The sequence below is a fragment of the Pocillopora verrucosa genome, chromosome 1 (genome assembly GCF_036669915.1).
Source record: "Pocillopora verrucosa isolate sample1 chromosome 1, ASM3666991v2, whole genome shotgun sequence".
In the NCBI taxonomy this organism is placed as follows: Eukaryota; Metazoa; Cnidaria; class Anthozoa; order Scleractinia; family Pocilloporidae; genus Pocillopora; species Pocillopora verrucosa.
Window position 1 is genome coordinate 10,347,926 of NC_089312.1, and position 117,948 is coordinate 10,465,873.

At 38.0% G+C, this 117,948-nt stretch overlaps 8 protein-coding genes and 2 long non-coding RNA genes across 21 annotated transcripts; 6 read left to right on the plus strand and 4 right to left on the minus strand.

Moving 5' to 3' along the window:
- The first annotated feature begins 18,646 nt into the window (after positions 1 to 18,646).
- Positions 18,647 to 34,884, plus strand: LOC131780594 (uncharacterized). Of its 3 annotated transcripts, XM_059097207.2 has the most exons (6): positions 23,923 to 24,028; positions 24,664 to 24,748; positions 25,838 to 25,900; positions 26,584 to 26,676; positions 27,048 to 27,191; positions 34,174 to 34,884. In XM_059097207.2, exons 1-6 carry the CDS (start codon positions 24,002 to 24,004, stop codon positions 34,284 to 34,286), a joined length of 525 nt encoding a protein of 174 aa, XP_058953190.2. In that variant the 5' UTR covers positions 23,923 to 24,001; the 3' UTR covers positions 34,287 to 34,884. The 3 variants fall into 3 exon arrangements, with proteins under 3 accessions (XP_066025830.1, XP_058953190.2, XP_058953188.2); XM_066169733.1 differs by lacking the exons at positions 23,923 to 24,028; positions 34,174 to 34,884 and adding an exon at positions 18,647 to 18,775 and having other exon boundaries at positions 27,048 to 27,775; XM_059097205.2 differs by lacking the exons at positions 23,923 to 24,028; positions 24,664 to 24,748; positions 25,838 to 25,900; positions 26,584 to 26,676; positions 27,048 to 27,191 and adding exons at positions 31,340 to 31,444; positions 32,338 to 32,422; positions 32,531 to 32,650; positions 33,339 to 33,431 and having other exon boundaries at positions 34,075 to 34,884.
- Positions 34,885 to 39,036: 4,152 nt separating this feature from the next.
- Positions 39,037 to 43,152, plus strand: LOC131780601 (inactive protein tyrosine kinase pTKL). The gene is made up of 5 exons (XM_059097213.2): positions 39,037 to 39,175; positions 40,079 to 40,163; positions 40,561 to 40,680; positions 41,572 to 41,664; positions 42,540 to 43,152. The coding sequence occupies exons 1-5, from the start codon at positions 39,149 to 39,151 to the stop codon at positions 42,806 to 42,808; spliced, it is 594 nt and encodes a 197-aa protein (XP_058953196.1). The 5' UTR covers positions 39,037 to 39,148; the 3' UTR covers positions 42,809 to 43,152.
- A 1,935-nt stretch (positions 43,153 to 45,087) lies between these two features.
- On the minus strand, positions 45,088 to 52,813 carry LOC131780590 (coiled-coil domain-containing protein 125-like). The gene is given in 11 exon segments (XM_059097201.2): positions 45,088 to 45,642; positions 46,023 to 46,283; positions 46,522 to 46,629; positions 47,104 to 47,222; positions 47,952 to 48,065; positions 48,068 to 48,119; positions 49,007 to 49,165; positions 50,129 to 50,196; positions 52,267 to 52,432; positions 52,435 to 52,659; positions 52,662 to 52,813. Coding segments are annotated over 11 exon segments (1,461 nt in total). The 5' UTR covers positions 52,734 to 52,813; the 3' UTR covers positions 45,088 to 45,525.
- A 4,418-nt stretch (positions 52,814 to 57,231) lies between these two features.
- LOC131780597 (uncharacterized) lies at positions 57,232 to 60,595 on the plus strand. The gene is made up of 4 exons (XM_066167266.1): positions 57,232 to 57,310; positions 57,596 to 57,949; positions 58,393 to 58,722; positions 59,184 to 60,595. The coding sequence occupies exons 1-4, from the start codon at positions 57,232 to 57,234 to the stop codon at positions 59,357 to 59,359; spliced, it is 939 nt and encodes a 312-aa protein (XP_066023363.1). The 3' UTR covers positions 59,360 to 60,595.
- Positions 60,596 to 61,524: 929 nt separating this feature from the next.
- Positions 61,525 to 66,968, plus strand: LOC131780603 (uncharacterized). 4 transcript variants are annotated; one of them, XM_059097219.2, is made up of 5 exons: positions 61,525 to 61,930; positions 64,393 to 64,749; positions 65,211 to 65,540; positions 65,910 to 65,984; positions 66,312 to 66,968. In XM_059097219.2, the coding sequence occupies exons 1-5, from the start codon at positions 61,861 to 61,863 to the stop codon at positions 66,485 to 66,487; spliced, it is 1,008 nt and encodes a 335-aa protein (XP_058953202.1). In that variant the 5' UTR covers positions 61,525 to 61,860; the 3' UTR covers positions 66,488 to 66,968. The 4 variants fall into 4 exon arrangements, with proteins under 4 accessions (XP_058953202.1, XP_058953201.1, XP_058953199.2 ...); XM_059097218.2 differs by having other exon boundaries at positions 61,526 to 61,930; positions 64,390 to 64,749; positions 66,312 to 66,967; XM_059097216.2 differs by lacking the exon at positions 61,525 to 61,930 and adding an exon at positions 63,344 to 63,485 and having other exon boundaries at positions 64,390 to 64,749.
- LOC131780605 (uncharacterized) lies at positions 65,441 to 67,703 on the minus strand. Its single transcript, XR_009339884.2, has 3 exons — positions 67,485 to 67,703; positions 66,074 to 66,235; positions 65,441 to 65,948 (listed from the first exon to the last, which is right to left on the minus strand). It is a non-coding gene; the product is annotated as an uncharacterized lncRNA (long non-coding RNA).
- Positions 67,704 to 68,531: 828 nt separating this feature from the next.
- LOC131780604 (uncharacterized) lies at positions 68,532 to 75,721 on the plus strand. Of its 2 annotated transcripts, none has more exons than XM_059097220.2 (4): positions 68,532 to 71,319; positions 72,911 to 73,273; positions 73,993 to 74,340; positions 74,677 to 75,721. In XM_059097220.2, the coding sequence occupies exons 1-4, from the start codon at positions 71,217 to 71,219 to the stop codon at positions 74,850 to 74,852; spliced, it is 990 nt and encodes a 329-aa protein (XP_058953203.2). In that variant the 5' UTR covers positions 68,532 to 71,216; the 3' UTR covers positions 74,853 to 75,721. The 2 variants fall into 2 exon arrangements, with proteins under 2 accessions (XP_058953203.2, XP_058953204.2); XM_059097221.2 differs by having other exon boundaries at positions 68,532 to 69,238.
- A 1,101-nt stretch (positions 75,722 to 76,822) lies between these two features.
- On the minus strand, positions 76,823 to 80,567 carry LOC131780599 (uncharacterized). 2 transcript variants are annotated; one of them, XR_010716298.1, is made up of 4 exons: positions 80,230 to 80,562; positions 79,579 to 80,067; positions 79,155 to 79,211; positions 76,823 to 78,241 (listed from the first exon to the last, which is right to left on the minus strand). It is a non-coding gene; the product is annotated as an uncharacterized lncRNA (long non-coding RNA). The 2 variants fall into 2 exon arrangements; XR_010716297.1 differs by having other exon boundaries at positions 79,155 to 80,067; positions 80,230 to 80,567.
- A 1,115-nt stretch (positions 80,568 to 81,682) lies between these two features.
- LOC131780602 (uncharacterized) lies at positions 81,683 to 86,513 on the plus strand. Of its 4 annotated transcripts, none has more exons than XM_066169068.1 (5): positions 81,683 to 81,841; positions 82,101 to 82,227; positions 83,996 to 84,358; positions 85,029 to 85,379; positions 85,792 to 86,513. In XM_066169068.1, the coding sequence occupies exons 1-5, from the start codon at positions 81,770 to 81,772 to the stop codon at positions 85,950 to 85,952; spliced, it is 1,074 nt and encodes a 357-aa protein (XP_066025165.1). In that variant the 5' UTR covers positions 81,683 to 81,769; the 3' UTR covers positions 85,953 to 86,513. The 4 variants fall into 4 exon arrangements, with proteins under 4 accessions (XP_066025165.1, XP_058953197.2, XP_058953198.2 ...); XM_059097215.2 differs by lacking the exon at positions 82,101 to 82,227 and adding an exon at positions 82,022 to 82,096 and having other exon boundaries at positions 81,796 to 81,841; XM_059097214.2 differs by lacking the exon at positions 82,101 to 82,227 and having other exon boundaries at positions 81,709 to 82,096.
- Positions 86,514 to 87,797: 1,284 nt separating this feature from the next.
- LOC131780588 (meiotic recombination protein REC8 homolog) lies at positions 87,798 to 100,706 on the minus strand. 2 transcript variants are annotated; one of them, XM_066169052.1, is made up of 19 exons: positions 100,611 to 100,706; positions 100,009 to 100,069; positions 99,764 to 99,841; positions 98,933 to 99,036; positions 97,739 to 97,823; positions 96,812 to 96,899; positions 96,129 to 96,377; positions 95,113 to 95,282; positions 94,232 to 94,377; positions 92,553 to 92,605; positions 91,906 to 92,073; positions 91,273 to 91,333; positions 90,328 to 90,458; positions 89,749 to 89,869; positions 89,510 to 89,597; positions 89,317 to 89,405; positions 89,156 to 89,228; positions 88,485 to 88,597; positions 87,798 to 87,928 (listed from the first exon to the last, which is right to left on the minus strand). In XM_066169052.1, the coding sequence occupies exons 2-19, from the start codon at positions 100,059 to 100,061 to the stop codon at positions 87,840 to 87,842; spliced, it is 1,959 nt and encodes a 652-aa protein (XP_066025149.1). In that variant the 5' UTR covers positions 100,062 to 100,069; positions 100,611 to 100,706; the 3' UTR covers positions 87,798 to 87,839. The 2 variants fall into 2 exon arrangements, with proteins under 2 accessions (XP_066025149.1, XP_066025155.1); XM_066169058.1 differs by lacking the exons at positions 99,764 to 99,841; positions 100,009 to 100,069 and having other exon boundaries at positions 100,611 to 100,686.
- Positions 100,707 to 117,948: the final 17,242 nt, after the last annotated feature.

A 117,948-nucleotide genomic window follows, 5' to 3' on the forward strand; every position in this document is an offset into this window, starting at 1 on the left:
GGCACATGTAGATTTATTGAATTTTGGACCAAAAACCATAATTGAAATTTGAAGTTTTTCCGATAGGAGCTGGCAAAGAAGTACACATTGCTCGCACAAAATGCTTTCAAGTTGGAGTCCAATGTTTTATTAACAGTTACAAATGTAAAAACATAGAAAAAACCAGGAAAGATTTATTACTCGACGTTTCGGGGTCATCGTGACTCCATTATCAAGAGACTAGTTTAAAAACATGCAAATAAGGAAAGGTACAAGAATAGCATAAATTAGAATGAACGGCTTAAACAAACACCTTGGCGCGGATGGAATCCGTTTGCACGTTCAGTGTTGGCTTACGCATGCGAATATACAACATTTCATTAACAAGGCAATCAAATTTGCCGTTACATTTCGCGATGACGTTGAATTGCTCGATCAAGCGTTCAGGCATTTCACTATTGTGCTGGAGGTGGTAGTGTTTGTAGATAGAAGATGATTTCCTTGTGTGCCCTTCTACGCGCTCGTGTAAGTGACTACGAGTATAGCCCACATACCCTGCATCACACAGGTTACATTTAAATTCATAAACGATACATTGTTGGTTAACAATAGGGGGCTTAATTTCGTGTTGCTTAAGCTGTTGATCGAGCTTAGGGCTAACGAACACTGGTTGGACAGTCACACTTAACTTCGAGCTTAGACTGTTCAGTTGTTGTTTAACATGATTAGCTGACGACTGGTCCTTGAAGGGTAACACTAATCCCACAATCTCCGATGGTACGTCTGGTGATGGACAGGGCTCTGCAGATGAAATCCTTCTCTCAACGAACCGCTTGATTGTAGTTTCAACCAGTGGCTTTGGGTATTTCAAGTTATGAAAAACCCCTCTAAGGCGGTCACATTCCTCGGAGAAGAAAGACCAGTTAGAAGATAATCGATAAGCGCGATCCACCATGGTGTTAACTAGGCTGCGCTTGTATTTAATGTCAACATGACTCTGGAAATGCAGAAGGAGAACCGTGTTGGTTCTTTTGATGTAGACCTTGCTCTCAATCTTTGGTGCACGGTTAAGCAGTTCAGTTCCTAGAAAGGGAAGGGATCCTTCCCGTTCGACTTCCATGGTGTGTAAAAACGATGATAAAAATGCCTTTAATTTGTTCATTCATTAATCTTCTCTAAGTTTGGACCATAACACTTGATGACAATTCTTTTGTTAAATTTTCCCTACATTGTGATTTTGAAGATATCTCTTCCTTGCCCATTTTTTGATGTATGGAGCCATGACTATGCATGATTGTATTAGTATATCAATAGAATCACCTTTATAAAATTGTGAAGATCCTCATCACTATTCAAAGCTGATGTAATGCTTGCCAATCAAGCAAAATATTTTCAACTATAAGGGGTTATTTGAAATGTGCAGTAGTACATCATCATAGAGTAATGTACTTTTGTTCTATGTCACTATCCAGTTTTTGTTTGACTGTGGACAGTTTGTGCTGATGGGGGTCCAAAATTGGACTTTACTTGAGTTTGCTCTTGGCTTTGTAATTGACAGGAGAATCTTGATTAAAGTAATAAAATATACAGCGCGTCACAATGCTTGTGTGATCAAACTGTTGTTGGGGTACTGTGATATTTGCACAATAACCAACAACCAATTTCTGAAGTGTCTGTGAGTGCATGGAAAAACATTTTCTGCTTTCCCCAAAGCTCATTAACATAGTGTGAAACATTTATTTAGACCATTTAGGTACTTTGTATGGCTGGGCTATTTGTGCTATTCATGCTGGTTGGAATATTTGAGCCAAATAGGTCATTTGTTACTTCAAATAGGTCATTTGTTACTTCAAATAGGTCATTTGTTACTTCTGAATTACTGGATGCTAATTTACATCACTTGACTCCCTTTTACCTGTTTGATCATTTGTGCAAATAGCTCCATTATGTTGATTGGGTCATTTGCTCCAGTTCATCTCTTAAGCAAATGTATCATTTACGTCTGCCAGAGTTTGAGGCATTTTAGAAGTGGGTATAATTAAACTGTGAGAATATCCACGATTGCATGGCTATTGATAGTTAGGTATGTTTATGATTGCCTCATTTGTCTGATCACATGTACCAGGAGACAAAAATTAGTAAATACCTTGCAATAACCAAAAAAATGTATTATTGTCCTTAATACCTGGACATGCGTCTAACAATAAACAACCAATGACAATGAGTTAATACAAATTGTTGGGATATGACCAAAGCATGCAGTATGATAAGGTAATTTTAGGACGAGAAAGTCAGATGTATTCATACTTCTTTCATTAAACAACCTCAATGGACCCCTTAAATTTAAGGACCTGTAATCTGAAATGTGCAATTAGACATTGGACGATAGAAGGGGTATCCTACTCTCGCTGACTTGTCAGACCCACAACAACAACAACATACTTTATTGACTTTCCCCAAGGGGGCTTTTCAAAGACAATGTTATAAAAATAATCCTATTACAATTAAAAAATCCTATTTATAATTAAAGATGTTTTAAAATCTGAATGTTCTAAAAGAAAAATAAAAGCATACAAATATATAAAATTACAACTCTTTGAGTAATTTGGTCCTTAAACGTTTTTTAAAAACCTTAACGGAGTTGCACAGTTTAAAGGAATTATCCAAAGAGTTCCATAAGTTTACAGTTCTATAGAAAAATGTTCTCTGACCGCTAGCTGTTCTAAAGAATGGAATTTGCAAAAGCTGCGAATTTCTGGTGCTACGTCGACTAACCTCGGCTCGCTTTATGAATTTTGATGAGAGGTAATCTGGAGCCTGACCAGTCATGCATCTGAAGGCCATAGTAGCGTTCCGGTAGTAAAGCTGGCTTTGAACTGAAAGCCAATTTAGTTCCTTGCGAATTGGTGTAACGTGGTCAAATTTACGCGCACCGCTAACAATGCGGCATGCGAAGTTCTGCACCGCCTGTAACTTGTCAACATTACATTTTGAGGTATTTGACCAAACATTGGAACAATAAAATAACCTGCTGAAAACTAAGGAATTAATAATCATCAAAAGTGTACGTTTGTCGAAAACATGCTTGACACGGTTTATTTGGCCGAGGCGGGACATGCACGAGGAAACGGTCTTAATTATGTGTTCATCGTAAGTTAAATTAGAATCCAAAATCACACCAAGGTCTTTGGCGGTGTCTGCGGGGACGATGTCCTCACCCATAATGGAAAGGGAGCGAAATTGCAATTTTGCACGCATCTGCCTGCTGCCAAATATCATCAGCTTGGTTTTGCCAGGGTTAAGTAACAATTGGTTGTTGGAACACCATTCTCCTATTTTAAACAAGTCGTCTTCCAAATCAGCAATTGCATCCAGGTTGTCTTTAAGTTCGAAGGAAGTGATGAGTTTCGTATCATCTACATAACTCTGAGTGCTGCATTTCTGTGGGATCGATGGAAGATCGTTCGTATATATGCTAAATAGTAGTGGGCCTAAGATACTTCCTTGAGGGACGCCGTTGGTCACGGACAAAGGCTCAGATAGCGTTGAATGGATTCGTACTACTTGTGTCCTGTTGCTTAGGTAACTACGAAACCATTGGAGAGCGTCTCTGGAAATTCCGACATCTTGCAATTTTAAAATTAACGTGTCGTGATTGACGCTATCGAAAGCTTTGCTCATATCTAATAGAACAACTGCCGTTAACTTCTTTTTGTCAATCGCGTTAAGAATTGTGTCTGTTGTTTCAATCACAGACGTTTCACACGAATGCCATCTCTTGTTACCGCTTTGGCTCTTTGATAGGGTGTCATTCGATTGCAGATACGAGGTGAGCTGATTATGTACTACCCTTTCGCAAACCTTTGATAAGACTGGTGTAAGTGAGATGGGTCTATTATTGTTTGCCTGTTCCTGGTCGCCCTCTTTTGGGATTGGTGTAACCACAGCTGTCTTCCATTTTGATGGAAAAACACAGTTTTGAAAGGATGCATTAACAATAGACGTTATTGGGTGAACAATTGGATTAAGACAATCCTTGATGACGCGAATCGGGATTTTGTCTATCCCTGGGGCCTTGTTTGAAGGCATCGCTGCTATTATACGTTCTATTTGTTTATAATCAATGGTACTCAGTGTGAACTGGTCAGAGAGAGCGTATTGTCTCGGTACAAAATAATTCTGATTAAGTGTTAGGTTGCATTCATTAGCCAGGGACGTAAATTTGTCAACAGTGCTCTGACCAACAGATACGAAAAACTGATTAAATTCGTCTGCAACAGCTTTGTCGCTCTTACTGTATGTTCGCTGAGATGTAGATTTGCAGGGGATGCACTGGCGAATTGCTTTCCAGATATTATTGGTGTTATTTAGATTCCTCTGGATTTGTTGGGCCACAAATTCCTGTTCAGCAATTCTGATTTCCCTCTTTACTTCCTGTCTGAAATATCTGTAGGCAGTCCAAGATAGCGGATCATTTGTTTTCTTTGCTTTCTTACGCCAATCATCCCTGGTCTTCATCAATCCCCGGATGTTGTCTGTTACGCATGGATTTGGTTTACAGCGTGCTTTGAAGGTTTTAATTGGAGCATGGCGGTCGAGTATCTCAGTAAATAGCGAATCAAGTGCATAAAGTTTGTCCTCGACATCGTCGAAAACATCAACTATGGACCACGGTGCCAGTGATACGTCGTTGCTAAAATCAACAGGACTGTAGTGTTTAAAACTTCTGGTTGTAATATAGACGGGTTTGGCGCGCGCTTTCTTCAATTTTAAGGTGACATAAACCAAGTCATGGTCGCTAATCGAGCTTTCCATAACCGTAGCCGTTTGAACTTGTCTTGTGTCCGATGCAAGGATAACATCTAGAACTGATTTCGAAGTCTCTGTAACTCGTGTTGGCGTGTTGATCAGTATTGACAAGTTATAGGAACGGCAGAAATTAACAAGGACATTAGCTCCAGGATCGTTGCTATTCTCAAGTCTGCAGTTCAAATCTCCCAATAGATAAATTGGAACATTGAACGACGAGGCATAAATAAAGTTCTCTGTGAGATCTGAATCGAAACAAGATAACGATGCGTCCGGTGGTCTATAGGTTGTACAGACAATGAAAGACTTCATGTTCCTGACGTGGATTTTTAGCCACAGTTGGTGAAAGCCAGAGGCCGTGATAAGAGATATATCGCTCAAGTACTCCGTCCTGTAATTTCGTGAGACATAAGCACATACTCCACCGCCAATCTTCGCTTGTCGGTCGATACGGTAGATAACATAGCCAGGAATTTCTATTTCCAAATCCGTAACTGAACTGTTGAGCCATGTTTCGGATACGGTAAATATGTCAAACTTATTTTCCAGTACCGTTTCCTTTACAAGAACGAAATGCTCACGGCATTTAAGCGAGCGAACGTTAAGATGTGCAATCTTCACATTGCCATTTGACTTTTCAGACTTGTTTCTAATAGAGCTGTTTGCTGGTCCAGGGTTAAGTTCAACATCATGTAACAGTTGTATAACAGGTCTAAAGGTCGAGGTTGAATTGGCATAATAGGCTGTAGTAACGTTTGCTCGTTTCACTCTAATAGTGACATGCACGTGTGCCCGCCATTTTGTATTTTCTATTATGCAGAGTCTCCAATCCCAGTTTGCCACTTTAACCGACGTAGAGTGCGGGAAACGTAGACCAAAGTACTCATTTGTAAAAGAGTAGTCATGTTTACCTTTCCTCGAGGTATGAACAAGACACAAGAGGAGTACAAGTCCAATAACTCGGGAGCTCAGAATCACACATCCGCCCTCCTTCATGACAGGCTCACTCTTCTTCCACAAAGTGAAAACTTAAGATTTCAACCCTTTGAGCCCAATAGTGTACACCTACTGATAATGGACTGATATTTTGAAGAGAAAGTCGAAGCTAATCACTCATTGGGCTTAAATTATACTGAAACAGTCAATCATCGAGGAGCAAGGTCTTACCCTATATCTATGTGCAAAGTTTAAGACCAGGGTACCAAATGAGAAGTTCCCAAAAGTAGAAAAGAATATCTTTAAAAATGCAATTTAACATCAAATGGAACAGCTACAATGACTTTCTCGTTACAGTACTTAAATTTAGACTGGCATTTGCACTGTACTGAGAGATAAGAAGCCATGTATACAATAATATTCACTAGACCGTTATTGTGTATGACCTTTAGCTGCTGCGATAAGTCTGCGTTCTGTACTTACTTGGTGGAATGGGATAGAACCTTGGTGGGATATGCCTTGGCTAGAAATGGCTCCACGGAGGTGCGTCCACCCTAAGCAATTGTGGAGGAACGTATGATCGTATTCGCCGCCTCCCTTGTGCTGATGGCTTGTCGTATCTCTTATTACACAAGAAACTAACTAAGATATGATCCCTTCCTAAAAATTCCTAAATGGGATCGTGTAGCTCATTTCATGAAGACCCCTCGATACCATTCACAAGAGCGGTTCTTAAATAAGGTGGTTGATAGAAGAACTCGATTTCTTTCATTATTTGATTAGGACCTCGTCAATCTCATCTCAAATATTGAAAATTGTAATCTGTAGGCAGAGATGATAAATAATGTGGGAATTCGTTTTCTTTTATTAAATAAAGGACAGAACTTCTCAAGTAAAACAAAGTTCCCTTTAAAATATACACACGATCTACTAAAACTGAAATTGCAGACCTGAGATGGCGACGAAATTCTCTTGCCAGAGGATTCAACTTGCTTCATTTGACGCCAAAGTGAAAGTACACAAAAAGTACACAACAGAGTTGCAAAGCAAAGATCATAGTCGACATTGGAAGAACCATCCACCGAGCAAGCTGATGCCTTCTCGGTGGATTGTTCCCCCTATGACGGCAATATGTCCATTACCTGAGAACAAAATGGAACCTTACTCAAACCTTTCTAGAAAAGAAGGCAAATTTTAATCTCAGGGTGACAGTGGTTGATAAACGAATTCCTTTCTTTCATTACGTTAAGCGATCGCTGGCTACAAGAAAAACGACGTTCATTTAAAAAAAATGATCTACTGGAAGTGAAATTCCAGAACTGAGATGGCGGACAAAATTCTCTTGCTGGAGGGTTTACCTTGGGAAGAGGACGAAGAGTATGTTTCAGTGAAATATGACTTTCTGATCAAGAATTTTGAAATAAGGGATTATTCTTGACACCACTCTTCACTGTATTCTTACTTTTCACCCTAAAGCTTAATCACTGTCTGGCATCCAGATTTAATTTTCAGAAAATTATCAGAATAACACTTATTTCCCACCAAGCATTCGTCGCAAGTTCTGCTTCAGTTTTAACTACTCAACATTACATTCTCCAGCTATCCAACATAATAAGTGAAGAGGCAAAATATTTACCTTGAGGGCATGAAATCTCTTACCTTTTATCGCTGGCATACGCAGCATGCGTCTGGGTCGGACAGTCAGGGTGAAAATAAGTCAATAGAGAGTTTTAGATCCACGTGTGCTCACCAAAAACGTCAAACCGCGGTCAGCAGTTTCTGCTTAGAAGTTAGAAGTTTCGAGACATTCAGCTTTTTTGATCGACGTCGACTTTCACCTGAAAAAAAATTAACACTTGTGCCGCCATCTTGAATTACGCAAAGGATGGAGGTCCTTCATTTCAAACATAAAATGTAGCCAAAAAAATGGTTTTCTAGCGTCCCAAACGGATTGTTTATAAAGAAAAGACTCTACCTCACATATATTTGTAGGATATACGTGAGAACTTTCCAACAGGAAGAAAAAAAGCGTCGAGGGAGTTCAACTACTTGAAACTGCCTTGCGCGAAGTTCAAACGGTGTACGACAAACGGCGAATGTGACCGCTGAAGTCTGGTCACGTGACTCCCAGACGTTTGCGGTCAAACGTATTTAGAAACAAACGTGCATCTAAGACTCCGTAATATATATTTAGCCGGACAATTCGATCCAGCGGACGCATGTTGAGAAACAAAGTTGTAAACGCATCTGATAAACGGTTAAGAGTAAAAAAACACGAGCCTACATCGTTGTTCCTCTTTTATTCTGTCAATCCGAAAGATTATTTCTCTTGTAACAGCAAATATTATTGTCAGCATTTGAGTTAGCATCCACCGAGTACGTTGATGCGTTCTGTTGTATTCAATATCCAATCCGTAGAAACTATTTTAACTGAAGGCCTGAACCACATTTTTTCAAAAAGTAGAGGGGCGTAAAACTAATGATACCCTTTTTTTTACTACTATCAAAACACACCTCAGACTACAGGAAACTTCAACTTCGTGTTTTTGGTATAAACGTGATTTACTTACTCTTTACTTGTAACTCAGGATAAGAGATAATGTTTGTTTCCCTTCTCACTTGGTGTGCATAGTCAGTTTATTGTACTCTTTCAGCCGTCCTTCTGCTGCACTTCGCATTTCCTCATTCCTGAATCATCTACGTGGAACGTGAAAACAAACGTATAGGGTTTTGTCTGATGCCAAACATAGTCTCCCAATGTAGAGAATGGATCCCGACCAGTACTTCAGAAAGAACCGGAGGTTTGAAAAAACCAAAATGTTGAGAATGAATAACCCCAACAACCGGGATGATAAAGATTCTGATAGTCTTGCTCATTCAAGGTGTCGAGGGTCATACACATGGACAATTTGTGTGAAAATAGTCACCTGTGAAAAGTTCGAAACAAGAATTTTCTTCCAATGTCAGTAAAAGATCCAGTGCGCGAGAAAAAATGAGCCAACCACGTCAAAGAACTTTAACTGACCTTCCCTTTGAAAATCGACGTGGAGATTTCCTCGTAATTTTGTTTTTTGATTTACGGAGCTGTTTTTAGTTGTTTTAAACTTTCTTTCGTGCAAATTTGTTACCACTTTGTTAAGAATTTTTTAAAAAATCTGAGTTTTTATTTTATTCAAATGTTGTGGTTATTTTAACAAGTTCAATATATATATTTTTTACGGAGTTTGGAATCTGGCCTCTTTTTTGTTGATGAATTTTTAAAAATGATCCCTTCAATCTTTTTCGGGAAGTGATGCGAAATACGGTACGACGATACGAAATACAAGCTGACCTCTAGATAGCTTACCCACTGGCCTATTCCGAGAATCCGAACAAGGCAGTGCGATTTGCGAAAATTTCAGTTCAGCGTCGAACGCAATGCCGTATCACCCTGGCGTTACTACACTATGTGTTTGTTCCGGAAAACGATGCGCCACTTTTTCAACCGCGAAAAGGTCACACTAGCCTTCTCATGTAAGGAAAAAAAGCGTTTTTAGTGGCTATCACATTGCAAGGGTTGATAGTGAGTTTGATGTGCTTTTTCGCTTTTCTAGAACCCTGATAACGCTAAACTAAGATTTACCTTTGAAACTCCGTTACTTAAAAGATCATTTTCCATTACATCTTTCCCATAGACGGTTTATGATTTCATTAACATGCAGCAAAAAAGACTGCCACACTGTGACGGAAGGCATAAACGCAAATTGTGAGAAAGGTTTGAATGTGTCTGTTAATTGACGTCACAGAGTCTAATCAATTAAACGTAATTGATGTTGCGCGCGCTTTTCTACTCGTCAATCGGTGAAATTAGATGACTTTTCCTTACTAAAGCTGCTTCCGAGGTCACTCAAAAAAACTTAACACATCATAGGAAAATGAACAATGATTCCTGAGCGGTCAATGATCAAATGACTACGCTGATGAAACGTTTGGTGATCAAAATAACAATGCTTTTTATCAAAATGTTTTTAATTACCAGTAAAGTAGCTTAAATTTCTCTTTTCCGTTAATGAATGGTAAAGGCGTTAGGTCATAAAGCAATTACAACTGTTCGTATTCTTCAGTTATGGCTGGCTTGTCTAAAAACCCAAAAGAAAATTTACCTGAAGGTGCGAGAACTCGTCAAAACCCTCTAAAACTGAGCGAATGATAAAAGAAGGCTTTGCGATTCACTGATTAGAGGTTTTTCAGAAATCCTCTTATTCAATATCATCAGGCAAAAATGTTCGTCACCTGACCTATTTCACCAAATACAGGGTTGCCTCACCCTGTATAGATATGAGTTCCCAGGCAGATGAGCACATACAGGAAAATCTTCAGACAAAGGAAACTGGATTATGGACTATAGAATCGAAAATGGCTGTAATTCATTTGCCTCGAACAAGACTCACAAACATAATAAAGGACTCCTATGAAAACCATGATAAGGCTCTAATAAGACTGAACTTATGCACTTAATGCAACAGAAGAACCAGTCATACAGGTCTTTAACTCAGTGAGAGTCCCCGTTCTCTTGTCAGCAGGAAAAAGCCCAGCCCATTTAGAATCAACAGTTTTCGCGTAGACTCTCGTCATGCAATTACTCTTTGAATCACGGTTATTTTCTAAGTGATGCTCGCTCCCACCACCTTTTACGTAACTTAGTGGAAGTCCACAATGAATTCAAAACTTGTTATGGAAATATGGTAAATTTCGTCTGTGTTTACATTCAATGAAAAGAAATTGAAGCTGATTTACATAAACATTCGGACAGACTCAGTTATGTCACGTTTTTCTATAAAAGGCAATTATGCTTGCAACATAAAACAAAATATTTGAAGTTTATCCCTTTAAACGGCAGAATCGCCTATGCATTGAATTCCCCTACTGAGTAAATGTTCGCAAAACGAAACATTACGCAGTTCATTTCCTCATCAGACCTTGAGATGAAGTGTTTAATCGAATCGGTGGGCGAAATTTACCGCAACTCTTAAGAGGTCAAAAATTCAAGCTGTCTCAGAGGATTTCTTTCACTTGCCTATTAGCCAAAACACTAGATAGATAAACACCTCTCCACCTGACTCAGGTAATGGCTCCCGCTCATTTTTGTCGCAACATCAGTTTCCGTCACTTGCATGTTTTCAGGATTACCCTTATCACCGGGACCAATAATTCCGCGAATAGTTTATTTGAAATGCAACTTTGCTCAGCCAATAAATCATATAGTGACTTAAAGGGTTTCATTCGATTCAAAAAATATTAATAATTTTCTGACACCTAAAAGGCCGTTCTGCAGTTTCAGACGATAAAACACCGGTTAGTAATTAAAAGCAAAAAAATGAGCCAACCTTCACTCCTAAAAACTAAACGTTGAAGTGTTCCTCGCAGGTTCAGAGCAGTCCTTGTCAAACATATGTCAATTGAAGGAAATCCGTTTTTTTTTCCTTTAATCTGAAGTTCATTGTTAAGGAGGATGTTCTATTTTATTTGTTCTATACAATGACACGTTAGCAATTTGGCACCGTGCACGGAATACATTTTTCAGTTCTTTCGCTTTGTGGGAGTAAAATTTGAATGCCTCTCACCAACAAACTTTGTAGCTATTCATTCAATAGGCTAGTTAAAACGCCTCTACGAAGGTTCAATTTTAAAAAACGGCCTTGACGAGGACAAAGGGAGTGCATAATGGCTCTCATAACAACAAAATATATAGAAACGTAATTAACTCTTCAGACGCGAACGTGGAATGAATTTTAATCCTCACTAAAAATATTGCTTTCATAACTAAATGATTAGAAATTCAAACTAAGTTTCGTTTTTAAGAAGAACTTCGAACCCGAAAAGACTTTAACATCCTCTGTGGTTCAAGACTCCTTCCTAGCTTTAAGGTAAGTAAATTTTGTTCTGTTGGGGTACAATTCAATGCTGAAGTTGGAGAGACGGTAGATTTCTCTGGACGATTATTAACCAACCAGTCTATGTTCATTCATGACTTCTGTGTGAGATCTTCATCAAAGATGCTGTTTTCACAGGTACTCTTTTGTTTTCGTTATATGTCAATGCTAATGTGTCTTTGGGAAAGATTTAGGGAATTATTATTATCCGACTTATCGTAAAATAAGGTAAAATCGTTGACAAGGGAAATTAAGAGGTACATGTATACTCCATTTATGATTCCAAAACTATTTGTTGATCTTGTGTTAATTTTTGCATTAGAAGTCATTACCCACGGCGTCCGCAATAAAAACATCGAGTGGATTAACAACTGTTAGAGACAGCTTTCCTTTTTCAATTTAAAAGTGGAACGTCTACAACACGTTAAATATCTTCCGTTCTTAGTTTTCTTTCAATTTCCTCGTGTTTCAGTGTAGCTTTGCGGTTCTAGCGGTGAAGTGATCGATTGCACCGAATACACATGATCGCAGTAACTCACGCTATATTCTGCTAGTAACAGTCAAGAGCTGGATGTGCCTATATCATTCGGGCATTATTTCATAGCTTCTGTAGTAAACTTTTACGTGGTTTCGTCAATTGTTCTCCGGTTCCCCTTTGACAAGGGATAGAGGGTTATAGTACACTCTTCTCGTCCCTCTTCACCCATAGTATAATCTGTATGGCCAAAATTCAATCGAGGGTTCCTCGTTCCGGTACTTTTGCAAACTACTCTATTTGAGAATCTTTTGCTTAAAAATGAAAGATTTCTGATACACGTCAACGGTAAATAAACATTACCAACATGATCAAATTGATATTTAATATGCACCAATGACCAAGCTCTTTCGGATAAAAGGACTGGATATTGTTCTCGTTAGTTATTTGCAGTTAAAACGTGCGAAACCGAAAAAAAGAATGCAAAAAGGTGAAGGCTAATACCCAGTTTCCTTTGTTTTAATGCACAAATTAATTATCCAACAGATAAGAATCGAGTGATTGAGCGAGGGAGTGAATGTTAGGTCCATACATAAACTTCATAGTAAGTCATACCATGAGATTATCAAAAGCTCCTTGAGGCTACTTTGTGTTATGTCTTTAATATTCAATTAACAGATGAGTACGTGAACCGTTTGCCACCCCTCCCATGACGCATGACGAACCTTGAATGACCATTTGATTGTCATCTTTAAAAGCGTGCAATCTGTGCCCAAGAAAGTAAGAAAGAAAAGAACTCCAAAGTCTTCAAATTTACCTTGATAACAGTCCCAAAAGCTGAGATAGAGATTTTTGTGGCACCGCGTAAATAATTTCAACCAGTCTTGTCTTCAAGATGATTTTCGCGAAGTGTTTGACTCCCATTTGGCTCTATATTGCACGTTTTGCGGCTGATTTACCATCTTCTGAGTCTTTACAATATTCATTAATTAAGCCTATCAGATTTAACCTGTTTTGAGGTGTTACGTATCTCGTTGGATTTTACCTTTTACACTATTACCTTGTGAGCTATTTCGCTCCTGGTCTGGCTGCGTGAATCTTATTAGCAAAATATTAAATTTTATTACTTTTGTAGGCACAAACTGGATTTTCAGCAACAATTTTGTGTCTCTAGTTGATTTTAAGACTTGAGGCCCTTTGCTTTCCTGTTAAGTATTCTTTTTGCATGTTTAAAGAAGGAAAAACCAACTATTTCGATATTCATTTCAGCGTTCGGCTGCGACGGATGCAATTTTGATTTATGTCGATAACTTCATGTACTCACGCAAACATTCCCACCTTTGTCCCACCTGCCTCCAGATATATGATCAGAAGACGGTAGCACAACTTTGGTAACAGAAACAAACCTAGTGGGGGAGGCAGGGGATAACGGGTTTAATCAAAGTTGTTATGCATAAATTAATTGTATAAATATATGATCACAAGACGGTAGCACAACTTTGGAAACGGAAACAAACCTAGTGGGGGAGGCAGGGGATAACGGGTTTAATCAAAGTTGTTATGCATAAATTAATTGTCTGACAGATAAAACTGAAATCGGGTGAGTGAGTAGGTAAGCAAGAGAGTGAGCAAATGTTAGGTCCATACGTTAACCTCACAGTATGACTACGTCACACCATGAGGTAAAGTGATAATTGTATAAGTTACGAAGCATTGAGCATAGCTTGAATTTATCAATGTCACCTACGACTGAGACTGTGGCAATTAAAATGTAATAAAGAAAAACAGTATGTTATAATTTCTCACATTGACTCCACGAAATCAGAGCTGCGTATTGTCAACTCGCCTTTACGGCTCGGAATGCTGGCGAATGACAACAACAACAACAACAACTTTATTTTTTCACCCCAAAATATACAAGAAAAAATAATATATGCATGCCAATATGGCTGCCACGCTCTTTAGAGCTCTTGCAGTTTTCTATATTTTTACCTTCATAACTATGATAACAGTCGAAAGAGCTTATCGAAATCAATCTTTAACATCAAGATGCATTAGTTGGATGGCTAGATTTGAGCTGAGAGTATCCCGGTCTCGAAATCTCCGGGTAAGAAGGGCTATGGTGAAATGGGACAGTCGAGGCATGGTCTTCCTGGCCGCCCCTGAGAAGTTTGTTGTGCTCGACATTACTGTTAATATGGATGTCCATCCACATCCTGGACCTGAAGAAGTGGATAATGACCACGGTAAACGAAAACAGAGCTCCAACTCCTCGGACTCTGCTTGTCAACCTGCAATTGGGTCAGTCAGAATCCATTGCTCTCACAATCGTGACAGGCTACTTTCGCTGAGACGTTCGGCGGGCCGACCTGCGCCTCATGTTTTCGATACCCTTAAATCCCTGGGAATTCTGAAATACAGAGGTCCGGGATTACGAAGATTGGGGAAAATTACTAAAAATATCTCTGCATCGCAACACTCCGACAGATGTCGACCCATTGAAGTTGTTAAAACCCGGCGGTTTGCTAGACCTTATCGCTTCCAAGATCCCGCTAAGAACAGATATCTTACAGCTATTCCTCGAGAGCCCACTAAATCATCTACCGATTGCTCGGAGTTTGCCGTTCCCAAGTGTATGTTCATCAATATTTGCAGTCTCGCAAAAACTAAGAACAAAGTGCGTGCGGCGGTTGGACTTGAGGCTGACTTGCGATCTAAAGATATTGATGTTTGTGTCGTATCGGAAACACACCTCAAACCGGCACAACCGGATGCGATTGTAAATATTGAGAACTATTCCATCTTTCGTAGAGACAGAAATTGGAATGGCAGAGATATGCGCAATAAGGGTGGGATTGCTATATACATCAGGAACAATCTTGCAGTAGAGGATGTTTACCGCTCTAGTCTTTATGAATTAATTTGTATAACTCTGCGACTTCCCAAGGGACATCGATTTGTAATATGTGGAGTTTATCATCCCCCAAAATTTAATTATGCAGAGATCGATCTAATGAATCATCTTGTAAATACCGTGGATAATATACTAGACAAACATCCACAAACAGTTGTGTTGTGCGGTGGCGATGTCAACAAACTGGATATCAAACGCTTCGAAGAAATGTCTGGTTGGAATGCTCTGGTTAATTTCCCCACCAGAGGGAATTCTTGTTTGGACAACTGTTTCACGAACCGCACGGATCTCTTTTCAAAGTGCTATCCCTTTCACATGCTCTCCAAGACGGATCACATGGGAGTTATTTTACCACCCGGTATAAAGCTTCCACCTATCCGCCGTAAAGTATACGTGCGTGACCAAAGGGCTCATAGAAAGCGTGATCTGTATATCGCGTTGGCGAAGGAAAACTGGGATGATATGATACAGGAAACTGATGTCGATGAAGTGGTTGGTAGGCTCGAAAATACCATCCTAGGGCACCTGGATAGCTGCATGCCTCTGAAAACAGTGCGCATGTCTTCTAGAGACCCGGGCTGGATGACTCCGCTCGTTCGATCGATGATACGAGCCAAATCACGCATATCACTCAGTAATCTAGACCGTCTTAAAGTTATGAATAAAAGGATCTCTGAAGTGATTTTCAGAAACAGAAGGGACTTTATCGCCTCTATTGGAACTCGGGATTGGTGGAAAAAAGTGGATAAAACATCTCAGCGCCGCAAGCCGGTGATTTCTCTATCTCTTGGCCACTACGAACTCAACGCGTTAAATGACTACTTTGGTGACCTATGTACTGACCACGCCTACAGAAAGCCAACACCTCTGGAGATTAGTGAAGATCAGGAAGTCCCAGAAATCTCAGAGCGACAAGTCCTGAATTCTCTTATGCGTATAAAGAAAACAGCAACCGGACCAGATGGCATCCCGTATACTATATGGAAAGACCACGCCGAGCTATTCGTTCCAGTGATCACCTGGATTTGGAATCTGTCTCTTAGAACACACGCCTGGCCTGTCTCTTGGAAAAAGTCAGACCTGTACCCCTTGCCGAAGGTTGATATACCTAAGGGAATATCAGACTTCCGCGGAATAAATGTGACACCTGTCATCGCAAGGTGCTTTGAGAAAGCTGTCTTAGGAACACACGCAAGGGAGACCTTCGATGAACATTCTGGGATCTCACAGTTTGCATACATAGAGGGAGGGAGCTGTACCAATGCTCTACTGACTATCCAACATACTGTCAATCAATATCTTGATATCCCAGAGTGCAAAGCGGTACGCCTATTCGCTATGGATTTCAGCAAGGCTTTTGATAGTGTGAAACACGATCTCCTCTCACACAAATTGAAGCAACTCCCCCTAAATCCTTTTATAGTTAACTGGTATCTAAGCTTTTTGGAAGACAGGCAGCAGAGAGTCATTAGAAATGGGTTTATTGGAAAATGGAAAAGTGTCAACAAAGGTACCACCCAAGGAAGTGTCAGCGGGCCGCACTTGTTCAATGTCTTTCTCAGTGATTTAGAGATACACTTGGACAATAAGAGCGTGCTGGTAAAATATGCAGATGATACAACCATTATCTCGCCTGTGATAGGTGATAATGACAATTCTATCGCACTGATTAATCAGTTTTCCCAGTGGTCTAGAAGTAATGGTATGTGTAGCAATCCATCTAAGTGCAAGGAAATCATTTTCCGCAAGAAAGGTTGTACAATAGAGTTTCCGATGGTGTCTGGAATACCACAGACAAAAGAGCTTACTATTTTAGGGGTAACATTTCAGGAAGACAGTAGGTTCATAACACATATTCGGGAAAAACTAATTAAAGCAAACAAGTGCCTGTTCATTTTAAGATCTTTAAGGAAAGAAGGATACAATCAGGCCGAAATAGACCATCTGTTTCTAAATCTGGTTCTACCAAATATATTATACGGGCTGTCCGTATTTGGCGCTGTAAATTCCGAATTAACAACAATCCAATGTTTCTTAGATCGATGTTATAAGCGCAAGTATACATCCGATCACATTAATGTTTATGAATTGTTAGTTCAACAGGACACGCGTATCTTCAAGAATGTTTTTAATAATACAATACACCCTTTAAGAGCTATAATGCCAAAAAAGAAATTAACCAAGTACAATCTGAGGAAAGAGACAAGTCACCATCCTAAAATAAACACTGATAGGTTCAAAAACACGTTTGTTAATCGTTTAATTTTTAAACATAATCTAGTCTTATAATTTTTATCTTGATTTTCTCTGTAATTTATATATATACCTTCTTTTAATGTTGTAACATAGGATATGTGATTATTTATCTTATGACTTAATAAAGATTCAAGAAGAAGAAGAAGAAGAAGAAAGAAAAATTTATAATAATAGTACAGACAATGATAGGGGCGCTGGCTGCCCGAAATAATCTAAGAGTTAAAAATGCCAGGCAGTCAGTCAGACAGAACAAGACCTCTCAAAACTAGCATCCTTTCACACAGCTAACCTCAGGAAGATTCTGAGAATCTTCTGGCCTCAGAAAATATCAAACGACCAGCTACTGAGGCAAACCAAGCAGGAGGATATTCGTACACTTGTCAACAGGAGAAGATGGAGGTGGATCAGTCATGTGATGCCGAAGGCCAGTAACAACATAGCAAGAATTGCAATGCACTGGACACCTGTAGGCAAACGAAGCAGAGGGCGCCCGAAAACAACTTGGCGCAGGACAGTAGAGAAGAGACTAAGGGGGCTCAATTACAGCTGGAGCACCATTGAAAAACTGGCTAAAGATAGACAGGGTTGGAAGGATTTCGTTGCTGCCCTATGTGCCACACAGGCATGATGGGTAGTAAGTAAGTAAGTAAGTCAACAACCCTCCACTCCACATAATAAACAGAAATCTTGCGATTTATCTCTGATGAGTTGCTTGACATGCTTAAAAGTCCGCCCTTTCTAACCAGGCAACATTACAAGAAACTTATCTACCATTTTGTTAGCACCTGGAAAGATTGAAATGGGGGAGAAAAATGACAATAAAAGAAAAAATTAAAAAAGTAGTGGAGCTTACTAAGACTAATGCCACTCACTGAAGATTTTAATGAAATTTGTTCCTTATTTTTCACACAGGGAAGGAGAAGCATAAGAAGATACAGGAGTCTATCTAAACACCGAAGTCAACCTTTAAGGACGCCTTAGGTTTTTCCTGAAGGCACCGAAATAGGAGCATTCGTTCTGTGAATAACGTCACGTGTATGGCGAATAACACCACATGCACATCCTATGCAGTAAGTATCCACGTATTTTTTTGTTTACCGCATCTTGAAAATCTTGTCGACCTTTTTCGTCGGAAATTAGATGTTTTCATTTGCAGAATCACCATAGCTGCGATTTTTAATTACAGTTTAAACGCATATTGCGAGACACCCGGACCAAGTTACAAAAAACAGAAATGATTGGTTCACAAAATATTGCTCAACGACCACCGCCGAAAATGTCTCTCTAAATTAAATGTTAGCTCTACAAGTTTTCGCACAAACCAATTTCTAACTGCATTCGTAGTCGCCTTTGCTGTAAAACGGATCTACTAAGACACCGAAGTCAACCTTTAAGGACGCCTTAGGTTTTTCCTGAAGGCACCGAAATAGGAGCATTCGTTCTGTGAATAACGTCACGTGTATGGCGAATAACACCACATGCACATCCTATGCAGTAAGTATCCACGTATTTTTTTGTTTACCGCATCTTGAAAATCTTGTCGACCTTTTTCGTCGGAAATTAGATGTTTTCATTTGCAGAATCACCATAGCTGCGATTTTTAATTACAGTTTAAACGCATATTGCGAGACACCCGGACCAAGTTACAAAAAACAGAAATGATTGGTTCACAAAATATTGCTCAACGACCACCGCCGAAAATGTCTCTCTAAATTAAATGTTAGCTCTACAAGTTTTCGCACAAACCAATTTCTAACTGCATTCGTAGTCGCCTTTGCTGTAAAACGGATCTACTAAGACTTCTTATGCGTGATTCGAACCCTGTGTTTGAGTCCGCAGTCCCCTTTGAGATCGTGTTTACTCTTTTTGGAAACTGGCCTTAAGGAGTCACCCACGAGACAGGCAAGAACAAACCGAGAAAGCACTGGCGACAGAGGAAGCCTTCCGCTCTCCTTAGTTTCCGCTCTGTCATACCTACGTTCATACAAAAGTTAATATCTTCTTCAAAAACATTCCTGCCTTTTTGGGGTCGAATGGGTCAGTAGTTCACCATGAAACTCACATTGGAGTTTTTATTCCCATCCTTTAACACATGTAAGACGATTTTAATCTCCATGGCACCGACTTCAGCGGATTTTTAGGCTTATGAACATGACCAAAACCGAAGCTAAATGGGTATGCAAACTTTTCTTTGGTAAAATTTACAGTCGAGAAAACTTCTTCACCTAAGATATATCACACCTTAAGTAAGCTTGGATGTTTACACATATTTAAGTCACTTTATCTGATCAGAACAACACTGAGATTTGAATGACCTCCATAAATCGTTATACCATCTCGTCCAAGCTGGTATGCATGATAGCGTCTCGGGATGATTATTTATGATCATGTGTTAAAGGCATGTGCTTAGACTGGAATTATATCATCGACCAAAGAATTATGGAATCACGTTTTCAAACTTAACCAATACTCGAATATAAATTAGCGACTGCGGGCAGAATGAATTGTTTATGTCCGTTGCATTGGTAACGCAAAAAAACATGACCATATAAGGTGGTTTTGTACTTTTGTTTGCCCATATTTCTCACATAACCCTAAATGAAAATGGTTTTAACAAAAATTATTTCTAGTTTGTGTGTAAATTTTTTATTGATAAGGTACTTAATTGGAGGATTTTAAGGAGAAAACTCAGGCTGGTATTAAAAACATAACCTGCAAGGTTATACCCATGAACCGATTTGCACCAGGTTCAAGATAAACAAACAACTACCGAGGTGGACAGACAAAATCCTCTTCGTAAAATTAAAAAAAAAACTCGGGAGGGGTAGTGCACCACCCCCCCCCACCCCCCACCCCCTTGTACATCCAAGTGTTAAGTCACAACCAATGGCCCATTCTCATCCCCATGGCTACTCGTTTACCCGAACCGTCGCTCGTATCTCGATCCGACGAAAAGGAAACGAGGATTCTACAAACGACATGTCACCCAGGCATGCTTCTTGAGGTTAGAGACCAAGAGTTCAACTGGGTTCGATGACCAGGTGCAATCACGTTCCCAGAGGTCACGGGTTGAAAGAGTGTAGCAAAGCAAGGGCCCTACCCCCCGTTTCACGCACGTACTAGTTTTATTAAAATTCACGGGTCACGTATTTAGAAGGGAATACTTCAAATCTCTCTTCTTGTGTTTAAGGTTTTAGGGAAATCTTGATGCCGTTTACGAAATGATATACGGGTCAAGTATATTTCAGGTCACGTATATTTCGTGCACCTCTCTGGTTCATAAATTCACGAATCACGCTCGCCCTTCTGTAAGATTTACGCTTCACTTAGTAATATTGGCCTTAAATCATCACTCGTCAAATATTTTTTTTAACGGAGACTGGTAGTTTTCATTATTAACAAAGCCTATCGTAATTGATTCAATTTAAGGGGGCAATACTGGAATACCTGCGGTTTTGTCTTTTCAGTGATAATATTAGCGGCAAGTTTTTAAACATAGCGCTGTGAAAACCTCACAAACTGCTAAGAAAAAATTCCTAAAAAAATCTATTTAACAGGTGCTCAAAAATTGAAAACATTAACCGATCAAGATTTGCGCGTAGATGCACACAGCGTTAACAGAAAAAAAAAAACCAACGTTATGATTCATCGTTCGTGTCATTATGCCAGTGAAGTCACAACCCATTGTCTATCATAGGTTAATTCTTGTTAGAATATTAATTGTCAATATTTGTCATGATCGAGATCATGAGTCACGAACAAAAACGGCACGCGCTGCTAAGTGTAACACGTTGTTAGGGTGTGGTGATTATTCATTTGTCGGCAAAACTACGATAATCCGCAAACAAATCTTAACGAAATATCACGAGAAGGTGTTAAAAAAATTTGTATTGTGTAATCTTATCGGGTTCTTTCAGGAAGATTTTAAAACTGTGACGATGGTCTTTTACAAGGACCCGGACCACAAAAAAACCTTAAATACTCTAAAAAGAACTAAGAAAGACTTATTAAGTTTCAGGACTTTCGGACGGGACACAACAGAGACGGGAGCTAATTATAAAACTGTTGACGGCCAAAATGCGGTTCACCAGGGTTAACGAATATAGTATATAGTATGCCGGTTTTTAGACAACATGTTCAAGAACCAGAAATAATTAATATAGAGTATGAGAACGGACACGCTTTCAACTGCATGGATATTTTGCACTGGAACGCAACCTATCCAAAATAAAGAGCAATACTATTATTTTCCATGCACTTTTGTCCTGGAGGGAGGGGAGGAAGGAGCTTATTATGAACCTGAAGGTTTTAGACGGTAGGGTTTTTGAGGGGTAAACAAGGTAGAAGCCCACTCAGTCGGAGCTTATCCCGATTTCCATGTTGCATGAAGCGACTAAGAGTATAACCACTCCCCCCTGGATGGGATGCTAGTTCATTGCAAGCTTACCCCTCAGGATTTCATCACACCTCCGTGACAATTCGCTGTTATCCGTTCATAGTCTTGGGTGGAGAAAGACACACTGAGAGAGTAAAGTGTCTTTCCCAAAAACACGACTGACAGAGTGACCCGGTTAAGTCTCGAACCTGGATCCTTTCGAACTTGGTGTCCAGTGCACTGATCTTCAGGCCATTGCTTCTTCTACGGTTTTAAAGGGGTGGGGGTAGGGGGTAATTTAGGCGTGTACGTTAATTTTAGGAAATGGCCTTCCAAAGATCCTGTAGTTTTACCTTACAAAGATTTTAAGAAGACAATTTTGTTGAAAATTTCCTCGGAATATGAAAGTCCTGAAATATTGCCCAGTTGCTGGTTAAAATGTAAAAAAATCTTCAAAGCCGACGAAAGTGCTTCAAAACTCCAACGCAGCTAGCAAAGACTGGGCATGAAGAGAGCAGTTGCATTTTATTTCTTTTTGAAAAAATCTCTATCATTTAAACTATTTAATGAATAAATTTCCTCATAAGAACAAAATAAAATATTCATCAGATTTCACACAATGCCAAACACATAAGTCTGCTAAAAATAATTTTGAAATATGTTGACTGAAAAACATTGTCATGTTAGTTTTCGGCTATGATACACTTCTAAGTCACAGTTTTGTCGACAGCACTTATCTCGCCCACACAAAGGCACTTGAGTTTAGCAAAGTCATTGAAAAATCTTCATATCGTGCCCAACCAATCGTGCTTCATATCGGGCCAACCCAGATGAAGGGTATTGGAATGGCAGTTGACGCACAGGCGAAGTTGTGACCGGCCTTCATTCAAGGAAAGAAGGAATTAAGCATTCCTTCCTTCCTTTTTTTCTAGTAGCACAATTAACTTCTTACCATTTCAAGTCCTTAGCCGTGAGAAACGCAGCGAGTTATTTGGTTATTGAAAACATCACGTTCGAAGTGTGACTGTTTCCATGTTAACAAAGATGTTAGCGGAAGAAACCGCCCACGTTAGAACTTATATGAAATCAGCGTCCTATATTTATTCCGTGGATCACTCGAGAAATTCAATTTACTGCATCAATGCACAGATTTCGCAAACTCATGAGAAAATCATTGTTGCATTACATTCAAAGTTTTCTACAGTCTATCACATGTAATGGAAAAAAGCAACAATTATAGGTACTTACAAGAAGCGTTGATCATCTTGGGATCAAAGGCGCGTTAATAGCTATGTTTTCTTCTCCATAACTAAAGTTTTCTTTTTTAATGATGACCTTTGAGTAATTACTATGATCAATATAAATTAAAAAAATCAAAGACTTCACAGCGGCATAGAAAGACCAGAAAACATGCCAATCAACAGCTGAAAAGATGAAACATAAAAACATTTATTTACGCGGCACATTTATCTCCTAAAAAAATAACTTCGGTGAAATGTTAGACTGATATCATCCATTTCGGGTCGAGCCCGGGATTAATGCGTTAAGAATGTGTTCAAGTGACTAAGTGACAGTGTTAATACATGATTTTAATGAGTCACAAGTTGAGATTAATTATCTTCTTAATGAGATAGTTTTAAAAGTTAACTTTGGGAATGAATCTTGACAAAAGCTTGATTTACACTGTTCTGATTAAACCGATTTCTTCGGCATCCTGATATTCAAAGGCCCATCAATTTTGATAGCAATCCGCTCTATTACAACTGTAGCATGGACATGCGTTATATTGACTAAAGAGACAGATCCAGAAGCTACGCATTAAAGAAATAACGCAATCTTCAAAGGGCAATGAATCCTCCAATGCTTTATAATTGTGGCTGCGTATTAAGTTTAGTTAATTCACTCAGGAATAGGTTGTTTTAATAAAAAAAAAAGCAATTAATTTTCAATCTAGAAAAATTGTGCGCTGTTTCAGTTTCGTATTTAATTAGTTTCCATGGTGTTTATCCCAAAACATAGACGCAAAGAAGGAAAAAATAGCTACACCCTACTTGAATTCAAGTTCTAAAGCCAACATGTTCGCCGGTAATTATTTGTTATGTAGATATGATTGGCATTTTCCAGATCCTGAAGAACCTCACGATTAACGCAAACCGCAGCCCTGTTGCACAGTAAATAAAAGAAAAACGCTATATTGATGAATCATGACACGTGATCCTAAATCGCTATAAAAGAACACACTGAAATTGTTTCAATCATTGGATAACAGCAGAGGTGACTATTGCAAAGGAAATTGGAAAGCAGATCCTTTTTTTTATAAACACTAGCCATAAAGTTCCTTAACCATGAATACATGCAGGCTTTTAATTTTGGTAGGTACATCCAACAGTTTATAATCTCTTGATATTGACACCTTAAAGCAAAATTTCAGCCAAGTAGTTTGTTTGAACAGGAAACCATGATGATATCCTAAGCTTACAAATTGTCAGTTTTATGCTCTGTCTGTAACCCTGATTTTGGAGTGAATGAATCAAATCAAATCACCTGCGATGTACCAGGCCTATAAGAAAAATTTTCCGTTAGTATTGCACCCCCTATCTTGTGCTAAAATCTCATTTTTTGCGTTAGCTTTAAATTCGTTTCGCTTCCAAAGAGATGGGGCTGGCGTCAAAATTATACAAAATACTTTGAATCATAACAATAACCTTTATAAGGAAAGGAAATAAATGACCGAAGTGATTTGACGTCATTTTTCAATTTCCTCTTTCTTGTGTTCGAACAGAAATCGCACCTGACTAGTGTTAAAATCAGCTTTCGTCTCCCACGTACTTGTGTTCAAGAAAAACGCGTTAGAATTTTTTTACGTTTAAATAAATCGAACGAAATTTGAATGGACTTACAAATATATATGCAGTGGCTGTTAGGTAATTAGCTTCCTCTGAATCTTCTAAGCCCATAGATAGAAGTTTATATATGATCTTTGATCGCTTGACCTTCTTGTTTACAGGCAGCAATCTGTGTTATATTCCTGGTGTTATTTGTTCAAGGAAAGAATGAAAACGAAGTCAGTGAGTCAGATGTGGAATTGCAAGGTGTGTAGTAATTACATTGTAGGTGTGTAGTAATTACATTAATAAAAATGTCTGTGGTAATCACATATAAACTTTAACGGCCGAACTGGAGGCTTTTTATTTTGTTCAAAATAAAAAAAAGATAAAAAACCAAAGCAAAACAATGACGGAACCAGAAACAAAATTAAAACAAACAAACAAATAAGGGCCCTTTTAGACTCTGCTGCTTTAAAATGAAATAAGGCCCAGCGTGGTAATTTTGTGTAGAGTTGCTTCTCACCGACAAACATTGTTCTAGTTATCGAGGGTAAAATTATGTGGAAAATCACCTGACAGGAAGCGCAATTTCAAAGATTTGAGTCGCGTTGAGGGGTTGAATTGTCGGTCGACAGTACAGTTAAAAAGGTAATAGCTCACAACTGCACGCAGTTGAACGTTGAATAAAACAACGCGACAATAAGACTTGCCTTCAATCAATATCTCTACATATCGACTCCATACCGTAGAAATGTCTTTGAAAACAATGCACGCTGGGAAAACTGGGAGTACATCAAGTCCGTCAAGGCTTACTGGTAAACTTCTCGGGAAAAATAAGTTAACAAACGCGTAATATAGTTTTTTTTCTCTGATGCTTCAGCTTAATTTTGTTCTAGCGATCCTGTTCTCTTTCTAAGTTGCTAAGGACCTCTTCTTCTTAAAGTTAAGTTTGGACCGCTTTCGTAAAAAACGCTCTAAAGTTACGAGATATGTCGTTTTCATTTACTTCTGAAACTTTAACCTCTGTTTCGACTTCATTTGTTGACCAAATATATCGAAGCAGCTCAGCAAAAATGAGTTGAGAAGTAAAAAGTGTTCAAATTATAATTCGAAAAAAAGTGGTCTAATCGTTGTACTTTAAGATGTTCACAGGATTGATATCGCCAGGATATAAAAATAATTAGAACCTGTTCTGTCCTGCTTGCTATACCTGTACTATTGTTTTTTGATATCATCGATGTGATAAAAGGGAACCCTTCATTTAAACAGATTCAAAGCAAGTTGAAAGCGAACCTTAGGCCCTTTTATCCCTGACTGAACCTATGTATTTAGAGAATTGTTTGTATTTTCCAGGCCATAATCTCCGAGAAAAGAGGAGCTATAGGTTTTACTCCAGACGCTGTCTACTCACTTATTGTAAGTAATCGCTCTGACAAAGGGCTAACGCTCGAAACGTCAGCTTTTTTACTCTTTACGGCGGCCAATTTACGTTTTCAACTCAGTTGTTAACACTGAATTACTCACTTACTGTAAGCAGCTTATTCTGTTTTTATCAAAAAGATTTTGCCAAAAATTACGATCAAACTTAGTAGCACTCTGTGCACTGTGATTGGTAGTTATCGTTGATCAATCATGGAGAAATCGTTTTCCTTGCTTTGTTCAGCGTGACGCGCAGTCCTAAAAATGTTAAGAAGATTTATCCGAATATAAGAGGTGAAAGATCTGTTAACTAGGAATAGAAGGAGGACCGGTTCCTTGCGAAGAGAAAAATACGTCAATAGGGACATAAAATTCAGAGAGTCAGGCGAACGAGGGAATTTTTATTTGCCTTTCTGGTATTAAATGAAATATGTATTTCCCGTGTGTCTTAAATCAAATCACGGTCGCAAAATCGTGGTCAACAACATCAATGGCACACAAGTTGCTCGGTATACCACCTTCTTTTCTCTTACCATGTTTTGATGGAAAAAAAAAAAAAAAAAAAAAAAAAGGCGCCAAAGTTGCATCAAACGGCTCAACATCTGACCAAGGGAGGCTTAAGACATAGGTTACTCATTGAACGTTATCTAAAGCAATTGTCTGTGTTATTTTTTCATCAGTGAAGAAGAAGAAGTGGCTACTCAAACGTGTACTGAAAGAAGTTGATTGCTTGGATAATAAAAAATGCCGATTTTATCAAAAGAAGCTTTTTGGTAAGTATCATGTTTAGTTACTAACCCTCACCAATTCCAGACCTACAACAAAATGCTGTCAGAGTAAATAGTTCAGAAGATTAGAAGACAGATTGCCTTCCGGAGAAATGCTTAATTGATAGGGACATCACTTTTCCATAAAAAATCTCCTCCCCCCCCCTCCCTTAGCGTAATAAAAAATGACTGGTTTCTAATGATTCTCTCCTTAACTACACTGAGACATTTGTAAACCAATTACTCTGCCCTTGATAGGGGAGCGTTTAGTAATGTTTTGTTTACCCTCTCAATAATACAAGTGTAACGGTTAGTACCTTGTTCAAAACAAGGACGCACTGTTAACAGAGTTGTACCATTTGTCATATCTATAACAGGAGAGATTTTCAAGCCACCCACTCCTGCTCCACCTATGAGTCCCACCCCGTCGCCTTCCTCCAGTCCTGTGATGTCCGTAACCCCTTCAAGTTCACAAGTTGTATCTTTGATGCCGGTCGTATCGCCCACACCATCCTCCAGCAGTGTAATGGTTTCACAGACTGTTTAGCCAATCAGCCCTTAGTCTCCGCAGCAGCCTTTCTACAGGATGTCACGTAAATCTACAAGAAGTCACGCAACGTATCTTAACCCCTTCCCCCTTTGCGTAGAAAAGAGTTGTGTAACATCCTGAAATATTGCTACGAAGAAGAATCGTCAATATCGAGTGTCCGTAACGTAGTTCCGGATCAATTTCCATGGCATTTTTTTTATAACAAACACACCAAGTGGATAAAGAAGTGTCAGTCCCCGCAGCAAATCTTGTCTATTTTACGTTTGTGCAAAGGTATTTGTCCTGAACTATGCCACTGAGGGAAAGGCGTTATGTGGGGCTTCTTGTGAAATATCTGTTAAGAGATATTTAGGCTTTATCAAAATAAAACAATATAGAAAATCCACACCATCCAAAACAATAGAATATTTGTGATATTATAGTATTAAACTTTATATTACATATGAAATTTTCAGTTAACTTTGAGACAGAACTGCATGTATATACAACATGGTTGCTACAGCCATGCATGTAAGTTTATGAATTTCTCTGACAAATGTAAAATTCCCCTGACAATATAGAAAAATTATTTCTTTGGTGGAAACCTAACACCTGCATCTCGTTAATTTTCATGAAACAATATTTCAACAATCCAGCACATTTGTTGTTTCCTTTTTCTAAATAACAATTCAATCTGGAATTTGATTGATAAAGGAAAAACCATTAAGTGGATATACTACAGTATGTACCACTAGAACCAAATCATATTATTGTTTCTTGAAACCCAATTTAGTTTATTTATATTTCATGTTCATAAAAACCTACTAAAGTACTTGAATTGGTAAAAAAAATCCAATTTTTGCTCATTTCTCTTAAAAACAAATTTTCCTTGACTTAGAGTGAAATTTCCTGACTTTTCCCTGACCTTGAATCTTTTTTTTGACCATTTCCTGACTTGTGGAAAGTAAAATCCGTGCACGAGTCAAGTTGCCCATCCAGCTGGAGCTTCTCCTTAACATGAAGCGACCAGAAGAAAAACCAAGGTGAACCCTCAAACGGAGCATAATATTCGATGACAGCGGGCTCTCGTTTGACAAATAACTAGTTTGGTTTGTTTAATTATGTTCTCTTCGGGCAATAACAGCACAATGAAACGAAACATCATTGTTTTAAATACTAAAAACTAAGTATGGTGCGGTGATAAGAAATCGGAAATTAGACAACAATGTTCGAATGATAAACAGAGAGATTGAAAGCATCGTCAAAAACACAAAATGGCGGTTGGCGACTGAGTAAATCAAGACCACCCTATGCACTTTTTTCCTGCGGTTCGCATCACGATAAATAGCAGTTGCATCGAAAAAAAAAGATAGATTTAAGAACAGCTCCATGATTTTTTGACCCCGGAAAAATTCATTCACTGACTCAAACTTTAAGGCAAAGTTGAAAAACATAACTCAATCAAATGTGTCATTTCAACTGTCCTGTTACTTCCGTGCCCAAAATTTCGCCTCTAGCACTCCGTGATGACCACCATCTTCAGTAGGCGAAAACCAGTACCTGTTCACTAATTTCCAATGGAATTATTTGTACGTACGGCGTGTAATAACGACTAAACAGCGAACATTTCGAGTTGGGTATAAAAATCTTCGATACCCGAAATGGTCGTCGCCATGTTGTGACGTCAAGTAGTTATCAACTCTGATAACTATCCCGGACTGACTGAGATGGACAGTTGACCGGAAAAAAAAAATTCTCTTACCAGAATTAAAAAAAATTTAAAAGATTTGCGCAATGTTACCTCGACGGTTTCTTACGGGTTAAAACTGAGGGTCGAACTTATTTTATACGACTTGTTGACAGATTTACATCTGAAACAAACAAATTAGCTCTCGTGCAACCCGACCCTTATCAACAACTAATTGAGGGCTAAAGTTTTCACTATACAGTGCACAGTCTGTCCGAGAGCCTGAGACATTCAATACAGAGTATTAATGTCGCCGGACAAGCCTTCATCTGCATGAATATTTTGCACTGAAACACAGTTGTTCCCAAATAACATAATAAGCAACGACATGAGGAACTTGAAGGTTATTAGACGGGAGGCGGTTTAAAGGGAGGGAGGAATGCAGGTAATTAAGGTGTCTGAGTTAATTAGGGAAAGGCCTTGCAAACTGTAATTTTAGCCTAAAAAGCATACCGGAAGACAGTTTTCTTGGAAATGTGCTCGAATTGTGAAATATTGCCCCGTCATGGAAAAATGCGAAACATCTCCGTGGTCGGAAATAATGCTTCAAACTTCAGCGCAGTCCGGGAATGCCTGGCCGCAGACCACGCAAATTGACACCGCTCCCGATTGATAACTGTTACCTTGAAAACAATAAAAGAAAACCTGCTGACTGACAAAGATACCGTTCATCTCCTTTCAAACTAAATCGATCAGCTAGAAATGAAGTAACATACTTAGGACTTTGGGTATCATGATAGGTGTGATGTTCAATGAAGAGCAAAACTGCGCTAAATTTCTTTTAGAAAAAGTCTTCACCTTTTAAACTATTTGACGAACAAATTTCCCATCTAAGAATTAAGTATGATATTCATCAGATGTTTTGATGCAACCAAACAATACTAAGCAAATAACTGGGACTAAAATAATGTTGTAAATATTTTGACCGAATCACATTGCCAAATAGTTTTTGGTAAAACTTATCAAGAAGTGCAATAATACATCTTTAAGTCAAATTTTTGTTGACAGCGCTTATCTCACCCGCGCGAAATTACGTGAGTTGTGTAAAATCCCTAAAAACCTACTTATCACGCATGCCTCGTTAGCTTTCAGGCCAACTTAAATGAAGGATATTGGAATGGCAGTTGACGAACCGACGATGTTGTGACCGGCTTTGATTTGGGGAGTTGATATTCTCGTGGCAAAACAAAAAAGATAAAACCATTCTTTCCTTTCTCTCTCTTGTAACATGGTTCAATTTTTACCGTTTTAAGGTCTTAACTTTGGGAAGTGCAAAGAGTTATTTTGTTATGAAAAACGTCACGTTCAAAGTTTGGTGTTCAAGGATCTTAGGCGGAAGAAACCGCCTACGTAAGTGCCTCAATGAAATCAGCGTCTTATATTTACCCTGTGGGTTTATCAAGAAATTCACTATTACTGCATCAGTGCACAGACTTCGCAAACTCATAGGAAAATTATTATTGTATAATATTCAAAATTTTTTATCTATCACAAGAAATAAACTAATGCAAAAATTCAAGGATCCTTACAAGTAACGTTGATCATCTTGGGATCAAGGGTCCGCTAATAGCTATGTTTTCTTCTTCATAACAAAAGTTTTTAATGGCACAATGACATTAACTCGAATAATTTCTGTGATCAATACAAATAAAACGATTTTTACTCCACAGGGGCATAAAAAACATTCCAGACAACAGGTAAAAAAGGCAAAAAGAAAAATATTTCTTTAAGCATCACATTTATCTCCTTAAAACTTTAAAATTTAATAAGATCGCTTTAAAGTTTCACTTTGGGAATGGCTCTCGACAAAAGTTTGATTTACACTGTTTTGATTAACTTACTTCCGCAGAATCTCGATATTCAAAGGCACATCAATTTTAAGAGCAATCCGCTCTATTACACCAGCTTGGGTATGTGTTATATTGGCTAAAAAGACAGATCGAGAAGTTACGCGTTAAAGAAATTATGCAACATTAAAACGTCAACGAATCCTCTAAAAAGTGTCGTGGTTAATGTTTCTTAAATGAAGCTTAATAATTTTATCTTTTTCCCTTAATGATTAGCCTTAACGGTTTCCTTCGTGGACTGTCGTACCCTTGCGAAGTTCCTGATGAAATTAGTTTCCATGGTGTTTTTCCTAAAACAGTCACAAAGAAGGAAAAAATAGCTACACCCTACTTGAATTCAAGTACTAAAGCCAACATGTTCGCCGGTAATTATTTGTTTTGTAGATATGATTGGCATTTTCCAGATCCTGAAGAACTTCACGATTAACGCAAACCGCAGCCTTGTTACACAGTAAATAATAGAAAAACGCTATATTGATGAATCATGACACGTGATTTTAAATCGCTATAAAAGTACACACTGAAATTTTTTCAATCATTGGATAACAGCAGAGGTGACCATTGTTGAAGAAATTGGAAAGCAGATCCTTTTTCTATATACACCAGCCATAAAGCTCTTTAACCATGAATACCCTCAGGCTTCTTATTTTGGTAAGTACATTTTAATCAGTTAATTAAGTTCCAGTGGAGTATTTTGTACGTCAGTAAAGACATTTGTCTATGTTTCCAAGTTATGATCATTGGAAATTGCAAAACCCAATTTTAAAGATAAAAAACTTTAAAGAAAACATTTTTATTTTGATCGTAAATTATTTGCACATGAAACTACAATAATATTAAGAGCTATTTTTCTGCAACATCCTTATATATGATGCTTTTTTACTGATTCTGGCAGAATGTCCGTCAAATATGAACCTTTTCAATTGTCTAATTCGCTCACAAGCTCTGTTTAGCTTATTTTACAAAGCATCGCTTATTGGACGGAAAAATGAGAGGACTGAGGCTACAATTCTTTTAATTAGATTATCGTCCTACGCTTGTGAAAAATTTTCCACATCCTTCGGCGTAGTTGTCATTGATTTCGGAGTGAAGGAATACGATTACCTGCGATGCATTGAACCAGTATGAGGACTCTTGCGCCAGTATTGCGCTCAAATATCACGTTTTTTTATTTACAAGTTATTGCCTTCAGAAAGCTGGGAATGGCAACAAACTTCAACAAAATACTTTGATCAACTTCAATTAACTCTGATTAATTAAGCAATAAAGGAGATAAAGAAAGTGACCGAATGACAAAAGTGATTTTACGTTCTTATTCAAGATCCGCTTTCTAGTGTGTGAGTAGATATTGCACTTGGCTACGGTTAAAGTCGTCTTTCATTTCGCGTCAATATTAATGTTGTCCAAGAAAAACACATCTGAATTCATTTACTAGAATAACCCACTGCGGCCATACTCATAGATGTGATAGCTGGTCGCTGACAGGTTATCCGCACTTGTGTCCATAATTAGAAGTTTATGGCCTTTATTCTTCTTGTTTACAGGCAGCATTCTGTGTCATATTCCTGATATTACTTGTTCAAGGAGAGAATGAAAACGAAGTCAGTGAGATAGACATGGAATTGCAAGGTGCTTGATAATTATTTCTCTCTCACACAAATTCAAATTGAGTTAAAAACGAACCTTTATCACTGACTGTATCTATGTGTTCGTCAATAAATTCTTTTTATTTTCCAGGCCATAATCTCAGAGAGAAGAGGAGCGTCGGGTGGTGGGGAAGGAGGAGCCGCCGCCATTACCGCCCCTCTTACCGCCGCCGTTACCATTACCGTTATGGTTACTGCGCACGCTATTGGGGTAAGTAGCTTATTCTGTTTATATTAAAATAAATCAGCTAAAAAATTTCTTTTACAGTTTGCACTCTGGTGGTAAATTGCGATGTAACCTCGTGCCCAGATCCTGCCGTTTAAGTAACCGAAATGCCTTTTCAGACTTTGGGGCATATTTTCGCCAAACCTAAGGATCCTGTCACGAAAGAACAACGAACCGACGCCATTTCTTCTATTCCTTGCAATGACTGTGACAACGAATACATTGGACAGACCAAACATCACTTTGGTACACGTTTAAAAGAGCACCAAAAAGCGGTTTTCCTTTGCAAAAAGGAAAATTCAGCTTTATCGGAGCTACATGCCTAACTAACCATACAATTGGGTGGGATAATTCTAAAATTATCACCACTAATCGGCGTTACCACTCGCGCCTTTGTTTGGAGGCTTGGCATATTAACTCCGCCCACGCTCCTTTAAATCGTGACGATGGCGGTTTGCTTCCTGACGCCTATTTACACCTCGTCAGAAAAAATTAGTGATCATATAAAAGGACCTCTTGTTGCAGCGTTTAGATCACCCCTGATGAAAGCACTAGACAGGAGTGTCGAAACGTTGGGTCTATGAATTGTAACTTCTTCGGTTACATTCATTAAATCTGCAAACCAGAGTAGCATCAAACTATGTTTGCAACTAACTGTGTTTTTCTTAAACAGGAAAAAGGAAGTATTCCATACTCAAATCTGTACTGAAAGAAGTAGACTGCTTGAATAATACAAATTGCCAAAAAAGTCAAGTCAAAATCTTTGGTAAGTATCATGTGAAGTTACTAACCCTGATTAGAGCTAGACCAACAACAAAATGCTGACAAAGTAAGTAATCCATGCCAGAAACGTAGTAGAGACTCTGTTTCCGGAGAAATGCCTGATAGAGAAAGCATTTCTACATAAACAAATGACGCAATTGCCAAGTAAGCCGAAGCATAATCAGATCTTGAGTTTAGGTTGCTACTGATTAAACCCAAGATATCATTATTTATTCTCCCTACTGTTTGCCATGTCATTCTCATTATGTTTGTTTAGAGAATTTGGTAGTTGATGAACTAATCATGCCCTCATTGATATGTTTTTCTGTATTGTCATCACTTTTCTGCTGAATCTTGTATTAATATTATAAGGAGAAATTCAGTTTCGGTCACACTGGATAGTAAGAAGTTGGGGGGGGGGGGGAAGAGGTTGAAGGAATTTGTTTGTGTCACAATAAAATTTACCTGATTTCCCCCCCCCCCATTTCATACCAATTATTCTGATCTTGTTTGGAGGAAGTCCACAGTTCTCTAGATCGAAGTTGTTCGTACCACCCTCTTTATTGTATAAGTAAAACGGTTAGTTCTTTGTTTAAAGCAAGGACGCGCTATAAACAGAGTTGTACCATTTATCATATCACTTACAGGAGAGATTTTCAAGCCACCCACTCCAGCCCCACCCATGAGTCCTATTCCGTCGCCTTCCTCCAGTCCGGTGATGACCGTATCGCCTTCAAGTTCACAAGTTGTATCGTCGATGCCGGCCGTATCACCTTCAAGTTCACAAGTTGTATCTTCGATGCCGGCCGTATCACCCACACCATCCTCCAGCAGTGTAATGGTTTCACAGACTGTTTAGCCAGTCAGCGCTTAGTCTCCGCAGCAGCCATTCTACAGGATGTCACGTAACTCTACGGGAAGTCACCCAACGTATCTTACCCCCGTCCCCCTCAGCGTAGTAAAAGAGTTGTGTAACATCCTGAAATATTGCTACGAAGAAGAATCGTTATTATCGAGTGTCCGTAACGTAGTTCCGCATTAGTTTCCATGGCATTTTTTTTCATAACAAACACACCAAGTGGATAAAGAGCCGGTGTTTTCCAAAGAGCAAAGACTTGACATAATTGAATTATGAATGTTTTTTTAATTTTTAATTTTTTCACAAATTTGGATTATATCGGACCAATTAACGCTCAGACTCACATGTAAACTTAAACCTCCACCATGGTACAAGGGAGGTGGTTGGAACTTCCAAACACTTAGCGTTCCGTTTTGTTGCAACATTTTGAAAAGTTGCGATGTTAATATTATGGAATACATACGCAAATGGCGCTGCTGGGGACCAGTGACGTCATTCAACAGAGCGGATTTTTCAAGATTTTTCACTTTTCCACTGTAATTTTTGGAAGAGTAGCTTTCGAACTTGACAGAAAAATGTAAAATAAGACAAAAAAATAAATAACAGTTTTACTGTACTTTTCATATTAACTTTAAAGCTTTAAATTCTTTCGTAGCTCATATCCACTAATAAACCACACATCACTTGTCATTTAATATCTCTTACTCCTTTTCGTCAATTTATTTGAACTTCAGCTCTTGGCTTTTATACTTCTACGAAGTGTTCCAGTAGCAAACCTTGTCTATTTTTGGTTAGTGCAAGGGTATTTGTCCTGAACTATGCCACTGAGGGAAAGACGTTATGCGGGGCTTCCTGTGAAATATCTATTAAGAGATATTTAGGCTATATTAAAATAAAACAATATAAAAAATCCACACCATCCAAAACAATAACATATTTATAATATTGTAATACTACACTTTATATTACATATGACATGTTCAGTTAACTATGAGACAGAAATGCATGTATATACAACATGGTTGCTACAGCCGTGATGTAGGTTTATGAAATTCCTGACCAATTTCCCAAATTGGCTCAATGATGACCTCAAACCAACCCCACAGCCATCCTCTCCACCCATTTATTTATGCTTTCAGTAAGTAAGTCACATGCAGGGCAGATGAATTGATAGTTCCTTGACACAATATAGAAAAATGATTTTTTTGGTGGAAACCAAACAAATATATCTTGTTAATTTTCATGAAACAATATTTCAACAATCCAGCACATTTGTTGTTTCCTTTTTCTAAATTACAATTCAATCTGGAATTTGATTGATAAAGGAAGAGCCATTAAGTGGATATACTACAATATGTACTACTAGAACCAAACTATATTATTGTTTATTGAAACCCATTTAGTTTATTTACATTTCATGTCCATAAAAACTTACTAAAGTACTTGAATTGGTAAAAAAATCCAATTTTTGCTTATTTCTCTTAAAAACAAATTTTCCTTGACGTAGAGTGGAATTCCCTGACTTTTCCCTGACCTTGAACAACTCTTTTTTCTGACCATTTCCTGACTTGTGGAAAGATAAAGTAAAATCCGTGCATGAGCCAAGTTGCCCATCCAGCCGGAGCTTATCCTTGACATGAAGCGACCAGACGCAAAACCAAGTTCAACCCTCAAACGGAGCATAATATTCGACGACAGCGGGCTCTCGTTTAACAAATAACTAGTTTGGTTTGTTTAATAATGTTTTCTTCGGGCAATAACAGCACAATGAAACGAAACATCATTGTTTTAAATACTACAAACTAAGTATGGTACGGTGATAAGAAATCGGAAATTAGACAAAAATGTTCGGATGATAAACAGAGAGATTGAAAGCATCGTCAAAAACCCAAAATGGCGGTTGGCGACTGATTAAGCTGTAAATCAAGACCACCCTATGCACTTTTTTCTTGCGGTTCGCATCACGATAATTAGCACGTGCATCGAAAAAAAAAATAGATTGAAGTACAGGTCCATTATTTTTTTGATTCAGGAAAAATTTTATTCACTGACTAAAACTTCAGGACAAAGTTGAAAAACATAACTCAATCAAATGGGTCATTTCAACTGTCCTGTTACTTCTGTGCCCAAAATTTCGCCTCTATCACCATCGACCACCATCTTGAGTACACGCGAAGATCAGTATTCATTCATTAATTTCCGGTGGAATTTTTTGTGCAAACGGCATGTAATAACAAATTAACAGCGAACATTTCGGATTGGGTACAAAAATCTTCGATACCCGAAATGGTCGCTATGTTGTGAAGTCATACAGTTATTAAATCTGATAACTATCTTGGATTGACTGAGGTGGACAGTTGACCAGACAAAATTCTCTTACCAGAATTAAAAAACTTTTAAAAGATTTGCGCAATGATACCTCAACGGTTTCTTACGGGTTAAAACTGAGTGTCGAACTTATTTTATACGACTTGTTGACAGATTTACATCTGAAACAAGCAAAATTAGCTCTCGTGCGACCTGACCCTTATCAACAACTAATAATTGAGGGCCAAAGTTTTCACTACACAGCGCACAGTAAGCATTTCCTATCCGAGAGCCTGAGACATTCAATGCAGAGTATTAATGCCGGCGGACAGGCTTTCATCTGCATGAATATTTTGCACTGAAACACAGTTGCTCCCAAATAACATAATGAGCAATGGCATGAGAAATTTGAAGGTTTTTAGACGGGAGGCGGTTTAAAGGGAGGGAGGAATGCAGGTAATTAAGGCGTCTGCGTTAGTTAGGAAAAGGCCTTGCAAACATCCTGTAATTTTAGCCTAAAAAGCATATCGGAAGGTGATTTTCTTGGAAGGGTACTCGAATCGTGAAATATTGCCCCGTCATGGAAAAATGCGAAACATCTCCAAGGTCGAAAATAATACTTCAAACTTCAGCGCAGTCCGGGAATGCCTGGCCGCAGACCACGCAAATTGACACCGCTCCCGATCGGCGACTGCTACCATGAAAACAACAATAGAAAACTTACTGACCAACAAAGATACCGTTCATCTCCTTTCAAACTAAATCGATCAGCTGGAAATGAAGTAACATACTTACGACTGTGGGTATCATGATAGGTGTGATTTTCAATGAAGAGCAAAACTACGCTAAATTTCTTTTAGGAAAAGTATTCACCTCTTATACTATTTGACGAACAAATTTCCCAAGTAAGAATTAAGTATGATATTCATCAGATGTTTTGATGCAACCACACAATACTAAGCAAATAACTGGGACTAAAATTATGTTTTAAATATTTTGACCGAATCACATTGCCAAATAGTTTTTGGCAAAACTTGTCAAGAAGTGTAATAATACACCTTTAAGTCAAATTTTTGTTGACAGCGCTTATCTCACCCGCGCGAAATTACGTGAGTTGTGTAAAATCCCTAAAAACCTACTTATCATGTATGCCTCGTAAGCTTTCAGGCCAACCTAAATGAAGGGTATTGGAATAGTAGTTGACGAACAGACGATATTTTGACCGGCTTTGACTTGGGAGTTGATATTCTCGTGGCAAAACAAAACAGATAAAACCATTCTTTCCTTTCTCTCTCTTGTAACATGGTTCAATTTTTACCGTTTCAAGGTCTTAACTTTGAGAAGTGCAAAGAGTTATTTTGTTATTGAAAACGTCACGTTCAAAGTTTGGTGTTCAAGGATCTTGGGCGGAGGAAACCGCCTACGTAAGAGCCTCAATGAAATCAGCGTCTTATATTTGCTCTATGGGTTTATCAAGAAATTCATGTTACTACATCAGTGCACAGACTTCGCAAACTCATAAGAAAATCATTATTGCATAATATTCAAAATTTTCTCTGTCACAAGAAATAAACTAATGCAAAAATTCAAGGATCCTTACAATTAACGTTGATCATCTTGGGATCAAGGGCACGCTAATAGCTATGTTTTCTTCTCCATAACAAAAGTTTTTGATGGCACTACGACATTAACTCGAATAATTTCTGTGATCAATACAAATAAAAACGATTTTATTTTCACAGCGGCATAAAAAACATGCCAGACAACAAGTGAAAAAGACTAATAGAAAAACATTTCTTTAAGCAGCACATTTATCTCTTTAAAACTTTAAAATTTAATGAGATCGCTTTAAAATTTCACTTTGGGAATGGCTCTCTACAAAAGTTTGATTTAAACTGTTTCGATTGACTTACTTCCGCAGAATCTTGATATTCAAAGGCACATCAATTTTAAGAGCAATCCGCTCTATTACACCAGCTTGGACATGTGTTATACATGCTAAAAAGACAGATCGAGAAGTTACGCGTTAAAGAAATTATGCAACATTATAACGTCAATGAATCCTCCAAAAAATTAAATGCAATTGTCGTGGTTGATATTTTATAAATGAAGTTTCATAAGATTATCTTTTCCCCTTAATGATTAGCCTTAACGGTTTCCTTCGTGGGGTGTCATAGCTTTGCAAAGTTCCTAATGAAATTAGTTTCCATGGTGTTTTTCCCAAAACAGTCACAAAGAAGGAAAAAATAGCTACACCCTACTTGAATTCAAGTTGAGAAGCCAACATGTTCGCCGGTAACTATTTGTTTCCTAAATATGATTGGCATTTTCCAGACCCTGAAGAACTTCACGATTAACGCAAACCGCAGCCCTGTTACACAGTGAATAATAGAAAAACGTTATATTGATGAATCATGACACGTGATCCTAAATCACCTATAAAAGAACACACTGAAATTGTTTCAATCATTGGATAACAGCAGAGGTGACCATTGTTGAAGAAATTGGAAAGCAGATCCTTTTTCCATATACACCAGCCATAAAGCTCTTTAACCATGAATACCCTCAGGCTTCTTATTTTGGTAAGTACATTTTAATCAGTTAATTAAGTTCCAGTAGAGTATTTTGTACGTCAGTAAGGACATTTGTCTATATTTCCAAGTTATCATCACTGGAAAACCCAAACCCAAATTTAAGATAAAGAACTTTAAAGACATCATTTATATTTTGATCGTAAATTATTTGCACAGGAAACTACAATAATATTAGGAGCTAAGAAATTGTCATTTTTGTGCAATATCCTTACATATGATGGTTTTTTACCGATTCTGGCAAAATGTCTGTCAAATATGAATCTATTCAATTGTCTAATTCGCTCACAAGCTCTGTTTAGCTTATTTTACAAAGCATCGCTTATTGGACGGAAAAATGAGAGGACTGAGGCTACAATTCTTTTAATTAGATTATCGTCCCACGCTTGTGAAGAATTTTCCACATCCTTCGGCGTAGTTGTCATTGATTTCGGAGTGAAGGAATACGATTACCTGCAATGCATTGAACCAGTATGAGGACTCTTGCGCCAGTATTGCGCTCAAATATCACGCTTTTTTATTTACAAGTTCTTGCCTTCAGAAAGCTGGGAATGGCAGCAAACTTCAACAAAATACTTTGATCAACTTCAATTAACTCTGATTAATTAAGCAATAAAGGAGATAAAGAAAGTGATTGAATGCCATAGTGATTTTACGTTCTTATTCAAGATCCGCTTTCTAGTGTGTGAATAGATATTGCACTTGGCTATGGTTAAAGTCGTCTTTCATTTCGCGCTAATATTAATGATGTCCAAGAAACACACATCTGAATTCATTTACTAGAATACCCCACTTTGCGGCCATATTCATAAATGTGATAGCTGTTAGCTGACAGGTTATCCGCACTTGTGTCCATAATTAGAAGTTTATGGCATTTATTCTTCTTGTTTACAGGCAGCATTCTGTGTCATATTCCTGATATTACTTGTTCAAGGAGAGAATGAAAACGAAGTCAGTGAGGCAGACATGGAATTGCAAGGTGCTTGATAATTTAGTTCAAGTCTTAAAACAGAGTAAGCATCATCTCTCGCATGCGTGCGTTGGAGCCAGTTTTCATGGCCAAACGTAGCGACGCAAACCATCGAAAATAAATTTGGAAGGCAAAAAAATTCATTCCATAATTCAGAAAACGAAACTAATTACTTCTTAAACTGAAATTTTTATCGGATTAATATCGGATATAAGAATGATGAGAACCTGTTTTTTCCCGCTTCACCAACCCACAGTACAAATCTTTGTGGAAAAAAAAACAGTTCTTATGACACCAAGACAGCATTATTTATTTCTCTCTCACACAAATTCAAAGTGACTTTAAAAAGAACCTTTATTACAGACCGTATCGGTGTGTTCGTCTATAAATTCTTTTTATTTTCCAGGCCATAATCTTAGAGAAAAGAGGAGCTTCAGGTCGTGGGGAAGGAGGAGTCGCCGCCATTACCGCCCCTCTTACCGCCGCCGTTACCATTACCGTTATGGTTACTGCGCACGCTATTGGGGTAAGTAGCTTATTCTGTTTTTATCAAAATAAATCAGCTAAAAATTTCTTTTAAAGTTAATGCATTATACGTTATGCACTCTGATGGTAATTGGCGATGTAACCTCGTGCCCAGCGTTTAAGTAATTGAAATGCTGGGACCGGCCCTCCCAACGCTTGGCCGTAGAAGGTCTGGTTATGAGACTATTGCCGGTGATCAATCAGAGAACAGACGCAAGGAGAGGTCATGAAAAAGCTCGTTTTTTTTTATTATTTCGTTCAGCGTTACGCACAGTGTTGAAAATATTTGCAATATTTTTATAAATGTAAGAGCTGAAGGATCTGTTTCCGAAGGAAGAAAAAATGGGCGAGTTCCTAGCTACAAGAAAAGTACGTTGCAAGGCACATAAAAAATCTCAGAGAGTCAAGCGACCGAGGGGAATTTCCTTTTCTTGTTTAATATCAAGTATAAATTGGCCGTGTGTCTTAAATTTTTAACATAAAAGTCGCCAAATCGTGGTACATGTAATAAAACAATAGATATTATGTTCGAGCTGCTGGGCAAGGGTTAAAATGACTCTGAGAAGAGCCAAAAACATATTTAAGCCCACGAACGTATACTGTACTATTACTAATATCATCAATAAAATAGCAACAGAAAAAAATGAAGAATCACGAGAGTGTGCGAGCTTTCAGCTCAGCAAAATTTTCATTTTAGCCCACAAAATTCGCCATAATGCATGACAAAGGGATAATAATAACATCACTGACATACAAACCGCAAGCAAGTGCGCTAATTTTTTTTATTCCTATCACGTCTTGAGGAAAATAATGAAATAGTGAGAAAAAATGTAGCAACTGACCAAAAAAAAGGTACTTTTTTAAAGCAACTAACTGTGTTTTTCTTAAACAGGAAAAAGGAAGTATTCCATACTCAAATCTGTACTGAAAGAAGTAGACTGCTTGAATAATACAAATTGCCAAAAAAGTCAAGTCAAAATCTTTGGTAAGTATCATGTGAAGTTACTAACCCTGATTAGAGCTAGACCAACAACAAAATGCTGACAAAGTAAGTAATCCATGCCAGAAACGTAGTAGAGACTCTGTTTCCAGAGAAATGCCTGATAGAGAAAGCATTTCTACATAAACAAATGACGCAATTGCCAAGTAAGCCGAAGCATAATCAGATCTTGAGTTTAGGTTGCTACTGATTAAACCTTTCACTCCCAAGATATCATTGTTTATTCTCCTTAATGTCTGCCATGTCATTCTCATTATGTTTGTTTAGCGAATTTGGTAGTTGATGAACTAATCATGCCTTCCATGATATGTTTTTCTTTATTCTCATCACTTTTCTGCTGAATATTGTATTAATATTATAAGGAGAAATTCAGTTTTGGTCACACTGGATAGTAAGAAGTAAGGGGCGGGGGGGAGAGGGGTTCTGTCGAAGGATTTTGTTTGTGTCACTAATGATTTGTTTGTGTCACTAATGATTTGTTTGTGTCACTAATGATTTGTTTGTGTCACTAATTGATTATTAGACGTCAATTTTCTATAGTCCTTCCTTTAATCTCTGATGGAGACGACTGATCCTTCTCTCAGTTCCCCCTAAAAACCGTACGATCCCCCCCTTCGAAAAAAAAACAAACAAACGGTCCTACAGGCGATAAATGATGGTTTTTGTCCCTGATTATTCGATCCATAACTAAACCGATACATTTTCATACCAATTATTCTGATCTTGTTCGGAGGAAGTCTGCAGATCTCTAGGTCGAAGTTGTTCCACCCTCTTTATTGTATAAGTAAAACGGTTAGTACTTTGTTCAAAGCAAGGACGCGCTATAAACAGAGGTGTACCATTTATCATATCTATAACAGGAGAGATTTTCAAGCCACCCACTCCTGCCCCACCCATGAGTCCAATTCCGTCGCCTTCCTCCAGTCCGGTGATGACCGTATCACCTTCAAGTTCACAAGTTGTATCGTCGATGCCGGCCGTATCACCTTCCAGTTCACAAGTTGTATCTTCGATGCCGGCCGTATCGCCTTCAAGTTCACAAGTTGTATCTTCGATGCCGGCCGTATCACCCACACCATCCTCCAGTAGTGTAATAGCTTCACAGTCTATTTGGACAATCAACATTTAGTCTCCGCAGCAGCCGCTCTACGGGATGCCACGTAACTCTACGGGTTGTCACGCAACGTCCTCCCTCAGCCCAGCAAGAGAGTTGCGTGACATCCTGAATCGAGTGTCTTCAGTTATTTTGCTTTTTTTGGAATTTCGCTAGTGGTCAGCTCAATTTTTATTACTCGAAAAAAAAATTGACTTACACATAGGAGACAGAACTTAAAATTAAACTTTGAACCTTAGGAAAGTCGACTTTTTACTCTAATTTAAATGTGATAAATTCACTTTTAATTTAATGTGACTAGTTCGTTTGATGGTATGGGTGAGTTGATATATTGAACATTTAATAAATCAATTTTGTCTACAAAGACCCTATCTCTATTATCATGAACTATTGTCCCATTTTCGTCCCATTGCAGTCGTTTTTGTTCTTACTCATTACTAGGAGGTTCTCGCATTTACAAAGTTTGTCAAATGACAGATGAAGAAAGTACAAATGACATAAGCGAGACATCTTCTCAGGGGCTTCTCGGACGCCGTCATTTAAATAATTTCCTAATGGCAAAAGGTAGCGAGGTCTCAAGCTGTATTATACTAAGGTAAAACCTGTTATATTCAAATTACTTTTAGCCAAATTTTTCTTTCCTTGTGGGCGTTATGGTTTTGTGATGACACAGTGCAATTAGCTACCAAAAAGAAACGATTTGTCTTTTCACGATACCTTTGACGGATATTTCCGGTATAACCCTCACCTTCGTGTGCTCAACCCAGTCTCTCAGCTCACGAACAAATATTTCCAGCCGAAACCGAAGCTAATTTTGAGAAAACTTCGTGAGAGAACTTTTGATCTGCTAGTCTCGGAAGGTTATAGAATAATCGCAACGCATTTTAAGTTTGGACATTTATACATAGCTCCTCTCTTGAATTAATCTAAACTTACTGCGACCCAAATTTCGTAAAGCAGGAAAACCGACGTCAAAACTCACTAGCGACTACCTATTTGAAAGAAAAATAATAATGAACAAAGATCACTGACCTCTGAGAAAAACCCAGCTACATCAAACAGCGACGCATAACTCAACTCCATCGCCCAAAGCCAGCAATAAAGAGGTTTTTAGTTGACTGTCGAAAGTAAACCAGGAATGCTTTAGTTTTTCTTGACTTTGCTTTGAATTGGTCCAGAAAATTTGCGCTTCTTTCTCAACCAAATGGATTCAAAACCAAACGCTACGTGGACGCCCGCGTTTTCCCGCACTTTATGCGGTTTCATTGTTTGTACTTTGAGTTTCAAATGGCTTCTTGTAATATTTTCCTTTGTTCTGATTGGTTGGTGTTATTACCATGGGTTTTTTTTTTGCGTTTTTGTTTGCGACACTCAATCGACATCCTCGTGCTCTCCAAAATGTTCGAAGCATAACTGATGGTGACATTTTAAATGATAGGGGACTTAACTGTAGAGCTGTGTCGGTGAGGGGTATAACGAGATAATTTGGTTTTCATCGAGTGAGTTGATAATGTAAATTGGCCACCGTAAAAACTTTCTAAAACCGACAATTCGAACGTCAGCTCTTCGTCAGACCGAATGCTATCATTAGTGACTTTACATTTTCAGACAGACGATTCATTTATCTTTATGACCACGATGAAAAATAATCACACGTTTGTAGCAAGTCTGCGTTGGTTTTACGTCACTTTGCTCTGTGATTGGTCCACAAAACTCGAGCCATCCTCTCAACCAATAAGTTGTAAGATGTAGAGAAAGGCCAATCAGATGCAAAACTAAACCAGTCATGACTAATGAATAAAGGGGTAAGTTTCTAAAGAAACTGTGGTGCTGTGTCAGTGGGGGAGTAGAACAGGTAATTTAGTGTTAACAACTGAGTTAAAAACGTAAATTGGCCACCGTAAAGAGTAAAAAGGCTAACGTTTCGAGCGTTAGCTCTTCGTCAACCGCTCTGACGAAGGGCTAACACTCGAAACGTCAGCTTTTTTACTCTTTACGGTGGCCAATTTACGTTTTCAACTGAGTTGTTAACACTAAATTACCAGTCATGAGTAGGTCGCCCGCATTTTCCCGCGCTTCAAGCAGTTTGCTCGTTTTCAACGGAGTTCTCACTGCTAATGATAATGTGAACCTTAAGTTTTAGTCTGATTAGTCACTGTGATTACTTTGAATTAAGTTTCTTCGACACTGAATTGAAAACCACTCTACAAATCAACACAACGCGAGACATGATAATACAACACGTTTCAACCGCTTTCGCGTTGATAGGAGGTACAAGGATTTAACTTCCACACTTTTGATTGTTTCTTTGCTATTTATCTACAAATCCACCAAAATACATCTTTTGACATATCAGCCTAAAAATGTGGATTGCTAGCAACCCTTTTTTGAAGCGAACATGGTTTTGACAATAATAAATCGCACTATTTTTATCAGCACCCCAACACAAGAACTGCGTAGCACATTTCCTTTTCTTCCTAAAAACGTATTTACAACGTCAATGAATAAATAATTAAATAAATAAATAGATTGCTTAAAATAAAAACCTCATTCCAAAAAATACCGCTTAAAATATTCCTTTTCTTGATATTCTCAAACCAATTCTTTTTTTTTGTACAATAAATTAATTCTTTCTTTGTGAACTTCAATCGGAACCAACCAGTCTTGTAAAGTTCAAATACCCGGGGTGGTTGCCAGGGAGAGATATGAAAACATCGAATTGATCGACGCATCTATCTTGTCGTTAGTAACGATCCACAGTTACTGCATTTCTCCATTTCTTTCATTTTTGCCGCCAACATTTTTGTGGCAAGTCTTTGGTGCGCAAGCGCTTCACTGTTGTCATGGAGCTGTCAATCAAAACAAGAATGGAACACGCGTCCTGTTATTACGTAAACTCAACTGAATACCTTGCTTGTACTATACAGCAAAGCAGAATTATGCAATTTTACAATTTAACAGTGAGGCGTTATTTACAAGAACTTCACACTCGCACACAATTTTTTGAAAGGTTAATTTACTTTCTGGAATCTCAAAATACGGTTTAAGTCATGATTTCACTTCTGCTTTTTATTTAAAAAATATAATTTCTGAAGCACACTTCAGCAAGTTAGCCTGCACTTTTGCAGATTTTTTTTTATCAAGTTTTATTTACTGGGAAAAAAACCAACAACTGTTCCCTGACAAAAGAACTCCCATCTGGCGTAAACAAGGTTTTCAACATACATACCATGCTCAAAAGCGTTTCTACAATTTCATCTTTGTACGTGTTGACCTGACAGATAATCTCCTCCTGGTCATATTTGACCCCTTCTGCCTGTTTCGTCAATGTCCTTGTTTTCCCGCCGAGGCCAGTCTTCTTTCTCCAACTAGATCTCTTCATTAATTCATAGATAAGTGAAGAATTCTTGGCAAGTTGTTGTTCAAATGCAACACGATACGCATCAGCAGCGAGAAGAGCTTCTTCCTCCCTTCGCTGCACAAGTTCAAGCTAGGGAAGACAAAACAAAAAGAAAATTACCACCATTACAGTTCTGTTTTTTCAGTAACGTTACAACGTATTGAACTTTGACGGTAGAACAATTCAATCATGAGGCACCCGATTACACTTCTTTACATCTTCTCGTTTGATACTGATGTACCGCTAGCATGAAAAATACTCATCTCTTGAGAAGTGCATACTCAGTCACACCAGTAGAGGAAGTACAAATTACTCAGAACTTGATTACCTCATGTTTGAGTTTCGCTATGTCCCTTTTAGCGTCCACTGCAGCCCTGGCACATGCACACGGCTCTTGCTTTTTTCCTCTACACTGACATGCACCCAGAGTTGCAAGCTGAAAAGAAAACAAACAAAAAAAAGAAAATCTACACTTGGAAGAAGCTGTGTTACTAGCCCTCTTAGGTCACATGGCCTTTACTGGTAAAGTAAAATCCATGAGAAAATATCTTCAAATTGAAGTGACATTGGATTGGATACACTGTGCAGAATATAATAACAATACACATTGACTGTACTAAAAACCAATGATTCTGTGTGTTACGATAACAGCACCAATCAAAGAATTTCCTACTAACAAACCATTATCGTGAAATATGTTAAGGAGTCGTTAAGAATAATTATCGTGTGTGCACGAAAGGTAAGCGTTATCAATTTTTAAGTTTTGTTTTGTTTCTTAAATAACGTTTGATCGTATAAATGAGCACCATGAGGAAACACTGTGATTCTAGGATGGCCAGGTGTTAAAAAAAAAGCGTTGGTTTGGAAATGATCCATTATTATCCTCAAAATCTGTCTTACAAAACATTACCTCAACAATCAGATCTCCAGTGGACAAGATTTCTTCCCTCTCGGGAGTACTCAAGTCATATTTGATCCTGTCTCTGACTTCCAAGGCCGCTGCCAGCTCATCACGATCCCGCATAAGTGCTGAGAAAAAAAAACATCTACTACAAACCAAAAACTAGACATAGAAGTTTTTCTTTTCACTCATCCCCTGGAAAAAATTTTCACATTCAAAATATTCCAGTCAGTCTATTCAACTTCCTGACATCAATCCCCATACCACATCCAATAAGCAAACTAAAGGCCAGTTCTAAATGCTACCGGCAACACTAGGATTTGGTGACAAACCAATAAAATACCCATTGTGCACAATGCAAGAACAAAAATTTTTTTCCATTCATAGAGGTTAACTCAAAGTGTAATCAATATGTTACAATAAGTCATATTTTCTAATACCGTTGAAGTAGTCTAATGACAATTACTTAATAAAGAAATGCAATATTTTAACTTTCAGTTATTAACATTAGCTCCCCAGCTTAATTACATACTAGGTAGCCTGAAAACAGGCCCTCATAAATAATGCTGCAGGATGTGCATGTCTCCACCCACAGAAAGATTTCAGGCAAAGTTTGCCAGGGGTCTGACGTAAATTGTTAGTGCAGACCTCTGGCCACCTCTCATTGTTCAAGGTCTCAGACTTTCCAGCAGGTCTAGATATGCCGGTTTGTACCAACATAATGCTCTGGAGAAATTACTGCCAACCATAAAATTAAATTCATTGCCTATTTCAAGGAACCTCATGGCCAGAAGAATTTGCCTTTAACATCAACACTCAAGGCACCATCATTGCAAATGACATTTTCCTCCACTTACTCATTTTCTCAATGGCAACCTTCCTCAATTCCTCTGACCTTGTCTGAAGGGCAACCATCAGAGCAGCATTTTCTGTAGCAACCCTATCAAACCTCTCAGCCCATGTTTGTTCATATCAAGCAAGTAACTCTGTTTCAGCTCAAGCTCCCACTGAAGAAAATTCACCTCCTAGATCACATTTTCAAAAAATAAATATGTTGGAAAAAATAGAGACTGAAATGATACACCAAGCAACCTTAAATGATTATGCCTTCTGTGCAAATGATTTCTGATAAACTGATGTATATGCATCAAATTATTCTGTTATTTCTTCTGAAAGTTGGGGAGAATATGACCTGTGCCTTAGAATAAAAGACCTGGAATAAAACCTTCATATTTTTTCCATTACTAGTCAGAGTATCCTTTTATCAATTATTTGTCAAAACTCAGATGATAGTAATACACAATTTTGATCATGAAATTCTCTCCCCCGTGAAAAATTCTCTTGAAGTTGGAAAAATGGTCTTTCAGAGCTTTCATTGCCATACCAAGTCTAAATAATTCATAACTTAACACTAATTTCTTTCTGGCTGCAGGATGCACATAATGTTACATAAATAGCTTCAAATTTCTGGCCCCTATAGCATAGTGCCACCAGTAAAAGCAATATAAAATTTTCTGTTCCCTTAACCTTTTAACTCCCAGAAGTGATTGACATGTAACTTCTCCCTGCCTGTAATATCTATACATTACCCAGCAAACAGGTAATGAGAAATTGTCACCTTGATCTTACACCAAATTTTCAGAACTATTTTACAAGGAAATATATAGCAGCTGGAGTGAAGAATTAACAATTAGATTTTGGAAGTTGAGTGTTAACAGATTTCCTTAAGCCTCTAAATCTTCAGTCAAATACTCAAATCCAGTTGACTTGCAAGAAAGTTACACACTGAAGAACCACCAATTCTAATCAAGAAATGCAATTAACATTATGCAGTGGTCGACAAAGTTACACAAGATTACTATTGAAATCTCACCCAAAAATTTAATTAATCACCCTATTTCTGCAAATTTACCTGCTCAAGTTTCTTGCTTGCTTCCAATGCCTTCCTTGAACACTGTTTTTGATGTGCTTGTTCCAGACGTGACAGACTTTGGATAATTTTAACAGCCCCGTATTTGCTTTGTAGCTGCTGCTGACATACTTCTAAATCCAAAGTCAAATTTTCAATTTCCTGGAAATTCAAAGCAACAACAAGTTTTTTCACTACAATTGAAGTAAGGTAAGCTGAAGGCTTGAGACTCCAACAAATTCCTCACCTACCATGGATGAAGATATGTTGGATGTGGGCAATGCCATATGTTTGATCCCTAAAATATTTTGGTCAGCCTTTCAATCCCCTGTGGTGACTAGCATCAAATTTCTCCTCACAATATCATCCCTGAATCATGTATCAAGGTCACAAGAATAAAAGGAAATCATCACCAACTAAAGCAGGTCCTGATTGTTTAACAAATTCTCCTTGTCAGTACCTTAAAAATGTATGGGGAACAGTATGGAGAATATGCTTATTGATTTTAGGATGTAAAGGTTTAAAGGACCAATGGTCTTAATGCACCATGTGGCGGAATATGTCCCAGCTAACTGAGGTATAACTGCTGATATTATATATGTCCCAGCTAACTGAGGTATAACTGCTGATATTATCTAATTCCCAAACCTTTTGTTTGAGCATAGTTAATCGAGGGGACTCGATTAACTATGGTTTGAGATGATAAAAGGGTCCATTTAAAATTATCTTAATTAAAGATGGATTTAGCAGTGCAATTGGTTATTGTTACAAAAAAAAAATTCAAACCCAATTGTTTATAAAAGTTTGACAGGGCTCTGAAAAGTCAAACTCCCACAAACTGAAAGTTTCTGATGGTACGCTGTTTACAAACTCTTCTTCCCTTATTGTATTTGATGGACAATAAACATAATAGTCACCATTTGGCTAAAAACATTTCCCAGCATACATGTAAATGTCCTTAGACATTATCTCTTCCTTGAAGCCCAGAGATTTTGCTGCATAAGATTCGCTCACACAAAACTGTTCACTTCATAGGACAGATCATACCCACGAACAGATATCTGAGCATATTTTTGCTCCAAATTGAGGCAATTGTTTATCTTAAATTATCCAATACCCACTCACTTGTTTGGCTTTCAAAAGTTTGCACTGAAGGGCATGATACTCATCATCTTCGACAACTGATCTCCTTTCTGTTTCAAACCATACAAAAAAATTATGTCAGAAATCAAATTAATAGTAAAAATATATGTACATTTACTGGGTAGTTAATAATGGAAGAAGTATATTGAAGAAATGTAAAATGGTTTCCATGTTTACATAGCCGATGTAAACACGCGGGAGGTTGGGAGAACATGAGATAAGCTGGAAACCACGACACGAAGCGGAGTGGTTTCCAGCTTATCAAGTGTTCTCCCAACCTCCCGAGTGTTAACATCAGGCTATGTAAACACAGAAACCATTTTACATTTCTCTTATAAAATAACTAATGAAAGAGGAATGAAAACCATGTTTACATACGCTCATGTAAAATGGTTTTATGGCCAATCAGAGTGCGCATACTATTTGAATTATTTTATAAGTTGTGGTTCAACTTTATCCTAGGTTCAAATTTTATTTTCTTTTGCTTTTGGGTATTGTAATGTATAATAATGAGTTTGAAACAAAGGAAAATAAAATTTGAACCAAGGATAAAATTGAACCACAACATATACATCTTGTAGTATGTTTCCTAACTAAACAGGTGGCTGCAGACTTAAAGGCATTTTTGAATCAGCTGCAGACATGTCATTCACCTTTCGCACCAGTAAATTATTAACAAGTAGCCACATGATTTCTTGAGTAATTTAGTGTAGATTAGCACTTGTAAATTTTTCAAAGACTACAAATTCCACTCACCCAACAGGCTTGTGCAATTCTGCTGTCTTTATAAAATTTACTCATGTTTATTAACACCAAATTGCACCTGAATTCAAGTTGTTACCTATACAAAAACCCAGGATACTACAGATGAGAGCTGTCTGGATGACTCTTTAAGATATTAATTTAAGACTACCACCTTGACGAGAAAACTGCAGTGACCCTGACCAGCAAACTGTCCCTTGACCCTTTCATTCCCAAGATCTCATTAGTAATTCTCCCTACTGTCTGCCATACAATTCATATAATTTCACGAGGGGGTTGGAGAATTTTGATATTGGGTCACTAATTTTTTACAATCCCCAGACATTCCAACCCCTTTTGAGGGAAAAATAGGGAGTATATTTTAGCACCAAAGGTGTGAGCCTCTAGAGGGGTCTGGGGGCAATTACCTCCCCAGGAACTCTTTCAAATTTAGTTTCTCTCCAGTGGCATTTCCTGCATTTTGACATCATTTTTGTGGTATTCTATATGGTCTTTATTCTTATCACAGATATCTTTGAACTTTTCTTTGCTGTTGTTAATTCATCTTTTCAGAATCAAAAAGGGAAATTTTTTTACAATGGCCTCTGTGAAAGATCATGAATAAATGTAAACTTACTTTCCACAAGGCATAAACGCATTCGGTGGGAAGCCACAAAAAGATCCCAAAAAATACATATAATATAAGCAATTTTTTCTTTGTCGTCAGGATTTTATGATAAATCGGGGAAACCTGATAAAAATAAGGAGAGCGGGAGGCAACGCATCAAATTGGGAGGGTTGGAATGTCTGAATCCCCTAATTAACATTTTTCTTATTCTCATCACTTTTGTGATTGATATTGTATTGACAATTGCGAGGAGAAATTCTGTCTTGGTCGCTCTTGAGAGTTAAAGAGTTAAAACGGAATCTGTTACCCTCAACTAACCAGCCGGAACATTTACCTGTTACAAATACAATTACGCACTGATTCATTTTTAGAAAGTTTTTGCTCTGAAGATATTAACCATTTGAATGGTATCATACACACGTAAGATTGATCGACCACATCGATTACCTTCCACAATTGTTCACTCTTTGAAACACCAACAGAAACAATCACACACCCAAAACAAAATGTACTGTAAACAATGACCGGTACACGTGTGAAAAAAACATTCTTTCAAAGTGAACCCTACATTTTGAAACTGACAATATTCTGAAATCCAGCTTAATAAAAATTTTAATTTCAGAGGGCGATTTAACTTTACGGGACAACGTTCTATACGCAAAAGAGCGCCAATGTAATTATAGATTTCTCTTCAACAAAAATATCAATTTAAGAGTACGTATTATTGTAAACATCATAATAAACAACAAACCTCTTGCCGAATTTATCCGCCTTAGTCCACAAGCCTTTCCTTTACAACCTTTATCAACGTCATTAGGTGCACTTTCGCTGTTTGTTCTGTTCCTTAGCTTGAGAGAAAAACTTCTCCTCGGCAAGTTTTTCAAACTCCATTTAGAGATCCGGCTTAACCCACCCTTAATTTCTTTAACTGCTCTACACTCTCCTGTAAACTGGTTCTCCATGTAAACGGCTTGGATCGGTGCTGGTATTTTTCTAGAGTTTCTTCGGACTGTGTCGTATCTTCTGTATCAGCCTGAAACAAGTCAAGTACCTCTAATTCGCTGCTAACTGAATCGTTCTCGCATCGTGGCAACCCGCCCGGTTTCAAGCCGAATCCTAGTCCCAAATCAACGGAGCAAAGAGAGACGAAGAATCATCAGATGAGAATGATCGCCGGCCTCCATTAAGCTCACTTTCATGAGTTAGCACCGAAGACATGAAGACGACGATGAAATGGATAATTCCTACCCCGAATGAACGGGAATGAAATACCTAATGACTTGTCATAAAGTTTACAATGTTTTTTTGCTCTAGTGTTTTCATGTGCTTTGAAACCACGCCGTTTTACTTAGCAGCCACGCCTAACCACGCCAGGTAAGATAATTTACGATGGAATGGACTACCGGCACGGTGGAGGAACCGGGGGTTGTGTGTGGGCTTATATGCAGTAAAAGGAGCTACGCTATTTGCGGGAATATGGTGACGAGAAAACAAGAATAAATTAGTTTGAATGAAAAGCCCTCGTTGATACCGTCGGGATTAAGAGTGCCGATTTGAACGATAAATTTTTGTTCAAGTGATTTGCGGCTTTCCGAAATGCCTAGATGTAGGGAAAGGCCGCAAACTACCATATGCTGTTTAGAATGATTAGGGACTTTGATCTCCCAACTAGTTTATTCTTGTTTTCTCGTCACCATATTCCCACCAATAGCGTAGCGTATTATTGCTATGTCTCTAAAACGCAATTGATTGTCATACTATGTAATTGATTTTCTATTGGTGGTAATGATCAACCATTGCACGAGATTGAAAGTATATTTGTTATGTTTGATGCCCAAAGGTGCAATTGTTCATCCGTTGATGATACTGAATGTTTATACATATGCAACTTGCATTATTCAGAAAGTAGTTAGTGTTTATGAAGTTCATGGAAGTGCCTAATAGAATGTAATTTGCCGTATGAAAACTTGATAACGTAAAACCGATAAAAAAATTCGTAAATGACACCGAAAAAAGGTCGAAAACGCTAAAACTGGTCAAACCGATTACATTTAAATATCCTGATCGATCCGATACAGTGGTGACAAGTGGAGGATGTACCAGAGTAAACTACACTCATTTCATTACAGGATTTATGGATGCCCATAGGACTTGTCATGTATCTTCGAAACGCTGCTTAAATTAGCGAGACTATCTCTAGACCTCGAGCTGTGGTTCTCTGCTGGGCTCAGCAGCTGGTAATGGAGCCTAGTTAAATTAAGAGACATTCGCACAAAAAGTTCCTCTGTAGGGCCTTAGAATTTGCAGTCGCAAAAAAGCTTGTAGCTCTGGAACTTTATCGAACTCCCAAACTAAACATTTGCGTTTGCGAAACTAAGACCCGAGACGTTTGGAGAGTCTATTGGAATGTTGAATCAATCAGTCACATGTGGCATTGTAACTTGGTCCCCAACTTCGAGGTGGCGTAGATAAAGAAACTCTGGGCCAATGTTCCGTGCTCAGCCGTTACCCTCCCCCCCACCTTGGGGGAGAGAGGGGGGTAAGGCTTTCACCTGGGGATCTTGCGATATTTTAATCGGTTTGTCACGCATTTCCTCTCGATAACATTTGCGTTTTTAGCGGCTATTCCAGATCTGTGGAGGCATGTAATTGCCGCTCAGGATCGAAGAGAAAACCGGAAACCAAATAGGTCAAATAGGAAAAACCGAAAAACACGTATGTATATTTTCGCGAAAAACCGAAAACTAAATGCTATAAGAAACGGAAAATCCGCAAACCGTAATGTGAACTCCAAAACGAAAAAACCGGAGTTTTTTTGGCACAAAAAACGCGAACAAAACCGATCTAAAAACATGGCCAAAACCTCAAAATCGGAAAATCCCAGTGCCCCCCTCCTTTACCAGCTCTATGGTTTCCGAATTTCCTTGATCGGTGACGTAAACTCCCAGCGGGCGGAAGTTCCAATTTTTTTCTGATATCACAAACAATTAGCCTTATTTTTAGGCGTACGTACACGTGATGATTTATAATATAATTAAAACTGCAGTATGTGTTTCTTCTATCTATATTTAAATACCACCAATTTGCATATGGTATGAAGATCACATTTATAACTAGAGATGAATTTTGTGAGCTACGATTCAATTGAAGGGGGTTGTCATGCGACTTTATTCCCGAGCCTCGAGTAGAAAAGTTTTATTCGGAGATGAATTTTGAGGAAAATACGATCATAGACATTGCATTGTTCCTATCATATCTGTCCCGTCTGATGAAAAATTATATTATGCTGGACCTCTGTCAAAAAGTAAGCAACGTCATTCAAGCTTAAATTTTTTTTCGTTTCCGTTCAGTATTTTGGTGACAATCATGGGTCATCCTGGTATGGACAGTTCCACGTGAACTATTCACTCATTAGGATATTTAAAACGGATAGCTTTTCACCAAACGAGCAGTCAACTGATAGAAACAGAATATGCGGTGTATATTACGGCCGCTAAAACAAATCGATCCGAGGGTCAAAGGACTGTAAAACTGGCAAATTACTGCAACAAAAGTCCTGATGGATTCCTTGAACTCTTATACAACAGTATTACAGGAACGTGTACGAGGACACGACGATTCTTGTTCTACTTCTTTGTCTCGTCTTAGGCAGGTTGGTATAATTTCCGTTTAAACAAAATAAAATGGCGATGGGACTATCTTCATCGTATCCCAGAGGGATTTATTGACTCTTAATATCTTTACGGCACTGGCCCTTTCTTATATATAGCCCAATTTACAATTTTAGACCAAGCAGGCGAGCATATACGACACAATGCGGCATCCGAAAAATTTGTATTGTATGTTTACAGTGCACAATATAGGTGAAATATAAGGATATTTATGGAAATAACGTAAAAAAGTGAGCTAGTTTGTAATGAAAACTAAGTTACCTCGCTAATATGTTTGTCTCTTTGAATCCTGTGAATTTTGGGTTAGGTTGATTAGCGGCCATCTGAACTTCTGAATGAAACCCCCAACGGTCACGTGCATGGTTTGTTATGTCATCTATAGTTTTTAGTTTCAGTTTCAAGTATTTCTGATTATATACCGCTCTGTTATATATAACACACTTTTGATTTTGATAAGGGACTTGTAAAGTTTTTCTACGCTGAATAGTTAATTTAGTTTCCGATAGCGTATCAGCTGAGATACCCATATCCTATAATACCTGGTCTAACTCTTCACAATGAGATTCAAGTGCTAAAGACATAAAGCCGTTTGTCTTTACTTCATGAATTTCAATCATTGTCCATGTTCTTTCATTATAATACAGTTAATTTGTTCCCGTTGAAGAGCGCACGGCCCGAAAAAGTAAACGCTATCAAGGCAATGATAAGATTTCCCTGAGTAAATGAGATTAAACACGACGTCCATGTGATTTAAAATGCAAATTCTACTAAGCAATCAGGACACTTAACCGCGTCAGGAACGACACATCGTACTGCAACAGCACATTATTGAGGGAAGAAATATTCAACTGAACCCGAGCTAAAAAGTGCCTCCTACTAAGCAACAATAAAGATTCATAGGGATGTATTAGTACTCTAACTCGTACGGCAGCTGTAGAAAAGGCAGAGTCTATTTATTTGTAGCGCAAAACATGATAATTGGATCTTTGAGTTGACATATTGTCTTAAGCACTTTTAGTGTTATTCTTTCACCTGTGAGGACATTAATTACATTGTATAGTTCATAAATGAATGTAATTTTCGAACAAATGCAAAGACTAATTTCGAGATCTCAGGTAGTGAAATTTGATAGAAACCCAAGCATTGATATCTCTGTTGTTCGAGAAGCCAATAATTGCTAAGAACACACACGGAGTGCATCGATTCACATTCAAGCTGTCCTTCGATAAATGTATGCAAAGCACTTTCTAGACCAAAACAAAAGATATGATCAAAAATGAAACAACGGGTGACATCGGTATTGATGCACACAACACCTCTACATAGCAGCAGAAATACGCAATTTTGCGTACTTTCTCCGACAGGCAAATAATGGTCGAAGGGGAAAAAACTCTTCTTGCCTTAAAAATCAACATTATGATGTGTGGCAAACAGACCATGGATAAAACCACGCAGGTTACAATTATAAGTTAGAGCACGTATTGATCAATGCCAGATATGGAGAAATTAATTTGAAGAGGCATGTCAGAGTTTATTCCTTTCTTGGCGCACTGCTGAAGCGTTACAGTGGTATTTGTTTTGATGCGCGTGTGTTAGAGTGTGACCGTCCTTTTTATTGTTAAATCATTGTGACGGAGTAATTTGTGGTTACACCTTGCTGAAACGGCTGTTGACAGGGTTACCTTGCTTAATTTTGAAAATATTCGAGGTTTGCTTCTATTCGACTGTTTCAGAAAAACTTGTTATTCGTTATCCGTGAATTTCTGAACCCCGCGATCAGTGAAGATCTCAGATCTTCACTGATTTCACTGAAAAATGTTTACAGTCATCAAAGCTTTCAAAGACTTGTTTGTTTATATGGATGCATATCTTAAATTAAGAGTTTAACCTATAAGTTGGCAATGACAAAGAGGTCATGTTTATCTGTCGCTTAACCGTATGGCGTCTGTTGTGTATAATGGCCTCAGTGCCGTTAACTAATTTTTCGCAGTGTTTGGATATCTATTTCTAGCGTTACTTAAATCAAGAAGAAATTTCATTAGACGATGAGAGCGCTTCCACTAGCGTTATACACCAAAGGATATAAACTCCCTGGAGATGAGAATGCTGAAACCGAAAAAGGACGTAAATTGTTGAAGGAAGAATATTATTACACGAGCTGGAAATAAAATTTAAAAAAGGAAAATTTCTCAAGATATGCGAATTGCGTGACGAAGAATCCATTCAAACGTTGGGTCTATTTATTCTCAACAACTGTCTTCTTGATATTGTTTTGATATTGTAAGATGTAATTCTAGTTGTCTTGGTCACTCATGGGAGTTAAAAGGGTTGATTCCACTCTCATTGGCCATGGTGCTTCGGCAAATCACAATTTCTCATCTCGATTTTTCAATGTGTTTATCTTAGCAGGCAGCACTACTCTGGAGGGAAAGAAATTTACCTGTCCCAAAAAAACCGAAACATTTGAGTGTGACGCTGCAAAAAGGGTTCCAGTAGAATTTAACAGAGGAACATCATACAAGATAAACGACCTGAAGAGTCCAAGCGATGAAAAAGAATCAGAAATTTATTGCAGAAAAAATATATGTTCTGTGAAGAAAAATAAACTCTATGGAAGAGTTCAAATTTTGGAGAAAAATGCCACGAGAATGACCTTTCAGATGATGAACTTGAATGATTCTTTGCGTTTTTCATGCGATGTACACACCGCACCTGAATATCAGGTCACTGAGTTTCATACCAAGGACTTCACAACTGTCGAATGTAAGTTGAATGATCAAACGATGATCTAATCTAGAAGCAAAGAATTTGAAGAGGCCGCCAAACCTTTTTTTTTTACTTTCTGCCCTCCCCTCCCTTAAGACTTCCCCTATTTTTTCGAAACTATATCTTCCATTGCTGACGTCGATCCTTTCTTCTAGGAGTGTGCGTTGTGTGAATGTGTGGAGAGAAGGGGGAGATGGGGGGGGGGGGGGGGAGTTGCACGAAGAATCTCTTTATCGGTTCTATGAGGCGCCAACGGATAAACTGCGAGAATAGGAAGAAATGTAACACCAAGAAGATATTTGCTATTTCGGGAAGTTTATGATATCCTTAAAATAAGAGACCTAACTACAATATAACTTTATTCAGTTTACACGCTAATTAATAACTGACGTCATCTGCATCATTTTACTAAATATTTATGTATTTTTATTGATGTTCAGGCGTTCGCAGTTGCATTGGCCACAGAGTTGACTTATCTTGTTCGAGCTTTCAACAATTTCTTCAAACTCCACATGGCTTGGGAGCGTTCTTGAAAAAAGCTGATGGATCTAAAGATATCACTTTCTGCAATGAAAAAGGGAACTGCACCTGTATGGACGGGTGTAGAGAGTACAAGGGCAGATTGGAACCGGGATATAAATCAGTAAACATGCGAACCGTCAAGATGGAAGACGCTGAGCTAGATTTTATGTTCTATTTTGAACGCGACGATCCACGAAAACAAAAGCTCAGAGAATGTGTTTTCAAAATCGATCCTGTGGTTTGTCCAGGTAAGACAGCTTCTTGATTTCGTTCATTTGTGATAATGTTGACTTGTCACGACTTTGCAAAAACTTTCTATAACATAGGTTGTAATTTCTTGTAAAAAAATCCAACAGCAAGGGCTTGATTTTAATTTTCGTGTCTTTCCTTTATTTCGCTATAGATATTTATGCTCCAGTATTAAACTTGATAGGAAATGCGTTCTGTTGCTCGTAATTAAACGCTGTAATGATAAAGGCTGGGCGATATTGAGGTAGTTCCGTTTTTCCACACTTCGCGACGGATATTACCCCTGTGACTTGATATGAAATGTGATGTGTTGTTTGGTTGTGCTGTGATGATGAAACTGAGCGATGATTGAATACTTTCCTCAATTCCAATAAATGTTAAACACTGAAATATCGAAAAATAGCAAATATGCTGCAAATGAGAAGATTGATTTTGTTATTGAAACATTTTTCTGTCACAGGTAAACCAACCAGAACCCTAGAAGTAATCACAGGAAGGCCTTTACAAGAAAACGAAAGCAACAGGACAAAGCACCCGTCTACCATCTCGCATAATGTCACGCCAGGAACGTTAGAAGTGAAAAGAGGGCTTTTATTTCTGTGCTTGATATTGGCAATTTTTACTTTTCCTGGATAGTAGGTTAGGAGAATGAATGAACCAGATTGCTTTCGACTCAGTCTACCGTTGTATATATCCTATCTAAGGTTCCATTGAACTGAGACACAGGATGTGGTTAACGAATACTCACAACAAATCAAAGGGTCCACGAAGAAGCCTCTACGTCATTAGGACAATGGGGTTCTTGTGTTGACCAAGATGCTCTAATAAGATGGAACTACTGTCCTAATGAGTATTTCATGTTGTTTCGTGTCATTAGTAAGGACAAATTCTGATGTGATTTTGGCGAAGAGAAACATGTTTTGTGAGCGTCTAGTCGCTACTGCGGAAGGGCCCTTTAGCACCGTGTGCATAATTACGCGTCCCCCATACGGCGGAAAGCCAACAAAGTGTTCAGACATTACTTCAGAAAACTCCGCCTCTGTCTGAATTTTTGGTAGCCTATTGACCAATTCCCAATCGAGACTTAACTCTGGCGTCAAGCGTAATTTTGCTCACGGTGGTAAGTAGCCTACTTACCGAAGCCAGATTGTACGAATTTTCCAGACATCTTGAGCACTATCCGTGATACACGCTTGCTAATTCCCCTATCAGCTTTTGGAATCAACTAAACCCTACCTTTACCATGGCCGGACATTTCTTTTGGCACCCTACATCTGCTATTGGAACTACGATTCCACCCAACGCCGAGATTTGATCTGTGAGTGGGGAGTCGTAAAATCATCGATATCTTTTGGCGTCTCGAAGATGCCGGCACGCGACAAAACAAGATCAACTTTATTTTCTGGATCTGAAAACTTGCAACTCCACAAGTGACATGAAATGTCTTTTTAACAATCACGCAAGGGAACGACTTGGTCTTCTCGATAACTAAACCCACAAGTTCCACCAGCGAACGATATAACTAAATAGCAAATCTCCATGTTAGCATGTAAGATGAGACGCTTATAAAACAGATCAGTTAGCTAAATCAGTATGTAGCTTGTCAATCAAATTGACCACTGTAACCATACTTTGACTTCAGCCGGCAAAGGAATCATTGATGGATCTGGACATTTTAGTTTTCTGAATGCAGTAATTCCTGAAATGTTTTTCTAGATGTCATGCAAAGAGGAAAAAAACCCATCTTGGTATTTCGGAGGTTGATTTATCTTAGAATTTCTGTGTCACGCTTGTCACGCAACTGATATAATAAGTTGGAGAAGATATATAAACTGGAACTCTAATCTGGCTAGAATGTGGTAGAGCATAATTAACGTGATCATCGAAACAGCTAATAAAATCATAAATAAACAGGATAAGAGTGTTTTGTTAGATTTTTGAACAAGTTGTAGTGATTTATGCCAGTTAACGGTGGTGACAAGTAGGCGCATCATGTACATTTCATAGTCGCTATCAAGTAAATTTTGCCGGACTTTGAGTTCGTCTCAAAATAGAACAACACAAATACACAAGGAAATTTTTACAGTAACTTTATAACCATCCTTTGGTCTTTTAGAAGCTTGAAGCTCAGTAGATTGTGTCATATCGGTCATTGTTAAAACTGTCTTTGTTTTGATGCTACTTTTCGACATAGGAAAAGTATGTCGGACAAAAATATTCACCAAAAAATAAATATTTCCTTGGCAGCTTCAATAACGACAGAGGATTAAGTTTAGATGATAAAACAAAGGATCATGTTCACAGAAATACCGTAGGTCTAGTACATTCGATACATGAGGTCACACAACTCGGGTAATATTCACGGTGAAAATTTGCATATTGGAGCGGTCGATCGAAAAAAATTATTTCTTGAAAACTAAAATATATTTTATAAAAAAACTACAGCACAGTTATTAGAACATTTTGGGCTACAAAATATAAAAGTAGGAGGGAAAAAAATTTGGGTGACTTGCCGCTGTTTGTTTGATGCATGCTGACATTAGCTCTTAAGATATTCCTTGTTCAGATTTGAATGCTTGAATGACTGAAAATATGAAAGAGATGGATGGAACGCAAACAAGGGTCGTTTCGCTCTGTTTGCCATAATATGACCATGAGATCGGCTACGTGATAATATTCAAGAGCTGATGTAATATCAAAATACATCGCAATTTTTTGCGGTAACCCATTTCTTGCGGAAAATCCCTTTAACTGGATAGTAAACTTCACTGACGTTCTAGCCATTGCGATCTTTAGCTAGGACCGGGCATCTTCGAGACGATGAAATTATTATGAAACAAAATCTGTACCCTCTATTGACAAAGGTCGAAAGGCCCTTTTCGGCGAAGAAAAAATGGAAGAATCCATGGCCCTCTTCTCTTAAATTCAAATGTATTCTAGGTCAAAAAGAAAAACTGGTTACTTTAATTCGACTAGAATGTTACGGAATACATGTAGTTCGAAATCACGCCGTCAAAGTGAAAGAGAATTAATTAGGGAAAAAGCCCTTTTAAAGTCCCAAGCTTTTTCCTGTTTCGATTGTATTCAAGCTACAATCGAATTATTCCTAGCGTTGAAAGGAGTACCACAAGTAGAAGATGCACAGATTCCGTCTTATACTATCACAGAGGGCATTCATACTTCAAGCATTCTTCGTCTTTTCTTGTGGTAGGTTTTGAGATTTTCTTTGTCAGTTTGGAATTCATTTGATCACCAAGAAGTTAAGCCAAACTCAGCTGACTTAGCCAGTGTCGTCACTGTCGTCACACGAATTTTTTTTTTGTATTTTCTGGTTGATAGCGGTATTTAAAATTAGAAATAATCGACTTTAGCGCCCGGCGAGTTCTCCTTTTCCACTTTTTTTGTGCATTGAGAGTACAATTTGGCGGTCAAAAAGTGTCCTCATAAAGCGCACGGCAAAAACGATCATATCTCATAGCTGTGACGTAGAAAACTGTTCAAGACGATGAAGAGGCGAAATGCCAGCGATGATGGAGAGCGCGGAAACAAGAAATTGCGTCAGTAAGCTGTGTGCGAGTTGTCTTCATCTTAAGAATCTTTATCCACACAGTCCGTAAAGGAAATTTTGCGACGCAGGATTGAACAGAAGCGGGTACAAAAAAATGAAGAGAGATTTTCTAGATCGCAAGATAATGCTACTCTTTCGAATTGGGCTTCGATCTTGTCAAATCTTGGTTATTTTTGTGAAGTGCGGTCGATAATTGCCGCATGCAGCAAAATTCACGGTGCCTGTTGTCGCTTTGATCATTGAACAGTCAAGAGTCATTCCTTTCCTGCTCCTTGATCTGTGTGATCTTGGATCACAAATCCTAATCCAGATCCTCCCAAAGGAACGCACCCCTAGTTCGCGGTAAATTCAAACTAAAGACAGACTTATCTGTGAAAACGCCGTGACAAAAATACAGGGCAGTTGAGGCTCCAAGTGATGGGCTCCTGACAATCGAAAATTGGTTGGCACCAAGGTACACGGACTGTACACGGATTGTGAATGTCAGTTTCACTGCCATTGGCCTAAAACGAAAAGCGAAAAACGATTTGTAATCCGTTTTCCAAATTCTATACGAAAACGAAGAACGAAAAACGAAAAAGAAAATTAAAATCCGTTTTTTCAAAAGTTACAAAAAAGAAAAACGGAGAGCGTAAAGTGAATTCGAATTCCGTTCCCTCCCGGCGGGGAAAAAATGCAAAACGAAAATTTCGTTGTTTTGCAGCAAAGAAAAGCGAAAATAAAATTTGTGCTTCATTTTCATATGCAATCGATTCTAAATTTTTACCCAAAACAAACTTTCGTGTCATAGGCACTTTAAATAAGGATCAAAAATCGAATGATTGTTCGGTAAGCAACAGAACAAACACGGAGTGCATCAATTTACATTACAGCTGCCTTCTAATAAATGCGTGGAACGCACTTACTATACCAAACAAAAGATACTGTCAAAAATGAACAAAGAATGACATCGGTACTGATAACACAACACTTTTATAAAGCATCAGAAATAGTAGTTTACGTAATCATGCTCGAAGGGAAAAACCCCCTTAAAATCAAAACATATCGGTTAAGTGTAGCAGTACAGACCAGGGATACAGTGAGTTATAACTGGAAGTTGGAGCACTTATTGATCGATGATAGATATGGCGAATGGAATTTGTAGAGCATTTCAAAGTTTATTCCTTCTTGTCGCACTGCTGAGCGTTTTTAGTGGTATGTGTTTTGATACGCTTGTGTTAGAGTGTGAACGTCCTTTCTATTGTAAAGTCAAAGTAGCCAGCCAAACCGTTCATTGCGACGGAGTAAACGGCGGTTGACGGGGTTACCTTGCTTGATTTTGGGAATATTCGAGGTTTGCTTCTATTCGACTATTGCAGAAAAACTTGTTCTTCGGGATTCGTGAATTTCTGAGCCCCGCGATCAGTGAAGATCTTGAATGAAATGTTAGAAATATTTTGAGGTTAATTTCGACGGAAGAGCCGATGAGTCGAGAAATTTTTACAGTCATCAAGCCTTTCAAAGACTTGAAAAAGCCTCCAACATTTGTTTGTTTATGTGGATGAATACCTTAAATTAAGAGTTTAATTTGATAGGTGCGTGACGTCTCATGAAAACCAATAATACGCTGGCAATGGTAAAGAGGTTATGTTTATCTGTCGCTTAACCATATGGCATCTGTTGTGTGTGAGGGCCTCAGTGCCTGTTCACTGATTTTTCACAGGGCAGTGTTTTGATGTCAATTTCTAGCGTTACTTAAATTAAGAAGAAGTTTCATTAGGCGATGAGAACGCTTCTACAAGCGTTATATACTGAAGGATATAAACTACCTGGAGATGAGAATGCTGAAACCAAAAAGGCACGTAAACTGTTGAGGGGAAAAATGATTACACGAGCTGGAAATAAAATTGGCAAAAGCAAAATTCTTAACATGCGAAATGCGTGACGAAGAATCCATTTTTCAAACGTTTGGTCGATTCATTCTCAACAACTGTCTACTTGGTATTGTTTTGATATTGTAAGGAGAAATTCTGCCTTAATCACTCATGGAGTTCGTCATAGTGCTTCGTTAAATCACACAAATAATTTCTCATCGTGATTGTCAATCTGTTTATCTTAGCAGGCAGCAGCACTACTCTAGAGGGAAAGAAATATACCTGTCCCGAAAAAACCGAAACATTTGAGTGTGACGCTGCAAAAAGGGTTCCAGAAGAATTTAACAGAGGAACATCATACAAGATAAACGACCTGAAGAATCCAAGCGATGAAAAAGCATCAGAAATTTATTGCCGCAAAGAAAGATGTATTGTGCAGAAAAATAAACTGTATGGAAGAGTTCAAGTATTAGAGAAAAACGCCACGAGAATGACCTTTCGGATGCTGAACTTAGATGATTCTTTGCGTTTTTCATGCGATGTACACACCGCACCTGAATATCAGGTCACTGAGTTTCATACCAAGGACTTCACAGCTGTCGAATGTAAGTTGAATTATCCTCAGTCGAGAAACGATGATGTAATCTTGAAGCAGGTAATTTGAAGAGGCCGCCAACCCTTTTATTTTTACTTTCTGCCCTCCCATCCCTTAAGACTTCCCCTATTTTCTTGGAACTATATCTTCCATTGCTGACGCCCACCCTTTCTTCTTCGAGTGTGTGTTGTGTGAATGTGTGGATGGAAGGGGGAAGGGGAGGGGGAGGGGGGAGGGGGAGGGGAGTTGTAAAGAATCTCTTTATCGGTTCTATGAGGCGCCAATGGATATACTGCGAGAACAGGTAGAACTGTAACACCAAGAAGATATTTTCTATTTCGGGAAGTTTATGATATCCTTAAAATAAGAAACTTAGCTACAATATAACTTTATTCAGTTTACACGCTAATTAATAACTGACATCATCTGCATCATTTTACTAAATATTTACGTATTTTTATTGATGTTCAGGCGTTCGCAGTTGCATTGGTCACAGGGCTAACTTATCTTGTTCGAGTTTTCAACAATTTCTTCAAACTCCACATGGCTTGGGAGCGTTCTTGAAAAAAGCTGATGGATCTAAAGATATCACTTTCTGCAATGAAAAAGGGAACTGCACCTGTATGGACGGGTGTAGAGAGTACAAGGACAGATTGGAACCGGGATATAAAACAGTAAACATGCGAACCGTCAAGATGGAAGACGCTGAGCTAGATTTTATGTTCTATTTTGAACACAACGATCCCCGAAAACAAACGCCCGAAAAATGTATTTTCAAAATCGATCCTGTGGTTTGTCCTGGTAAGACAGCTTCTTGATTTCGTTCATTTGTGATAATGTTGACTTGTCACGACTCTGCAAAAAAGTTCTATAACATAGGTTGTAATTTCTTGTAAACAAATCCAACAGCAAGGGCTTGATTTTAATTTTCGTGTCTTCCCTTTATTTCGCTATAGACTCCACTTTGATAGGAAATGCGTTCTGTTGCTCGTAATTAAACGCTGTAATGATAAAGGCTGGGCGATATTGAGGTAGTTTTAGGAATTCCAATAACTGAAAAAAAAACTGAAATATTGAATAACGGGAAAGTATACGACCATTGTGTCATATATGGCGACACATTGCTGATGAAGAGCTTGATGAATCTAATTTAACATTTTTCTGCCACAGGCACACCAACCGGAACTCCAGAAAAGTCTTCAGGAGAAACTGAAAGCAAAGAAAATGCACATAACGTCAGGCCAGGTATCATAAAGGGGACAACAAATTTTTCATTTCTGTGATTGATGTTGGCAGTTTTAATTTTGGATAATACATTTGAAAGGTGAATTTACCGCACTGTTTCGACTCATCTGACTCTCGGACGGAGGCCACACTTCGCAAGGGAAATTACCCTAGTAACTTGATAGGAAATGTGATATGTTGTTTGGTTGTGCTGTGATGATGAAACTGGGCGATGATTGAATACTTTCCTCAATTCAAATAACTGTTAGACCCTGAAATATCGAATAATAGCAAAATATGCTGCAAATGAGAAGATTTATTTTGTAACGAAACATTTTTCTGCCACAGGTAAACCAACCAGAAGCCCAGACGAAATCACAAGAAGGCATTTACAAGAAAATGAAAGCAAAAGGACAAAACAGCCATCTACCATCTCGAATAACGTCACGCCAAAAACCATAGAAGTGAAAAGAGGGCTCTTATTTCTGTGCTTGATAATGGCAACTTTTATTTTTCCTAGATAGCAGATTGTTTAAGACTCAGTCGACCTTTGGACATATCTGATCTAAGGTTCTGCTCAACTGAGACACAGGATGTGGTTAACGAATACCCACAACATATCAAAGGGTCCATGAAGGAGCCTCTCCATCATCAGGACAACGGGGTTCTTGTGTTGATCAAGATGCTCTAATAAGATGGACCTACTGTCCTAATGAGTATTTCATGTTGTTTCGTGTCACAATCTTGTGCAGCTTCTTCGCTCACGAGCCATTTCTGACTTGTGGCAAGCCAAGTAAATAAATTTTGTTGAGCATTATTATTTTCTGTTCAAAGCATGAGCCTCTCTGTATAGATTTTAGTAGAGTATATTTAGCAGTAAAGTGTTCTTGTTTATCAATAGTCAAGTATTGTGATATATTTCTTTACTTCAAGCGACCAACATCAAAGTCAACGTAAGGTAACAAAACTTAGAATAAAGTCATCATTTTTTAGCATAGCATATCCTTGTCAAGTAATCGTTTGCGTGGCTGCAAGTTTAAATGCGTTCAACTGAGATCAGTTTTTAAAAATATCTAGCACAATCTGTTCGATACTTGAGTTATCTAATACCCCATTCACACCAGCAAAACATGTTTTGTTAAACTGGTTTTCATTGAATGAAAATTATAAACAGAGAACTGAAAAACTTGATTTTCCATTGGATTCAAGTACTTGCTAACTTGCATTTCCAATGTGCTACATTCAAGTCAAAAATATTCGGCTAAATAGTTTCTATGAAGAAAAAAAAAATTAAACTGTGTTTAACAAAACAACTTTTAAACATGTTTAAGCTTTGGTGTGAATGGGGCATAAGACTCGCTAGCAAAACCAGTTTGCATGGCCAATATGTCCTTTTCAATCTTGTCCAAATATACGTAACATTTTGCAGCTGTTACTTGATGTAGAAAACATCGTTGACGTAAAACAATAGAGAACAAAGAGACAAAAGACCGAGGAAAACAAATGGAAACAATAGGTTACCGAGGCTGATGTTGTGTGTCTTCTACACCAAGAAGGGGCCCATTTTCCGAAGATGCTCTTTTTAGACAGGCCAAAACTTGAGACAGAGATTCCAAACAATTCGCTCAAGATATTCCTTGTTCAGCTATGAAATGCCTCAATGACTGAAAATATATAAGAGATAGATGGAACACAAACAAGGGTCGTTTGGTTCTGATCGGCACAGTATGACCGTGAGATAACTACGTGATAATATTCTAGGGCTGATGCAATATTGTAATACCAAAATACATCGCGATTTGGTATGGTTTCGTCTTTTGAGGTAAACCATTTCCTGCGGAAAACTCCTTCAATTGGATAGGAATAATCCTGTTCTGCGCAGAAGTAATGTTGGCAAACAAGTTAAGTGGTGCTTATTGTTTCCAAATAGTTACAGCCATTATCAAGCAATGATAGATTATTCAAACAACAAAGCATGTTTATTGTGACTCGTAAAACCAAGAGATACCGAAAGCCTGCAGTTCAAGCGCTATTTGAAAAAAATTATCGTCTCTCACTATTGGTTTATTCGAACAACAAACCATAGGTATTGTAAGTAATGAAACTGAAAGAGAAGTCGAAAAGGCTGCAATGAAAGCTTTAATTGAGAGACGTTCAATTTCGCTTTTAGAGTAAACATTTTAGCCATTGCGATCATTAGTTATTTTGCTTTTACTTAGGGAAGTAGATTTACGACACAAATGAGTAATAGGAAGTTTCCTTACAGTATTAACGGTATGTAACGCAATACACTACATACAACCAAGGGTCGTTTCGCTCTGTTCACCACAGTATGATCGTGAGATAACTACGTGATAATATTCTAGGGCTGATGCAATATTGATACCAAAATACATCGTGATTTGATACGGTCCTGTTTTCGGAGGTAAACAATTTCCTGCGGAAAATCCCTTCAATTAGATGGGAAGAATCCTGTTCTGCGCAGAAGTAATGTTGGCAAACAAGTTAAGTGGTGTTTATTACTTCCAAATAGTTATAGCTATTATCAAGCAATTATAGTTTATTCAAACAACAAAGCATGTTTATTATGACTCGTAAAAGCAAGAGATACCGAAAGCCTGCAATCCAAGCGCAATTTGAAAACATTCATTTTGTCTCGGTATTAGTTTATTCGAACAACAAAGCATAAATATTTTGACTAATGAAACTGAAAGAGAGGCAGAAAAGGCTGCAATGAAAGCTTTAATTAAGAAACGTTCAATTTCGCTTTTAGAGTAAACATTTTAGCCCGTGCGATCTTTACTGAGGACGGAGCATCTTCGAGACAATGAAATTATTATGAAACAAAATCAGTGGTCCCAATTTACGAAAAAAAAGCTCCTATTCGACGAACAAAGAATGACAGAATCCATGGCCCTCTTACCCAAGGTCCAAATGTATTCTAGCTATTGATTTTCACTGAGTGTGACCGCAATTTTCTGAAGTCAGTTGACACTGAAGAAAATAAAGTTACTCATAGTCGACTAGAGTGTCATGGAATAGTTAAAAATCCCGCAGTCGAAAGTGAAAGACTTAGATTAGGGAAAAAACCCTCACATCTCTAAGTCCAAAGGTTTTTTTTCATGAATAACTGTTTCACGCCATTTGAAGCTTACAATCGACTTATTCCTAGCGTTGAAAGGAGTACCACAAATCTCAGTAGAAGATGCACAGATTCCGCCAAATGCTATCACAGAAAGCATTCATACTTCAAGCATTCTTTGTCTTTTGTTGTGGTAGGTTTTGAGATTTTCTTTGTCATTTCGGAATTCATTTGATCACTAAGAAGTTAAGCCGAACTCAGCTGACTTAGCCGGTGTCGTAACTGTAAATAAGGGGAACTGCTTCTGGAAAGAAGTTTGATGAAACGTTCCTCTAAATAACGTGACCATTAACGATCGTTGCTCGTTTTAAACTGGAGCCAAAAGGACATTTTATGATAAGAGTGAACCTTGTGATCCTAATGCAAGTGGGGGATGGTATATATATGGTTAGAAGCGCTCGCACGTGGCTAATTGATGATTTCATACGCAACAAGCTTGTCAGTATAGTCCGACCTAAATGTCTCACAGGAATACCAACCTTATAACATTGTTCGTTTATTTTATCTTTTTCTGCGGTATCAGAATTCTGAAAAGGTTCTTTTGGAGAATGGAAAGTAAACAGATTTTTTTTCCCAGATTCAGGTGCTGCCTTCCCTGTGTTGAAAAGTTTGCAAAGAAAGCTAGTTTGCAATTGCTATATGAGGTGTGAAATGCAACTAGTGATCGAAAGTCATGCACGGGCATTCGAATATCAGTGATTAACAAACAAATTATAGCAGCAAATATTTGTTAAAATTTAAGCGTCAAACATCAACTCTTTTTTTAAAACTGCTGGTTTTATTTTGGGATTGAATTAGTCTAGATAGAGAAGAATGGAGAAATTTGAGCTCGACAGTTTTGGAATATTTATTTTTAATTTGTAAAGGCGCCTTAATAGAGTCTTAAATGAACTTAAAGGCCATTTTCCTATTTTGAGTCACCTGAGAGCGAAATATTTCCTAATGCTGATGACAGGCCATTATCTTATCAGCCATAACCTTTACTTCACCCGACCAAAAATTAGTTATTATCATTCACAGAGGAATCCTTTCTGTCAGTATATTCAGAGTGTCTTGAATTCTTTGGCTTAAGTTTCCCGTTTCTAATTCACCTTAGTGACCGAGCTACGTATTTGCAAAGTGCTCTTAAGATTTTGGGTTGGAAGTGTTTTTATTTATTATCAGAAGGGGACCTTATCCTTCTCTCATCTGATTTCCGAGTTTTACTTATTGCGCATGTATGTAAATTTCAGAAAAAGAACCTGTTTTGGCAAAAGATTTCGTTTTATACCAGCGCTGAATTTTTATTGACAACGTATTCTTACCATGTATTGGCGACGAAAAAAAGATGCAGCGAGGCGCAACGATTTCACTTCGCTTCGGACCATTTTAATTAACTAGAAAACAGATTATAAAGAGTCCACGTCCATGTTGCCCAGTGTCTGAAATATGAAGTAACGGTTCGTATCGTGGGTGTATAAAAATAAACTGTATGATTACTGAAAATGGGAGAAAGTTAGGCGCAAAATTACTCGAATGTGTTAAACCCCGTGAAAGAAATTTCAAAAAACGTCTTAGCGTTTAAGCTTAATGAGAGAAGAAGCCTTTTTCAAACGGACAGTTCAGGATGTAATATTTGACACGTGCGCTTCCCGTTAGAATTTCGTTGCGCTAGTGATGTAATCTAGAAGACTGTTGTAATAAGTCATTACAATGTGGTGCCTCAAATATCATAAAGCGCTCATGAGGCAATGTATTATAAACTGCTCGTGTATCAAAACTATTTAGGCAATAAGAAAGAAAGCAGTAAGAGAAATGATATTGTTAAAGTTTTTTTGTGTCGTTGGCCTATAGGATGTTTACAATGCCAACAGCACGAGGAGCTATGCAAAGATCGAACAGTCACCTACACTGTATATTGGAAATCAGTTGATAACAGTTGATCGTTTCAAAAACCTTCCTAACGCGAGCGCAATAGGGTGATTCCCTCATTGCTTATTTACAAACGGGACCACAGCATGATGAAACGGTCTCAAAATAAACATGATGTAATGAAGTCTATAAATATGCTCTGCTAACGCAAGTAAAACCTCATTGCCGAGTTTACGCAACCGATTAACAGAGTTAAGACTATGGCTGTTAGCGTTCGAAGGCTACGATCTTCCGACCATATTTGCAAGTTGTTTTCCCTTTTTGGAGTATGCAGCATGTTTGTGTCATTTCCTTTGTTAGGAGGTATGTCAATAAGTAATCTGTTACATTTTTAACGTGATCTCCACCGCGACGTTGATATACTAGAATGCTGGATTACCGCGATTGCAGATATTTACGTTCCTTGAGAGTTTAAACATTTTTCATGCTCTTCTTAGCAGAGATGCGTAAGTGTATTGATGTATTCATTTTTCTCATAGTGAAATTTCAAACCATCAGATTCATCTCAATAGCACTGTACAAACACGTAAACTATATCGATCTCGTTTCCGACTCAAAACTTAAATAAAGTATTTGCCCACAATATTTGCTCCCTAAGAGTTTACCATATGGAAACTTGATGTGGGTCGGCGAGAAGCGTATCCGCTTTGTGAGAGTGGTATCCTGGAAATAATTTCGCGAAACTGATGGAACTAAACGCAAAAAAACTCTCTTGTAGATGGCCTTTGATTTTCAATTACGTGTTAGATACGTCTTAAAAATCAAAATATTGATAGCCATTTGTCATTTGCATCTTTTGTTTTGGTATTCAAAAGGGAAAATCCCCTTGATAAATAATTGATTACACCAACCACCTGGGTTCACAATGGCAAAGACATCTGATCAGTATTGTTCTGAGCAATGATGACATCTATATCGAGTCTCTTTCTTTTACAAGTGGACGCATTTATCGAATACTTTTAGTAATCTAGAGATCGGAATTTAGATTTAAAAAATTACGTACGTTCATAGCTATTTTTCCATAAACTATGGCGATGCGAAATCAAAAGCTTATAACGCACTAATAAGCTCCCTTAACTTCTCTTATTAACACTTGACTGTAACTTCCAGATCCTCAAGTCTGTGATATTTGTAATAAGCTCCTTAGTCTAACATCCTTCCCCCTTCTCTTGCTTCCACCTCCCCCGATCAAAATCGGTCACGGTTTAAGTTTCTTTTGGCTCGATAACGTTACATTACAAAATATCGACATTTCTTAAAGGCCGCATTCATTTTCGTTTTCAATATCGTGGGAATTTAACCATAAAGATGTATATTGCTACGTCATTCATAACCTTTGGGTGACTGTGCTAAAGGAAAATAATAACTCGAATTTTTGCCTTCATGAACTTTCTTTAATGAGGCCTTCCCCCTCTAAAAAGCCTTTGTCTTCCCTATGCCTCCGGTCTCTCGAAACTCTGATGATCAATAAGTCTTTTCCTTTTGAGTGTAGGCATAATAAAATGCTAATGATTTGTGTTAATTATTTTCTATCAAACGAAGTCGAGTTAAAATTTGTTTGGGGGACCAAGACATAATTTAGCATCTGGAGGGGAGGGGAGGGGGGGTGGGAGGATTATGGGGGGGATCACGTGGTTTTCAGGGGGAACTGATCGAGAATCAGTCGTCGCTAACCGAGAGGATAAATGGGAGGCCATAGAAAATTGACTGTCAATGACTGGGAATCATTAGATTACTACAGAACCTTGAAGCGATCAGGTAAATTTAATTGTGACACAGCCAAATTCTCCATCCCCCCCCCCCGATGAAATTTTAAAAAAATGATGGGGCCTTAATCTTGGAACTACACCCGCCACTCAAGATAAACGTTGCTTTTTTTTGTTCCTTTTTTTAGGTGCCGTGGGTACCGAAATTCGAACAGAATGCATAAACGACGAGATCCGTCTTAGCAACCCTCAACTTGCTAGTCTTATCCAGGAAAACTCTTACAAAGAGCTGATCTGGACTGTTGACGATCCAGAAGAGCAAGGGCAGGACAAACAAAAGCTCGTTTATTGTAACGAATATCCTAAATGCCACAAGTATAACATCACTGGGAGATATAAGAACAGAATTGAGACAACCGCTGCCGTGCGGGGAGTGCTTTACATCAAACAGAAGAAGTTCAACGATAAACTCACGTACACATGCCGCGTGATACAGAAAGGAAACAAGCCTCCGTGTGATTACACGATCACAGTCAGATCTTCAGCAAATTGTGAGTAAATCAACGAATCATGTGAACCATCCATTTTTAAAATCTTAAAAAACATAGTTAGACATTAGCCATGCATGCATAATCTGAAAGTAGACAATTTAGCTCGGTTTTTAAGCAATTTTTTTTCATATTGCTCTCACGAGGTCACTGCTGCGGGAAAAAGCCCCATTTCGTGTAAGAGAAGCGTTAAGAAAATCAGCCTTAGCTTAGGGCGTAGCTGAGATGTTCAATGGGTGGAGGGTGGTGTGGGGGTCACAGTTACGAATTCCTCCGTCGCTGGGCACTCAACGGGAAATGGCTTGTATCTGAATGGGCGGGCTTGTGTTCTGGCAAAGGGAGTACTGTAACATAGTTATGCCATGTAGGAAATTGGGCGTTTTCTTGAACCGTAATCATAAGACTCAGGAGATAATAAAGGGATTTTCTTGTAAGATTCGCAAGTTATTGTGTACTCTTGGCTTAACCGAAAAAATAACTCACAAAGGGTATGGGTAAATCGTGAGCTCGCTAGGACACCCCTGCCACACCGCGTCTTTGATAAGTTTCCTTTGGGGTGAATCATTTATTCAAGTTAGTTTGGAGGATTGCCCTAACTGCAAAGTTGATTTGCTTTTCTTTCAAAATTTCTCCGCCAAATGTAGACGGGAAGTTACCTTCAGGTTCACGTTAAGAATTTGTAGTATTATAAGCCAATCTCTCTTTGGTTTTTCCCTCTCAAGGCTTGTCCACGACTGTTGGGAAAAGAATCGACCTGAGCCGTGCGATTCATGAAAAATGTTCAGAAAAAGACGTGGAAGACATAACATGGTACAGGATCCTTCAGAATGGTGGAAAGGAAAAAATTGCGCACTGCAGTCCATCCAGGGTTTCGTGCTTGCTCATCAATTGCACAAGATCGTGCCCGGAGTATCTAAGAAGGCTGAAGACGAATGGATTATCAGTCATCTTGACAAATGTTACGCCCAATGACCGTGGTTTGAAATTCCAGTGCGAGTTACATCCAGGAATCCACGGGACACGTCAAGCTTATACCATTAAGATCAAAGAGGTCGCTGTACCCCGAGAAGGTTAGTGCGTGAGACTTACGCGATTTCGAGGGTGAGTTGTAGGGGTGGGAGGGTGGGAGAGGCGCCATGTAAGCATGCTCAATGCCATTAGGGGCCTTGCTCACAATAAATGTTGTCGGCCTACAGGTGGTGACATGTTCCAACTATCTCCCTCTTTTCCCTTGTGAGTGTTGTATTAATGAAAGCTTGGAGATGATTAAATTGTTCCACGAACGTTAATAACTGCAAGAAACTAAAATATAAAATAGCAAGAAAATATACGACCATTGTGATAGATCATCACACACTGTAAATGAGGAGCTTGATATTTTCTGTTTAAACACTTTTTTGCTACAGGTACACCAACCAGAACCCCAGAAGTAATCACAGGAGGGTCTTTACAAGAAGATGAAAGCAACAGGACAAAACACCGACCCACCATCCCGCATAACGTCACGCCAGTAACCTTAAAATTGACAAAAACACTTTTATTTCTGTGCTTAATGTCGGAAATTTTTACTTTCCCTGGATAGTATATGTATGGAAGGTGAATATACTGCAACATTTTCGACTTGAAACTGTTGGATAGATCTGATCAAAGGTTCCGTCTTATCAAGGCACCAGGTGTGGTTAAGGAATACTCGCTACAGATTGAAGGGTCCACAAACGAGCCTTTCCACCTGGGAAGTGGAGTTCTTTTGATCACCAAGATGTTATTATATGATGGAACTGCTGTCCAACAAGTATTTCATTTTGTTTCGTGTCACAATTCTACGAATACAAATCTTATGCAGCTTCTTCGCTCACGAACAATTATTCACGAACAATTACTTGCCTGTCGCCAGCCATATAAAGAAGAATTTTGGATATTCATCCGAAATAATTCTTGCCAGAAGAGCACTATATTCTTCTTTTTGAGCATTAAGACGAAATCGACTGAGGTCTCGAGTAATGAAGGGACAAAAAGAGGCCCCGTAGGCAGTCTTTATCAGTTTCTTTTGACTAGAACATACCGTCAACTTTTGCGTGGCCTGCAGGTTTTTAATAATAAAAATATAAACATTTCTTTATGAATTGAAGTGTTTTCCGCCTTTCAAGGCAAGTATTTGTATCAGACTGACACTTTCCGCAGACCAGCCTATCGTCTCGGCTATTTAAATAAGATCAATCAGTCTATGTCTGATGTAATGATGAATAGGGACAGAGTTACGTTTAACAGAATAATCGAGGACACTGGCGGCTCTCAGAGATAGGGGCCATGACCTCATACTCCTCAGAGTTAAAACCGAACGGTTTAAACGGGGTTTTTTAAATATACGTCTTTTTAGTTTTATTTCTCAACCTATTTTTATCTCGTTGGTCTTAAATGGATTTAACTACGCAGTTGGCTCTTAGTTTTTAGTCTCATGATTATTAATAAAGATGTAAAGTCACACGTATGTTGTGTCTCATTCTTCAATAAAAACATTGTTATCACCATTATCAATTTTTTCAATGTCTAAAGCTCGCTGGAATAACCAGTTTGCATTTGCATTGCAAATCAATTTACTTCTTTTAGTTTTGTTAAACTCCGCGAAGCTTTTTTGCAAGACACGCTCTCAAACGACAAACTAGAATTAAAAACAAAGTGATTCACATCAATTCTCTCAAGATAATTATTGTTCAGAAATGAATGCTTTAACGACTAACAGTATAGAAAGGATAGATGGATCACAAACGAGTATCATATCATCTTCGCTTTTTTTTTTTTTTTTGCGATGTTAACGTCTTTATCCGCAGTTCAAATATATGACTTTCATATATTGACATTCGTTTATTCCCCATCTCACGGGTTTATTTGGTAAAGCGCTGTACTGGTATCGCAGAGGTCATGGGTTCAAACCCCGTAGAGGCTCAAATTTTTCTTCAGGCCTTATTTTCACTACTGTTCAAATAGTGTTCATTACTGCGATGTTCGCTTTTATAGTTACGTCTTTATCCGCAATTCAAATATATGACTTTCATATATTCACAACATGATTTCTCGTGTAATTTGGTGTGAATGAGCAAGAGTGCAATTTGTAGTCTTTGAAAACCTTACAAGGGCTTGTTTACACCGCATTGCACGAGAAATCATGTTGTTACTTGCTGATAATTTACATGAAAAACGCATCACAAAAAGTCAAGACGGACGGAATATTTAGCAAAGCGCACGCGTAATCTGTAATTTGCACTCGTCTTACATGAAAAATGCACTCCTTTTTAGCCGATCAGACGCGCGTAATTTTTTTCATGTGTGCTATTACTAATAGAGTTGTTATCAAGCTGTGACGTATAGTTTATTCAAACCTCAAAGCACGTTTATTGTGATTCGTGCAACTAAAAGATACCGAAAGCCTGAGCTGCAATCCAAGCGCTATCTTAAAACATTTATTCACGCTCAATATCAGTTTATTCAAACAACAAAGCATGTTTATTATGACTCATGAAACTGAAAGAGAAGCAGAGAGGCTGCAATCAAAGTTTTATTTGAAAAACTCCCAATGTCGCTTTTAGAGTTAACATTATAGCCATTGCGATCTTTAGGACCTGGCATCTTCGAGCTAGCTAGCTCGAGCACGCCGCTCTAGTGCGCGTTGTGAAGCGGAACTTTGCCGCCCGCTGTTGTTTGAAATTGAACAGTGGAAATACGAATAAAGGTACAAAACAGTTTTCAAAATGGCGTCTGAAAATGCCATTTTGAACGCCACTGAGGCTCTGCGTCCACTACGTAATGAAGTCGGTAATTTCTTTTTGTTTGAAGATGAAGTGAAAACAGCTCTCACTTCAATTTTTGAAAAACACTGTGTGGGCCAAAGCTCTTTGAAACGAGCTAAGATGTCACGAATTCCAGCCTAAGCACTCCTCGAAGGAGAAGTAAAGATGTGGCTAAACATGCTCCATAGGCGCCTCAGTCCAAAAAATGAAGGCCCGAAGCGCTTGGACCGTAGAGTTCAAACGGGCGATGTCCTCGGAAATTTTTTCCTTAATTTTTCAGAATGTAAAAAAAGCGCCGTTCGGCTCTTTCTAACTCTGCAATTTGCAGTAATAATGACCTCACATATTTCTTTGTAACAGGAGAGCTTTCATCACAGTTGGCACTAAAAATTAGAAAGTTATCATAACTTGATGCCACCCTTCTTCCAACATTGAGGAAACTGACCAAAAAAGAACATATGCTCTCATTCTTGCCAAATGGGCATCAGTCACCACCAAAAACAATTTGAAAAGTGCCTGTTGATTCTGTAAAGCCTTTCAAGCTTTCTTTTATATTCTTAGATAGACAAAATTTGGCAAGCATTGGAAGGTATTGTCTTAAGTCTCTATATGCATCATTCACTGACTTTTCAGTATTTAAGCCCTCTAGATAGTCTGGGTCAATTTCATGAACAGTTCCAATATCAATCTTTTTTAACTGTTCCACAAGGTTACTATAAGCGAAAAGCTTTGGTACCTTACAGCCTTTACAAATTGAAATGCTTGTTCTTTTCCCTGGTTTACTTTCATTTGATTTCATTGAAAGCACCAGTCTAACACTTTTGTACTTTCTTTTGCCCTTTACACCACTTGCATAATATGTTGCAATACTTCGTACAATGTTGTCATCTGACTTTTCAAATTTTAAAACATTTTTCTTATACTCTTTAGAAACTACTCTATTAGTCAACTGCTTGTTCCCTGTCACATAATTTGTTTGAGTATCCAATTTGCATCTTTTCTGCAAAGTGTAGAACAATCCCTCTAAAGTGGCTGAAGAATGTTCATTTGTGCTTCCATGAATTCTGGCGGCAGTTTCAATGGTCTCGTGCCTCCTTTTTCTTGCAATTCTTGGACCCAGTGTTGATCGTCCATCAACAAGTGCAGTAGGGCTTCTTGTTTGTGCCTGAGATACCTGTCCCTGTGTCTAAAAATATAATTCAATTAAATTAGACACTGGGTAGTAACACATTTATTAAAATAAGAAGTGGTTGGGTGAGACCAAAATTGTAAACAAAATAGATCTGAACACAACAATTTTATCTCACCATATCTTACATTTGATATTTTGATGTTTATTTTGACAATTTAGAGACACCGTCATTTAAGACAGTCTTCTGACTGACCAGATGAACATAGGCACATACTCAGGTTTCTTGCCCTGGCACTGGCTGTCATTCTGGTACTGGCTCTGTGCTGAGTGGCCAGTCCACCAAAATTTAACTTGCAAAAATATTTTTTCTTTTTGCAATCTATCCACATCTTCCTGAAGCCTGGCAATATATGGAATTTGACATTCGCAGCCTGTGCCAGGCATTGAGATTCCACCTACTGAAAAACTTGCCATTCTTAAAACTCTTACTACCGGTATGTATGTAGATAGAGTCTCAAACAAAAAATGACAGTAAAAGAGAGGGAGAGTCTTTGTTCTTGAACGAGTTGAAATGTCTTTACCAACTTATATCTTGCATTTGATATTTTAATGTTTACAATTGAGAGACACTGCCATTTATGACAGTCCTCTGACTAACCAGATGAACACAGGCACACACTCAGGTTTCTTGTCCAGGCACTGGCATAGAAGCCTGGCACTGGCTGTCATGCTGGTACTGGCTCTGTGTTAAGTGGCCAGTCCACCAAAATTTAACTTGTAGAAATATTTTTTCTTCTCACAAAATTGAGTATTTTTCATTAATGCTTTTATCAAAAATTGGCATAAAATTTCATCCATCTACTAACTAATGAAAACCTACAGTCAGAAGTTGTGCACAGCAGTTTTTTGCTACACACTTGCCAGTGCTGGTAAAACCACCACAATAAGGAATCAAGAGTATACTCACAGGAATATTTTCCAACTCATGTGTTATGTCCTTGCATCATTCCCTTACTGTGGCCAACTGAAAGCATTAATTAAACATGTGATTTCTTATGCACTGATTGGTTAATTTTTAAAGTTCATTTAAAGTTCAGACAGATAAAAAGCTGGTGGGGGGGGGGGGTATTAACGAATGTTTGTGTAGGGAGGTACAGCAGGGATGCACAAACCATTACCCTGTTTATAATTAAAATCATTATTATTATTATTATTATTATTTTGAATTTCCTACCTTGTCAAAATTGAAATACAAGCCTCCCTGTACTCACATTTCCACCACTCGCCTAAAATACTCTGATACTAAATTCTCTAATATTCGAAATATAAGACATTTTCAAAGCACTAATACTAATTTACGTTAAAATAACAAATTAAATATGCTATCTCACCTTTTCCTGGGCTCATTGGACCTTTTCGATGAGTAGCACAATCACCATGCCCATAGGGGGTTGACTGCAAACTTTCAATAATTTCTTCTGTTTTACATTTTCATTGAAGCCAAATCTTTGCTTACAGGTAAAGTTGTTCTTATTGATTATTGTAAAAGCAAAAAATCAGAAAACCACATTACTGTCTTCGAGAAAATACCCGTGAAAGATGAAAAATCGAGCCAATTTTGGTTGTAACGCGTAACACAATCTCAGTGGTAAAATTTTTTAAATACATTTTTCAGTGAAAAGAAAGCTCGTTTGAGCAAACAAATTACACCTAATGATAACACACAATAAACACTAGATTTGAGCAAAACTTTGACATTTCAAGTTTATTAAAACGCATAGAAAAGATTCATCATTCCTAAGTATCCTTTGTGTAACGCTGGGTTTTCAGAATTTGGAAGTACACCAAGTTGTTGTCCGTAGATTGACTGAACTGGAATCCTGTGGGAACAAAAACACATCAACCAAATGCTCATACTTGGTGTTCTAAAATAGCGAAAAATCAGTCTAAAGGATTGACTATAAACGGAGAAATATTAGTGTAAAACAGTCGCTACGGTTTTCTAAAACCTGATTACGCAATAATATTTTTCATCAACTTACCTTCTCCTTCGCCACTATACTTCAAACACGGAAAATCCGGTTTCGAAATCGATTGCACTTCAATGCTCATAAGTTTCTCTTGTCATTTCCAAGTTTTCGGGTCCATATCTTCAGAAACGGCCAAAATATTCACTTTTGACCAAGTCGCTACGCTTTTTACCATGTTGACGCCATATTGAGAACGGAGTCTCTCCACAAATGCCACCAAAAGCGCTGTGAAATCTGCTGTTTGCTCCTCCATTTTCGCCTTCATCTTTTCATCTCCGTGTCGAAAAGAGCTTGGTAACCTTTCCTTGTTTTGGGGGTTTCTGCGACGTTATCAAGGGTAGCGGGGTCTTCAAGCTCTATAATTTTTCTGAGATTTAGCAATATGTAAATATCGCTTCAGGTGCGTTTGACAAGAGGTATGGTTAACGAAAGGAAGAAAAGCTTGCGAGGATCAAAGAGTGGAGGAGGAAAAGTAGGAAAAGAATAGGCTAAGGAATCTAAGATATAATGGAAAGAATCGCAAAAAGAGAGCTGAATTTCCAAGAGAAAAACGCTTATGTGATCTTCAAGTTGTAAAAAGAGGCAGAAAGAGAAAGTCAGTTTTTAGAGTGCCAGTTGATCTCACTGAGGAGATACTAGCCTCCATGTAATACAAAATGTTATTATTTCTACTTTTTACTGTGTCAGTGAACTCGAAATTGATTATTTGTGAAAAAGACCACACCCACAAGGGATTATGGGTAAATACAAATTTGAATCAAATGTGACAAAAATAAAATAGTTTGAAATAAATCAGTTGTAATAGTAGATGTAAGTTTAAAACAAACCTAAAGAAGAGATTTTGTCCCAAACTAGCAATTTTCACATTTTCCATACATGTTACAGAAGTGGGTATGGTGATTGTGCTACTCATCTTTGTACTCTGCCAATGGCTTGCGATTTTCATTAACAGCTTTCTCTCTTGCAACCTTCCGATCTTTCATGTATTGAGCCACGTTAAAGCGCGCGTTCTTTTTCGGCGGCGTCCTAAATATTTACTCACTAAAAACTAAGAAAAGAATGCAAAATTAGGAAAACAAAAATCATAGAGTTCTAGTCAAGGCTTTGAAGTTTCTCTTCGTAACAAAATTTCTCGGATAAGAAGAAATATTTAAGACTATCCGGGCCAAAAATACTATAGAACGACAAACGAACCTTGCCTTCCCTTTTACTATTTCCTCCTCTGTCTCTTTTTAAGCGAACATCGAAGAAAGTATTGCATGTTTGGTATCAAAATGACGGGAAAACGTTTTACTTTCAGAACATTTGAGTTTTGGCGCCTTTGGACTAACCCAAGTACCGCTCGGAGGCATTTTTCGACAGGCATTTAACTTAGTTCCAGTCTTCTCTAAGAAACACACGGTCACAAACAATGTGAACAATGATTGTTCCGCTTTATAGTGCGCGCCAGCCCGGCTCTAGATGATGGGATTTACGGCATGAAACAAAATCTGCAATCCCAATTTACGAAAAAGTAAAGGCCCCATTCAGCGGACAAAGACTGGCAGAATCCATGGCCCCTTTCCCTAAACGAGTCCAGATGTATTCCAGCTATGGATTTTCAGTTTGGCCGAAATCTGCTGAGGTCAGCTGACACTAAAGAAAAACAGGAATAGTTCCAGATTCTGCAATCGAAAATGAAGGGAGACTTACATTAGAAAACAGCCTCCTCCGGTCCTTAATCCAAAGTTTTGTTGATAAATATATCTTGTATATAATTCACGCCGTTTGAAGCTTACGATGGGTTTATTTTTAATGTTGAAAGGAGAGATGCACCGATTCCGCCATCCGCTATCACAGAAAGCATTCATACTCCAAGTACTTTTGGTCTTTTCTCATGGTAGGTTCCGTATTTTCGTTATTTTGGAACACAGCTGGCGCAGTGTCGTATCTGCACACAGAAGGGATGGCTTCTGAAGAGAAGATTTGGGCAACGCACTTCTAAAAAACATCACCATGCACTAACGAACGGTAATCGTTTTAAAATGTAGTGAAAAATTATGAACGCAAATTTCACGATAAGAGTGAGCCATGTTTACCTCAAACAAGTTGGGAAGGTATAAATTTAGTCGCGTTCGTACTTTGCCAGTTGATGATTTCATACGTAACTAGCTTGCTTTGCCGGCTGTGACTCTGTTTAATTGAATTCTGCGGGAAACGAAAATTCAAAAATTCAAAACATTTTAAAGCGCCCGTGAATCAAAACTAGTCAGGCGAAAAGAATTAAATCAGTCAGAGAATGACATAATTTTCTATCTCATTAGTCCATTGGATGTTTATAGTGCCAACTGGACGACGAGCTATGCAAAGATTAACAGTCACTAGTTAAAAGCCGCGATGCAAATCAGTTGATTACCACCGATAGTAATTGTCGATCGTTTAAAAAGCCTGTTTGATAAGCTTAAGCCCCAAAACAAACAGGGAATTTCTCATGGGTGATTCCCCGTTTGTTTACAGATATTACTTCAGCATAATTAAAGAGTCTAGATGACGTAATGATGTCTATAAATATGCTCTCACCTCCATACTAACGTGAACAAAACCATTGCGAAGCGATCAAGATTATTGAACACACCTTTGGCCATGGCTGTTACCGCTCTTAGGTTACAATCTTTCAATCTTGTTTGCAAGTGTTTATATCTTTTTGGAGTATGTACCATGTTTGCTTCATTTCCTTTGTTTGGGGGTAAGTGAATTAGTGATTTGTTACATTTTTAATATGATCTTGACCGCAGACACACTGGCCGTCATGAATTTATTACGATTAAATCAGCAATTCACAAGTACAAAATGTTTCAGAGTTAGGAAAGGGTCGTTTACACTGTTATATTGCCAGATTATAGCAATTGCAGATGTTTACGGTCTCCAAAGAGTTTAAACATTTTTCGTATTTGTCTTACTAAAGATACGTAGCTGTATTCATTTTTTTATCACTTTGTGATATTCCAAACCACCAGATTTTCCTCAATAGAATTGTACCAAACACGTAAAATCCTGTGCAATAGTGTAATGATTTTATTTCCAACGTGAAACTTTCTCATACTATGGGAGTTCGAGCGTAGAGTCATGCAAACCGTATATCTTGCCAGAGAACGATATCCCGGGTAAGAAATGAACATGTGAAATTAACTGATGGCGCTAAACAAAACCTGTGTATTGCCTTATTTTTTGAAATACGTATTTGATACCACTCAATCAGTGATATCCACTTATCATCATTTTTCATGTTTTGTTTAGTATTGAAACTGAAGGGAAAAAACCCTTTTGATGATTAGGCACTGATAACATCAACTTTTTCCAGAGGGGTAGTGACATTTGATCAGCATAACAGGAACATGAAAGCTTCCATTTTGGGTCTCTCTCTTCCAAATGGATGCTTGTCTCAAATGCTTTTGATATCTAAATATTAGAAGTAAAAAATTGAAGAGTATTTGATATTCTCAGCTACAATCCAAAGACACACGTTTAGTCTACAAACCATGGATTAATTATTCAGTGAACTATACGAAAGCGCTCCAGGGGAAATTTTAGAGCCTCTTGTGTTTGATGACTCTACCCCTGTCTGGAAGCTTTGGTAAATAACCAGCCTCTCTTAGCGGGGAGAGCATGACAAAATGGAACTTATTATCTCTAAAATGTTTAATTTCGTTCAACCGAAGTCGGGCTTAAGTTTAAGTCGTATGAACTACTATAACTGTCACTCATAATTAACATTGCCTTTCATGTTTTTTCTCTCCAGGTGCTGTGGGTAACGACATTCGAACAGAATGCACGAACGACAAGATCCGGCTTAGCCACCCTCAACTTGCTGATCCTATCCAGGAAAAGTCTTACAAAGAGCTGATCTGGACTGTTGACGATCCAGAAAAGCAAGGCCAGGACAAACAAAAGCTCGTGTATTGTAACGAGTATTTTAAATGCCACAAGTATAACATCACTGGGAGATATCAGCAGAGAATTGAGACAACAGCTGCCGTGCGGGGTGTGCTTTACATCAAACAGAAGAAGTTCAACGATAAACTCACGTACACATGCCGCGTGATACATAAAGGAAACAAGCCTCCGTGTGATTACACGATCACAGTCAGTTCTTCAGCAAATTGTGAGTGAATAAAGCTTAACATGTGAATTGGCTCTGTTTTCCCTTTCTCAAGGCTTGCAGTTGCTTTAGCGAGTTGGGGGGAGGGGGGTGGGGTGGTTTGCGCACCTTACGGAAAGTGGCTTGTACCTCTGCTCTTCATTTGTGAATCAGCAGGCACGTGTTCCGGCAAAAGGAGTGTATATTGTTTAAAACTCATGCCATGTAGATTCTACGAATGTGCGCTTTTCCGCACATCTAAATTGAAGGACACGTTATTGTGCACTGTTGACTTACCGAAAAAAATTGGGGGAAGTCGCAGGCTCACCAGAACCGCCTGCCACACAGACATAACGTCTTCGAAAAGCTTTGTTTTTTTGTGAATAAATTAACTACAATAGTTTAAAACATGGCTTAACTGCAGAGATTGATTTACTTTGAAATCTCTATTCAAATTTTTTCACCACAGTGCTTACGGGAAGCTACCTTAAGTGCCTACATTATCTCTTGAACTCCCAAGATCTGACAGTCAATTCTCCCCTCCAGCTGCTACATATTTTCTTTTAAATTAGTTTGCCTGGATAATGTATGGATGTGGCAGGGAGAAGTTAGATGTTAATCACTGGGAGTTAAAGGGTTTACAGGCAAGATTTACAGTGCTATAGTCTAATCTGTCTTCCTTTTCCCTCCCAAGGCTTGTCCACGACTGTTGGTAAAAGCATCAACCTGAGCCGTCCGATTCATGGAAAATTTTCAAAGAATGACATGGAAGACATATCATGGTACAGGATTCTTCAGGATGGTGGAAAGGAAAAAATTGCGCACTGCAGTCCATCCAGGGTTTTGTGCACATTGATCAATTGCACAAGATCTTGCCCAGAATATTTAACAAGGTTAAAGACAGACGGACTGTCAGTCATCCTGACAAAAGTCACGCCCAATGACCGCGGATTAAGATTTCAATGTGAGTTACATCCCATCGGAATCCAACGGGCACCTCGAGTTTACATCATTCGGGTGAGAGATGTCGCCTTACCCCGACCAGGTTAGTTCATAGACTCTTAATTTCAAGATAAGGGCAGAGGGGCGTCACACGAATGTCAGCCTGGTATTTGGAGCATACCAAGTTGTTTTCTGATTACGATTTATCATTTTTTTTCACCCCGAGACCCCCCTCCTTCTAAACTGCTCCCTTAGATTTTGTTTACGTTACCTGGTGAGCAGCCCCTTCATTGCGTTAACGGTGTGTTAAATTGTCAGGGTGACCTATTAGGCCACTTTAAAGGAAGTGATTAGAATTTTTTGAGTCTAAATGAAATGCAGCTGTCCCTTTTCCCCTCTAATGTAATTCACAAACGCGCAGATAGTTGAGGTTAGCCTAGAAGAAACATCTGTTTTTTGCTCCATCGCACAAATTTTCCGGCACTCATCGAGCTTTAACATTTCCCTTTGTTTAGCTGTCGACGGATCAACTTCACCCTCCATTAAGACAGCACAGCCCACCCGAGCCAACGCTCGATCTTACACTATGAAAAACAGTTGGCAAGCACCTGTATTAAACGTCTCTGTTATTTGGGTGATCATACAGTTCATGATCTCAGTTTGCTCCATACCATAGAAACAGCAGGAGAAACCACAAGCTTGTTCAGTGGAAACTTTACTACAGATCCTTGACTGCGAATAATAGCATCCAAATATCTTGGGCTATCATTGCATAAGACAAAAGATTGTCATTAAATCTCTTGCCTGAGAAAGGAACATTCACCCACAAAGAGTAGATAAGACTGTGCGAAAACACAAAATGTATATTTATTAAGAGAAATTTGCTCAAAGTTTTAAATATAACGCTTCCACTTTTTAAAATATTGCGCGATAATATATAACATAAGCCTCTAAAAATTCCAAAAATATTTTTAAAAATGTTCAATTGTTCGCTATTTAATTGGTGTAAGCCTTCTTAATTCAATGAAACACAAGCATTATGGCAAATAATTTACGTATCTGTAAAGCTTACTCAAGCTGACTAATCGTCAGCTTTGATAAATAGCAATTCGTATTTGTGACTGTTGAATTGTCTAAGTCTCTGTAAAAATCTCACCTGTAGAATCATGATCGAAATGGATAAATGACTCTTAGCTTACAGCACTGATGTTCGAATCAGGACAATGAAAGACCAAACCAGTTGTATAAAGTTCTGTCACCTTGATAATACGCTCCCAATCTACAAGAGGATGGTTCGTCATCTCTTTTTCATAACGGATATCTAAATGTGAAGTTTTAATCTTTACTTTAAACTCACTTTAGACAAACGTTTGTAAAAACAGCTGTTAATATAAGGTTGAATTGATACTCTGAGGTTACCTTACAAATAAAATGTCCAAGATTACATATAACAGTGGCCAACTGTTTCTCAATGTTTGTTTGTTTGTTTGTTTGTTTGTTTGTTTGTCTTTTCGCCTTGTTTATGAATGCACCAACTTCATTAGGCCAAAACTGCCCAAAGAAAAATTTTTTGATCCCTTAGCTAAACATTGGCTCTGGCAAGTTCGGACGACGTGTTTCGCCCCACCAGACTTTTTCAGAGATTACCAAGCTTCAAAAGGTTTATCGTCTTGTTTTCGTTAATCAAGTTTTTGGACACACAAACTTCCATTAACTACCAGCCGGAGAACTGATTACATTTTTTTACAGATATTCCATTACGGCAATTTTATTAGAAATTATCTACACCTCTTACCAGAAATTTCAGTCAAAAGACAAAGTCCAATCTTTCTCGTTTTTCAGTTGCATTAAGGAGTTGGCAAATATTTTCCTTACTGATTTTCAAGAGCAAATGGACATTTGGCGGTGTTAATATTCGACATGGTTTGTTTTCTGAGACAAAAAAAGGGTTTGTGATCTGGCACCAAGCTACAATATAATCTCTTAGATCTTCCCAATTGTCCCAGTAATTCTCAAGCGATTGGGACGTTAGAGCGCTTTTCGAATGAGCGTCGTAAAACTCAAACCAAGGTTACCTACAGCGCGGGAAAACGCAGGTGACCAAGTGCTTTTAATCTTGCATTTGATTGGTTGAGAGAGGTGCGAGTTTTCTGGACCAATCACAGCGTAGTAAAGCAAAGCCAATTTGTTTTCGAATTACTTTGATATTCAAATGAAAACTGTTCGAATGTAGGAAGCACGGCCAAACGAGTTTATGTGTAAGACCGGTTTCCATGCCATAGCTCAGATCGTTCGTAATATCTCCTGAACTAACGTGATCGAGAGGATGATATCGAAACCAACTTTTGAGGAATTGGACTCTTTAAACGATAAAACAGAGAAGTAATGAAGCCACACAACTTTGATTTACCGTTGTGAAAGTTTAAAGCTGATGAAGTTAGTCTTGTGTTGTTATATCAAAGTTTAAAAATATATTAAAACTAAAAGTTATGAAATTAAACAACGAAATTAAAATATTCTCCATCTGGTTGTAAAAAACAAATGCCAGCCTAGCTTGGATCGTTCAATAATTTGTACCCTTTTGAATGTAGATATTCGTCATCTGGTATGGATCCCTCTGTTTTAGTTCAAATATTCCATTCTTGTGTAATGCTGTAAAGTGACGGAAACAAAGTCAACAAAGGAAAGTAACGAATCAGTCAGCTTGCTAGTTATGAAGTAACAGTGCTTCCCAGGCTAATGTCCAATATGCTTGCAGCCAAGCGCCGTTGCAACAGTTCAAAAATAGCCTCCATTTGGTGTGAATGTATGCTCAGATATTCGTCTTGGGACACTAATTGTTCTGAGAAGCGAACAACTTTTCAAGAACGAAGAGGAAAACTAGGAGTTTCGAGAAACAGACACCATCCAATGAAAAACACTTTACGATAATGAAGGCTAATGTATTAGAACAGCTTTTATATATTTTTTGCAAAGCGTGGAATAACACGTTTACCAATTCACAAAGAGAATTTTATCGCATCAGACACAAGTGTAAATGTTAGGATATCTGGTGAAGAATATCACCAGACGTACCCACTTTGAACTTAAACATATTCGGTCACGTGATGCGTTTACACCAATTGACCGTCAACTAACGATTGAACTCTAGGGAGACCTCTTAAGAAAATAAAGCTGTAAGCTTAGATTCCGATCATTATTGACTAACCGAGTAGATGGTAGAAAACTTTAGCTGCACTTTTTCGCTCTGTTAATTGTGGAGGACATAAATTCCTGAACACAACTTGCCCGTCGCTGAGTCGCATGGCTCCGTTTACCATCCTACAAGAAGGGAAAAAAAATGATCATACAACGTACTAGAAAAAGACTAAATACATCTGCAACAGTGAACAATTTTTTCGAATAACAGGCAACAAACTGGTCGATTTTGTTGAGTTTTGACTCTATTCTTTCCCCCTTCGAATGTAGGAAAATGGTAAAACTAAAAAGGTGTGACGAATCAAGTCTGTTAACATTTCACCGTCACTACCGACAGACCCGACGACTAACAATCGGGCAGCCGTCGGCATATCACGAGATCATTTGGGATGGTACCATTCTCAATGGCTTTTACCTTCACGCGGAAAGGGAGAAGCGAAGCATATAATCAATCTTGTGGAAAAGCAGTTTTCTCGACTCTTGCAGATTAAAAAAAAACATTTCAATGTGTTTTCGTAAATTTTGCATAACAACAGTTTTTCCTTAAAAGTTACCTTATACACTTTTTCGTGGGACACTGGCGCGCGGCTGACCAAAATTGATTGGAATGCACATGCCTTTCGTTTGATCACTATGTTGAATAAGCATTGCTGCTCCATACTTTCAATATGTTCAACATACCTCCAAGTATCACTCGTCTGCTCCTCGAGGGACTGCGTGACTTCAGATTGCTCCATAAGAGTTGGAAGATCTCCTGCTCGTTAATATCAATTGAAAGCACTACGATGAAATTATTTTCTAAATAGTGAAAATAATTGAACAAAGCATGTTCTTGTTCTTACCGATATCTTCCATGTATTCATCGAAATCGGAAGGTTCGTGAATAGGGGACAACAGTCCAGTCATGGAAGAGCGAAGTAAAGAAGACGGCCTGAAAACACGGAAAGTGAATAAAAATGGCAATAGTAGTAGGTAATTTTCTTGCTGAAAAGTAACATTTTCCGTCATTTAAAGATGAAGCCTACTGGATTGTACCTTCGCAGTGGTGCAGTTGGTTCCATTTCTGGTGGCTCCATGTCTTGATCGGCACTAATTGGAAATTCCCCGACTTTTACTTTGCCATCTAAAGCATTTAAAAAAAAAATTAAAAGTTAAAACTTCCGTCTATTTGAACGCGTCAGAAAGCGCGTAATCGACATTTAATCGACTTTATGCAAAGGAAAGGAAGATAACCATAGGAAGTCTCTGACAAAGTTTGTTTTGTGATATTTTACCTGTATCTGGGGTAAACCCAATGGTGCTAGCTTCAGAGCGCTCAAGCAATCCAGATTGTTCAGCATTGGGATCATCTCTGAGGATCTCTTTTTCAGCTGGGGTTTCCATGTCTCTTGGAACCTAACGCAGAAAAATCGATACACTTTGAGTGCAACGTGAAGTGGAACACAAATACACAAACAAAACCTGTAGCTTCATGAAGAACTCTGTATTTGCCCAATAAAGCCTTACAATTCGTTGGAGGGATAATATTCTTAAATAACTGAATCGCTTGAAATTAAAACGCATAGTGAACGAGGACAAAACGAAAAAAAAACAACAAAACAAAACAAAACAGGAAAAAAAGAAAGAAAGAAAGAAAAAAAAAAGAAAGAAGGACTGAAGATTTTTGCGTTCATAACAAACTCTGCTATTTCCTAAAAAGCCCTTCAACTCCACAAAGTGATAAAAATTGTTAAAAAATGCATTGGATCTTTTTATCAAACACCAAACGAGTAAGGGATGCGCTTTAGTTTTTGATATAAAACAATTAATAATTTTTGACGCTCGTTATCACCTTTATCAGTTCAGGCACCTACCTGAAAGCTTTCAGCAACGGAAGGCAGCAGGCTGTCCCACTCCGAGACATCAGACTCGCTTGAACGATACTCTTCAGGGTTAGTGGCAGCATTCCTTCTCCATAAGTCAATAAAGGGTTCACCCATCATGGCTGAAAGTTAAAACCGAAAAACAAGCACATTTCCCCGGCTTCTATTGCACTAAGCGAGTAAGGGCATTGCCACGCACCCACGCGGAATATTCCTCCATCGAATTCGGACTTAACTATCCGGAATCAAGCGCGGACATTATCACGCCGCTGTGAGATAAATAAGCACGGCAAGCAGAATTGAAAACTTAACCAACGTTACTGCTGGTGCTTATTCCAGTCTATGGTGTGAAGCGAAAAAAGGTATGAAGCGACCAGGAGGGCACTATTAACTCCCTCACCTAACATGGTGCCATTTAATCACATATTGCTTAGGGTTAACCCCTTATTCTCCCTCCCTCCTCTTCTTCCCCCCCCCCTCCCCCCCAGGACTTCCTCCTTACTGACACTGTGTCAAGTCACTGGGCCTGGCTCACAATTTAAACAAAATGTTCACTTTAAGAAACTATCAATCGTTGCGTTTCGTAGGATAAGTGTTTCTACGAATACACGTCAAACATTTCTCATGCCCTTAGCACAGTTAGAGAGAAAGGAGAAGAGAGATGTAGTTGTATTACGAATACAACTATCAGAGGGTCTCACTTGGTTATGACAGTGTGGCTAAGAGTTGAAATTTTGGCAATTTTACGGCAAACGGTGTAACCAAAATGACACACAAGATAGGAAATTTTTACATTTCATTTTTTTTTTTATTACTCACAGTTACAATTCGTCAATTTTCACGCCTAACACCTAAATTTTTTGTCCGTTTTACGGCTAAAGTTTAAGCCTATTGAAAACCTGTTGTCGCTATTCGAGTTTTAGCTCATCAACTGACCTTCTGTAGCCGGTGCCATGAATAGATCCTTTGCAGAAACCAATGGATGCTCCACAAGTTCCTGAAATAAGATAAGTGAATAGCTCAAATTATTAAAACTGTATATTCTGGAAGGTTGTAATACCCTGTCCCTCCCGGTGGGGCTGTTGGAACTATTCAGATCTTTAACACAACAGCAGTAACATGCTATGTCAATACCCTTAGCTACGCCCCTGATTTATTGAGTCAGAAAGGACACAGGATTTAATTGCTGCAAGTGTTAAGCGAAATAAAAACGTTTGCATTACCCGGCTGGCGGACACAAAATTCACGTGAAGACGGCGAGGAGAGGAAGGCAAAGGGGCAAAGGACAAAGGAGGGAGGGGGGGGGGAAGGGAAAGGAGGCAACTTGAGCTCTTTAAAGTTTTAGCCTAAAATTTCAGGGGCTGAAAAAATTTCGAAAGCTCTGCCCCCCTTCAGGCCACTGGTATTAGGAGCTAGACTATTGGTGATTGTAGAAAAATTGTAAAAGGATGGGCTACCATGCCAGGACTAGTAAAGAGTTCTTGTTTAAAAAAGGGTATTAAGCAACCAAAACTTTGCCGATAGACAATGAACTAATTGTTCATTAAACCAATAAAGATTATTCCTTACTCGTGCACACAAGGTTTCTCTTCCACCTGTTTCCACATTATGCCTGATCACATCTTGGTCAATCTGTGTGCTTCGGTCCACAACCAGTCGCCTTCTCTTCCTGGGTGGGGAGGGAGTCGCAGTCTCGATGGGGACCCCAGGGGTAACTAATCCCCTGGCAACAAGATCCTGATAAGAAATTCCTCGTGGTTAGAATTGAGACCTTGTTTCTCAGTCTAAATTTCCATTAATAACACACATAATTTTTAAGGTTCTGTGTTAATGCAGTGTTTACACTGAGAACTTATTCAACAGAACCAGGTAGGTCAAGGTCATATATATTCGAAGCCCTCCGATTTTTCCTGCTTCAACTAAAATTAACTAGTTCTCACAATCTAAGGAAAACAAGCAAGAACTCTTTCCAACAAAACTCATTGAAAGACTGTGACTGTCATGATCTCTCATGTCTGTCTAACAAGTTTGATGAAAAAAATTACATTTTTCGCCATAAGTTTCCAACTAGTGAGTTAGCGAACCAGATTTTATGACAATGGGATCTTCAGTACATCGAAGATTTGATGTGTTTTTTTTTTCGTCCACTGTTGAGAGAAATGGGAAACCCATGATATTCCAGTAGAAAACTTCTACATCATTGCAATGACGCGTACCTTGTCAGGCTCTAGTATAGTCGTGGGAACCAGCTCCAGCCCAGCTTCAGATGCTGTTGAGAAAAAAGGAATTCTCATGAGGCTCTTGTCGTGAGGTGAGATAACTTTTGTAATGTGTTAATTACCTTGGTGTGATCAACAACACATAATCAGCTGCTTATAATTGAAACCATCACAGTCTCAACAAATGATGATCATTCCCTCCTTCACCCATTTACTCCCACAAGTGATTAACACTTAACTTCTCCCTAAAATACCCATACATTATCCAGCAAAAAGGTATGAAGAATACTCAAACTTATCTGCTAGGAATTTATCTTGATTTAACACCAATTTTTCGTAACTGATTTACAACGAAATGTGCAGCAGCTAGAGTGGAGAATTAACGATCAGCGCCCAGTTGTTCGAAGGCCGATTAGCGCTAACCCGGGGTTAAGTTTTAATCTGGGTTACTTTCTTCCCTTCTTCAATTCTTTTTAGAACATTCAGGCATCAAATTGTAGGCAAAAATAAATATACTGAATATGCCTTTAAAGCTCTCAAATTTGAGGTCAGATTTCACGCTAACCCTAGCTTTGAACAACTTGGCACAGATCTTACGAGTTAAAGGATTAACAGCCTCTTCTGATGTTTTGCCGCAAACCAACAAACCAAGTTCGTTTACTTGAACTTGAGACTCATTGGTAAACTTTCGAGGAAAACAAAAAGTAACACAAAGGAAAATTCTCTTCAAAGTTTTTTCAAAATTCCAAGGCACATTTGAAAACCAATTTCGTAAGGTCTCAAAAAATAAACAGAAATGAAACGGAAAACAAGTTAAGCACCAAAGAATATTTTTTCCTGGAATTTACAGTCTACTTATAAGAACACTGTTCTTGGAAAATGACACTAAGAGCCTTCACTGCTGGAAAGGTCTAACATCGTTCTGGACGCTTTCCAAATCGATTAACTATGTCAATGAACACTACTAAAGAAGTTGTGAAAAAAAGCCTGGAAAAAAAAATCAGACTCGTACAGGATTTGAACCCCAGTTCTACCAACTGAGCTAATAAGCCAACTGGGAGCTAGTTTTTATGTTGGTTCGTAATAAACCAATGAAGTGATGAATCAATGACTGTGAATATATATGAAAACCATTAGTGTGAACCCACACCGGCCTGAATTTTTTCAGGCATTATTTTGTGCTACTGCTTAAGTAGTGTTCATCACTGTGAACATAGCTTTCCTAATCATTTCTTAAACCGCAGCTCACATATATGACTTTAATAATATATAGATTTAGGCAAGCCTAAAAGCAGAGCTCGCTTTTTTTTCCCCACACGTCTCTTCAACAAAACTAAAGCCCCTACTATGGATAAAGTGCGTGGTAATATTAATTTATTCGCAACTTCTCCGTGTCCACGTAAAGGACTGATTATAAGATAGTGCCCGTGGTACAGTTGGCCGCGCATGCTAAAAGTAGCACCTTGTACGGTCGGTCGTACGGTAGTACATCCAAATTTTTTCGGCTTGATGGGTTACTACTATTTTGTATACTAATGGAGCTACGCTCTGCGAGCTCCGCTATGATCGCAGTCATTAATGTCAATTTTGACTTAGTACCTCCATATTCACAATTGAGCCTCAGCTTCTTGTCTATTCCAGAAAACCATTTTGTTGATGAAAAGCACTATACTTACCTTCAAGTCTTGGTACTAATTTTCCTGTCTCTTGATTAACAATAAGCACCTCGGTTGCAGACGGTTCATCATCTAACAGATCCCCTGTAAGGGCAGGGGAGTGGGGAGGGGAGCGGGGAGGGGAGAGGGGAGGGGGTGTTGTAGATCTGATAGAAGAGAAACAAAGAGTAAAACACTTATCAGTAACAAGGTTAAATAATTAATGAATAATATTTTGTGGTCGCATATTGTTGTTCAAACTCTTCTCGAATGAAATCTAACTACTTGTTGTACTCATATGTTGATTATTAAGTCATGCAACGGCATTAAATATGGAATGGACCTGCATCTCATTGTTGTTTTGAAAAAACAAGGCACACTTCACGTAGTTCATGCGTTCTAAGGCCACTTGAAAACCCGAACTTTGCTCGATCAACTCGATCTTTAAATTCGTTTGTAAACTGACGTCAGGGTCACTAAAGAAAGAGAGTTTTCCGTATAAAGCTATACTGTCTCTCCCCTCAGCGCTGGTGAGCTGCATTTTTTTACCCTGGAAAGTTCCCTGACAAGTCACCCATGTCCATGTCTATTTCTATATAAAAGTATAAAAGTACCGTACCACAGTCTTTTCAAAGGCTTAGGTGTGGCCTTTCGATTTGGAGTCTAGTGCAGTAACCATAAGAGTACCTGGTTCCCCGTGGGTACTATAAAAGACCAGTTGCTATTCACCTTTGGACTGCAAGAGATCCTTTATCACGGTTTCAACATTTCATCCTCTTAGGAGGAGTCCGCCGTTTAAACTCCATTATGATTAAATTGGCAAAAAAAGGAAGAAAATCAGATAAAACAACCATGACATAGGAAAAGATGCATGGAGAAACTACCCACTGTTGGTCACTTACTTCTCCCTTGGTAGCTGATCTTTCAACTGTTCATCTTTCGACTGCAGGGAACGCTCTTTTCTTTCGCTCTTCTTTTCACGTTCTTTAGGAGTTTGCTTCGACAGGGGTGCCTCCGAAGTGTAAATGTCTGGCAAAGATGCTTCTCCTGTTATGTCGATTTCGTCTGGAATCTGTTTCAATGAAATGTAGGAAAACTTTGTGCCATACACTGTACATAAAGTTGCACGTATACTCGAGCTAGCTGGCGTTACAGGTGCATGGCCTATATGAGGGTGTCACACCCAGCGATTAAGTCTTAGCCCAAAGCAAGTGGCCCACTGTTAAAGGTTTATACGAATATAGATTACTTATGTTAGCACACGACTGTTTTTATAAAATTTTACCTGTTCCTATTATGAAGCTGCTAACTTATTCTCAATTTGATTGACGTTTATAAGGGATTTCGTTTATTTATACATAACTACGCAAACCTGTATGCAGCACGTGTTTTATCGTCCCATATATGGCACTGCTCCACGTGCTTACAACGGAACGTTGTGTGAATGTTTTGACTTTTAAATACATGACCACATCAGCTCCGCTGTAATTTTTTAAAATTTCTTTAATCGTGTTTAAATAAATGTTGTTGTTGTTGTTTTGTCAATGGGGTGATGGCTTTCCTGGCCAACTGTTAAAATTTTGCCCATTTTACAAAAAAACGTTTACTTATTTCCGTTATGGTTAAAAGAAAAATATTTACGGTTAACTTATTATATGACTCACGATTAGAATTTGACAATTATCACGCCGAAAGGTTAACTTCTTTTGCCGTTTTTTGGCTAACAATTAACTCCATCAAGACCACACTGTATGACTGTGTGGAACTTGTAATTTTTCTTATATCTATCTCTGAATGTTATGTTTGAGAAAGTTAGACATACCATCAGACGATAAACCACAATTCAGACAATTTTTGTCTTTGAAAGGTAAGCAAAATAAAATAATTTATTCAAAAGCCTGAAGAATAATATACTTACTTTAATCGGTTCGTCTATCCGCATCCGAATATGGTCAACCTCCGCTATTTTAATGTTGCCTTCCCTGGCTTCAATCGGGCTTCGTTCATTATCTGATCCCGATGGAGGCCTCCACTCTGGGCGCCACACAGGGCTTCCGTATTGCATCGGAGTTCCGGGTATACTAGGAGGACTGAAGCGTCCCACTGGTAAGGGAGGTGATACTGAAGGCATTAGATGTCCGTCTCCATTTACAACAAAGTAACCTTCCTGTGAAAAGTACATTTACAATAGAACGTGGCACAAATGACTAGATTACACTTATAACCGCTTGGGTTTAAGAACGGATTTGTCCTCGAAAAATTGGTGATTGTGTACAAATATAGACTCTGCAAGGAGGCTCAGTTTGTCTTTAATAAGAAACAAGTTTGAAGCAACTCTAGAAATTCTTTCCGATTTCTCTTATATTCAAGATGTTGGTTATACACCAAGATCGGTATGCATATTCTCCAAAATGCTCTCTTTACAATCCCTGAGGTGCTGACAAGAAGAATTTGCATAACAAAAAACATGATCATGAGCTTCTTTAGCTGATGATCATTTCATTTAATCTCCTGACCTGAATGTTTGATTCAGGGGTGATGATTTAGGGAGGAATTACATGCCAGTCACTCCGAGGGCTTACAGAGTCAAGTAGTGCTTACCAATCCTATCAGTGCTACAGAATGTACGTCAAGATCCACGCGGAATGATTCACTTGTGAAATCCAAATCGTCTGTGATAACCTCCTCCCTGGTGATAGATCATACATACAGTATGTTTTTTTTCCATTAATTTTGGAGAGGATTTTATAACATATACTTCTGCTTCAACCCTAATCTAGTGTCACTTAATTGTTGCAAATGAGACCAGTTATAATTGCAATAACAGAACTGGAAAGTCTGTTAGAACATATTTTAGAGAAATCAGCAATGTAGTTAGAGACAACAAGAAAACCAGGTAAGGAATTTTATGTTTAGTTTCATTTTTCACATTTTTCCTCTCCTAAAAAGCTCCACTTAATATTTATAGGGCACAATTGAGAGTATTTGGGGTGTAATGCAACATGTATAATTTTAACTGAAATAAATCTCATTTGACCTGCAAATGAAATTCCAATCAAGCAAGAAGTTTAAAACAATTCAGGCTTTGACAGGATTCAAACCCTTTCCTTCCAGATACTAGCTGGGCACTACTACTGTCTGAGAAAGTAAGAGTACAAACAAGATAGAAGCTTTGTTATCGAGTTTTGTATGTCTTCAATTTGCATCAGCTTTCATCGAGAGCATTAAAGTCTCTTATTATAATGAGCAATTTACGCGAAAAAATAATTTTAAAACTTAGTTGTTACACAGGTCTTTTGAAGACTATCTTAAGTAGATTTATCATCTCTGTTTTTTTCCTGCTTAGAGTTTTAGAACTATACCAGAAGCTTTAAAAATCATCGTATTACCAGCACCTTCCTATAACCCGCACCAATGACTACTTGTGGTAAATTAACAGATTACCCATGGGTGATCAGCCAGAAAATACAGTAGTACCGTGAATAAATTTCAAATTTTGCTGAGTTTGCTAAGTAGTTCATCTGTTACCTTAACATTGGATTAATCATATCAATTTCACTGGTTCTCAAAACCAAGGCATTCCTTAACGTCTTCCACATCTGTGCCACTTCAGCTGAAAAAATAATAATCACACGAGATTATCCTGAATCATGAAAAGTTCCCAAAAGTGTTCTGATGAAATTTGTCCTTCATATACCCTCTAATTTGAGATGTTTGATGCACTTATAATTTAATTTTCTCTTGGAGCTATTAATTTTCTTTTATTAAGATTGTGTAGTATCAGAAAATATCTATATCAATCCTAAAGACCCTGATCATAGCAACTCAGATGGCTGTGGGGTAAGGCGGGTGGGGTTTCAAGTGTTACTAGTTTAAAAGGAATATAAACTTAACATAAGGAGAATTTGGGAATCACCTAGCATTTCATATAGCACCTGAAATTTCATGATTGGTTGATCTTCCAGGGTATAATAGCTTCCTTGGGATATAAGCATGCTTTCCAAAGAAAATCAGCTGGTAGGGAAATGTGAAATGTTGAGTAAAAAAAGGTCAGTTGGAATAAACATTTTTGCACGAGAATAGTTTTCACAAAATTTCTCAAAGTTGATGATATAAAACAAGAACAAAAATTCACATTGTTGGTAAGTTTTGAGCTCGGTAAAGAAATAGAAAAAAATGTCTTTTTTTGTCTTGTCCTATGCTTGTGACAAGACGAAAAAAGCATCTTTTCTAGTTTCTAGTCTTCTGACGTTGATCTCTATTTCATGGGAATCCTTTCCTTTGTTTAAATAAACTGTAATGGCTTTATATAGTAGTTACCAATCACATAAGCATAATCTTTGACTGTGATCAAGTTTTTTTGAGGTGGGGAGAATGGTGTAGGGCTGGAATTGAATGGTTGAGAGGTGAAAATGAATATGTGAAGTGTGACTTTTACAGAAAGGTAAGCATGGTTCATGAATTCATGAACCAGCGTGAGGTGTAACTGGCCTCCTAAAGTACATTGACCTGTGAAATGTTTCCTCTCAATTTGGTAAAACCTGAAGATTTCCCAGAAACCTAACATAGAAGAAAAATGATTTGAAGGAGTCTCTTTTAAAATTGTGATGCCTGAAATGCTGTTTAAGATATTTATACCTGAATCATGAATTTTGTAAAATTTGTACATAAAACAGGATCAGGATTTAGTGTGTAAAAAAAAATGTAAACACATATACTTACTCCAGACAACTTTGGTCTGTTCTCTATAGATGCGCACTACCCCAATCATCAAATGAGATGACAATCGAAGAGCAAATGGAACCACAGGACTCATAATATCGTGACTAGAGAAAAAAATAAATAAGTGAATAACATTGAGCAAGAAGGGTTTGGACATCTACAAAATAATTTCAAATCATTACAAAACTTTTTTTTTCAATTTTCAGGTTGACCTTAGCAAGGAGATTAATTTTGGGGCGGCATTAATGTAGATACAAATTTAGCAAAGTACCAATCAACAGGCCAACACTGTTAGTGGTAAAAAAGGATGGTTTTACAATTCCTGGCAACTAGCACATGCAGAAGTTCTTCTGTGGTAAATTTTGTCTGTAAGTGAAAGCCCTAGATTGCAAATTAACCCTTTAACCCCTAAGAGTGACTGGCATCTAATTTCTCCTTACAATATGACCCCAGTGTCACAAATTAAGGTTGTGAGAATAAAGGAAATGATCAACAACTGAACAAGCTCTTGATTAATAAACAAATTCTCCTTGTCCACACTTATGGAAATGTATTGAGAACAGTAAGGAGAATATAAATACTGATAATGAAGTGTAAGGGGTGAATTGTATATACCCATGTCTTAATGTACTACCCACTATGCTGTGATTAGTATGAAAATTACCCAAGACCTGATTCTTATGTTTCATTTGTCTTATGATTGGGAAAATTGTTGTTTAGCATTCATATATTATAGAAAGAAGCTCATGGATATAATCAAATTAGTTTTTATTCCAAACAAACTAGTATGAATAACAAGTTTAACTGAACAAGCGGACACTGAGGACGTACCAAGCTCTTGTTATATTGACTCTTCGAAACTCTCGATTAGCCATTCCTTTTTTAGATTCGCCATAAGTAGCAGCCAACCTTTCATGAAAGAAAAGAAAAATTTCATTCTGGAACCGGCTTAGTTTTAATTCAATATTGTTTATTCTTAAAAGCTGCAACTTTGAAACGTTTTCAATACTTCATCAAAGAACTATTTTCGTTTCAATGCAAAGACATCGTATTACAGTAAAAAAAAATAACCTTACCAAATCAATCCAAGTTTTCCTTTACGCGTTAAAATATCAACTGAATAGAACATCGTTTGTCCTGAAGACAAAGTCAAGATAATCGAGAGCGTCAATTGTAGGGTTTCAAGTACTTTCCAAAAGATGTCTGTAAATATTGTTCATATAACAAGACACGACATCTTTTTCGGGTCTACATAGGCTTAAATCACTTCAAGCTTTAGCGATGAGGGGTCATTGAAAGTAGTTCAAGTGAGTGTTATTTCAACAAAATGTTAAGCACTTACAGAACAGTTTTATGTGGTATACTTGGACGGCGAGTCAAAGGTAAAGCGGATCAACACAACTCCATTTACTTTGCTTTTGCGATTTTCCATCTCGTTTATACCAGGCTATGGTTTAGTGCTATTCCCCCAAACAAAAAGTTTAAAAAAAAAATCTTGTTTTGGACACCCAAATACTAATAAAATAGACAAAATTTACATCGAAACGACGAGAAATTAAAACGGAACAAGCAATCGCAGAACATGGTTCAATCAGATCAGGAAATTATTTAGCATCTTCACCGATAAGACGTAGAAGTCGGCACATCTTTGTTGTATTTGATACTGTTGGATACTTACCTCTCTCATCTCAAGCTGTTTTGTGCTAAAAACGATCTCCTGTTTTAACCAAACCCGATTGTTCACAAAGTTATCGTGTTTGATCGGTAATTCGACGCCACGCACTACGAAACTGTGCCGTTCATTCATCTCTAATTTGACCAATCAGAACACTTGATATAATAGCAATCGCACGTACATTTCGCGAAGGAAGTGGATGAACTGTTGCTGCGGAAGAGAGGGAATTTGTCGAAGTAAGAACAAACCCAGCCACAAATACTTCATCCACCTCTCCGTTATCTTTATTTTGTCAGAAGTTAAACAAGTTTCTTCGTTACATTGCTTTTCAGGTGTCCCGTGTTTTAGTTCACGTTTAGAATTTATATAGCTCATTTTAAAATAGTTGATATCCTCAGAAGCTTGACCTAAGCGATTGAAAATTCGAATGGAAACTCGAAAGCGACCGCAAGTAGACCATTGACCAATACAGAGAATCTCATATGTTGAGCCTCGTTACCATGCATGTCGCGCGCAAATTATTCTTTTACCTTACGTCACAAAGGAAAGTTTCCACAGAGAGCAGATTGCAGTGCTTCAGGAAATTGTCTTAGCCTTAAGATAGTTTAAATCAAAAAGGAATATAAGTTTCAACGGGAGGAAGAGCAGGAAGAGCAGGTGAGTACATCCTCCGCAACGTAAATGTAACGTAATTGTCTTAGCCTTAAGATAGTCTAAATTAAAAAGGAATATAAGTTTCAGCGGCAGGAAGAGCAGTTGAGTACCTCCTCCGTAACGTAATTGTTTTTGTTTTGAGCCAGTTTAATATCTATAACACAGTTTTAAACGCCTATTTTGAGAAAGCTTATTTACGCCACTTTTCCTACAGTTCGCTCAATCTCTCTTTCCAGTTTCGGTAGAGTGTCAGGTTTGTGTCTAACTCGCCTCTTTTTGGTTCCCATCATCTACAATGCGGTGTTTTGCAAAACGTCGCGTGAAAAGGACGTTAAGATATTTGAGAAGCAAAACTAAAACTCTGGATTCTTTTCTTACCTTTGTCAGATTTATGCTTAACGTTAATTAATACAGCGCGTCGTCGTAATATTAATTTTTATCTCTGTATTTTTTCTTTCTATACTAATTGTCTGTAGATGTGATCCGACCCATTTCGGTTCGAAAAATTGATTTCCTTCAAACTTTGCCCATGAATCTGTCTTAGTCTTAAAGTAGTCGAAACCACCTTAGTTTTTCAAAATTTTGCAAAATAAATTTTTATCCGAGTGAAAATCGCTTCACCCTCAAAGACCCATTTTTGACGGCCCCAATCATCAAAAATGGCACAAACTCTGGTTTGAGAAATTCTTATTTTTGCATCTCATATTGAGATCAATCCTTTAGGAGAATAAAGAAAATAAGTTGGCTCTTTTAACGTTTGTTTACATTGAAAACGATTTTTCAGTTGGACACCTAATTTGTCGCTGCCGCATGTGACCGTTAAGATGCAACTTTTAATCTCGGCTCAGTTCAAAAGTCCAACTTCATTCAGACTAACTAAAATAAGCAGGTAATTTAGTGTTAACAACTGTGTTGAAAACGTAAATTAGCCACCGTAAAGGGTAAAGAAGCTGACGTTTCGAGCGTTAGCCCTTCGTCAATCGCTCTGACGAAGGGCTAACGCTCGAAACGTCAGCTTCTTTACCCTTTACGGTGGCTAATTTACGTTTTCAACACAGTTGTTAACACTAAATTACCTGCTATACTCTCCCACCGACGCAGCACCACAGTTTCTTTAGAAACTTACCCCTTTATTAACTAAAATAAGGTAGAGGAGTACAGAAATATGAAAATTTGTTTTGGTTTCGACCAACTTCTGACACACCCGACGAACATATGCACATTTTCGAAAATTCTACTTACGTAACACTGAACAAAAAAGCGGACTTAATAAGATGCATACTTTTCGTCGGCAATTTATGGTTGACCCTTGAATTGAGCTCTACAAAGGTATTATGATCGATGATAAGTAAGTCAAAAGAAGAAAGGGGGTAAATTTCTAAAGAAACTGTGTTGCTGCTTCGGTGGTAGAGTGTAACAAGGTAATTAGGTATTATCAACGGAGTTGATAACGTGAATTTGAAGAGTTTCAAAGCTGACGTTTCTAGCGCTAGCCCTTCGCTGAAGCAAATGGAGAAATTGTAGATTGTGTAATTGTTTGTTTGCAGAAAATTGAGCCATGGTATTGGTTTGAACATGTTTACGAGAAAAATTAGAATAAATTAGAATAAATTTGATACCGTGGGGTGCTGATTTGAAAGATAAAGTTTTGTTCTAGAGTTTTGTGGCTTCCCGAAATGCCTAGACGTAGGAAAAGGCCGCAAACCGCCACATGCTGCTAAAAATGACTAGGGAATTTAAAGTGTTTAGCGACTTGTTTGGATGCGTGCTTGTCGGACAGGCATGGATTCTTCTCCCCATGTGCAAATGAATGCACAAGCAATGATAGAACAACGTGAACAAATAAAATAGCGCGGAAACTATAAATCACCTTCACTTTTCCCATCTTTTATTGTTATCAGTTTATTGTTAAATGCTACCCAGAGTTACAATGATTAACATGTTTCCATTTTTTTGGGAAGTCTGTGGCACGGTCGGTTGTGCTGCCAAGCTACCTTATCGCCTATCAAAAGAAAAAGAGAGGAAGGATATTAGCCGGAGCTCGCTTCTAGATATCTGTTAAGAAACACCATTTCACCATTTGCGGTAAATTTTAAAGAGATGTCGATGGACAATCTCCTTTACAACCATTCATGATTTGGTTCCGGCATGTTATGTTTTTGAGAAGTTTTCTCTTGGCATCCCTTTGATGGCGGAATAGGAGGCAAAAGAACACTTACTATTCTTTAGGAAGGCCGCTTATCCAAAACATTAGGAACTACTCATAAGTGAGTCCCTGATTAAGAAGGACCTTCATAGGGAAATTTGTGAAGAGTGCACCTCGCTAGTGCTATATGGTGATGAGTTGAAAAAAGTGTTCACGATGACTCGGCAAGGACTCTAAATGTGGATTTAAGGAAAGTTCTTCTTCAAAAGTTTTCCTTCAAGTGTCTTTGATAAGTTTCTTATACTGGAAGAAAGGCTAAACGAATTACTTCCCACTGAAATGTTATTGCGAAACAATTTTACTGTAAAAAAATACGGCCTATGCTTTTTCTCTTATACGTGTGTTCGCTTTCTCTTTCTCTTAAATGTCTTCATATAGTCCGTATATTTTGAGCGCTTTGTTTAGCCAGAGGCAAGAAGCATTTTTAATACGCATTTGTTGGAAAGTCTCTCATTATTTGACTTTTCCTCGCTTACAGAGTCCTTGAAGGCTTGAAGCAAAATGTGCTCGTTAGGAAGTCAGTAACTTTGATGCCATTAAATAAATTGCATATCATAATGAAAGAAGCCTGCCTTACAGAAGCAAAGAGAGGCTGCTCTACAAAGTACTCGAAGCCAGGCAATTGAAGCTACCACGTTAGCATGAAAATTTGGTCAGTTTGAGGAGCAAACAAACCTTTAATTAACAAGCACCACAGGAAACAGGGCACTCCCTGAACATCGCTTCGGGGTTTCTTTGACATTCGTAATGGGCTGCCCACTGCGAACATTGAGTGGGATTTCTATCCTGACAATAATGTACTAGAAAAAGAATATAGATGAATAATGAAATAAGTAAATAAAAAAAAGACAACAGAACATTATTTCGGTCAGTATTCTCTTTCAAATTACTTAGACTTGCCTCACTTGAAATTTAACTAGAGTCCAGGAATACATAAAAAAAAAAAAACAACGAAGAGAAGAGATCAGATAAAAAAAGAAAAATGGACAGATAGCTAGGTAAAGAGATGAATTTTTAATAAATAAACAACTGGTAATGTAACGATTATCATAATTCCAGTGAACTGAATTTTCTCCCGTATTTGATTTTGACGGACAGGATACTTAAAAACTGAAAGCATTAAATTATATATTATGATAATAATAATAATAATAATATAATAATAATAATAGTATAATAATAATAATAATAATAATAATGTGATAATAATACTAATAATAAGTAAAATGAGTAATAATGAGGATGATGATAGCATAATGATGATTATAACAAGATGAGTTGACCGTCATTCTTACTGTCACAAATGAACCTGTGAGCTCTTATTTTCCCACTAACAGTTAAAAGTTGAACGTAACTACAAGCTTCTCACCGCATAAAAGCAAGTATGCTAAATTATCGCCCGTTTCGTACTTACCGCATATGCCACAGGACTTGGGGCAATTCTTTAACATTGAATATGGGTTAGTACGACAATCGCCTCGCCGTTTCAAATCGTCACAATAAGGACGATTGTCTCTACATAGACGAGTAGGATTATGGTCGGACATTATTATCCCTACAAACAAACATTATGAACCTTTATTATAAGCCTACCAAAGAACAGTGCACCGAGTTACTCTCAACTACCTTGGGGGAAGTTGAACCACAAAATGAAAAGGAACAGAGGAGGATGTAAATTATGGTCCAGGGCAGAAAAGGGACATATCGTTAAGGCTATTTAGGTGAACGTCGATGTGTTTGCATAGGCTAGTACATGATTGAGCTCTGTAACTTTAAAGAATTTTCAAGGTGGAAGCCTGTTGCCATAAGAAAATTTATTTAACCAACAATAGCACCCTCGAAAATACGGTAGTAAAATGACCACAATAAATTGATTTCATCACAGATCTCTGCATGAGATTGATAAATAAAAAGATAAAAGCAAATACTACAATTTCAAACCCTCAAAGGGGCCTTCGTCCGCTCATTAGGAAAGTAGGTGTGTCTTTTTCATTCCTCTGGGGAATCTTGTTTCAAGAGTTAGCAAAATTAAGAATCATACCTGCATCACCTGACAAGATAAAAGAGAAAATAAAATAAAACTAATTTAAAATTATAAGGACTCACAGAAAAATGGAAAGTACGTCAGTTCTAATGATTCTTTTATGTTTGTCCTTGTATTCATGTCTCTTCGTGTAACTTCGTGTATTCGTGTATTCGTGTATCTACGAACGAACGAGAGTGCAATGATGACCAAATCTTCTGCCTACATGAGGAACACTTCATACTCAAAATTTTTCGAAGTTCTAACACAAAAGACGCGGATGTTTTCTTCTGATGAGTTTCAAGTCATCTTGAATTAATTTTTCTTTCATTTTTTTTTCATCAAGGGTTTGCGATAAAATAACAGTAATACAATGATGAAAGCTAAGGATATTCAGGAAACTTGATAAATTGTAGAAAAGAAAAAATACATATGTACAAAAACAGGATTCCTCGGCATAAGCGTTGTGAACAAAGCGTATGTGCAAAACTTCGTTTTCGTGTTTTTCTGCGTGCGTATCTCTCTACTTACAATATTGGATGCTGCAGATGTACATTAGCACAAAAAAGAGTACCCCAAACTTCACAGACATGGCTGGAAAATTACGCTGCATTAAAAGAAAAAGAAATAAATATCCTTTACAATTCACAATCTTTCGTTGAAACATGCACAACAGGAGTGAGATGAAAAAAGACCCGTCTGAGACAAATATTACCTTGTAGGAGAAACCTTTGGGTTGTCTTCACAGGGGGCTCAAGATGCCTTTTTATCTTCGGTGAGCATATTGCTTTTATAGCGTTAAACATCCATTGCATATGCAACAGGGGCGGAAAAATGAAATAATCAGAGTGCATTCCACAACCTTTATGCTCATTATAGTCGAGTGCCTTATGCTGTTTATTGAGGCGTTTCACACGAGAGTCCAATATTTCTTACATTTCATTTTAGGGAGATTTCTACCGTGTGAGAAAAAATTTCACATAGATAGCTATTAACTGAAGTAAACTATAGCACTAAATTTCTTTCCATGTACGTAATACAGCTCTGGACATAAAATTAAAAGAGGGTTTTTTTTAGGTGGAAGTTTAGACACGAAAAAATGTTGGTTGCACGGACGAGCGCTAATGTTTGGGTGGAAGGTTATGCTTTCCTTCAAACAAGTTTGTAATTAGGCTAAATTGAGGTAGTGCGGCAAAGTAGCCTTTTGTTATTGCAAGGCGGGTAACTGATTGAGTTCTCAAAAGAGCCTTCTGATTCGCTAAGAGTTGTGAAAAAGCATAGCCTTCCTTGCTGTTGCTTGAGCATAAAATCAGCCTGTCTGTAATTAAGAACTCCTTATTACAAAAGCAACATAAGAGCGTTGGAAAGCCATGCTTTATTTTGCAGAGTGATCTTACTCATATTAAAGCAGCGGAAAACTTACATTTGCTGAGATAATAACAGAAAGTTCACAACAGAACTTTCATAGCGTAAAACCGGAAACCTTTACAAGTTAGTAGTGCACACACATGCATTTATTAGCGGTAACAACTAACTGCTCTCTTAGGCCGATAAAGTTATGGCGATAAGTGATGACCCGATAATTGTCAGGAGGCATAGCTTTTCAACCTAATGACCCGTGCATGTCACCAACCTTTCTTCCTATCTTTATTTCCATTCAAAAGACTCTCTCTTAATTTCATTTCTAAAACAAGTGACAAAAACGTTCATTGCTACAGTTTATAGAAGTTTAGTTTCCTGCTGAAATCTTCAGTAACAATTCACCCTTCTCGATGCAGATAACACGTAAAGGGTCGGTATCTTTAGAAATAGGGACCTTCTTGCTTGAGACATTTGAACAAACATCATGAAGTACTCTGTAAGATATAATGGCCTCTTGAGCAACCTAAATGGGTCGCGGAATGCTGAATATCTTAAAATTGACAAATGGAAAATTACTATGGCACTCAGCCGTTGAACACATGATGATTACAATGATGTGTTTTTGTAGTTAGTAGTACACACATTTGAATTTATTAGTTTATTATTAGGCTATTTTTTAATTTCACAAGTAACTATCTACCTTGCGGTAACAACTGACTGCTCTGTTAGGACAAAATTACGGCGATAAGTGATGACCCGATAATTGTTGGTAGGCATAGCTTTCCAACATAATCACCCGTGCATGTCATCAACCTCTCTCTCTTAATTTCATTTCTACAACAAGAGACAAAAACGTTCATTGCTACAGTTTATATCAGTTGAATTAGTTTCTTGCAGAAATCTTCAGTAACAATTCACCCTTCTTGATGTAAATAGCGTAAAGGGCCGGTATCTTTAGAAATAGGGACCATCTTGTTTGTGACACTTGAACAAACATCATGAAGCGCTCTTTAAGATATAATGACCTCTTGAGCAACCTGAATGGGTCACGGAATGCCGAATATCTTAAATTGACAAGGCGACCCTTTGACTTGCGGATTTGCATGACTCGAACCAAGGGTATGGATCACGCTGAGGAATTTGTTCAAGGTCATGGTCTTGGCAACTATCGGAAGGAAACATCGATGTTTTATGCATAAGACTTCACGACGATTTTGAACATCGATTGCTGTTTTTACAAGTAGAAGATTCATACTTTGACGCTTGGATTCGCTCATTAGTGTATACAATTTTCGACAAGCAAAAAGCGTTTTTTCTCGATCGGCACAACCGAGACATTATGCAAAATTAATTCAAGTATTTCTATTTTCCCTTGTCTGCTGGTTCTTCTTATCTTTTGTTAATTTACTTCTAATTTTCTTTCTTGTAAGTGGAGCAGGCGTTAGGTTTTCTAAATTTGCTGAATTCACAGAGAAGATTACCAAGATGAACTTCAAACTGAGATAGTTTCCTAGTTGATGGATGATACCCCCCTCTAAGCATAGAACTATAGCTTTTATCCTTTGGCACTGCTATGTAGGAATCAATTCAAAATTTCTCTTACGTCGGAATTTCATAACCCCACTTACAAGGATGTATTTCATAGTTTACTTTAGATGGCAACAAGCTCATCACCAAAACTGGCAGAGTTTGATTCTATCCTTGCTTTGGCCCTCGATATCACAGAGCTAACAACGTCATAGATGTACACCTGAATTTGCTTAAGTGGACCCAGAAACAGTTCATAATATGTTCTCCTTCACGGACCTTTCGTGTTCATCAAGTCTTCTTGTGGTGATGTTTCCCCCCAAAGTACTTTCAAGTGCCCCAACCCACTGATTGTTAGTAATTGTCGACAAATAAAGACTAACGCAGGATTAACAATTTTTCTTCCCAAAATACTTTGAAAAACATGGTTGTCATGGGATACAACGTGACCGTTGCTATGGAAACTATGACACATTGATCAATTGTCCCAGAAACTGTGGCGTACGTGGTAAGTATGTAAACTGCTTCAATTAACAATACGTGCTGATATGCACCGAGAGAGTAACCTTAAGTTTATTTGAACTTAAGAATCCCTGTTGGCAGCTGAGGAAAGCCGACACAGTAAATTCTGGCCGTGGGAATGATGCAAAATTGTCCCACCCAAGTCATTCCTCAGGGAGCAGTCCTTCTTTTTCACCTGTGGTGGGAATGGAGGATCTATCTCCTTCACCGCAAACATGTTTTATATCATTACATTACACGTTCCTTCACTGGGAGAGAGAGCAGGTCGAGATGCGAATGCAAACAACTGCTACAAAGGGGACGGTCATTCTTGCATTCCTCAAGTTATAGGCAATCAGAAAATATCATAGATAGCGTGAGAGGGCGCTCTGATTGGCTTATGCTAGACGCGAGCTTCGTTTAAGGCCAACATACTTTTTCTTCTTCTTCATACAATTTTTATCATTATTATTAGTAATATTATTTATCTATCGTGTGAAATTTCTGATTTTCAATGAGCGGTTACTCAGCATAAATATCGCAAAGAGGGTGTTGCAATTGTCGTAATCGTGGTTAATTGTGATCATGTAGAGCGCTCGTCGATTGAGTGTCATAAAACCAAAACCGAAGTAATTACAACAGCCAATCAAAAGAAAGAAAATTACCTTAAGGGGCCAATGAGAACTCAAAGTAAAACCAACCAAACGCGCGGGAAAACGCGAATTACCAAGTCATCATCGGTTTTAGTTTTGCATCTGATTGGTCGAGAGAGTTGCGTGAGTTTTCTGGACCAATTAAGCAGTCAAGTAAAGCCGAAACAAACCAATCCTGGATTTTTATCAACCCTCTGCTCAACTGAAAATTGCTCCAACAGACTACTTGAAAGTTACAAACTGAACAACGATCGTTAGTTAACGCTAGTTGAATGAAGAACGTTCGTTGATACCGTGAGGACAAAGAGTGCCGATTTGAAAGATAAAGTTTTGTGGCTTCCCGAAATGCCTATACTTAGGAAAAGGCCGCAGACTGCCATATTCTGCTAAAAATGATTAGGGAAATTAAAGTGTTTAGCGACTTGTTTGGATGCGTGCTTGTCAAACATGGATTCTTCTCCCCATGTGCAAAGGAATGAACAAGCAATGATAGAACAACGGGAACAAATAAAATAGCGCGGGAACTATAAATCACCTTCAGTTTTCCCTTCTTTTATTGTTACCAGTTTATTGTTAAATGCTACCCAAAGTTACAATGATTAACATGTTTCCACTTTTTTGGGAAGTCTGTGGCACGGTCGGTTTTATTGCCAAGCTACCTCAACGCCTATCAAAAGAAAAAGAGAGAAAGGATATTAGCCGGAGCTCGCTTCTAGATATCTGTTAAGAAACACCATTTCACCATTTGCGGTAAATTTTAAAGAGATGTCGAAGGACAATCTCCTTCACAGCCATTCATTATTTGGTTCCGTCATGCTATGTCCTTCAGAAGTTTCCTTAAGCAACCCTTTGATGGCGGAATAGGAGGCAAAAGAATAATTGTTATTCCTTAGGAAGGCCGCTTATCCAAAACATTAGGAATTACGTATACTCATAAGTTAGTCCTTGATTAAGAAGGACTTTCACAGGGAAATTTGTGAAGAGTGCACCTCGCTAGTACAGTATGGTGTTGAGTTGAAAAAGGTGTTCACGATGACTTGGCAAGGACTCTAAGTATGGATTTCAGGAAAGTTGTACTTTAAAAGTTTTCCTTCTTCTGTCGTTGATAAGTTTCTTATACTGGAAGAAAGGGTGGACGAATAACTTGCCACTGAAATGTTCCTGCGAAACAGTTTTTTTGTAAATAAACACAGCCTATGCTTTTTCCTTAATACGCGTGTTCTCTTTCTCTTGAATGTCTTCATATAGTCCATATCTTTTGAGCGCTTTGTTTAGCCAGAGGCAAGAAGCATTTTTAATACGCATTTGTTGGAAAGTCTCTCATTATTTGACTTCTCCTTGCCTTGAAGGCTTGAAGCAAAATGCGCTCGTTAGAAAGTCAGTAATTTTGATGCCATTAAATAAATTGCATATCATAACGAAAGAAGCCTGCCTTTCAGAAGCAAAGAGAGGCTGCTCTACAAAGTACTCGAAGCCAGGCAATTGAAAGCTACCACGTTAGCATGAAAATTTGGTCAGTTTGAGGAGCAAACAAACCTTTAATTAACAAGCACCGCAGGAAACAGGGCACTCCCTGAACATCGCTTCGGGGTTTTTATGACATTCATAATGGGCTGCCCACTGCGAACATTGAGTGGGGTTTCTATCCTGACACTCATGTACTAGAAAATGAATACAGATAAATAATGAAATAAGTAAGTAAAAAAAGACAACAGAACATTATTTCGGTCAGTATTCTCTTTCAAATTACTTAGACTTGCCTCACTTGAAATTTAACTAGAGTGGAGGAATACGTAAAAAAAAAAAAACAACGAAGAGAAGAGATCAGATTAAAAAAAGGAAATGAACAGATAGCTAGGTAAAGAGATGAATTTTTAATAAATAAACTACTGGGTAATGTAGCGATTATCATAATTCCAGTGAATTGAATTTTCTCCCGTATTTGATTTTGACGGACAGGATACTTAAAAAATGAAGGCATTAAATGATATATTACGATAATAATAGTAATAATAATATAATAATACTAATAATAAGTAAAATGAGTAATAATGAGGATGATGACAACATAACGATGATTATAACAAGATGAGTTGACCGTCATTCTTATTGTCACAAGTAAACCTGTGAGTTCTTCATTTTCCCACCAACAGTTAAAAGTTGAACGTAACTACAAGCTTCTCACCGCATAAAAGCAAGTACAGTAATAACCCGCGTATAAGAACCTGAATTTTTCAATTTAGCCTAAATAGGTTCTTATATAAATGGTACTTAAAGGAAATTTAGCCTAAACAGGTTCTTAAATAGGTTCTTAAATTTGCATATGTATTTCATCAGAATATATTGTATATATATTGCAAATACAGTATCATCTCATAATAAATCATTTATAATGTACCATGTAGAGCAATGCCTATAGGCAGTTCAGTGCAGATACAGTAAAACTATATGTTCTTAACAAAACATAACCGTTTAATCAGTTAGTCATTAGTTTCTGCCAAGACACTTTTACAGCAACCCCACTGATAAGAACCTAACTTAAAATTTTAGGCTAAATAGGTTCTTATGTAGAGGGGGCTTAAAATGAGAATTTTAGCCTAACAGGTTCTTAAAACCCAGGTTCTTATAAGCGGGTTATTACTGTATGCTAAATTATCTCCCGTTTCATACTTACCGCATATACCACAGGACTTGGGGCAATACATCAACGTTGAATATGGGTTAGTACGACAATCGCCTCGCCGTTTCAAATCGTCACAATAATAAAGTCCGTCTCTACATGGACGAGTAGGATTATGGTCGGACTTTATTATCCCTACAAACAAACATTATGAACCTTTATTATAAGCCTACCAAAGAACAGTGCACCGAGTTACTCTCAACTACCTTGGGGGAAGTTGAACCACAAAATTAAAATAAAATCACCCACTAGCGGCAGAGGAACAGAGGAGGATGTAAATTATGGTCCAGGGCAGAAAAGGAACTTATCGTTAAGGCTGTTTAGGTGAACGTCGATGTGTTTGCATAGGCAAGTACATGATTGAGCTCTGCAATATTACCACAAAATAAAAATAAGAGAGGGGACATATCGTTATGGCCGTTTAAGTGAACGTCAATTGAAAATGTAAAGTGGATAAAAATGAAAATCAATGATTGTTGCTGATCAATTTGTTTGCATTGGCAAGCATACGATTGAGCTCTGCAATATTACCACAAAATAAAAAAAGAGAGGGGACATATCGTCATGGCCGTTTAGGTAAATGTCATTTAAAAACGTATAGTGGATAAAAATGAAAATCTATGATTGCTGATAAACAATGTGTTTGCATTGGCAAGTACACGATTGAGCTCTGCAACTTTAAAGAATTTTGAAGGTAGAAGCCTGTTGCCATAAGAAAATTTATTTAACCAACAATAGCACCCTCGAAAATACGGTAATAAAATGACCACAATAAATTGATTTCATCACAGATCTCTGCATGAGATTGATAAATAAAAAGACAAAAGCAAATACTACAATTTCAAACCCTCAAAAGGGCCTTCATCCGTTCATTCTTTTTCATTCCTCTGGGGAATCTTGTTTCAAGAGTTAGCAAGATTAAGAATCATACCTGCATCACCTGACAAGATAAAAGAGAAAATAAAATAAAACCAAATTAAAATTATAAGGACTCACAGAAAAATGGAAAGTATGTCAGTTCTAATGATGCTTTTATGTTTGTCCTTGTATTCATGTCTCTTCGTGTATCTTGGTGTATTCGTGTATCTACGAACGAACAAGAGTGCAATAATGACCAAATCTTCTGCCTACATGAGGAACACTTCATACTCAAAATTCTAAGAAGTTCTAACACAAAAGACGCGGATGTTTTCTTCTGATGAGTTTCAAGTCATCTTGAATTAATTTTTCTTTCATTTTTTTTTCATCAAGGGTTTGCCATAAAATAACAGTAATACAGTGATGAAAGCTAAGGATATTCAGGAAACTTGATAAATTGTAGAAAAGAAAAAAACATATGTACAAAAACAGGATTCCTCGGCATAAGCGTTGTGAACAAAGCGTATGTGCAAAACTTCGTTTTCGTGTTTTTCTGCGTGCGTATCTCTCTACTTACAATATTGGATGCTGCAGATGTACATTAGCACAAAAAAGAGTACCCCAAACTTCACAGACATGGCTGGAAAATTACGCTGCATGAAAAGAAAAAAGAAAGAAATATCCTTTACAATTCACAAGCTTTCGTTGAAACATGCACAACAGGAGTGAGATGAAAAAAGACCCGTCTGAGACAAATATTACCTTGTAGGAGAAACCTTTGGGTTGTCTTCACAGGGGGCTCAAGATGCCTTTTTATCTTCGGTGAACATATTGCTTTTATAGCGTTAAACATCCATTGCATATGCAACAGGGGCGGAAAAATGAAATAATCAGAGTGCATTCCACAACTTTATGTTCATTATAGTCGAGTGCCTTATACTGTTTATTGAGGCGTTTCACACGAGAGTCCAATATTTCTTACATTTCATTTTAGGGAGATTTCTACCGTGTGAGAAACAATTTCACATAGATAGCTATTAACTGAAGTAAACTATAGCACTAAATTTCTTTCCATGTACGTAATACAGCTCTGGACATAAAATTAAAAGAGGGTTTTTTTTAGGTGGAAGTTTAGACACGAAAAAATGTTGGTTGCACGGACGAGCGCTAATGTTTGGGTGGAAGGTTATGCCTTCCTTCAATTACTGAGTCGCTATCAAACAAGTTTGTAATTAGGCTAAATTGAGGTAGTGCGGCAAAGTAGCCTTTTGTTATTGCAAGGCGGGTAACTGATTGAGTTCTCAAAAGAGCCTTCTGATTCGCTAAGAGTTGTGAAAAAGCATAGCCTTCCTTGCTGTTACTTGAGCATAAAATCAACCTGTCTGTAATTAAGAACTCCTTATTACAAAAGCAACATAAGAGCGTTGGAAAGCCATGCTTTATTTTGCAGAGTGATCTTACTCATATTAAAGCAGCGGAAAACTTACATTTGCTGAGATAATAACAGAAAGTTCACAACAGAACTTTCATAGCGTAAAACCGGAAACCTTTACAAGTTAGTAGTGCACACACCTGCATTTATTAGCGGTAACAACTAACTGCTCTCTTAGGCCGATAAAGTTATGGCGATAAGTGATGACCCGATAATTGTCAGGAGGCATAGCTTTCCAACCTAATGACCCGTGCATGTCACCAACCTTTCTTCTTATCTTTATTTCCATTCAAAAGACTCTCTCTTAATTTCATTTCTAAAACAAGTGACAAAAACATTCATTGCTACAGTTTATAGAAGTTTAGATTCCTGCTGAAATCTTCAGTAACAATTCATCCCTCTCGATGCAGATAACACGTAAAGGGTCGGTATCTTTAGAAATAGGGACCTTCTTGTTTGAGACATTTGAACAAACATCATGAAGTACTCTGTAAGATATAATGGCCTCTTGAGCAACCTAAATGGGTCGCGGAATGCTGAATATCTTAAAATTGACAAATGGAAAATTACTATGGCACTCAGCCGTTGAACACATGATGATTACAATGATGTGTTTTTGTAGTTAGTAGTGCACACATTTGCATTTATTAGTTTATTATTAGGCTATTTTTAATTTCGCAAGTAACTATCTACCTTGCGGTAACAACTGACTGCTCTGTTAGGACAAAATTACGGCGATAAGTGATGACCCGATAATTGTTGGTAGGCATAGCTTTCCAACATAATCACCCGTACATGTCACCAACCTCTCTCTCTTAATTTCATTTCTTCAACAAGAGACAAAAACGTTCATTGCTACAGTTTATATCAGTTGAATTAGTTTCTTACAGAAATCTTCAGTAACAATTCACCCTTCTTGATGTAAATAACGAAAAGGGCCGGTATCTTTAGAAATAGGGACCATCTTGTTTGTGACACTTGAACAAACATCATGAAGCATTTTTTAAGATATAATGACCTATTGAGCAACCTGAATGGGTCACGGAATGCCGAATATCTTAAATTGACAAGGCGACCCTTTGACTTGCGGATTTGCATGACTCGAACCAAGGGTATGGATCACGCTGAGGAATTTGTTCAAGGTCATGGTCTTGGCAACTATCGGAAGGAAACATCGATGTTTTATGCATAAGACTTCACGACGATTTTGAACATCGATTGCTGTTTTTACAAGTAGAAGATTCATACTTTGACGCTTGGATTCGCTCATTAGTGTATACAATTTTCGACAAGCAAAAAGCGTTTTTTCTCGATCGGCACAACTGAGACATTACGCAAAATTAATTCAAGTATTTCTATTTTCCCTTGTCTGCTGGTTCTTCTTATCTTTTGTTAATTTACTTCTAATTTTCTTTCTTGTAAGTGGAGCAGGCGTTAGGTTTTCTAAATTTGCTGAATTCACAGAGAAGATTACCAAGATGAACTTCAAACTGAGATAGTTTCCTAGTTGATGGATGATACCCCCCTCTAAGCATAGAACTATAGCTTTTATCCTTTGGCACTGCTATGTAGGAATCAATTCAAAATTTCTCTTACGTCGGAATTTCATAACCCCACTTACAAGGATGTATTTCATAGTTTACTTTAGATGGCAACAAGCTCATCACCAAAACTGGCAGAGTTTGATTCTATCCTTGCTTTGGCCCTCGATATCACAGAGCTAACAACGTCATAGATGTACACCTGAATTTGTTTAAGTGAACCCAAAAACAATTTCTAATATGTTCTCCTTTACGGACCTTTCGTGTTCATCAAGTCTTCTTATTGTGATATTTCCCCCCAAAAGTACTTTCAAGTGCCTCAACCCACTGATTGTTAGTAATTTTCGACAAATAAAGACTAACGTAGAATTACCAATTTTTCTTCCCAAAATACTTTGAAAAACATGGTTGTCATGGGATACAACGTGACCGTTGCTATGGAAACTATGACACATTGATCAATTGTCCCAGAAACTGTGGCGTACGTGGTAAGTTTGTAAACTGCTTCAATTAACAATACGTGCTGATATGCACTGAGAGAGTAACCTTAAGTTTATTTGAACTTAAGAATCCCTGTTGGCAGCTGAGGAAAGCCAACAAAGTAGATTCTGGCCGTGAAAATGATGCAAAATTGTCCCACCCAAGTCATTCCTCAGGGAGCAGTCCTTCTTTATCACCTGTGGTGGGAATGGAGGATCTATCTCCTTCACCGCAAACATGTTTTATATCATTACATTACACGTTCCTTCACTGGGAGAGAGAGCAGGTCGAGATGCGAATGCAAACAACTGCTACAAAGGGGACGGTCATTCTTGCATTCCTCAAGTTAGGCAATCAGAAAATATCATAGGTAGCGTGAGAGGGCGCTCTGATTGGCTTATGCTAGATGCGAGCTTCGTTTAAGGCCAACATACTTTTTCTTCTTCTTCATACTATTTTTATCATTATTATTAGTAATATTATTTATCTATCGTGTGAAATTTCTGATTTTCAATGAGCGGTTACTCAGCATAAATATCGCAAAGAGGGTGTTGCAGTTGTCGTAATCGTGGTTAATTGTGATCATGTAGAGCGCTCGTCGATTGAGTGTCGTAAAACCAAAACCGAAGTAATTACAACAGCCAATCAAAAGAAAGAAAATTACCGTAAGGGGCCAATGAGAACTCAAAGTAAAACCAACCAAACGCGCGGGAACACGCGAATTACCAAGTCATCATCGGTTTTAGTTTTGCATCTGATTGGTCGAGAGAGTTGCGTGAGTTTTCTGGACCAATTACGCAGTCAAGTAAAGCCGAAACAAACCAATCCTGGATTTTTATCGACCCTCTGCTCAACTGAAAATTGCTCTAACAGATTACTTGACAGTTACTAACTGAATAACGATCGTTCGCTCAACCTCGTGCAATTATAGTGATTTTTTAGTATTTTGCATATCATATTGATCATCACTATTAGAATTCATAGGGGTACCAAGATAGGAAAAAAAAAAAAGAAAAAAATTTATTTTACCCCCCCCCCCAAAAAAAAAGGCAATTTGTATTTAACTTCTATCCCGATTTCATGGTAAGCGGTTATAAAAAGTATCTTTGAACTTGAACTGCTTACGAACACTGCCAACAAAAACTCAACTAAATCTTCCTTGAGGTGATTTAGTTCCTCAGAAAAAAAAGTCATTGGTTTAGTGTTCCGTTGAAATACAAGGGTGGGAAAAAGCCTCTTCGTTTTGGCCTTAGCTGATGCGAGCATCACAACTGAACAAATTTGGTAGACTTTACAATTAGCAACACTAATAAAAGTACATCTGTCTTCTCTTTGGAAAATAGCAATATTTATTCAACTAGAGAGCTCCGTCTGAAGCTTATGTAGATGAAATTGAATAATAAATGAACTGTATATGTGTTTAT

Coding starts and splice junctions, on each gene's coding strand:
- LOC131780594 (XM_059097205.2), top strand. CDS start 31,418: ATGAATACCCTCAGGCTTCTTATTTTG. Junction 31,445..32,337: donor CCCTCAGGCTTCTTATTTTG/GTAAGTACATTT, acceptor TCTTGTTTACAG/GCAGCATTCTGTGTCATATT. Junction 32,423..32,530: donor GATAGACATGGAATTGCAAG/GTGCTTGATAAT, acceptor TTTATTTTCCAG/GCCATAATCTCAGAGAGAAG.
- LOC131780601 (XM_059097213.2), top strand. CDS start 39,149: ATGAATACCCTCAGGCTTCTTATTTTG. Junction 39,176..40,078: donor CCCTCAGGCTTCTTATTTTG/GTAAGTACATTT, acceptor TCTTGTTTACAG/GCAGCATTCTGTGTCATATT. Junction 40,164..40,560: donor GGCAGACATGGAATTGCAAG/GTGCTTGATAAT, acceptor TTTATTTTCCAG/GCCATAATCTTAGAGAAAAG.
- LOC131780597 (XM_066167266.1), top strand. CDS start 57,232: ATGAGAGCGCTTCCACTAGCGTTATACACCAAAGGATATAAACTCCCT. Junction 57,311..57,595: donor TGCTGAAACCGAAAAAGGAC/GTAAATTGTTGA, acceptor TTATCTTAGCAG/GCAGCACTACTCTGGAGGGA. Junction 57,950..58,392: donor GGACTTCACAACTGTCGAAT/GTAAGTTGAATG, acceptor ATTGATGTTCAG/GCGTTCGCAGTTGCATTGGC.
- LOC131780603 (XM_059097216.2), top strand. CDS start 63,407: ATGATAGATATGGCGAATGGAATTTGTAGAGCATTTCAAAGTTTATTC. Junction 63,486..64,389: donor ACTGCTGAGCGTTTTTAGTG/GTATGTGTTTTG, acceptor TGTTTATCTTAG/CAGGCAGCAGCACTACTCTA. Junction 64,750..65,210: donor GGACTTCACAGCTGTCGAAT/GTAAGTTGAATT, acceptor ATTGATGTTCAG/GCGTTCGCAGTTGCATTGGT.
- LOC131780604 (XM_059097220.2), top strand. CDS start 71,217: ATGGCTGTTAGCGTTCGAAGGCTACGATCTTCCGACCATATTTGCAAG. Junction 71,320..72,910: donor GTCATTTCCTTTGTTAGGAG/GTATGTCAATAA, acceptor TCCTTTTTTTAG/GTGCCGTGGGTACCGAAATT. Junction 73,274..73,992: donor AGTCAGATCTTCAGCAAATT/GTGAGTAAATCA, acceptor TTCCCTCTCAAG/GCTTGTCCACGACTGTTGGG.
- LOC131780602 (XM_066169068.1), top strand. CDS start 81,770: ATGGCCCCTTTCCCTAAACGAGTCCAGATGTATTCCAGCTATGGATTT. Junction 84,359..85,028: donor AGTCAGTTCTTCAGCAAATT/GTGAGTGAATAA, acceptor TTCCCTCCCAAG/GCTTGTCCACGACTGTTGGT. Junction 85,380..85,791: donor TGTCGCCTTACCCCGACCAG/GTTAGTTCATAG, acceptor CCCTTTGTTTAG/CTGTCGACGGATCAACTTCA.
- LOC131780588 (XM_066169052.1), bottom strand. CDS start 100,061: ATGTTCTATTCAGTTGATATTTTAACGCGTAAAGGAAAACTTGGATTG. Junction 91,334..91,905: donor GAGAAACCTTGTGTGCACGA/GTAAGGAATAAT, acceptor ATCTTATTTCAG/GAACTTGTGGAGCATCCATT. Junction 89,406..89,509: donor CCAACTGCACCACTGCGAAG/GTACAATCCAGT, acceptor CCGTGTTTTCAG/GCCGTCTTCTTTACTTCGCT.